The sequence below is a fragment of the Brachycentrus maculatus genome, unplaced genomic scaffold (assembly GCF_059751285.1).
Source record: "Brachycentrus maculatus isolate JH-2025_06_01 unplaced genomic scaffold, ASM5975128v1 h1tg000059l, whole genome shotgun sequence".
Classification (NCBI taxonomy): domain Eukaryota; kingdom Metazoa; phylum Arthropoda; class Insecta; order Trichoptera; family Brachycentridae; genus Brachycentrus; species Brachycentrus maculatus.
The window spans coordinates 1-128,939 of record NW_028280813.1 but is presented as its reverse complement, the minus strand read 5'-3'; the positions used below and the strand labels follow the sequence as shown (position 1 = coordinate 128,939).

Here is a 128,939-nt window from a genome sequence, read left to right as displayed (position 1 = left end):
GTCTATATATATATTGTATGTTCTTTAATGTCTCCGATTTGTTTTATTTTATGAATTAATAATAAATAAGGTAATGTTTTTATTACTTGTTTTTACTTCCCCCTCCTTTATGTATGTATGTATGTATGTATATATATATATATATATATATATATATATATATATATATATATATATATATATATATATATATATATATATATATATATATATATATATCGTAGTCATACAAGAGAAAGTGACCAAGTGCATTTTTTAAAGAAACGTGATCATTGACTATTTGATATTTTACTAGCTTAATATTGCCCTGCAAAAAATCCCAAAGGATTTGAAACTTGGAAGTTTAATATATAAACTTGTTAAAAATGACTAACTGAATTGATGTTTATTTTCTTGCAAAGCAAAAGTGACTCCTGAAAATTTTACATTTTGATAGTTGGTCACTTTCTCTTGTACGACTACGATATATATATAATACAACATAAACTTGCTGCAAATGTTTTTCCCTAGAATTTTCGCTCATGAATTACATGAAATTATAGTAACTTTAAACATAAAGAGTAAATCCACTCACGAGTAGGCATAGGCTATGAAACTTATCAAGTTGAAACCTGAGTAGGGACATGACAAGCGGTGTTGCATAAGCCGTAGCCAGATTTCGTAGTCACTTGGAAGTTATGTAATTCAAAAACATTCTCCTCTTCAAATTTTTTCAATGGCAACACTTTCGTCTCGAACGTCAATCGAGTTTGGCAGGCCGGTTTTTTTGAAATGCGTAATAGGTCGGTGTTAGGACATATTGTTTAAATTGTAGTTATGTAACATATGGCATTGCTTTCTGCACATGGGTCACGTAGCTCCATTTACTCGGCGCTAGAGACGAACTTTCGCGAAGGCTCAAAGTACGTCCGTCGGATCGTGAGCGAAGATTACTCGAGATTTGTTTTTATTAATTCTCTTTTAAAGCATTTATTGAGTTGAAACTAATCAGGGTTCTATTTGTTCATCGGGAAATTTCCACCAGTTTTTGCGGCACCGGTAGTAAGTATTTTCCATATCGCTAACTCCTTTCAACAACGTCATGTATCAAAAATCGACAATTTCCAGTTGTGCATGTTTGCGGATTGCCCAGAAAATGTACTATGTCCCAGCGAAAGCGGCATATTTTAACTTAATATTTACCCGCTACAGGGCAGAAAGTGATGTTTTTCCATTTTGAAGAAAGGGTATTGTTTAATTATTTTTTAAAAAATACTAAATATTTTACAAATGGAGAAAAAACATTCAGTGTTAACATAAAAATATCTGTTGAACAGTAAAAAGTTCAATAAGTGGCTTGATATTTGTTTTTAATACATTTTATAATATTTTTAAACTTTAAAAACGATCTTTTTTGATATATGACGTTGTTGAACGTAGTAAGCGATATATTTGTTATAATTTTAAGATTGAAGACAATTCTTACTGGGCGGAATCAAAAACAAAATTTAGATGCATATTTCACGCTCTGCGTTTGAGAATACTATGTGTCGTTGAGTGCGTTTCAACATGGTCGAGTAATACTGGGGCCATACTGCACTAATTATATCGTATTTGATTGCACCCTCCTCCTGGCTACATCCCAGCTTATTGTCCTTATAGACTGCTGGAGTCAGTTCTCCTCGTCCTCAGGCTGTAGGTCCTTCTGTCATATACAGCGTCACCTAGGCCATGCCTTGGGACCATGTTATCTCTCTGCAGCATCCATGAATTCTCTGGTCTTCCTCTAGATGCCTTTCTATGGCGATTGCCTGGTTCACAATATGATCAGGTTCTCTGCGCCCTATGTGCCCATACCACCTCCAATTACCTTTCCTCACCTTACTATTGATGCCTGTTACAGCCAGGCTCCCACGAATGGGTCAACTTTTTATTCTGTCTCTAAGGGACACTCCAGCTGAGCACCTGAGCATCCGCATTTCAGCAGTTTCTAGTTGCCTAGAGTAGGTGTTGTACATCATCCAGCATTCGGAGCCGTATAGGAGTGCGGGTCTGACAATTGATTGGTAGACTTTTCCCATTAATTTGGATGGAATTTCATCCACCCCACACTTATTCCGTGTGATACATAAAGTCGTATATGGTTGCATGTCATAAACAATTTTATTTTTACATAATTTTATAAATAATTATTGTGGAAGTCCTATGTCTTCCCAATCGCTCTCTATGGAATGGAGGGATGGACACTCACACAGGCACTAGAAAACCGAATAGAGGCGTTTTAAATGGGTCTCTATCGCAAGATCCTGCGAGTTTCATGGCGTGATGGGGTCACCAACTAGAGGTCCTCCGACGGATGAATACCAATAAGGAACTCCTACCAACCATCAGGCAGAGAAAGCTGATGTACTTCGAACCGTCGTGAGAAATGAAAAATATCCTCTTCTCCACCTAATCATACAAGGAAAGATTGAGGGGCGAAGTACTAAAGGACGCCGAAGGACATCATGGCTGAAAAACCTACCACAATGGTTTGGCAGAAGCACCAAATCTCTGTTCCGAGCTGCAGCATCTAAAGTGAAGATAGCCATGATGATCGCCCATCTTCGTTACAAGTGGCACAGAAAGAAGAAGAAGAAGAAGATTTTGGAATTTGCCCGAGGCACGTAAAATCCTTTTAAGAAACGTCTGAGACATTTTTCCAATGAGGAAATCCCAATGAGGACACATCATGTCGGGTTGTGGTCCCGTGGTTAGTGTCGCAGACTCTCAAGTCATAGTTTCTCGGTTGGAACCCACTCTACCACAATTTGATACCTATTTCTAATAATGAGCCGCTTAGGCTCACAGAAATAGTATGAAATTTAAGTATTTTCGCAATTAATAAAAAAAAAACACAAATATTTCTCTTTCATTCTACACTAGCTTTACTCACACTTACTTATTATAATCATAATATTCAAAAATGCACTAACAAAACTATTTTTGATTCTCCTTTCCTTCATGTGTTAATGATCGAGACAACACTGCGTTTATATGATGCAGTGCCCTATGCACCATTAGGGTGCGGATAAGGGTTTGAAGAAGTATGGATACATACCGTATGGTTTTAATTTATTTCCAGGTATTCCGTTGGCGTGATGCACAAGGTGTTCGTGTATGGCACGCTGAAAGCCGGTGAGCCAAACTATCACTGGCTCCAGGACCCCGGCAACGGGCATTCCAGCCTCATCGGGAAGGCCGTCACCACCGAGAAGTTTCCTCTGGTCATCGGGACCAAGTACAACATCCCCTTCCTGCTGTATGCTCCCGGAACGGGAACCATCGTCAATGGTGAGTGATATCGTAATACTTAACACACTAACTGATGAGGGGAGAGAACTAGCGAGTAATAGGTGTTATATTACAAGGCGGCGTGGAAGGTAAACGCAGCGTAGGAAGAAGGCGTATATCCTGGCTCCGCTGCAGCACTGGGGCGCTGCTCAGAGCGGCTGCAGACTGACACGATGATTGCCAACCTTCAGCGTGGAGTACTCGGGCCGTTGTATGAGGGGAGAGAAATAGCGAGTAATAGGTATTATATTACAAGGCGGCGTGGAAGGTAAACGCAGCGTAGGAAGAAGGCGTATATCCTGGCTCCGCTGCAGCACTGGGGCGCTGCTCAGAGCGGCTGCAGACTGACACGATGATTGACAACCTTCAGCGTGGAGTACTCGGGCCGTTGTATGAGGGGAGAGAAATAGCGAGTAATAGGTATTATATTACAAGGCGGCGTGGAAGGTAAACGCAGCGTAGGAAGAAGGCATATATCCTGGCTCCGCTGCAGCACTGGGGCGCTGCTCAGAGCGGCTGCAGACTGACACGATGATTGACAACCTTCAGCGTGGAGTACTCGGGCCGTTGTATGAGGGGAGAGAAATAGCGAGTAATAGGTATTATATTACAAGGCGGCGTGGAAGGTAAACGCAGCGTAGGAAGAAGGCGTATATCCTGGCTCCGCTGCAGCACTGGGGCGCTGCTCAGAGCGGCTGCAGACTGACACGATGATTGCCAACCTTCAGCGTGGAGTACTCGGGCCGTTGTATGAGGGGAGAGAAATAGAGAGTGTGTATTTATATAATTTTGTATGTTTTCATTCACATTGCAGGAGAAATATATGAGGTAGACCGGCCAATGCTAGACAGACTGGACGACCTGGAAGGACATCCCGATTACTACGTGAGGCAGCTGGATAAATTCATCCTGAAGAATAGGTATTTATTTCATACTAGCTGTACCCATCCAAGCGTTGCTATTCCTCAGTCTGGTCAAATAATGAAGGCAGAAAAAGAAAATACGGTGAAACCTTTATCTATCGTTTTTAAAGGGACCTATTAAAATAAACTATGAATGCGGGAAAACAATGAATGCGGGATTAAGAGGTCAATACGCAAGTACATACGACCGAGTAAAGATACAAACCAGAATAGAATTTGAAATACTTAAGTTTATTGATCAAAATTTGTTTTTTAACTGTTTTATTTTCGTAAGTCAATAGTATATTTTCGGCTTTGCAAATAGTATTTTTTTTCAGCATCGGTTATTGAATGTGCGTTGTAGAAAGTTTTCTTTCAAAGAGTGTGTACGTTTCTGGAAATGCAGGCACAGGCAGCGGCTCCTTTTCATTTGCCGTTGAATGTAAGAAAATTAAAAATAATGTAAAAAAACAGACAAAATGTATCAAATATGTAGCTTAATTCGAACGATGAATGCGGTAAATGGTGATAGAGAAACGATCGATGCGGTTTAGTTTAGTATGAAATGAATTCGGGATAGAAGAAATAAACGATACATCCGGGAAAACGATTATTCGAGGAACGATAGATAGAGGTTTTACTGTATAACAGCCGATATAAACTGAGTAACGTTAACTTGTATTTATTATACCTGTTTATTGTTTTTATATTTTGCCATGTATTAGTTTTGGTTATTTAAAAAAAATCTTTTTTGTAACTTTATTATTTGTGTTCCAGTCTTGTTTACCTTAATCCCATGTCCCAAAATGAGAAATAGAAATTACTCATCGGGAATATTATATATCGCTCATTCCTTTCAAGAACGTCATAAATAAAAAAACTTGATTTTTCAGAAGAATGTTTTTAAAGTTTAAAAATATAACACAATGTATTAAAAATAAATATCAAGCCACTTGTTGAACTTTTTACTGCGCATCAGAACTTTTTAGGTAAAACCTGAAGGTTTTTTCTCCATTTGAAAAATATTTAGTATTTTTTTTTTAAATAATTAAACAATACCTTTTCTTCAAAATGCAAAAACAACATTTTCTGCCCTGTAGCGGGTAAATATTAAGTTAAAATATGCCTCTTTTTTTGGGATATAGTATATTTTCTGGGCATTCCGAAAACATGCATAACTGAAAATTGACGATTTTTGATTTATGACGTTCTTGAAAGGAGTGAGCGATATATGACTTATGTATGTAATATGTTTTGAAAAAATAAATAAATAAAACTTGCAATCAAAACAGTCCAATATTTTTCTATAATTTGATTAATTGATTCAGCAGTAACTTTGTGGCAAAAACTATCCATTTAAAAAAATGAATTTAAATAAAACTTAAATTTAAAATCTACATTTTTCATAAATTTTCAGTTATGCATGTTTTCGTAATGCCCAGAAAATGTACTATATCCCGGCAAAAGCGGCATATTTTTAACTTAATATTTACCCGCTACAGGGCAGAAAGTGTTATTTTTGCATTTTGAAGAAAAGGTATCGTTTAATTATTTTTTTAAATATACTAAATATTTTTCAAATGGAAAAAAAACCTTCGGGTTTTACCTAAAAAGATCTGTTGCACAGTAAAAAGTTCAATAAGTGGCTTGATATGTATTTTTAATACATTGTGTTTTATTTTTAAACCTTAAAAACGTTCTCCTGAAAAATCAAGTTTTTTGATTTATGACGTTCTTGAAAGGAGTGAGCGATATATGAACCAGTTTAGAAACCTTGTTCTTGAATCACTAGAACTTCACTAGAGACATCTTTTTATCTATTCCAAGAATTTGAGTAGTGTGGTTGTCAATAATGGGTAGAATTGGTGAATGTTACACGTGTGTAAAGTGATCACTCACCAGCCTATGACGGTCGTCAGCCCCGTAAATGCCCAGACTTCCATATTCTTTTTCATCTTTGATGAGATCAAAAAATAATATGAAAATGTATAGAATTTTTTAAAACTATTTTTTCAAAACGTGTTCATTATAACATATTAAAACACCGTGGCGCGCCTTGGTTTTGTCCGCAGCGACGGCACGGAGACGCAGCTGGAGTGTTGGGTGTACTTCCTGAAGGACTTCCCGCCCGAGGTGCTCGGCAAGCGGCACTACTCGTCCTACAGCTCCGCCGGGGACCACGGCCTGCCCTACATAGAAAGGTCCGAGAGAGATGCTTCCTACTCTGTTGCGGATATGAAAAATAATATCTAGGGTAACCGGGGTGTGAAGACGAAGCAAGGAGTAGATAAAGAGGGATAAGAGTAGTCAGTACTAGCGAAGGATATTTTGTATATTAACCCTTCCCTTACGGTGCTATAAAACTTCCGCGTGCACCGGTAATATCGCTCAATCTTTTCAACAACGTCATATATCAAAAATTGTCAATTTTCAGTTGTGCACATTTTCGAAATGCCCAGAAAATGTACTATATCCCAGCAAAAGCGGCATATTTTTATCTTAATATTTACCCGCTACAGGGCAGAAAGTGTTGTTTTTGCATTTTGAAGAAGAGGTATTGTTTAATTATTTTTTTTAAATATACTAAATATTTTTATAAGGCGGGTTGGGATGGTTTGGGAAGGATGAGAGTAGACTGGATGCAGTCGGGATGCCATCTCTCAGTGCGGCAAGACCATGTATGGTAGATGTTCCAATGGTGATATAAGGAAAGGGTGCAAGGCTGAGATGAGCACTATCCAGCAAACTAAGGAAGGCGGCTTGGGATGGTTTGGGAAGGATGAGAGTAGACTGGATGCAGTCGGGATGCCATCTCTCAGTGCGGCAAGACCATGTATGGTAGATGTTCCAATGGTGATATAAGGAAAGGGTGCAAGGCTGAGATGAGCACTATCCAGCAAACTAAGGAAGGCGGCTTGGGATGGTTTGGGAAGGATGAGAGTAGACTGGATGCAGTCGGGATGCCATCTCTCAGTGCGGCAAGACCATGTATGGTAGATGTTCCAATGGTGATATAAGGAAAGGGTGCAAGGCTGAGATGAGCACTATCCAGCAAACTAAGGAAGGCGGCTTGGGATGGTTTGGGAAGGATGAGAGTAGACTGGATGCAGTCGGGATGCCATCTCTCAGTGCGGCAAGACCATGTATGGTAGATGTTCCAATGGTGATATAAGGAAAGGGTGCAAGGCTGAGATGAGCACTATCCAGCAAACTAAGGAAGGCGGCTTGGGATGGTTTGGGAAGGATGAGAGTAGACTGGATGCAGTCGGGATGCCATCTCTCAGTGCGGCAAGACCATGTATGGTAGATGTTCCAATGGTGATAAAAGGAAAGGGTGCAAGGCTGAGATGAGCACTATCCAGCAAACTAAGGAAGGCGGCTTGGGATGGTTTGGGAAGGATGAGAGTAGACTGGATGCAGTCGGGATGCCATCTCTCAGTGCGGCAAGACCATGTATGGTAGATGTTCCAATGGTGATAAAAGGAAAGGGTGCAAGGATGAGATGAGCATTATACGTTCCACATATCTAAACCATCCCAACCCGCCTTCCTTAGATTGCTGGATAGATTTCCAACACTTCCAGCTTTGGAAAAAGTTGGAAGAAAAAATTAATATATATTTTTTTTTCAGTTATAACGAGTCTACGCTGGAAGACTTGATGAATTTATGATGAAGAGGGGGATACATACATAAAAAGCTTCTTTTCATCTCACCAATTCTCTAGTGAAGTTCTAGTGATTCAAGAACAATGTTTCACTATTGGTTTATATACATAGAACTTCCAAGAATTTGAGTAGTGTGGTTGTCAATAATGGGTAGAATTGGTGAATGTCACTTAAACCAGCCTATGACGGTCGTCAGTCCCGTAAATGCCCAGACTTCCATATTCTTCATCATCTTTGATGAGATGTCAAAAAATTATATTCATATATCACTCACTCCTTTCAAAAACATCATATACAAATTTTCAGTTGTGCATGTTTTCGGAATGCCCAGAAAATGTACTATATCCCATCAAAAGCGGCATATTTTTAACATAATATTTACCCGCTGAAGGGCAGAAAATGTTGTTTTTTGCATTTTGAAGAAAAGGTATTGTTTAATTTTTTTTTTAAACATACTAAATATTTTTCAAATGGAGAAAAAACATTCAGGTTTTACCTAAAAAGATCTGTTGCACAGTGAAAACTTCAATAAGTGGCTTGATATTTATTGTTAATACATTCCATTATATTTTTAAACTTTAAAAACGATCTCCTGAAAAATCAAGTTTTTTGATATATGACGTTGTTGAAAGGAGTGAGCGATATATATGTCTGTCAACTTTACCATTCCCGTAGAACTTGCCCAATGTTTTAATTCATTCCGGAAAATTTAGATCATCGGGACGGTGAAGGTTGCCAGTCTTTTGGGTACCAGGGCTTTTGAGGTTACTATTCCGAAAATACCTCCATTTAAATATTAGTGCAGTGGAATCTCTTATAGCAAGCATACTTTGTTCCAGCATGCTAAAAGCTTCCAGTGCTCCGGTGATATGTATTTTGTACACCATATGAAAATGTGGTTTAAAAATGGGAAAAAATTAAATATGTTGCTTTTATTGACCAAAGTCGAAAGTGAAATGTATCAATTTTGTAATGTTAGCTCTGGTAAGTATCTGAAAACGAGAAAAAATACATCGCAAGTAGCCGCAATAGCTGGCGTAACGACACGACCGCCGCGTAAGACGATCCACGTACTACTGACGCGGTGAACATGCTATGACATGGGGGTATACGGAAAGTATGGCACGGATGCACACACTGAGAAACGTTTGTGTATTGGTGATTCTGTCCCCGGTTTTTTACAAATTATTTATTTCCGTCGCTGCAAATGAATAACTGTATATTATAATACTTTTATGTAATAATAATAATAATAATAAAACCCTTATCCGCACCCCAATGGTGCATAGGGCACTGCGTCATATAAACGCAGTGTCATCTTGATCGTTTACACATGAAGGAAAGGTGATCAGCCCTCCGCTTCAGGCACCAGTCCAGGGTAATATTGAATAAATATGACAGTGAAAAATCACTTTTATTTATTTTACCCCCCTTGGGAATCGAACCCGGGACCTCCAGAACGGTAGTCGAACGTACTGACCATTACACTACGGAGGCGGACAAAACGTTTACGTAATTATATTACAGAAGAATACAAAAATTGTGAACCCGTATCTATTATATTTTATATTGGTATTCTCATTTGAAAAATGGAGTTGTAGTAAATACATATCACCGGGAGGGGAAGTAGAACATTAACCTTCGTTACAAGGAACAACTTTTGGACGGCTTTGCCTTAATTAGACGTTATGCTAAGTATTTGGTTATAATATATACATATATCGCCCACTCCTTTCAAGAACGTCATAAATCAAAAAACTTGATTTTTCAGGAGAACGTTTTTAAAGTTTAAAAATATAATACAATGTATTGAAAATAAATATCAAGCCACTTATTGAACTTTTTACTGTGCAACAGAACTTTTTAGGTAAAACCTGAAGGTTTTTTCTCCATTCGTAAAATATCAAGTATATTTCAAAAAATAATTAAACAATACCTTTTCTTCAAAATACAAAAACAACAATTTCTGCCCTGTAGCGGGTAAATATTAAGTTAAAAATATGCCGCTTTTGCTGGGATATAGTACATTTTCTGGGCATTCCGAAAGTATGCACAACTTAAAATTGTCGATTTTTGATTTATGGCGTTCTTGAAAGGAGTGCGCGATATATTTTTGTTAAATTTCCATATTATTTTTTATACTATACTTGAATATTCCATTATATTTTAATAAAGGTCTTTTTATAATAATCTTTTGGTTTTCATCTCACAAACACAAAAAAAGCATACACACGCCCACACACACATACAGGGGCGTGCATTCCATATAGGTAGAAAATCAGTGCGGATCCTAACTTACCCGCGTGACATATAAAATGCAACCAGTACTGTAGAACAGGGCTACTTGAACTTTGATGTGTTACTTGAGCCCAGTACAAAAAAAATAGATCTGTATTTGGTCTACAATAATGAACGTATGGACATGATTCATTGTGCCCCTGACAGGTGACACTTATTGTCACCATACGTTCATTATTGTAGACCAAATACAGATTAAAATCTCTTTTTTGTACTGGGCTCAAGTAACACATCAAAGTTCAAGTAGCCGCGTTCTACGGTACCTACCGTACCTTAATATATATATATATATATATATATATATATATATATATATATATATATATATATATATATATATATATATATATATATATATATATATATATATATATATATATATATATATATATATATATATATATATATATATATATATATATATATATATATATATATATATATATATATATATATATATATATATATATATATATATATATATATATATATATATATATGTATATATATATATGTATATATATATATGTAATAAAATAACTAGGTACCTACCTATACATTTTATTAAGTACCTACAATTAGTACCTACATAAAACAGTTCTACCACCAGATGTCGCATGCGTCGCTCAGTAGAAAACAAAAGACTTCCGATAATATTATTAACTGTCAGAATCAGATAGATAGATAGATAGATAGATATAAAATTATTATTAAGATAAATTAAGAATAAACTTTAATTACAAAGCAACACATTGTTTATTTTATTATTATACACCCACTTTACATATTATTTACACTTAATTTTCAAAAGGAAAATATTACCACGTTATAAAACGACAATTTTGTTAATCAAAAATAAAGAAACAAAATAAAAAAAATGGATACTGCTCCTCAAACATTAGAAAACTTACTAGAAAAATTAATACAAAATGCTCAGGTAAGCAAACATCAAAATTTAAAAGATATTTCAGAGAAGTTCATCATTGAAAAATTTACAAGCAAAAATCCTAATGCAAACCAGTGGATGGATATTTTTGAAAAAGAATGTACACGTTTTGAGGTGACAACGGATGAGAAAAAAATTGAAATATTAAGATTGTTTATGGATAAAAGTTGTGAAGATTGGTACAGTTCGATGATGATAAAGTTTTCCATGAACTCAGAATGGATAGTATGGAAAAACAACTTTTGTAAAACATTTACAAACAAGGGATGGAACCATGTAATGTTTGCATTATCTTTTAAATATAATGACGGATCCTTGTTAGACTATGCCATAAGGAAGGAAAAACTTTTGTTGGAGATGAGAAGAACGATCGACATGGGTACCTTAGTAGATCTTATTGTGGCTGGTTTACCAGAATTTATAATTAATAAGATTGATAGAGAAAAATTAGAAGATTCAGTCGATTTATTCAATGAAGTAAAAAAACACGAAAACATTGTAAATAAAAAAAGGTTTTCGGATCAAAGAAGATATGGAAATCTAAGAACTAGTGGTAAAATTAAAGATAAAAGTCCATGTAAGATTTGTGAAAAATTAAATAAGGGAACTCGATATCACCCTGAAGTAACGTGCTGGTTTAGAACAAAGGAGGATGATAAGTTTAATAATAAAAATACTATCAGACATGTAAACAATTCAGTTATAGAAGCTAAGTTAAATGAAACCGATCAAAAAAACGAATAGTAACACCATTAATAAATGTCAAACTATTACTAAATGATCAAATTGAAATATTTGGAATTTACGATTCAGGTTCAAATGTTTCTCTAATAAATTCTAAGTTATTAAAACTAAAAGGAAAAGGAAACAATATGAATGAAGCAGATTTAGTAACAATTAATGGTGTTAAAAAGACAAACGGTTTGACGACTTTGAAAATAAAAATATTTGAATTGGAAAAAAACGTTGATGTATATATTATTGATGAAGAAAATTTCAAATATGATTTTTTGATAGGATTAGATATGATAAAAAAATTTAAACTAATCCAAAATGAAGACTTAAAAATAACACAAAGACAATGCTTGAAAAATGAAAATAAAAAGAAAGTAGAAAAAATTTCTACAAAATATAAAATTAAAAATAGTGAATTTAAAAATACAGAAAATAACAACGGCAAGGAATGCAAAATAAATTATAATGAACATGTAAAAGAAGAAGATTTTGAAATAAAAATAAATCATTTAAATCAATTTCAAAAATCTAAAATAAATGAACTGATTTGCAAATATAAATCCGTTTTTGCAAAAGACAAATATGATATCGGCACTGTTAGTGGATACGAAGCGAGGATAGACTTACTAGTAGACAGATATTGCAGTAAGAGGCCTTACAGATGTACTGTAGAAGATAAAAAGGAGATAGAAAAACAAATTGCAAAATTACTGGATAATAAGCTAATAGAAGAATCCTACAGTCCATTTGCTGCACCTGTTACATTGGCATTTAAAAAAGAGGAAAACAAAAAATCCAGACTGTGTATAGATTTCAGAGACTTGAATAAAATAGTAGTGCCTCAAGCTCAACCATTTCCTTTAATTGAAGACCTAATGATAAAGACCAGGAATTGCAAATTTTTTTCAACACTAGATATAAACTCAGCGTTTTGGTCTATTCCTTTACGAATCGAAGACAGAAAAAAGACGGGATTTGTTACACAAGAAGGACACTTCCAATGGACTTGCCTACCATTTGGATTGAAGACCTCACCAGCAATTTTTCAAAGGATACTAGGTAACATATTAAGAAAGTATAAACTTACAGATTTCACCGTTAATTACATAGATGATATTCTTATATTTTCTAAAACTTTTGCTGAGCACATTAAACATCTAACACAGTTGCTGGAAGCGATCGAAACGGAAGGTTTCAGGTTAAAATTTACAAAATGCGCATTTGCGTCAGACTTGGTAAAATATCTAGGTCATATAATTCAAAATAATTCAATAAAACCAGTAAAGGATAATTTGATTTCAATAAAGAATTTTCCTGTTCCAAAAACGATAAAAAATGTAAGACAATTTCTGGGGAAAATAAACTTTTACCATGAATACATACCAAAGAGTGCAATAATACTAGATCCATTGCATAACTTACTAAGGAAAAATCAAAAATTTATTTGGTGTGATAAATGCCAAAAAGCATTTGAAATAACAAAAAGCATGCTTTGCTCACAGCCCGTTCTAGAAATTTTTGATCAGGATTTACCAATCAACATTTATACCGATGCTTCTTTAGAAGGTGTTGGGGCCATTTTGAAACAAAAGCAGCCCGATGGTAGAGAAAAACCAGTGGCATACTTTTCAAAAAAACTAAATGAAGCCCAGAAGAAAAAGAAAGCAATATATTTAGAATGTTTAGCAATTAAGGAAGCAGTAAGATACTGGCAATACTGGTTAATAGGTAAATCATTTACGGTTTATTCAGATCACAAACCTTTGGAAAATATGAATCTGAAATCTAGGACCGATGAAGAGTTAGGTGATTTAACATATTATTTATCGCAATATGAATTTGAAATAAAATATAATCCAGGAAAGAAGAATTTAGAAGCAGATTGTCTAAGCAGGAATCCAGTATTAGAATCGAGTGAAATGCAGATGAACAATTAAAAGTTGTAAATTTGGTTAAATTAGAAGATATTTTAAGAGATCAGAATAAAAATGAAAGAATTCAACAGAAAAAAAAACAAATGGATTGAAAAAAACAATGTCTATTTTAAAAAGGTCAAGAAAAAAGAAAAAATAATTCTTTCAGAACCGTTTAGCATCGAAATCATAAAAGACATACATGAAAACCTATGCCATATTGGAATTGGACAAATGCAAAAGACTATTAGTCCACATTACACAGCCAAAAATTTGACGAAAAACATAAAAACAATTTGTAGAAATTGTGAAATTTGTATTAAAAATAAATCAAGAGGACAAAAGAAATTTGGATTTATGTCTCATCTAGGCCCGGCCACAAAGCCTTTTGAAATAATATCTTTAGACACAATTGGAGGTTTAGGAGGTTCAAGATCAACAAAAAAATATCTACATCTCTTAGTGGATCACTTTACAAGATACGCATTTATTTTAACCTCGAAAACTCAGAATGCAAATGATTTTATAAAACTAGTCATGAAAATAACAGAAACCGAGGATATTGGTATGCTTCTCACCGACCAATACCCAGGAATAAACTCGAAAGAATTCAAGGAATTCTTAAATGACAAGCAGATCCCAATAATCTTCACTGCAGTAAATGCACCATTCTCAAATGGCCTAAATGAAAGGCTGAATCAAACATTGGTGAACAAAATCAGATGCAAAATAAATGAAAAAGGGAAAAGAAGAGCATGGACCACAATAGCTCAAGAATGTGTTAATAAATATAATAATACTAATCACTCAGTCACTGACTTTTCCCCAAGTTATCTTTTATATGGTACAGATGTAAATATTTTACCCAACGAATTAAAACAAGGAAAATCTAATAATGACTGGATTAGAGACAGGAAAATAGCGCTTGAAAATACAATAAAATCACATAATTACAATAAAACATTATTTGACAAAAATAGAATAGGCTGCGAATTCAACGTAGGAGACATGGTGTATGTGGAAAATGGAAACAAGCTAAACAGAAAAAAATTGGATGAACTAAAAATTGGACCTTATAAAATTATTGAAAAAATTTCTAACTCAATATACAGAATTGATACAGGTCACAAAAAAATAAAATCAAACCTTTATCATATCACTAAACTTATACCAGTCCCTTCACTACAAGAAGATGATCCGGAGGACGAGTGAAAATTTTACTATGAATTTTCATCCCCAAGGGGGGAGATGTAATAAAATAACTAGGTACCTACCTATACATTTTATTAAGTACCTACAATTAGTACCTACATAAAACAGTTCTACCACCAGATGTCGCATGCGTCGCTCAGTAGAAAACAAAAGACTTCCGATAATATTATTAACTGTCAGAATCAGATAGATAGATAGATAGATAGATATAAAATTATTATAAAGATAAATTAAGAATAAACTTTAATTACAAAGCAACACATTGTTTATTTTATTATTATACACCCACTTTACATATTATTTACACTTAATTTTCAAAAGGAAAATATTACCACGTTATATATATATATATATATGTATATATATATATATATAAATATATATATATATATATATATATATATATATATATATATATATATATATATATATATATATGTATTGGGTTGATGCAAAAGTTTTGACCGTTTTTTAAATTTTATTTTTTTTATTTTTTTATGTAAATTATTTATTTAATAAATTATATAATTTCCATCAGTTCTTATAACCTTCTCCCATCTTTCTATCAACTAATTAATACCAGTAGTAAACAATTCCGTGGATTTTGATGCGAAAAATTAAGTAAGGGATGTTTTTACATGCTGTATTGTATAATTTTTTTCATCGTTTAAATTTTTTTGCAGTGATCGGAGTAAATGAAATTCAGAAAGAACAAGATCTGAAGAATACGGTGGATGCTTGATAACATCCCGATTTAACTCATTTAGCTTGTTTTGGGTCATCATAGCCACATATGGTCGCGCGTTGTCGTGATGAAACACTGCCCCTTTTCTGTTTACCAATTCTGGTCTATACTTTTTTTTTTTTTTTTTTTTTTTTTTTTTAACTCTTTATTCCAGCTTGACTAAGTGGTGGGTGCAATACTTAGTCAGCCATATATGTTTTACAACATTTTATTTAAACAATGAAATTAGAAATAAGAAGGAAATAAGAAATTGAAAGAAATAATAAAAAATAAAAATAAAAATAAAAATAATGATAAATTTGGAGAGATGTAGACGAAAATTAGCTCGCTGGCAAACGCAGCACTGCGCTCCAGTGCCGCCACATGTCCAGCCCCCATCTGTGCTCCACAAGCCGCTTTATGATGAGGTTGGAGCTCTTCATCAGCCTCTCCCGGAAGCCTGCCACTCGGTGCCTTAACAGGCCATCCCAATGTGGTAGGCGTGCTGTGGCAAACATACCACTCGCGCTGCAGTGTCGGGGTAACTTCATTAAAGCTCTGTAGCCGTTATTGTAGCATATTTTCATGCTCTTTAAAGGTCCATGTTCAATTTGGATAATTGCTGACAATATCGTTCTGTTGTACTTGTCTTATCATGTTCTAAGAGTTCAAAATACACAATACCGTTATTATTCCACCAAACACAAAGTATAACCTTTTTTTATGGATTTCGGCCTTCGAAGTTGTTAATGGGGCTTGTCCAGGAATAGCCCAATGTCTTTTTCTTGTCACGTTGTTGTACACGACCCATTTCTCATCTCCCGTCACCAAACGATGCAAAAAAGGTTCATGTTTTTGTCTCGCACTCAAAACAACGCACGTTGAAACACGATCCAATAAATTGGCAGCCGACAATTGATGAGGTATCCAAATGTCGTACCGCGAAACCATTTCCATACGCTTCAAATTTCTTAATACGGTTGTTTGGTTGACTCCCATCATTGACACAATCTCCCTGATGGTTAGACGTGGATTGGTGTCAATTATGACTTTTAACTTGTAGTCATCAGACTTCAATGGCCGCCCGGTATGTGGTTTATCAATAATTGAAAAATCTCCAGATCGGAATTTTCCAAACCATCTTCGTACCTGTCAAACTTTGATGACATCTGCTCCAAACACTTCACAAATGTTTTTGGTTGCCACACTCGCGGTATTGAAATTTGAAAAAATACAAGGGGTCATAACTGTACTTTGGCTAGGCCAAAACTGAATAGAAAGTAGAGGGAAAGCATCCTTTGTACAATGAAATCATAAAAAAGAAGATACTATTCATAATTTGTGAAAAAATTTTTTTTTACCTGGGATCATAAAAAACGGTCATTACTTTTGCATCAACCCAATATATATATATATATATATATATATATATATATATATATATATATATATATATATATATATATATATATATATATATATATATATATATATATATATATATATATATATATATATATATATATATATATATATATATATATATATATATGTATATATATATATATATATATGTATATATATATATATATATATAAATATATATATATATATATATATATATAATAAAACCCTTATCCGCACCCCAATGGTGCATAGGGCACTGCGTCATATAAACGCAGTGTTATCTTGATCGTTTACACATGAAGAAAAGGTGATCAGCCCTCCGCTTCAGGTACCAGTCCAGGGTAATATTGAATAAATATTACAATGAAAAAATCACTTTTTTTTATTTGACCCCCCTGGGAATCGAACCCGGGACCTCCAGAATGGTAGCTGAACGTGCTGACCATTACACTACGGAGGCGGACAATAATAATAACAATAATAAATTTGGATAACTTATATAGCGCCATTTTCGTAAAATAATACCTCGAGGGCGCAGCAGATACTAGGCAGTACTAGCTTTCCTTACACTAAGCATTATCTAGCTTTCCTTACTACCTACCTCTACTGCCTACCCTAGTGAGCAGTACAGGTAGGTGCTCGCTTCCTAGGCAGAGCATATGGCAGCCACCACAAGTCCCATCCAATCTGCCTTGCATACTGTCACAGTAACAAAAAACGAGCTAAGAGTGTCAGAAATGAAGAATCCAAGGAGCATATCTGGCAAGAGTCTACAGGATGGAATAAGGAACGCCAGGATAAGGGATATATGCGAGATGGAAGATGTCGTTAGGTGGGGAAGGCAACGAAGGAGACAATGGTATGCGCGTGTGAGGAGAATGGAACCATCCAGACTCCCCCACATTGCACTGCACATCCAACCTCAAGGCAGACCACCAAAGAGATGGGTCGATAGCTGGGAATCGACATCGCAGGAGGTTAATCCCTATTAAAAACAGGCCACAAGGCCTACACCATGCAGAAGAAGAAGAAAATTTTAATAAACACATTAAAAGTTATTTTTATTTATTAAAAGGAACAACAAAGGCTTCACATCTAAAAAATAATATAACAAACAATCCATTATAATAATCACGTTCACAGCAATAAGGACAATTTATTCAAATATTTAAGCTGTTAGTTATTTGAACATCAATTTGAGAACTAAGTCACTAATTTTTTTAACATAAATTTGAGATTCAAGTCATTAATTTGTCCTTTTTGTCCGCCTCCGTAGTGTAATGGTCAGCACGCTCGGCTACCGTTCTGGAGGTCCCGGGTTCGATTCCCAGGGGGGGGTCAAATGAATATAAGTGATTTTTTCACTGTAATATTTATTCAATATTACCCTGGACTGGTACCTGAAGCGGAGGGCTGATCACCTTTCCTTCATGTGTAAACGATCAAGATAACACTGCGTTTATATGAAGCAGTGCCCTATGCACCATTGGGGTGCGGATGAGGGTTTTATTTATTATTTATTATTAATTTGTCCTTAACACACTTAGGACAGGAAAGGTATTTGTCCCCTTTAGGTGGATTGATGCTTAACCCTTTCCGGTCCCCCAAAATTAAAAATAAATAATCTAGGTAGACAGTTACATTCTAATTTGAAAACAACATTGGTCCTCTGCCCCACATACTGTTGTAATAGATACGAGTGACAAAAATGTAAGCTTAGAATTTAAATAAACAATACTAATGATGAAAAAAATGTGGAATAACATCCGACATGGGATCTAAGAGGGAAAATCCATGTCGAATGAGATTCCACATTGGACCAGTAAGGCTTAAGGATGGGCAGGGTATTTTTACCTTCTGCGCCGGCCTCATTTCAAAGGCAGAAAAAAGGAATTATCCAATGTTTTTATATGAATATTATGTAAAAAACACTCATCCCAAATGTGCTATGTAAATTATGCTGAGATGTGGATTATTTCAACATTTATTTGTTAACTTTATACATACATATTAATATTTTATTTATTGTTTCGGCATTAACTTTGTGGTAAGACATGTTACAATGATTAAAGAAAACACTTCGTTTTTTACCACTTGAGTTTTATTATAGACTACATGTTACATGTTATTATACAGACCTGAATGATGGAAGTTTAACTTCTGAAACATGTAGTCTATAATAAAACTCAAGTGGTAAAAAATGAAGTACATATTAATACATATAGGTACCGTAGAACGGGGCGTAGAACCTCCAGGCGTTCTGGAGGTCCTGGGTTCGATTCCCAGGGGGGGTAAAATAAATATAAGTGATTTTTTCACTGTAATATTTATTTAATATTACCCTGGACTGGGTACCTGAAGCGGAGGGCTGATCACCTTTCCTTCATGTGTAAACGATCAAGATAACACTGCGTTTATATGAAGCAGTGCCCTATGCACCATTTGGGTGCGGATAATGGTTTTATTATCATTATTAAACTATTTTACAATTTTCATAGAACTCTTGATCGTTTGTCCATTCCTTTATTTTGACTTTGTTCCATATTTTATTTTGACGTCTAACCTCCGTCGGCAACAAAAATGCTTGCAACAATATATTGCAGTGTTGGACTCCCATACTTATTGTTAATTCTTGGGACTATCAACCCTTCGTTGTGGGTAAATCGTGTATCATGGCTGTGTACTAGAAGATTTCTATATTTCTGTCTAGTAGATATAAATGATATTATGAAACCTTGCCAAATATATACACCGTGTGGCGTTTGAGCTGCCGCTTACTCAGAAAACACACAGTTTAAATATTCAGGGCTGTCTTGGGACTATCAAACCTTCGTTGTGGGCAAATTGTGTACCCGTACTCACTGTAAAATGGTACATAAAGTGTGAGGCATCTATATTTAGTATGCTCCTCTGAGCATATCTAGTCTTAGATTAGAATTTAGACTTGATACATCGCGCTCTTTGTCCTTAAGTTCAGTACTGAGTATAATTGGATCAGTTTGTTGAAGTGTGTTCTTTGTGTTCAGATCTCAGAACTGAAAGAAGCCAGACAATGTGCTCCGGCTCGATCCGATAGTTCTACATGGAAGGGACAACCCCTTGCATGTAGAACTATGGATCGAGTCGTTGAATGTAGAGTTCCACATGCAAGGGTTGTATGGATCGAGTCGTAGAATGTGGAGTTCTAAATGCAAGGGTTTTATTTGCCGGCCATGTTGATGTGGAGTTCTACATGCAAGGGTTGTATTTGCCGGCCATGTTGATGTGGAGTTCTACATGCAAGGGTTGTATTTGCCGGCCATGTTGATGTGCGAGCAGCTGACCTTCCTGGCGTCCCCGCGGGGCACCTCCACCCGGAAGAGCTTGCCCTGCGGCATGCAGACGCAGAGCTTGTACTGCGGCGCGGCGGGGCCCTCGGGCGCCAGGGGCAGCGCCTTCACGTCCAGGAACACGCCCTCCTTGCCGCCCAGCACCACGGAGCCGTTGGCCGCGCGCAGCGTCACGTCCTGGTCGGCCGACCACAGCATGGCGGCGGCGTGCATGTGCGTGCCCTCCATGCCGGTCAGCTTGGTCGCCGAGTCGGAGCGGACGGAGAAGTCCGAGTCTAGCGGCGCCGCGATACGATTCGTGGAGACTATCTGAAAATATAATAAAAACAATATTTTTTTTGATATTTTAAAATGCATATTTTTTTCGCTTATAATTTGACCAGATAATTTATTAACAACATTTTGAGTGTGTCCAAATACTTGTTCACAAATCTGGATTATCTCCAATTACAGGAGAATTTTTCATATTATTATTTTTTTTTCCATCTTTTATTTTCTTTTTTCCATATTTCCATACACTTTCATATTCTTCTTCATCTTTGATTAGATGTCAAAAAAATATTTATAAATATATATTTGTATATATTTTTTTATAACATTTTGAGTGTGTCCAAATGCTTGTTCACAAAATCTGGATAATCTTCAATTACAGGAGTTATTTTCATATTATTTATTGACATCTCATCAAAGATGAAGAAGAATATGGAAGTCTGGGCATTTAAATTAGTGAATGTTACACATGCGTAAAGTGATCACTTAAACCAGCCTATGATGGTCGTCAGCCCTGTAAATGCCCAGACTTCCATATCCTTCTTCATCTTTGATGAGATGTCAAAAATAATATGAAAAATAACTCCTGTAATTGGAAATAATCCAGATTTCTGAACAAGTGTTTGGACACACTTAAAATAACTAACTAACCATCACGCCGCTTTACCGCAGGGGTAGGCAGAGAGAATAGAACGCCACACCACTCTGCCTTTGCCAACATTCTTCGCCTCTTCCACGTTCATGCATCTCCTCATACATACCGGCCGATTGTTACGACTCCTAACCTGACCACTTTCAAGTATCTAGCATACCTGATCGTGCCATGTTTTTCTCGGTCTTCCTCTGCTCAAAACGTTGTACGATAATACTCGTTGCCACTTCTCACCTTGGCATTCAGCTGCTTCATCGGCTCCTCTATGTTGACAGAAGGGCCCCAGGTGTTGAACACGACCTCCCCGGTGTAAGGGTCGATGACCTTGAAGCCGTTCCCTCGGAGGACTGTGTGCGTGGAATTCATCTTCAGCCGGGATTCGATGGTTTTAGGCCCCACGTTGTTGAAGTTGACCTCGTGGTCTGACGATACCGAAAGGGGAGAGCCGGCGAACCCCTGGATGAGCCCGTCACGCTTGAAGATGTGTCCCAAATCTGTCTCTCCGAAGAACTTGACTACGTTCTCTTCGCTGATCAGCTCCAGACTCTGCATGCCTGCCAAGAAGAAATGTTTATTTATTGTTTTTTTTTTTTACAATCCTGCATTGTTCCGCAAAGTGTGTTTCCATACTGTCGGTAGAGAGCGGGAGACGCTTGCGAGCGTTCTATTTGCTTACTTTAGGTAGAGCGCGAGAGACGCCTGCAAACATTGTACAGATGGGAATTGGGTGTTGCGGCTACTTGTGATTAGTATACTGAGGGTCGGGCGGCAGACTGCCAGAGTATAATTAGGGTCCTTTTCCATACTGTCGGTAGAGAGCGGGAGACGCTTGCGAGCGTTCTATTTGCTTACTTTAGGTAGAGCGCGAGAGACGCCTGCAAACATTGTACAGATGGGAATTGGGTGTTGCGGCTACTTGTGATTAGTATACTGAGGGTCGGGCGGCAGACTGCCAGAGTATAATTAGGGTCCTTTTCCATACTGTCGGTAGAGAGCGGGAGACGCTTGCGAGCGTTCTATTTGCTTACTTTAGGTAGAGCGCGAGAGACGCCTGCAAACATTGTACAGATGGGAATTGGGTGTTGCGGCTACTTGTGATTAGTATACAACTCTAATTAGTATACTAACACATGGTTTAAAAGTGTCTTTTTTATACTGTTGGTAGAGAGCTATTCTGCTCTTTGCTTTGCGTAATATAACAGAAAATTCTTTGAGCAAAAACCAAAAGCTTTTCTGCGCATCTCCCGCTATCCTCTATCATACATCGTTACACACATTCGTATTAAAAGATCACATTTCAACTGCATTCTGCCTACTTCATCCTTCTTTTGCCAACTCCGTGCTTTAATTCCATACGTAAGGGTCGACTCCATTGTGTACTGCCAGTTTAGCTTACTTTTTATTTGCTATAACTGTGGGGTCCTCACCAAGACGTTACATTTCCATTATAAATGATTTTAAGTAATCAGGTATTCTAGCTTGTAAAATTGTTACGTTTGTGTTTTTACATTGCTCCATGTTTCGAACCTCAGTTCGACTCAGAGGAATTTTTTCATGGTGTAGAACTTTCGATAAAATAATACGTCAATCCTTGGCCTTATGACATCTGTTGAAATATCTGACTAATAATTTGTAACATCACAAGGATAAATAAAACAACAGATCCCTGATTTTTCTTGCGGTCGGTAATTAGTCCGCGCCATAATCATGCCCTATATCTGTCTCACTCTCGACGCTACGCATCGCCAGTGGGTAAGAGTGACACACGATGCGTGCTTTGATTTATTTATGTTACGATCTTATTTGTTTATATTACGATATATTTCAAGAATAATGTGACACAAGTGTATTCTAGAGTACCAAGAAGGCACAATGAATCCCATTGAACGTTTTTGTTCAGGAAAATAAATCGTTTCTTAACTAAATACATGATAAAAGTAATCATTTAAAAAACGGCGAAATACCGCCGCGCACGGGCGGCTCTTAGGAACAAAGTTAACGCGGTTAAAAGGTTAAAGGATTTTTGTGCAATATTGGGAATGTAACTTTTCGGTGAGGACTTCCACGACTGATTTCAATGCACCTTTCCCTTCGTTCCCAGTATTCACACTCCATTCTATATCTTTATACCTTTTTTTAAATTATAAATTGTAATTATATGTATAGATAATGGAAGATAGTTGATACCTCTGCCTAAACGCAGCACGTACACAATCCCGACAGAGAGAAGTAGGTTGCCAACTGTGGTGAGGAGCAGCACGGCCAGCAGAACCCACTGCACAAAATACTTGGTCTCTCCCATCTCCTGGCTTTGTTTTTCTTTAGTGGCTGCTTTCCCTAGAACAGGAATGACAGCAAATTTAAATAACAAGTGAAAAGGATATTTTTAATTAATGTTCTACTTAGTATATACCACTATTTCTTAAAATCTACTGTGACACGTGTTTCGACGCATTCCGCATCATAAAAATGAAGCGGAATGCATGGAAACACGTGTCACAGTATAAATTAACCTGTCCGGGAGTATGGCCGTACATGTACGGCCATACCAAACTTTTCTCAAAGGAGTTTGGACGTACATGTACGGCCGATACGAAATATGATTTATGACACGATTTATATCAAAACATGTTAAAAACATGATTTATCGATATTTCGATAATTTTGATATAAATCATGTTTATTGGGGTAAATATCTTTGTTTATTCAAGAAAACATGTTGCTCATAGCATCGACTATAATATAAAAATTTAAAAGTAAAAAAAAAAAACAAAAACAAATTCACTCCTCAGATACAGTTTTGTCCGGAGAAACTCACACCCAGACAGGTTAAGTAATAGTGGTATTTACTAAGTAAAACATTAATTAAAAATGGATAGATTTTACTACAATGTGACTGCCGAATCAATTTTCCGAAGGATATTTTCTGACGTTTTTCGTGTATGTGATTATAATCCAGGATTCGGACCTCACATACTTAATATAAGAGTTTCTGCTTAATACAAAGGGTTTTTCATCTCACCAATATATGTCACTAGTGAAAATTCTAGTGATTCTTGTACAATGTTTCAAAATTGGATCATATATATAGAACTTCCAAGAATTTGTTTTTAGGTCAAACGGGTTTTACCTTGATCTCTGGGTTCATGTATTTGAACTTGACTTCTGAACGGAGACGTTTCAGACTTCATGTTCCCGGGTACCTTGTCCATACTTCAATCTAAAATAAAATTGATAATAATAATGAATAATGACACCATTCAAGCCACAGATAGAGAGAGAGAGAGATAGAGATAGAATCTTTTACACACATTTTGACAGTCATATATTGACCTTTCATGCCCGTTTTGATAGTCACATTTGAACTTTATAGACATTTTTTGAGAGCCACATTTTGACCTTTGACGCACGTTTTGGCCGCCACATTTTCACACACATTTTGACAGTCAAATATTGACCTTTCACGCCCGTTTTGACAGCCATGTTTTGACCTTTTACGCACGTTTTGACAGCCATATTTTGACCTTTCAATCACGTTTTAATAATTTTTACACGATAGCCCATTTTGATTTTACACACACTTTTTGACAGCCATATTTTGACCTTTCACGCGCGTTTTGACAGCCATATTTTGACCTTTCACACACGCTTTGACAGTCGGTTCACTTCAAAAAATAAATATATCACAAAATATTTTAACTTACAGCGCACCAGCATATCCCTAAATATTCTCATTTATATTATAATTACATTTTAATAAAAAGAGAAATATTTATGTTTTTGTATATATTATTTTAAAAAATACTTCAAGTTCATACTATTTCTGTGAGCCTAAGCGACTCATCATAAGAAATATGTATCAAATTGTGGTAGAGTGGGTTCGAACCGAGAAACTGTGACTCGAGAGTCCGCGACACTAACCACGGGACCACAGCCCGACAGTTTTATATTGTGCAATTCTATTTATCTGTATTTATTCCAATTTTAATAGAAAAATTCAATATTTTATTCCGTAAAAGGAATTTTCTACGTCTATATGAACATTTTGATGTGATTTATTTACTGTAATATGGAAAATCAGTGGTACTTTTATCAATTTTGATTTGAAATGATGTGAATTTAAATAAATATAGGAAATTTTAGCGGTTCAATGAATGATAATTACAGGAAAATGAATTTATTTACCACTTTGACAGTTGGGGTGAGAGGACGTCGGTTTCGGACGTCGATAGGGCGTCGCGACGGCGCCGTATCATTGGACAACCACGGAATAGTGATGTGCATAATAACCGATCATGATAATCGAAAGTTCCGGTTATTCAATGAAAGAAAAGACCGAATCAGTTATATTGAAATGTCGTTTTACTTCTAATGTAGCTAGCATACTCATGAATTACAAAAAAAGTATACTCAAACATAAAAATTAAATTATTTATTGTAATTGCAGACAGTTGGTAGAATTCCATTATGAATTGTTGGGTAATATATCCAAAATTAAACACGGTTATTGGATTGAATTCTATTTTATTTACATGTATGCTAACGCGTTTTGCATTTTATGTATATATATATATATATATATATATATATATATATATATATATATATATATATATATATATATATATATATATATATATATATATATATATATATATATAATTGAATTCTTCGGGAAAAGACAGTCTACAATCATTCCCTCCAAAATTCTTGTTATTATTTACAAATGCAGATGGCGCACATCATCAGTGTTGTCAGTTGGTGGTGTTGCCAGCCTATATAAAGCAAAATTGAAAAAGGTAGGTACTCGTAGGCAAAAATCCTTACATACTTACCTAGGTTTTTTCATTGGTATTATATATGTATATATTATATTTATATATACATATATATATATATATATATATATATATATATATATATATATATATACATATATATATATATATATATATATATATATATATATATATATATATATATATATATATATATATATATATATATATATATATATATATATATATATATATATATATATATATATATATATATATATATATATATATATATATATATATATATATATATATGATAAGGACATTTTCTAGCTTTTCTCAAGTATGTGAATATAATCCAGGATCGGACCTCACAAACAAATGAATAAATTTTTCTGCATAATAAAAGGCTTCCCTCATCCCACCATAGATGTCTCTAGTAAAGTCATACACTATGTTTCTAGTTTGATCAATATATCTAGAAGTTCAAAGAATTTGAGCAGTGTGGTTGTCAATCATTGGTAGAATCGATGAATGTAACATATCATGTGTGTAACTTCTTCTTCTTCAAACCCTCTTCTGTACCCCAATGGTGCATAGGGCACTGCATCATATAAACGCTGTGTTATCTTGATCGTTCACACACGAAGGAAAGGTGATCAGCCCTCCGCTTCAGGCGCCAGTCCAGGGTACTATTGAATAAATATTAGAGTGAAAAAATCACTTTTATTTATTTGACCCCCCTGGGAATCAAACACGGGACCTCCGGGACTGTAGCCGAGCGTGCTGACCATTACACTACGGAGGCGGACAATTTTAAAACAGGAGATAGAATGAGTAAAAAAAGACAGGATTCATATTTCAGTTTATTTTTATTCACATATTATGCGAAGATTTCGTAAAATATAAAAAAAAACTTTTAATATATCGCTCACTCCTTTCAAGAACGTCATAAATCAAAATTCGTCAATTTTCAGTTGTGCATATTTTCGGAATGCCCAGAAAATGTACTATATCCCAGCAAAAGCAGCATATTTTTAACTTAATATTTACCCGCTACAGGGCAGAAAGTGTTGTTTTTGCATTTTGAAGAAAATGTATTGTTTAATTTTTTTTAAAAATATTATAAATATTTTTCAAATGGAGAAAAAACCTTCAGGTTTAACCTAAAAAGATCTGTTGCACAGTAAAGAGTTCAATAAGTGGCTTGATATTTATTTTTAATACATTGTATTATATTTTTTATCTGTAAAAACGTTCTCCTGAAAAATCAAGTATTTTGATTTATGACGTTCTTGAAAGGAGTGAGCGATATAATTTAAAAAATAAATAACTAAAATTAAACAACACTTTGAGTAAAGGTTTATGCTGGGAAAGGAAACTAGGATAACAAAATAAATATATAAGGCTAAAATACATGAAATGTGTCCGGCAAAACCATGTATGATAGATGTTCCAATGGTGATATAAGGAAAGGGTGCAAGGCTGAGATGAGCACTATCCAGCAAACTAAGGAAGGCGGCTTGGGATGGTTTGGGAAGGATGAGAGTAGACTGGATGCAGTCGGGATGCCATCTCTCAGTGCGGCAAGACCATGTATGGTAGATGTTCCAATGGTGATATAAGGAAAGGGTGCAAGGCTGAGATGAGCACTATCCAGCAAACTAAGGAAGGCGGCTTGGGATGGTTTGGGAAGGATGAGAGTAGACTGGATGCAGTCGGGATGCCATCTCTCAGTGCGGCAAGACCATGTATGGTAGATGTTCCAATGGTGATATAAGGAAAGGGTGCAAGGCTGAGATGAGCACTATCCAGCAAACTAAGGAAGGCGGCTTGGGATGGTTTGGGAAGGATGAGAGTAGACTGGATGCAGTCGGGATGCCATCTCTCAGTGCGGCAAGACCATGTATGGTAGATGTTCCAATGGTGATATAAGGAAAGGGTGCAAGGCTGAGATGAGCACTATCCAGCAAACTAAGGAAGGCGGCTTGGGATGGTTTGGGAAGGATGAGAGTAGACTGGATGCAGTCGGGATGCCATCTCTCAGTGCGGCAAGACCATGTATGGTAGATGTTCCAATGGTGATATAAGGAAAGGGTGCAAGGCTGAGATGAGCACTATCCAGCAAACTAAGGAAGGCGGCTTGGGATGGTTTGGGAAGGATGAGAGTAGACTGGATGCAGTCGGGATGCCATCTCTCAGTGCGGCAAGACCATGTATGTTAGATGTTCCAATGGTGATATAAGGAAAGGGTGCAAGGCTGAGATGAGCACTATCCAGCAAACTAAGGAAGGCGGCTTGGGATGGTTTGGGAAGGATGAGAGTAGACTGGATGCAGTCGGGATGCCATCTCTCAGTGCGGCAAAACCATGTATGATAGATGTTCCAATGGTGATATAAGGAAAGAGTGCAAGGCTGAGTACTCGGGCCGTTGTATGAGGGGAGAGAACTAGCGAGTAATAGGTGTTATATTACAAGGCGGCGTGGAAGGTAAACGCAGCGTAGGAAGAAGGCGTATATCCTGGCTCCGCTGCAGCACTGGGGCGCTGCTCAGAGCGGCTGCAGACTGACACGATGATTGCCAACCTTCAGCGTGGAGTACTCGGGCCGTTGTATGAGGGGAGAGAAATAGCGAGTAATAGGTATTATATTACAAGGCGGCGTGGAAGGTGATCAATGCCGCCCGGATAGAATGAAGTAAGTAACATATTACTTCTATATACTAAATAGATAATATCCGTGGAATGTTCAAGTATTGACTTACATACAGTAGACATTTTGTTACGTCACCAAATAAACAAAAACTCGTAACTTATTTTTGCGGTTACGATAGCCACTATTTTTACAATGTCTTTTTTGTCATTTTTTACGAACACAAATATAAATTTTCCTGCTTCTTGCCGATAGTAAAGACCTAAAGGTACTGGTGACTAAGGTATATAATGTTTCAAGAAAAAGTGAATAATTTACATTTCTAAAGGCGTTAAACAGGGATGTGTAATGTCATCGTGGCTGTATAATGCATGGATGGATGGTTGCATGTGTATTACCTATTGTATGCTGATGATGCTGTTCAGCACACATTGTGTTTTCTTAAGGTTTTTTAATTTTAACTTAAAAATTAAATAATTATTTAAAAATGTCATAGTAGTTGCCACTAGAATATGGTTTCAAAAATAAATATATGTATTTTAAAAATAATAAAATTAAGTCTTTTAAGAAATACGTGGAATTCAAATCCATACAAAACTGATGACTGCAGGAATATCAAACAAAATATAAATATATACATACACATTGCACTGGGCACTGCATCATATAAACACAGTGTTATCTTGATCGTTTACACATGAAGGAAAGGTGATCAGCCCTCCGCTTCAGGTACCAGTCCAGGGTAATATTGAATAAATATTAGAAAAAAGTGAAAAATCACTATATATATACATATATATATATATATAATCATATATATATATATATATATATATATATATATATATATATATATATATATATATATATATATATATATGTGTGTGTGTGTGTGTGTATCTTCTTCTTAAAACCCTCACCCGCACCCGGTGGTGCATAGGGCACTGCACCACATGAACCCAGCGTTATCTTGATTGCTCCTGCATATCGTTCTAAAATGGCATCAATCATCCGTGCAGGTCATTGTCCACATTCTCCCAGTCGGAGCTGTCCTTGGACGCGTCCGTGTTGGCCCCCGAGCCGAGCTCGGAGCGCAGCGCCGCCGCCATCTGGCCGAGGAAGGCCTCCCCATTGGCGGGCGGGCAGTCGGCCCTCCGGGGGCCGCCGGCGGGGGGCGGCAGCACCGCCTCCCAGGCGGAGAGGGACTTCTCGTGGAAGTCCATGTGCCGCCGGGCCATCTCCAGCAGGAGCAGTTTCAAGTCGGTCTTCTTCTGACGCTGCCAGCCCTGGATGTCGCTGCGGAGGGCTTCCGAAGCGCACTGCAGCCTGAGAAGAAGAAGATGTACACATTTCGGACGGGGGTTTTTTAAGCTTGCGGACCGCTGGGGACGGAAATTGATAATTGTATACACATATTTTTTTTTTCTTTTAACCTTTATCTGCACCCCATGATGCATAGGCACTGTATCGTAGCAACTCAGTGTTATCTTGATCGTTAACTGCAAGACGACAAGGTGATCTTGCTTTTTGTACCATTCCAGGGTGACACTACGGAGGTACACATACAGTTTAGACTTATTCTAACACATGAAGGAAAGATGATCAGCCCTCTGCTTCAAGTACCAGTCCGGGGTAATAAAAAATAAATATTACACAGCAATTTTAAAAAAAATTTACAATTCAAATTGTAAAAGAAAACCACTTTGTTTTTTACCACTTGTGTTTATTTTAGTACGCCTCCGTGGTGTAATGGTCAGCGTGTTTAGCTACCGTGCTGGAGGTCCCGGGTTCGATTCCCAGGGGGGGTGAAAATAAACATTAGTGATTTTACACTGTAATATTTATTTAATATTACCCTGGACTGGTTTCTGAAGCGCAAGAGTGATCACCTTCCCTTCATATAAGTATTGATCACAAGATAACACTGCGTCAATTCGATGCAGTTCCCTATGCACCATTGGGTGCGGATAAGGGTTATAAGTAAGTAAGAGTTTATTTTATTATAACGACTAGTTTCGGAAGCTAAGCTTACATCGAAACTGGTCATTTTAATCAAATAAACTGAAATGGTAAAAAACAAGTGTTTTTCTTTTAAAAGATTTATATTATCCACTGACACTTGGTGATGGAATTGCATTTTTAATTTATTATTAGATTAAAACCAATATTTTTAGCTTTTCCACTTTATTATTTGACCAGCGACCAGTCTGATGATGTCGGTAACGACGAAACCCGGTCGCTGGTCAAATAAAAAAGTGGAAAAGCTAAAAATATTGGTTTTAATCTAATAATAAAAAAATAATAAAAAAAAGTTTTTCTTTTAATTTTGCATTATGTCGTACCACAAAGTGAATGTAATAAATAATAAATAATAAAACCCTTATCCGCACCCCAATGGTGCATAGGGTACTGTGTCATATTAACGCAGTATTATCTTGATCGTTTACACATGAAGGAAAGGTGATCAGCCCTCCGCTTCAGGTACCAGTCCAGGGTAATATTGAATAAATATGACAATGAAAAAATCACTTATATTTATTTTACCCCCCTTGGGAATCGAACCCGGGACCTCCAGAACGGTAGCCGAGCGTGCTGACCATTACACTACGGAGGCGGAAATAAAATAAATAAATAAAATAAATAAAGTAAATAAAATAAAAATAATGAAATTTATAATTCGGTTATCAATTACCTATCGTGGCACTCTTCCACATCCCTCCCGGTCTTCTTGGCGACCTTGTTCTGAGCGGCCTCCAGGTTGGCCTGCATGGCCTCGCGCTCCCTCAGCTTGGCCCGGACGGCGTCCGCGTACAGCAGGTACTCCTGTATCGGGTTCCCGAGTGCATACGGGAACTCGGCGACCATCTTGCCGTGTTCGTTGGCGCAGCAATAGTACGGGCGGGCCATGCGCTTTATCACCTCACCCAGGCTCGGGGCCAGTTCGCACTTCGAGTCGCCTTTGGATTGCCTCTTGAGCGTGTCGCGGTTGAACCGTTCGACCTGCGACCAGCTCTCCAGGATCGGGCGGAGGTTGTGCATCTCTGTCGCGATGTCGGCTTGTTCCTTGGCAATACGCGACGATATGGTCGCGAAGGTGTCCAGCTTGGAGCGGAGACCCGTCATGTAGTCGCCGATGGCCGTGAACTCCGCGTCGCGCGCCCGGGAGGCCCCCGACGGAGGCAGGGAGCTCCCGTTGGCCGAGGTGAGGCTGTACAGGGAGTCGGAGAGGCTGGAGAGGTAGCTGGTCTTCGACTTGAAGTGGGTGGCCATCTCGGGGCTGGAGGCGGTGAGGAAGAGACGCAGATCTTCGCTGTGTGACAGGATGGAATGTGAAGTCAGCCGTTCTGAAAACAAAATACATAGTATAAAATAAGTACCTTATAATTAAAATGCGACTTTGTTAAAATCAATGTAAATATTTTACAATGATTAAAGAAAACACTTCGTTTTTTACCACTTGAGTTTTATTATAGACTACATGTTTCAGAAGTTAAACTTCCATCATTCAGGTCTGTATAATAACTAAAATATAAAATATAAAATTGTTCTATAAATAAGGAAAGGGGAAAGTAAGGGGAAGGGGTTAGTCAAGGGGCGGAGTTTGAAAACAAAGGAAAAATGGAAAGCAATGGCGAAGAATTTTGAAACAATATATTATTTAATAAATTATTATTGGAATTCAGGTTTTTTTGTATTTCTAAATTTTCAAGATAATTCATAATTTGGCCTTTATAAGGAACAAGGTGTAATAATTTTAATTTATGAGAGTGAAATGAGTGATTAGTATCTATTATATGATTTGCAAATTCCGAAAAATAATTACTAACAAGACCGCTATGATGTTTTTTAATTCTAATCTTTAAATTTCTCGCAGTTTGCAGTTTTCCTTACTTATAGAACTATTTTATATTTTATATTTTAGTTATTATACAGACCTGAATGATGGAAGTTTAACTTCTGAAACATGTAGTCTATAATAAAACTCAAGTGGTAAAAAACGAAGTGTTTTCTTTAATCATTGTAACATGTCTTACCACAAAGTTAATGCCGAAACAATAAATAAAATATAAATATTTTATTATAACTCAATTATATAATGTCTACCAGTTTCCAAGCTTCTTTATCAAGACTGATTAATCGATTTTAATTATAAAAGGGAAAATAACAAAGTTAGTGGTTCAAATATAAGTGATAAGTACCTTCTTCTTTAAAACGTATGGGTCATATAGTTCATTTTTAATTAATGTTTTACTCAGTAAATACATACCACTATTTCTTAAAATCTAATGTGACACGTGTTTCGACGCATTCCGCATTATTTTCAAACACCGTATACGCATGAAAACACGTGTCACAGTATATATTAACACATTGTGTACGGTGTGCACATATTTGTGCGTTTCAGAAACCTTGTGTGGTGGCGGGGTGCACATTTTTGTGCATTTTGGCTACCTTCAATTCAGTATACAAAAAACACGCCATAGACTTCTAATCTCTCGGCCTTTTTGCTTTTGTTGTGTAGTGGATAGATGTCGCTGTAATATAAAAAATAATACTAATATTTACTGGTTCGAAACATAGCTAATGGTCGTAATCTGTTTTGAAGGAAATGTTACAAACTAACTTTAAACAATGGATACAGACAAATAAAATACAAAGATCATTGTCCTTTACTTAAGTCGGCAGTTGGTACTTACAAAGCAATAAACGCGTGTGGGGAAAGCCCATAAATCATTTTTTATTCGCAGATTTTGAGTTTTTGGCGGTTGTTAAACTGTGTTTTTATTTTCTAATATTTTATTAGTGTTTTTAACATGTTTTTTACTTTTGTGATTTGTGGACTAACATGATTTTATTTTGAGACGTTAGAGACCATTTAACCGTTTTTGTATTGTTTTCGAGTTCAACCTCAAGTTCAAAATATGAAGTTCACTGACATATTTTATATTTCCGGACAGCTGTCTAATGTCGCCCGCCTCAAGATACAGTTTTATCAAAACATTGCCGTAACTAATGTGTTAAGAAATAGTAGTATTTACAAGTAAAACATTAATTAAAAATGGATAGATTTTACGACAAAGTGACTGCCAAATCAATTAAGGAGATTACATAGTTCATATTTGCTAAATTTTTTTCATTTTCATCTTTTTAATTGTTTTGTTTCTATTAGAATCAAATATTTGTAGTATATATTAGCACTTTTAATCTAATTTTATTTCTGATACATATGTTGCTCACTCCTTTCAACAACGTCACTTATCAAAAAACTTTATTTTTCAGCAGATCGTTTTTAAGGTTTAAAAATACAATAAAATGTATTAAAAATAAATATCAAGCCACTTATTGAACTTTTTACTGTGCAACAGATCTTTTTAGGTAAAACCTGAATGTTTTTTCTGCATTTGAAAAATAGTTAGTATATTTAAAAAAATAATTAAACGATACATTTTCTTAAAAATGCAAAAACAACACTTTCTGCCCTGTAGCGGGTAAATATTAAGTTAAAAATATGCCGCTTTTGCTGGGATATAGTACATTTTCTGGGCAATCTGAAAACATGTACAACTGAAAATTGACGATTTTTGATATACGACGTTGTTGAAAGGAGTGAGCGATGTATTGTATTCTTGCCGGTGAAACCATACTTGAATGTTATAAAGTCAGGAGTGGAAATAATCGTTGGGTACGTATGAGGACATGCTCGAATGTGAAAGAGGCAAAGATTGTTTGCACAGGCAGATTGGTGTGGCATCCTGTCATCTCTGCCTGCCCCTGCGGGAAGTGACGTGGCGGTTAGTTGGCTTTGATTGAGTGCGGGAGGTTCTTACTTATAAATATGTTGAGTAGGGCCATCCTCTGGAGCACAAAGTCTTTGGAGAATCGGTCCAGTTGCGCGAGCAGGGAGTGACGTCCGGGCAATGGCGGCACCACCTGTAGATTCCTGCCGACTAGCCTTTCGTGGAGTGCCTTGAATAATAATAAAAATACCCAAATATTTACACCTCTTTAGCATTTATTCATTTAACTTTGCTGTGTCGGGTTGTGGTCCCGTGGTTAGTGTCGCGGACTCTTGAGTCAGTTTCTCGGTTCGAACCCCTCCACCACAATTTGGTACCTATTTCTAATAATGAGCCGCCTAGGCTCACAGAACTAGTATGCATCCCGGTGTTGGGTAGTCACTGCACATAAAAAAAATTGCGATTTTAAATTGGAAAAATACGGACATTCATAGCTTATTCGCTAAGTTAATTATAAATGCAGTAAAAAATTACACTAATTTAGATTTGTTTGCTGAAAACATTAAAAAACCATCTGGCAACAAGCATAGGTCCACTCTAGTTGCAAGCCCAAGAGCTGCTGCCGACTGACGCTAGCCAGAGAACATTGAGCTTTGAGTTCCTCACGCTTGCACAGTGCAAAGAGATGCAAGAGTGAGATGCGAATATAGTGTAGGGGTTCCCGCACACTCTTCACGCGCTGTTTATATATATAATACCTCTGATGTACCCGATAAATTGTGATTATTATTAATATTATTTGTTTAAATGAATGCGTAAATATGTTATGGAGGAATACCTGAAATCTCAGCCTTGTATTTAGTATATTTATAGGGATATTATGGTTATTAGAAGCATTGTGTACAAGGTACACAACAGCGGGAAGGCAGGGTTAAACATAATATGTTAACCTTTTAACTGCGTCAACTTTGTTCCTGAGAGACGCCCGTACGCGGCGGTATTTAGCTGTTTTTAAAATGATTACTCTTATCATGTATTTAGTTAAGAAACGATTTATTTTCCTAAACAAAAACGTTCAATGGGATTCATTGTGCCTTTTTGGTACTCTATAATACACTTGTGTCACATTATTCTTGAAATATATTGTAATATAAACAAATAAGATCGTAACATAAATAAATCAAAGCACGCATCGTGTGTCACTCTTACCCACTGGCGATGCGTAGCGTCGAGAGTGAGACAGATATGGGGCATGATTATGGCGCGGACTAATTACCGACCGCAAGAAAAATCAGGGATCTGTTATTTTATTTATCCTTGCGATGTTACAAATTATTAGTCAGATATTTCAACAGATGTCATAAGGCCAAGGATTGACGTATTATTTTATCCAAAGTTCCACACCATGAAAAAATCCCTCCAAGTTGAACTGAGGTTCGAAACTTGGACCTAAGTGAAAACACAAACGGTTATGTCAGCCGCGTGTGGGGAATGTTTTGTAAAAACACAAACGGTTATGCGAGCCGCGTGGATAGAGTTAAATATGTTACCATAATATGGTAAATATGCACCTCTGAAATTTCTTAATTTGGTAAGTGTACCTTGAATAGAAAAAGTTTGCGGAACACTGGTCTAGACTTCCTGACAAACCTTCTCTTGCAAAGCAATTTTTCGTTTGTTCTATGGACTTCTTCATCTTTACCATACGCGCTCCCTAGGTGGAACATATAGAGTCCACCTACTGTCTCCATGCTTTCCTATTAGCTGCCAGTTCTCATGCATATAACTTTATAACTCCTTGGTGCAAAGTAGACTCGAGAGTGGCTCCATGATTTGGGGGCCAAGTACATTTTAACCGGATCCACGCGGCTCACATAACCGTATGTGTTTTCACAAAACATGCCCCATACGTGGCTGACATAAGCGTATGTGTTTTTACTTTGCTCCAAGTTTCCAACCTCAGTTCAACTTGGAGGGATTTTTTCATTGTGTAGAACTTTGGATAAAATAATACGTCAATCTTTGGCCTTATGACATCTGTTGAAATATCTGAATAATAATTTGTAACATCACAAGGATAAATAAAAGAACAGATCCCTGATTTTTCTTGCAGTCGGTAATTAGTCCGCGCCATAATCATGCCCTATATCTGTCTCACTCTCGACGCTACGCATCGCCAGTGGGTAAGAGGGACACGCGATGCGTGCTTTGATTTATTTATGTTACGTTCTTATTTGTTTATATTACAGTATATTTCAAGAATAATGTGACACACGTGTATTATAGAGTACCAAAAGGGCACAATGAATCAATTTGAACGTTTTTGTTTAGGAAAATAAATCGTTTCTTAACTAAATACATGATAAAAGTAATCATTTAAAAAACGGCGAAATACCGCCGCGCACGGGCGTCTCTCAGGAACAAAGTTAACGCGGTTAAAAGGTTAAGTACATTACTAGCTTAAATACATTTTAATTAAAAAAAAAATTGTGTTTTTTATGATAATTTTATGGTACTTACCTTAAAATCATTGTATCTTCGCCTCACGACATATTCTTTTTCTTCATCGTCCCATCTTTTGCAACGAGTCCTTATTCTGAAGGAAACATAGGTCCCCCAGGGTTCAACCACTTTCTGCGGATTATCCACCCTCGATATGATGTCCTGCGAAGGGTCTAGAACCAGTTCCAAGGTCCTGTCCATAAACGAGGAGATACTCTCCCCAGACGGCGACTGGAGCAGGCCATTCGTCTCCGTAATAGAGCTGTCCGACTCTTCGCCTGAATCCAACTTGTTGCTAATCAATTTAGCTTCTGAAGTCACCTCCAAAATGGCGCTCTGCTCCTCCACGTCGCTGGACGCCATCTTTGACATTCGAATTCAAAAAAAGAATGGAACAAATTTCGAATTTCCGAAAGGGGGCGTAATTTTCTTCACGACTTCGTGACCTAAAAAATTAAAATGCACAGTTAAAACGGCGTTTTAGGCAGAAATTTAAATATACACAGCCGGGCACAGTGTTGTTTTGATTTTTTATGTATATTTTCTTCGGTTTAAACTATGTGACAATTTGTATGCTTTAATAATTTAATTATCCTACCCTCGCTCACGACATGTTTGACAGATTCAGATTATTGCACAAACACCAACACTTACAAATACACCTCAAACGTCAGGTAATCAGGTATTGATGGTTCGAAAACTCACAAACGTAGTACTATTTTTTTTTTATAAACTTTTAAATGGGGCAGGTTGATAAACACAATAATTATATAAAATAAGCATTTATTTGGAGGGATCTCTCGGGCGAGCGTTTTTGCCTATAATTTTCACTCATGAATTACATGAAATTATAGTAACTTTAAACATAAAGAGTAAATCCACTCACGAGTAGGCATAGGCTATGAAACTTAAAAAATTGAAGCCTGAGTAGGGTCATGATAAGTGGTGTTGCATAAGCCGTAGCTAGATTTCAGAGTCACTTGGATGTTAGGTAAAAAAAACACAACTAATTATACCAAATGAGCATTTTTTGCAGGGATCTCTCATACTTTTTCTAATAATCCGCTAAGCTTTTATTTTAGAGGCTCATCTGTAAAAGGGAAGGTAGATGAACAAATAAATTATCAATGCCCAGACCAATTGAAAACACCAGCCGACGACAAAGTCGCTGTAGGAACTGGCCGCAAACAGCAACCAACCGACGGAAATGGAAGGATACGGAAAAACTCTGTATCCAGCAGTTGTGAATAGAAGGCTACACAAAAAGAAGAAGTCGAATAGAAAAAAATTCATACTCAAATTATTTCGCCATTGGTAGGAATCAAACCTGTTACCCGACTACGGTCTATACTTTGGATGAAAATTTAAAATCCACAGGCGTATTTATTTTTAGTTCGGTAGGTACTATTTTTTAAGTTTTGGAACAATATTTACACAATCACATACACATTGAAACAAACGTCAAATACGTATTCCAACCACACAAAACAAATACAAGTGCAGTTATAGAAAAAATCACTTTGGAAAATGGCCGCCTGCTGACTGCGACATCGTCCGTGTTGCAAGAAAAGTTGAATTTCGCTACAAGTAATCCGTTGTACGGTTGGTAAATGTTGTATTGTGTTTATTTTAAATGTGTTATGAGTGTAAGCGGAGCCGATGATGCGATATTCGCGCCGGTTCGGCCGCGTTATGCGCGTACACCGATCCAAAACGCCTATCGATCGGGAATGGCTATACGCGCTCGCAAGAATGGAGTCGGTTAGTCGCGATACGCACGCCCGGTCGTCGAAACTCGCGAAGGAACACACTGCCGATCGTCGAAATAACGACGAGATCCATCCCCGATCGAAAAAGTCGCGAAAAACCGCAAACCTTATCGGCGAGTCGCGGGAATGTATGCCCATGTCAACCGGCGAGCGCGAGCGATATACCGTCGAAATGTCGCCGAGATACCGTCGAAATACCGTCGAAATATCGTCTAAATACCGTCGAAATGTCGTCGAAATATCGTCTAATTGATCGAAACCTCTCGAAACGGTTGTATTTCTTCATTTTTATGATCGAATCTGCGCCGTTAGTGATTGACAATTGACAGACAAAAGTTTTCTACTCGCAGTTTGTGACCCAATTAAAAACAAAATGCCGGTGTTTGGAGTAACGCATTGTAAGTTTTGTTTTTTGGAACGTATTCTTCAGTTTCTTCCGCATCTTTAGCAGGAATACATCGTCAACCTCAAGTGGAAAATCGAGTCAAAAATAGAGGAAGAAAAAACAGTGTAGCCGTTTTGGAGACGGTAATTTTTTCACCCGCATTTATGCTACCCTGGACTGCCGCCAGAAGCGCAGGAGTGATTACCATGGCTTTTGTATGATTAACGATCAAGTTAACACTGCTTCAATCTGCTCATGTGTACCAAATCAAGAGACGAGGAGTCATATCTTTCAACGAACGAAATTTGCTACGATAAATTTGCTACTATAATTTTTACGGCAGCTCGTACATATAATCGAACGAGTTTTGCCTTAAGTGCTACAACTAGTTTCGTGAGCTACAATAATGGAAAATAAAATTGCACATCTAAGAGTCTTTTTATATGCCTAATTTTTTAAAAGATTTTTTCGATTGTATTTAGAAACAAAAGAATACCTATCGAGACCTTTATATGAAGAAAAAAAAAAGTAACATTTTTCATATGATTTTGTTATATTTTCGCTTGATTAGTCCTATGTTACTTCAGACTGGCGTCCGAAGCGTACGGCTGATCTTGCCTTCGTGTTATTAGCAGTCAAGATAGCACTGGAACTACTCTTATCAGTGACCCCACAAGATGGACACATTAAATCACACGATGGAGACCTCGGGAGAGTAAAAGAGCCGTTTGAAGTCCTCGAAAAAGATGGTCCGACGACGTAGACGCTGTGGGGGGTAGAAACTGGCTGCAAACACCGACAGCCTATATCCAGCAGTGGAAGACAGAAGGCTAGAGAAGAAGAAAAAGAAGATTCATAAGACTGGGTAGCAATCAACACTATTTTTTTATTATCTCACCAATAGATGTCTCTAGTGAAGTTCTAGTGATTCAAGAACAATGTTTCGAAATTGGTTGATATATATATATAGAACTTCCAAGAATTTGAGCAGTGTGGTTGTCAATAATGGGTAGAATTGGTGAATGTCACACGTGCGTAAAGTGATCGCTTAAACCAGCCTATGACGGTCGTCAGCCCCGCAAATGCCCAGACTTCCATATTCTTCTTCATCTTTGATGAGATGTCAAAAAATAATATGAAAAATAACTCCTGTGATTGGAGATAATCCAGATTTGTGAACAAGTATTTGGACACACTCAAAATGTTGAAAATAAAAAAAATTAAAAATTACAATCGATATTCTGAAAAGATTATTTGTGTGGACAACACGTCTGGCTTCTCTTTAAAAAAAAAAAAATTGTGACTACCGGTTTCGGAATAGTCATTACATCATCGGATCATCAAAATGAAATCGTCAAGGTTGGACATTTATACAAAAATGAAATTTTGAAAGAGAGAAAGAAGACTAATGAATCACGATGGGAATATTTCTAATGGATAGACCTTACGTTTGTATCTACCCCGCGATCTAGAACGCTCGGGTCTCTCCGCAGCCGCTCGTGTCTTCGCGCTCTTGGCAATCTCGCAACGTTTTCACTCCGCTGTCGGTTCCTGTTTGCCTCGTCCCCGCCGCCTGCTGGCTCCCGAAGCCCTGCCCGCTGGCCGTCAGAGCTGTCGCGGCTCTTGACCCACGTCGTTGGCCTTCTGAACCGTCGCAATTATTGACCAATGTCGTTGGATTCTTGAACCGTCGAAACTCTCGATCCACGTCGTTGGCGCTCTGGACCGTCGCAACTCTTGACCAATATCGTTGGCTTCTTGAAACGCCGCAAATTTTGGCCAATGTTGTTGACTTTCTGAACCGTCACAACTCTTGACCAATGTCGTTGGCCTTTTGAACCGCCGTAGCCTTCGACCCACATCGTTGGCGTTCTGAACCGTCGCAGCTCTTGACCAATGTCGTTGGATTCTCGAACCGTCGCAACTCTCGACCTTTTTCGTTGGGTTCTCGAACCGTCGCAACTCTTGACCAATGTCGTTGGGTTCTCGAACCGTCGCAACTCTTGACCAATGTCGTTGGCTTCTCGAACCGTCGCAACTCTTGACCAATGTCGTTGGCTTCTCGAACCGTCGCAACTCTTGACCAATGTCGTTGGCTTCTCGAACCGTCGCAGCTCTTGACCAACGTTATTGGTCTTCTAAACCGCCGCAGCTATTGACCCATGTCGTTGGCTTTCTGAACCGTCGCTGGCCTTCCGGTTCGTCGCGTCGCGGGCCGACTCGCCTATCATTCGGCAAGTCAAATTCGGGCTAACGGTCATTGTAGAAAAATGTTTAGAATCATTTTGAAGATGGACCCCATAGGTAAGATGAAAATTTGGAAAATTGATATTGTGTGGTGTTGAACCTTGATCTCTTGCCTTCCCCGCAAACTGTGCTCCAATATCACGCGTCCATCTCATCTCCATCACATGGTGTCAGCGTTGTCGTGCTGGTGGCAGGCCATTGTATGTTACTGCTTGACTCTTACACATGTCACACGGTATTTTGAATGTGAATTTTTTGTTAAGCTTTCCCTTGAGGTGCTAAAAACCTCCGCGTGCACCGGTGATATGTCGCTCACTCCTTTCAACAACGTCATAAATCAAAAAACTTGAATTTTCAGGAGACCGTTTCTTAAGTTTAAGAATATAATGAAATGTATTAAAAATAAATATCAAGCCACTTATTGAACTTTTTACTGTGCAACAGATCTTTTTAGGTAAAACCTGAAGGTTTTTTCTCCATCTGAAAAATATATGATATATTAAAAAAAATAATTAAACAATACCTTTTCTTCAAAATGCTAAAACAACACTTTCTGCCCTGTAGCGGGTAAATATTGAGTTAAAAATATGCCGCTTTTGCTGGGATATAGTACATTTTCTGGGCATTCCGAAAACATGCACAACTGAAAAGTGACGATTTTTTATTTATGACGTTCTTGAAAGGAGTGAGCGATGTATTTAGTACACCATATGAAAATGTAATTTAAAAACGGGAAAAATGTGAATATTCCCTAAGTGTTGCTTTTATTGACCGTAGTCGAAGGTGAAATGTATGAATTTTGTAATGTTAGCTCTGGTAAGTATCTGAAAACGAGAAAAAAATACATCGCAAGTAGCCGCGATAGCTGGCGTAGCGGCACAACCGCCGCGTAAGACGATCCGCGCACTACTGGCGGCTGGCGGAGTAAACACTTATAATAATAATAATAATAATAATAAAACCCTTATCCGCACCCCAATGGTGCATAGGGCACTGCGTCATATAAACGCAGTGTTATCTTGATGGTTTACACATGAAGGAAAGGTGATCGGCCCTCCGCTTCAGGTTAGCTCTGGTAAGTATCTGAAAACGAGAAAAAAAATACATTGCATCTGCGATAGCTAGCGTAGCGGCACGACCGCCGCGTAAGACGATCTGCGCGCTATTGGCGCAGTAAACAAGCTAAAACACAATGGAAGGCACGCATGCACATATTAAAAAACGTTTGTGTATTAGTGATTCTATCCCTAAATTTTTCAGAAATTATTTATTTCCGTCGCTGCCAATGAATATATAAAACTTTAATGTAGTACGCAATTATTTTATTTATTTATTTAACCTTTTAAACGCGTTAACTTTGTTCCTAAGAGACGCTCGTGCGCGGCTGTATTTCGCCGTTTTTTAAATTATTACTTTTATCATGTACTTAGTTATGAAACGATTTATTTTCCTAAACAAAAACGTTCAATGGGATTCATTGTGCCTTTTAGTACTCTATAATACACGTGTGTCACATTATTCTTGAAATATATCGTAATATAAACAAATTAGATCATAACATAAATAAATCAAAGCGCGCATCGTGTGTCACTCTTACCCACTGGCGATGCGTAGCGTCGAGAGTGAGACAGATATAGGGCATGATTATGGCGCGGACTAATTACCGACCGCAAGAAAAATCAGGGATCCGTTGTTTTATTTATCCTTGTGATGTTACAAATTATTAGTCAGATATTTCAACAGATGTCATAAGGCCGAGGATTGACGTATTATTTTATCCAAAGTTCCACACCATGAAAAAATCTCTCCAAGTTGAACTGAGGTTCGAAACTTGGAGCAAAGTGAAAACACAAACGCTTATGTCAGCCGCGTATGAGGCATGTCTTGTAAAAACACATACGGTTATGCGAGCCGCGTGGATCCGGTTAAACATCATGTACAGAAAAGAAATGAGTACATTGGCGGGCTTGTTGCTAAAAAGCAATATCTTCCGACCAACCAAAAACAGACTAGTGATATTGGTCAAAACGTTTGATACCATATATAGCTGTTTGCAATCAGAGGGTAGATGGTACTTGAACATTTAAAAAAACATAAATTACAAATTGATGATAATAAGGAAGGCAAAGGAAGAAGGGAGTTTAGGGAAGGAGGTAGAGGGAGGAGGTTTGATGGGCAGTTAGGGTACTAATGACAGATAGTAATGTCTCGGATGTTCCTTGAAAGTTATTAGAGAAGGTGCATTTGTTTACGCGGAGAGGTAATTCACTCTCACATATATTTGGGTAGTATGTTTTCTAGGGATGGATAGATTGATAAAGACATAGAAAGGAGAGTGAATGCTGGGAACAGAGTGAATGGTGCACTAAAATCAGTTTTAGCAAATAAAAATCTATCAGCGGAAGCTAAACTGGCAGTACACAATGGAGTTCTGGTTCCAACCCTTATGTATGGAAGTGAAGCATGGAGTTGGCAAAAGAAGGATGAAAGCAGACTGAATGCAGTCGAAATGCGATCCCTCAGACGAATGTGTGGCAAAACGATGTTTGATAGATGTTCGAATGATGAAATAAGGAAAGAATGTAAGGCTGAGATAAGCATTATCGATAAAATTAAGAAAGGTGTGTTGAGATGGTTTGGACATGTGGAGCGTATGAGTGAAGAAAGAACGGTTAAACAAATTTATGGGGCGAATGTAGTTGGAAAAAGAAGCAGAGGACGACCGAGGAAAACTTGGCACAAGCAGGTATGTCAAATACTTTAAGGTAGTAATAATCGGCGGGTATGTATGAGGAGATGCATGAATGTAGAAGAGGCAAAGAATGTTTGCAAAGACAAGAGTGGTGTGGCGTTCAATTCTCTCTGCCTACCCCTGCGGAGAAGCGGCGTGATGGTTAGTTAGTTAGTTAGTTAGTAATTCATTCCATAGTCTGGCCGCTTGGACAGAGAAGGAATTACTGAAGAATGATGTGTTACCTTATATATTATTTAAGCTTATAATTTGACCAGATAATTCATTTACAACATTTTGAGTGTGTCCAAATACTTGTTCACAAAATTTGGATTATCTCCAATTACAGGAGCCATTTTCATATTATTTTTTGACATCTCATCAAAGATGAAGAAGAATACGGAAGTCTGGGCATTTACGGGGCTTACGACCGTCAGAGGCTGGTTTAAGTGATCACTTTACACACGTGTAACATTCACCAATTCTACCCATTATTGACAACCACACTACTCAAATTCTTGGAAGTTCTACAGTATCTACTCAATGAATTAGGGCCACGCAGAATTTCGCGCAATTTCTCAATTCAAACAGGAATAACTCAGAGAAAACCTTGAATAAAACAACATTGAATTTTATTTACACAAGAACACTTTATTACGCTTAAATTATGCATATATTTTCATATAAATATAGTTAGTATTTATTATTTCCACCTTTGGCAGAAATAACTGCCTCAATTCTTTTTGGCATACTTAAAATGCACTGTTTTATCGTGTTTTTTATTTCTTCGTCTTCTGACCTAATTTTTTGAATTTTTTTTTTAGACAGTCTACTGTCGGATTTGGGAATGAGTATACCTTATTTTTTAACATGCTCCATACGTTTTCTATAGGATTAAGGTCCGGAGAATTTCCAGGCCAGGGGAGCAAAGGCAGATTTTTGTTAGACAAAATTTTTATTATTGATTTAGCCCGGTGGCAAGGTGCCCCATCCTGCATGAAGGTGTATGGACCTTCTGTTGGGTCGAGTGTATGGTAGAAGGGCAATAAAATTCGTTCGAGGACCTGCTTATAGGAATTTTGGTTCATTGTTCCTTCCACGAAAAACAACGGCCCAGGTAAATTGTTAATAATACATGACCATATCATTGTTGCAGGGGGGTGTTTGATAACTTTAACCACACAGGCCTCATTGTAACGTTCCATTGGTGTTCTCCTGACGAATCGACGGCTCTCTGTCACGGCTTCTAACCGGCACTCATCACTAAAGATGACCTGAAAAATAATGAAAATTTAAGTTTAATTCAAATATATAAGTTTATTGACTAAAATGATATGTTGAAAATTCAATTTAAATAAATACCTTTTTCCAATCATCTACCGAGTAATTTCGATGTAGCCTGGCCCATTTTAATCGATCCGCTTTCATTCGTGGTGTCAATTTTGGTACTTTTACAGGGCGCCTGCATTTCAGATTTACTTCGTAAAGACGTCGCCTCAGTGTTGATACCGATATATTTATACCCTCTTCTTCCAATTTTATTTTTAATGTTTTTGCTGATGCACTTCGGTTTTCTAAGGCACTTTGAACGATTTTTTGATCAGTCCTCGGTGTTGTTTTTCTAATCTTACGACAGTTCTTTCGCTGATTGCTGGTGGCGGGTGACTGATTTTTTATTGATTTTGAAATTTTGTCCACTGTTTGACGAGAAACGTTTTCTTTTTTTGAAATTTCTCTATTAGATAGTATTCCTAATTTCAGTAGCACTATAACACTAGACTTTTTTTCCTCAGAAATGTCTTTACTTTTTCCCATTTTGTCCTTTTCAAAAAAAACACTTGTGTTTACAAAAAAAAATTATACTTTATGAACTAAAATTAAAAATTAAGTTTTTTTCACAAGACACGATAACTATATAACCTCTCTGAACAAAACAACAATCAGAACTCAAGAAACTTCACTAATAAATGAGATAGGGCTTTTTTTTGAACTTTCAACTATCTGTCTACCTGTGCTAATTAGGGACCTTTCTCAGAAAAAGGGTTTAAAATTTTGTAAACGCTTAAATAATCCAGGTATATTTTACATATTATTGAAGGTAATATACATGATATTAGATGTCAATAAAAAACTTAAAGTATTTATGTAAAATAAATGTAATAATCCAAAAGATTTCAGAGTATTCAAAAAAATAATGGGTGGCCCTAATTCATTGAGTAGATACTGTATATACATGAACCAATTTAGAAACCTTGTTCTTGAATCACTAGAACTTCGCTAGAGACATCTATCGGTGAGATGTAAAGAAGCTTTTTACTGAGCAGAAACTCTTATATTAGTATGTGAGGTCCGAATCCTGGATTATAATCACACACATGAAAAACGCCAGAAAATACCATTTTCATTTTTATTATTTAGGCTTATAATTTGACCAGATAACGGGAGATAAATGGCTCCTGTAATTGGAGATAATCCAGATTTTGTGAACAAGTATTTGGACACACTCAAAATGTTACCTTAAATATATATTATGAACTATACACATCCGCTATAATTTTTAAGACTTTAAAAATGAGAATATCAATATAGTAATAATAATAATAATAAAACCCTTATCCGCACCCCAATGGTGCATAGGGCACTGCGTCATATAAACGCAGTGTTATCTTGATGGTTTACACATGAAGGAAAGGTGGTCAGCCCTCCGCTTCAGGTACCAGTCCGTGGTAATATTGAATAAATATTACAGTGAAAAAATCACTTGTATTTATTTGACCCCCCCTGGGAATCGAACCCGAGACCTCCAGAACGGTAGCCGAGCGTGCTGACCATTACACTACGGAGGCGGACTATCAATATAAAATATAATAGATACGGGCTCACAATCTTCGTATTCTTCTGTAATAAAATTACGGATTACATGAAAGTATTATAATATTATTTTTTGACATCTCATCAAAGATGAAGAAGAATATGGAAGTCTGGGCATTTACGGGGCTTACGACCGTCATAGGCTGGTTTAAGTGATCAATTTACACACGCGTAACATTCACCAATTCTACCCGTTATTGACAACCACACTACTCAAATTCTTGGAAGTTCTATATATATATGAACCAATTTAGAAACCTTGTTCTTGAATCACTAGAACTTCGCTAGAGACATCTATCGGTGAGATGTAAAGAAGCTTTTTACTAAGCACAAACTCTTATATGTGTGTAAAGTGATCACTTAAACCAGCCTATGACGGTCGTCAGCCCCGTAAATGCCCAGACTTCCATATTCTTCTTCATCTTTGATGAGATGTCAAAAAATAATATGAAAATAACTCCTGTAATTGGAGATAATCCAGATTTTGTGAACAAGTATTTGGACACACTCAAAATGTTGTAAAAGTATTATAATATACAGTTAGTCATTTGCAGCGACGGAAATATACAATTTCTGAAATAATCAGGCATAAAATCACCAATACACAAACGTTTTTCAATGCGTGCGTGCGTGGACGTGCTTGGCGTATAGGCGCATGTCGTAGCGCGTTACCGCGCCAGTAGTGCGAAGATCGTCTCAAATAAAATAAATAATCTGAAAAAATCGGGAATAAAATCACCGAAACACGAATGTTTCTGTGTGTGGCGTGCTTTGTAAGTATACTTGCGTGTAGTGTTTTCGTCCGCCTCCGCAGTGTAATGGTCAGCACGCTCGGCTACCGTTCTGGAGGTCCCGGGTTCGATTCCCAAGGGGGGTGAAATAAATAAAAATGATTTTTTCACTGTCATATTTTTTAATAGATTTATATTATCCACTGACACTTGGTGATGGAATTGCATTCTTAATTTATTATTAGATTAAAACCAATATTTTTAGCTTTTCCACTTTTTTTATTTGACCAGCGACCGGGTTTCGTCGTTACCAGTCTGATGATGTCGGTAACGACGAAACCCGGTCGCTGGTCAAATAAAAAAAGTGGAAAAGCTAAAAATATTGGTTTTAATCTAATAATAAAAAAATATTAAAAAAACTGTCATATTTATTCAATATTACCCTGGACTGGTGCCTGAAGCGGAGGGCCGATCACCTTTCCTTCATGTGTAAACCATCAAGATAACACTGCGTTTATATGACGCAGTGCCCTATGCACCATTGGGGTGCGGATAAGGGTTTTATTATTATTATTATTATTAGTGTTTACTCCGCCAGCCGCCAGTAGTGCGCGGATCGTCTTGCGCGGCGGTCGTGCCGCTACGCCGGCTGTTGCGGCTACTTGCGATGTATTTTTTCTCTCGTTTTTAGATACTTACCAGAGCTGACATTATAAAATTGTTACATTTCACCTTCAACTATGGTCAGTAAAAGCGATATTAAGGAATATATATATATTTTTCCCGTTTTTAGACCACATTTTCATATGGTGTATAAAATACATATCACCGTGGAAGTCTTTAGAACCGTAGAGGAAGGAGTTGATTGTGCCAAGATTTTTTTTATAAATCCCATCCAAATTAGACTTTAAATATTAATATAAAGCACTTGTGTTAGACCGATTTTGAGTATGTTGATGTAAACACGACCAGTTTTGAGAACAAACAGCTTGTAGTTTCACCCGTCGATGAGAACACCCGCAGTTCTCAAAACTGGCCGTGTTTGCATCACCGCATTGGTTACGGTGAAGTTTGTTAAAGAAACTATGTAGTTTTTTCCACTTTTATTTGATTTTGTTACCGGCATCGTCAGACCGGCGAAATCGATGAAACGATGTCGGTGACGGCTGTTGTGGACGATGAACAGTTAAAAATTGCCAGTTCTATGACTTTAGTTTATTCTATATATAAGTCCGCCTCCATAGTGTAATGGTCAGCACGCTCGGCTACCGCACTGGAGGTCCCGGGTTCGACTCCCAGGTGCGGGGGACGAAAATAAATATCAGTGATTTTACACTCTTATATTCATTTAATGTTACCCTGGACTGGTCACGCAGGAGTGATCACCTTGCCTTCATGTAAATAACGATCAAGATGACACTGCGTTTATATGATGCAGTGCCCTATGCACCATTGGGGTGCGGATAAGGGTTAGAAGAAGAATACATAACTCACTAGGGAGCTCCAAGTGAGTGAATGCTCTTAAGGAGAGACTTATCTAGAATGCTGCTTGCCAGACTGTGCGGGTATGCACACGGTTGTGGGATGTTGTCGTCACCAATGTGTAGCCAACATACCCACATTCCTTACATTAGATTCATTAGGGCAATATACACAATGCGGGATGTTGTAGTCGCCGCTGTGTCACCAACATACCCACATTCCTTACATTAGATTCATTAGGGCAATATACACAATGCGGGATGTTGTAGTCGCCGCTGTGTCACCAACATACCCACATTCCTTACATTAGATTCATTAGGGCAATATACACAATGCGGGATGTTGTAGTCGCCGCTGTGTCACCAACATACCCACATTCCTTACATTAGATTCATTAGGGCAATATACACAATGCGGGATGTTGTAGTCGCCGCTGTGTCACCAACATACTTACATTCCTTACATTAGATTCATTAGGGCAATATACACAATGCGGGATGTTGTAGTCGCCGCTGTGTCACCAACATACTTACATTCCTTACATTAGATTCATTAGGGCAATATACACAATGCGGGATGTTGTAGTCGCCGCTGTGTCACCAACATACCCACATTCCTTACATTAGATTCATTAGGGCAATATACACAATGCATGTAGGGATGTTGTAGTCGCCGCTGTGTCACCAACATACCCATATACAACAGCGAAACTCGGTCACTGGTCAAATGAAATAAAAGTGAAAAAAGCTTTATAGTTTTAATTTATCAATTTTTGTCTCTTTTTTTAGTCCTTTTTTGGTATGTATTTGTAGCTTGTGTGAGTGAAATAGCATGTATTTTATTAAAATCATTGTTATCCGCCTCCGTAGTGTAATGGTCAGCACACTCGGCTACCGTAATGGACATCCCGGGTTCGATTCCCAGGGGGGGTCAAATAAATATAAGTGATTTTTTTCACTTTAATATTTATTCAATATTACCCTGGACTGGTACCTGAAGCAGAGGGCTGATCACCTTGCCTTTGTGTGTTAACGATCGAGATAACACTGCGTATATGTGATGCAGTGCCCTATGCACCATTGGGGTGCGGATAAGGGTTTTAATAGTAAAAAATAAATATATTCAATATTACCCTGGACTGGTACCTGAAGCGGAGGGCTGATCACCTTTCCTTCATGTGTTAACGATCGAGATGACACTGCGTATATATGATGCAGTGCCCTATGCACCATCAGGGTTGCGGATGAGGGTTTGAAGAAGATTATTATCAAAGTTTAAAGGAATATGGTTTTAACACACTTTTTTCTACTTTTCTTCTGTGCGTGTCATGTCAGTCACTTGAGAGTAATTGCCCTTGTCTCGGGCAGCTCTAGACGTGAACGTTGCACGTGTACACAGTGATCACTCGAACCACCCTATGGTAGGTCACAAGCCCCGCGAATACCCGGTCTTGCGCGTATTTCTTCGTCTTTGTTGATATTTGTTTCCGACGGTGTTTTCAAGTATTGTCTCCTTTGGTTCCAGGCCGTGCGGGATGTCCTCTCGAAGAGCCAACGGGGGAACGTCCTCTTCGTCGCTGTCCAGGGCCGAGCAGATCGCCTCCGGGCGGCTCCGGATGGACAGGAATCCGACCCACGCCAGGATCAATGGTGAGTATGCTCTCCGGACCATTTTGACCTTTGGCTACAGAAATTCGATGAGTCGGCATTCGGTTGAGGTTACTACTTATGGCTTTTGAATTTTTACGTGTTTAATAAAATATATATATAATAATAATAATAATAAAACACGCACCCCAATGGTGCATAGGGCACTGTGTCTTATAAACGCGGTGTTATCATGATCGTTTTACACATGAAGGAAAGGTGATCAGCCTTCCGCTTCAGGTACCAGTCCATGGTGATATTGAATAAATATTATAGTGAAAAAATTACTTATATTTATTTTTACCCCCCGTGGGAATCGAACCCGGGACCTCCAGAACAGTAGCAGAGCGTGCTGACCATTACACTACGGAGGCGGACAAAAAAAAAAATATATATCCATATATATATATATATATATATATATATATATATATATATATATATATATATATATATATATATATATATATATATATATATATATATATATATATATATATATATATTTATTACAAACTTATGTTGTTTCCTTAATCTTACCCTCCCGGCGATATCGCTCACTCCTTTCAACAACGTCAAATATCGAAAATTGTCAATTTTCAGTTGTGCATGTTTTCGGAATGCCCGGAAAATGTACTATATCCCAGCAAAAGCGGCATACGTTTAACTTAATATTTACCCGCTACAGGGCAGAAAGTGTTGTTTTTGCATTTTGAAGTAAAGGTATTGTTTAATTATTGTTTTTAACCCTTTGAACTCGTAAAAAATATGTATATGGGTCTCACGCAACTCGAGATTTTTTTGAGCAAAAATATGAGAGAAAACTTGGGTATTTGTAGGAAATTTAAAAAATGTATGTTTTGAAATATCGTCAGTACTGTCACTATCGCAATCAAAACTAAAATCATCTTCACTATGTTCTTCTTGATGCATATTTATGACGCATAAAAAATCCTCAAATAAAATAATGCGTATTTTTTAGAGTAAAACGTAAAACCTGCAAAATATACAAACACTCAGTAGCAGGTACCGTACACAACTGGATGTTGACCGGATCCACGCGGCTCGCATAACCGTATGTGTTTTTACAAAACATTCCCCGTACGCGGCTGACATAACCGTATGTGTTTTTACTTTGCTCCAAGTTTCCAACCTCGGTTCGACTCGGAGGGATTTTTTCATGGTGTGGAACTTTGGATAAAATAATACGTCAATCCTTGGCCTTATGACATCTGTTGAAATATCTGACTAATAATTTGTAACATCACAAGGATAAATAAAAGAACAGATCCCTGATTTTTATTGTGGTCCGTAATTAGTCCGCGCCATAATCATGCCCTATATCTGTCTCACTCTCGACGCTACGCATTGCCAGTGGGTAAGAGTGACACACGATGCGTGCTTTGATTTATTTATGTTACGATCTAATTTGTTTATATTACGACATATTTCAAGAATAATGTGACACGAGTGTATTATAGAGTACCAAAAAGGAACAATGAATCCCATTGAACGTTTTTGTTTAGGAAAATAAACCGTTTCTTAACTAAATACATGATAAAAGTAATCATTTAAAAAACGGCAAAATACCGCTGCGCGCGCCTGGGCGTCTCAGGAACAAAGTGAACGCGGTTAAAAAGTTAACAATAAAGTACCTGTTAGTGTCCTCCAGGGTGTTGTAAATAATAAAATAGGTACCTATTGTTTACGGAGCCGCTGCGGCGCCTAACGGGTGCGATTAATATTTATTGTGTCGCCGTGCACAGACTATAGGACTGGTCGGACTATAGGACTGCACGGAATATAGGACTGGTCGGACTATAGGACTGCACGGACTATAGGACTGCACGGACTATAGGACTGGTCAGACTAAAGGACTGCATGGATTATAGGACTGGTCGGACTATAGGACTGCACGGACTATAGGACTGGTCGGACTATAGGACTGCACGGACTATAGGACTGGTCGGACTATAGGACTGCACGGACTATAGGACTAGTCGGACTATAGGACTGCACGGACTATAGGACTGGTCGGACTATAGGACTGCACGGACTATAGGACTGGTCGGACTATAGGACTGCACGGACTATAGGACTGCACGGACTATAGGACTGGTCGGACTATAGGACTGCACGGACTATAGGATTGGTCGGACTATAGGACTGCACGAACTATAGGACAGCACGGACTATAAGACTGGTCGGACTATAGGACTGCGTGGACTATAGGACGCTACAAACTGATTTTTCATTCCCGACCCTTGCATACAGTCCTAGCTTCTAGCCATACATGCTATGTAGACTCTCGGGCCTACTCTCCCATATATACTGCTCTAACCACTATCTTCACATTGCCAAATCATCTTAGAGACCTTTCCTTTATGCAGCACCTCGATGGGTCCGCTGGCCTACATGCCGGAGGGACCTTTGCAGTGCCTGCTAGAGCATACAGCGCCGGGCCAGCGAGTCTCTGAACCAATATTTCAGACACTTTTATGAACCTAGCGGACATTTTTAATTGTACAATCGCCTTTATAATATTGAGGGCATTTAAAAATGTTAAGTGTGTCCAAATACTTGTTCACAAATCTAGATTATTTTTGTCATCAACATAGATGAAGAAGATCAATATATCTAGATGTTTCAAGAATTTGAGTAGTGTGGTTGTCAATCATGGGTAGAATCGGTGAATGTTACACGTGTATAAAGTGATCACTTAGACCAGCCTATGGCGGTTTTACGCCCTGTGAATGCCGACCCTCAGTATACTATTAGCCGCAACACCCAATTCCCATCTGTACAATGTTTGTAGGCGTCTCTCGCGCTCTACCTAAAGTAAGCAAATAGAACGCTCGCAAGCGTCTCCCGCTCTCTACCGACAGTATGGAAAAGGACCCTAATTATACTCTGGCAGTCTGCCGCCCGACCCTCAGTATACTAATCACAAGTAGCCGCAACACCCAATTCCCATCTGTACAATGTTTGCAGGCGTCTCTCGCGCTCTACCTAAAGTAAGCAAATAGAACGCTCGCAAGCGTCTCCCGCTCTCTACCGACAGTATGGAAAAGGACCCTAATTATACTCTGGCAGTCTGCCGCCCGACCCTCAGTATACTAATCACAAGTAGCCGCAACACCCAATTCCCATCTGTACAATGTTTGCAGGCGTCTCTTGCGCTCTACCTAAAGTAAGCAAATAGAACGCTCGCAAGCGTCTCCCGCTCTCTACCGACAGTATGGAAAAGGCGCTTTTAAGCGTTTCCCGCAAACAATGTGTTGATATTCATTTATATGACAACTGCTGCTGCCATCACGCTGTTTCACCCGTACACCTCGTCATACTATTACGTATTAACCGGATCCACGGCCTTGGCCTTATGACATATGTTGAAATATCTGACTAATAATTTGTAACATCACAAGGATAAATAAAAGAACAGATCCCTGCATTTTTCTTGCGGTCGGTAATTAGTCCGCGCCATAATCATGCCCTATATCTGTCTCACTCTCGACGCTACGCATCGCCAGTGGGTAAGAGTGACACACGATGCGTGCTTGATTTATTTATGTTACGATCTAATTTGTTTATATTACGATATATTTCAAGAATAATGTGACAGGAGTGTATTATAGAGTACCAAAAAGGCACAATGAATCCCATTGAACGTTTTTGTTTAGGAAAATAAATCGTTTCTTAACTAAATACATGATAAATGTAATCATTTAAAAAATGGCGAAATACCGCCGCGCACGGGCGTCTCTCAGGGACAAAGTTAACGCGGTTAAAAGGTTAAATATTAAATCAAACACAGATTTTTTTTGAGTCTACTAAGTTGTATTTTCTTATTCTTCTTCTTCCTTTTCTAGATCCTAGGGATCTGTTTGTGCCTCCGCTTGTAGCTCTTGGGATGTCGACTCCCAGCTGTCTTTCCACCTTTTCGGAGGTCTGCCTGGGGGTCTGCGTCCTTCAGGGATACGTGGAAGTCTGTCTTCTGACATTCTGTTTACATGAGCATTCCAGTATCGCCTTCTTTCTCGTCCCCACCTCACAATATCCTCCGTCTTACACATGCTTGTTGTATTTTATTATTGTTTCGCCTAGTTATGGCATTTTCAAACTAAACTACGACATTCGTTGACCATAGTCGAATGACATATCGCTCACTCCTTTCAACAACGTCATATATCAAAGAACTTGGTTTTTCAGGAGATCGTTTTTACAATTAAAAAATATAATGAAATGTATTAAAAATATATATCTAGCCACTTATTGAACTTTTTACTGTGCAAAAGATTTTTTTTAGGTAAAACCTGAATGTTTTTTCTCCATTTGAAAAATATTTATTATATTTAAAAAATCCGCCTCCGTAGTGTAATGGTCAGCACGCTCGGCTACCGTTCTGGAGGTCCCGGGTTCAATTCCCAAGGGAGGTTAAATAAATATGTAAGTGATTTTTTCACTGTAATATTTATTCAATATTACCCTGGACTGGTGCCTGAAGCGGAGGGCTGATCACCTTTCATTCATGTGTTGACGATCAAGATAACACTGCGTTTATATGATGCAGTGCCCTATGCACCATTGGGTTGCGGATGAGGTTTTTTTTTAATAATTAAAAAAAATAATTAAACAATACCCTTTCTTCGAAATGCAAAAACAACACTTTCTGCCCTGTAGCGGGTAAATATTAAGTTAAAAATATGCCGCTTTTGCTGGGATATAGTACATTTTCTGGGCATTCCAAAAACATGGACAACTGAAATGTCGATTTTTGATATATGACGCTGTTGAAAGGAGTGAGCGATTTGTGAGTATTTGGACACACTTAAAATGTTGCAAAATAAATAGCTCGGGTAAGTATCTGATGACTAGAAAGCGTGTAAAGTGGTCACTCGACCAGCCTAAGACAGGTCGTAACCCCTGTAAATCCCCAGACTTGTTCTTATTCTACTACGTCGAGATGTCAAAAGTGCTCACCAAGATGAATGTGTGTCCCGCAGATCCGTCACTGCCCGCGGGACGCCGCAAGGAGATCGACAACGTCATGAAGAGGGCCCGGGCGGGCTCCCCGGGCAGCTGGGACCGGAAGCTCCTGGAGGTGGAGGAGAAGGATCCCAACAGGTGTGGGCTCTTTGCATTGTAGACCATGATAGTTAGTTACTATGAAAAATGCCATATATTTGTTCACCAGAAATTCCGGAATCAAGATGGTTTGAGGAATGCCGGAAAACATGGTTTGAGTTATGCCGGATTCAACATGGTTTGAGTTATGCCGGACTTAAGATGACCAAACGTGATTTGAGTAATGTCAGATTCAACGAGCTCAAACGTGCCTTGAGTTATGCCGGAATCAACACGCTTAAACATGGTTTAAGGTATGCCGGATTCGACTTGCCCAAACATGGTTTGAGGAATGGCGGATTCCACTTACCCGAACATGTTTTGAGTAATGCCGTTAATAAATTCAAGGTCCAAACATTTTATAATTATTTATCATGGTCAATGCTATAAGCTACATATTTTCTTTAACAAAAAATTTTTACACCAGTAAAAAGAAAAAGCGCAGGGCTGATCACCTTGCCTTTATGCAATTAACGATCAAGATAACACTGCGTTGCTACGATGCAGTGCCCTATGCACCATTGGGTGCGGATAAGGGTTAGAAAGAAAGAAAGAAAGAAATACGTTATATATCAAAATTATCCATGTTTTATTTTACACGTTTTCTTTGACAGCGTCATTACGGTGACGTTACACAGACCTTGTTTTAAGTAAAATGTTGCGGGTGAAACAGGAAAATGATCCTCAGTATGGTATTTTGTGTTTGAATACAAACACAGATGGCAGTGCGAGTGCCATTGTAGAGACAAATGTCACCGGGCTTTAGTTATAAGCTCGGGCGTTCACGTACGCCCATACTCCTTTTAGGAATGCTTTGTTGGGTCATCCGTGTACCCCCACACTCCCGGACAAGTAAAATCAATTTTATTTCAATTTATTTTACTGAGGCGGCCCTGCTTTTTGTGAGTGAATGGAGCGCGTTGCAGGTGGCGGCACACGGGCTACAAGCAGCTGTACCTGGAGTCGGATCGCTCCCCGTCGCGCTCGCCGCGCCCCGCGCGCCGCTCCCCGCCGCAGGTGTCCACCACCACGCCGCACCACCCACGCGCCCAGCGTGACAACGGTGAGTAGCCCGGCGCTACACGGGAACTTTTACTTGACTATACTACCTCCTCTCTTAGTTTTTCCCTCTATCTCTCCGCGTAAACAAATGCACCTCCTCTAATAACTTTCAAGAAACGTCTGAGACATTACTGTCTATCATTAGTACCCTAACTGTCCATCAAACCTCCTCCCTCTACCTCCTTCCCTAAACTCCCTTCTTCCTTTGCCTTCCTTACTATCATCAATTTGTAATTTATGTTTTTTTAAATGTTCAAGTACCATCTACCCTCTGATTGCAAACAGCTATATATGGTATCAAACGTTTTGACCAATATCACTAGTCTGTTTTTGGTTGGTCGGAAGATATTGCTTTTTAGCAATAAGCCCGCCAATGTACATATGTATTTTCTGTACATGAAGTTTAAAAAATATGTTCAGACTATTGTCTGAACATCCCTGGGACAGAGCATGTGCCATCAAATCATTAAGTTACTTTCGCTGAACGCGTTATCTAGGTTAAATGATAGGTTTCCTATAACGGGTGACCACTGTTATAGGAAAAAACTGCCGCAAACGTTATAGGGGAAAAACCTTACACGAGTTTATGTTATAATAAATAATAAACCCTTATCCGCACCCCAATGGTGCATAGGGCACTGCGTCATATAAACGCAGTGTTATCTTGATCGTTCACACATGAAGGAAAGGTGATCAGCCCTCCGATTCAGGTACCAGTCCAGGGTAATATTGAATAAATATTAGAGTGAAAAAATCACTTATATTTATTTTACCCCCCTTGGGAATCGAACCCGGAACCTCCAGAACGGTAGCCGAGCGTGCTGACCATTACACTACGGAGGCGGACAAAATGTGTTATATGTTATAGAGTTGTTTACTATACAAAAATTCGTAACAGTGTGTTTTTTAAACTATGTGTTTTTCTTCTCAGGTGCGGTGGTATCTTCATCGCACCGGCGCCCCGAGCCGGCCTCCAGCTCCTCGCAGGGCGTGGTGTCCTCCTCCCGGGACCGGGAGCGAGAGAGGGAGCGAGAGCGGGAGCAGCGCGACCGGGAGCTGCGCGACCGGGACAGGGAGCGCGCGCGCCCGCCCGCGAGGGGGCGCCCGCCCTCCCCGCCGCCAAGGGTAACCGAGAGTCTTCTGACCGATGATTAAATGCTGAGATTTTTATCCTCATTTGTGTGCTGAAATTGCTGAAGCCTTTTTTTTTTGTTGTTGCAAAAATGGTCCCTTTTTTTTCGGCGCGTACGAAATCAGCAATATTTTTCTTAAATATTGACTGATTTTAGTACAAAATCATCAATATTTCTCTCAAATATTGATCGATTTTAGGACGTAAAAATCAACAATACTTCTCTCAAATATTCACTGATTTTAGTGCAAAATCTAAGATGTTTCTCTTAAATATAGACCGATTTTAGTACAATATCAAAAATATTTCTCTCAAAAATTGACTGATTTTAGTACAACAAAATCATCAATATTTCCCTCAAATATTGACCTATTTTAGTACAAAATCTATGATATTTCTCTAAAATATTGACCGATATAAGAATTTTCAATATTTCTCTTAAATACTGATCAATTATACTACAAAATCATCAATATTTCTCTCAATTATAGACGGATTTTAGTATTTATTTCTGTTACTGGTAGAGAACACATCAGAGACTTCCTTCAGCTTGGGGTCTCGTGGATGAAGGTTAATATGTTCCCTGTTCTTGTAGGGTAACCGGTCTCCGATGGCATCTTCCCTCAGCAGCTGCTCGGACGACTCCTGCTCCGTATGCTCCATGAATAAGCACACCAACAAACACCGCCGTTCCAGGTACGGATATTCAGAGTGTGACCAAATATTTCTTCACAAATTACAAGAAACGTTTGAGACATTACTATCTATCATTAGTACCCTAACTGTCCATCAAACCTCCTCCCTCTACCTCCTTCCCTAAACTCCCTTCTTCCTTTGCCCTCCTTATTATCATCAATTTGTAATTTATGTCTTTTTTATGTTCAAGTACTATCTACCCTCTGATTGCAAACAGCAATATATGGTATCAAACGTTTTGACCAATATCACTAGTCTGTTTTTGGTTGGTCGGAAGATATTGCCTTTTAGCAATAAGCCCGCCAATGTACTTATTTATTTTCTGTACATGAAGTTTCAATAAATAAATAAAACTAATAAATATTTTAGGTGTTACCAAATATTATTAGATCACGGATATGTCTCTACATTCCAGGTCTCGATCGTTCTCGGTGCCGCGCTCGTCCTCGCGCGCGGCGCCGCCCCCGCGAGCCCCCGCGCCCGCGCCGCCGCCCCCCGCGCAGCAGCGCGCGCGTCTCACGAAGCCGCTCAACTCGGGCAACGCCAACGCGGGCCCCTCCACGCTCAGCCTTCGCCGGAACGCGCGTTAGTAGAGTTGCGATAACCCACGAAGTATCAGCCCCATGTTGCAATTAGTCCCATCTTGTGATTAGCCTCATGTTGTGATTGGTCACGTGTTTCAAATAGGCCCATTTTCCAATTAGTCACATGTTGCAAATAGTCCCAAATTATAATTAGACCCTTGTTGCAATTAGCCCCATGTTGCAAATAGACCCATGGTGCAAACAGCCACATGTGTCCCATAGACCCATGGAGCAATTAGCCCCCATGTTTTAATTACCGTCATGTTGCAAAAGTTTAACTTGCATGCCCATGAAGTTACACCACATGTTGCCCTGTATTACAGTTAGCCACATGTTGTAAATAAATAAAAATAATTAATACTAATGTGTTTTCTGGTTTAATTAGCAGTCCCTCAGCAGCGGATCAATGTCTCCTCCACCAAGAAGCCCAAGCCACTCCCCCCGCCGACCAATCCGCCCCTGACTTCTCGCGAGCTGGAAGCCGCGGCGGCCAAAAAGCGCACCAGAGACGAAAAGGTCAGTGCCGAATCGGAAATTAAATAGGTCTAAATGTTGAAACTTTTCAAACAGTCCCTGATCTCAATTATTTTTCGTTTCAAAGTCTTTTAAACTCTCATTTTCTTAAGAAGTATTTATTATTTACTGACTTGGCGTTTAATTTGTAGAACTCCATTTTAATTTATGTATTAATTTTAAATCAAACACAGATTTTTTGAGTCTACTAAGTTGTATTTTATTAACAAAAAACACATAAAAAATTATACTGTGACAATTGTTTCGCCTTGTTAGGGCATTATCAAACGAATGTGAAGATCAAATGGACTACGGTCCTTATGTAGCTATACAATTCTAAGTGACAGTTTTAACATGTGCAGCAATAAATTATGGGAGACAACAGTAGCTAATGGGGGATGTAGGTATGTACCCTTATATTTGTTTTTACATATAAAAATTCTTAAAAATAATATTACCAACAATTGTATTAAAATCCCTAAAATATGGCCAAGTCAATAAATTCTTCCTTTCCCAGAATTAGCCCATTAGCTACTGTTGTCTCCCATAAATTATTGCTGCACGTGTTAAAACTGTCACTTAGAATTGTATAGCTACATAAGGACCGTAGTCCGTTTGATCTTCACATTCGTTTGATAATGCCCTAACAAGGCGAAACAATTGTCACAATATAATTTTTTATGTGTTTTTTGTCAATGAAATACAACTTAGTAGACTCAAAAAATCTGTGTTTGATTTAAAATTAATACATAAAGTATTTATTAATTTATTGTAACTGCAGACAGTTGGTAGGAGTATTTACTATCCGGCCGGCACAGGCTGTGTGCCGAGCGCGGCTGAACGGGTCTTTGACTTAACGGCTGTGAATGGAGTATGAAGCGTATTTCTGAGAGCTTTTGCTGACGCTCGCAACATTTTGAGTGTGTCCAAACACTTTGGTACATGTGTTTACAGTGCTTGGCTGGTTGAAAGTGATCACTTTCCGACATTAATTCTTCTACCCTTGGTTGGCATCCACACAACCGACTAACTAATTAACCATCACGCCGCTTCGCCGCAGGGGTAGGCGGAGAGAATAGAGCGCCACACCACTCTGTCTTTGCAAACATTCTTCGCCTCTTCCACGTTCATGCATCTCCTCATACATGCTTACTTACTTACTTATAACCCTTATCCGCACCCAATGGTGCATAGGGCACTGCATCGAATTGACGCAGTGTTATCTTGATCATTACTTACATGAAGGCAAGGTGATCACTCTTGCGCTTCAGGGACCAGTCCGGGGTAATATTAAATAAATATTACAGTGTAAAATCACTAATATTTATTTTCACCCCCCTGGGAATCGAACCCGGGACCTCCAGCACGGTAGCTAAACACGCTGACCATTACACCATGGAGGCGGACATACATACTCATACATACCTGCCGATTATTACCGTCTCCGACTCCTAACCTGACCACTTTCAAGTATTTGACATACCTGATCGTGCCATGTTTTACTCGGTCTTCCTCTGCCCCTCTTTCCAATTACATTCGCCTCATAAATTTGTTATACCGTTCTTTCCTCACTCATTCGTTCCACATGTCCAAATCATCCCAACACACCTTTCTTAACTGAAATGTAAAAATAATTCAAATAACAAAAAAAAGGCAATGTTATGCGCATGAACCGATCAGACTCCCACACATTGAACTGCACGGCCAACCCCAAGGTAGATGACTCCCGATGGGCAGACCACCAAAGAGACGGATGGACAGCTGGGAATCGACGTCGCAGGAGGCTAATGCATTTTAAAAACAGGCCGCAAGGCAAAATTTGTATTTGTATTTGGTCATATTGAAAGCTGTCCCACCGCATGCCCAGACCTGATACAGAAGCATCTAGGCTTCCTGACAGATCTGCTCTTGCTAAGCAATTTTTAGTTTTTGAACTAAGTTGCGAAATTTATTGAAAATGTGAAACAATATAAAATTGTATCCCGATTTTACCGTGAATTTACATTTAAAAGCTTTCAAAATACCTGTCACTGCCAATCTAAGTAAATACAAGATTGTAAGTCCATCGCCAAATTTTCTAGAAGTACCCCGGTGTAGGCAGTGAAAGGGATCAGTGTTTAGTTCAATTAGTCAGCTAGATCCGATTTCGACTCGACGTTGGCCGGTACACAGGCGCCCACAACCCCGACCAGCACAGCAGACAGACACGGAACAGTGCAAAGACATTTGGTCATATTCGAAATATTGATTTGCGTTTTCTCTGCTGTTTCGGCAGGTGTTGGAGTGGCAGCGGACGCAGCTGGCGCCCAACCACAAGCGGCCCCGCTCGGACAAGCCCCCGCCCCCCGGGGCGCCCTCGTCCCCGCCGCCGCAGGCAGACAGGCCCCCGCACAAGGTAACGGCACATCAAGACGTCCCGAGGCTTGGCCCCCATTTCGGCTTTATCGGTGTGACTGTACCGTGATCCGGATATATATCTAGTCTGAGATCAGCAAAAACCCTCACTCAGTGGTGCATAGGGCACTGCATCATATGAACGCAGAGTTATCTAGATGGTTAACACATGAAGGAAAGGTGATCAGCCCTCCGCTTCAGGTACCAGTCCAGGGTAATATTGGATAAATATAAGAATGATTATTATATTTATTACTTTATTAGGTACTTTTCAAACTTATTTGCATGTTTAGCCTCGCATATCGGGCATGTTGGCTTTGTTTTAAATTCCACGAAAAAATACTTTATAGTCCATCTGTCTTAAAAACTTGTCAGTTCTTCTGTTACTCTTCTCTTCTTCAGGCCAACGTCTTTACTACTTGACGCCATTATGGGTCTTGAAATTGTCAGGATAGTGAGATACTCTCACATATGGGATATGATACAAACTACGCACGTGGAATGTTTATTTTGGTGGTTTTGTGTACCTTTTAAAACCTTATCCGCACCCCAATGGTGCATAGGGCACTGCATCATATAAACGCAGTGTTATCTCGATCGTTTACACATGAAGGAAAGGTGATCAGCCCTCCGCTTCAGGTACCAGTCCAGTGTAATATTGAATAAATATTATAGTGAAAAAATCACTTATATTTATTAGACCCCCCTCTGGGAATCGAACCCGGGACCTCCAGAACGGTAGCCGAGCGTGCTGACCATTACACTACAGTGATTTGCTCCGCGGGCCGCATGTAGACACCCGGCCGCGGGTTGGCCACGCTTGCCTCACACGCTTGCGTAAACAAATTTAATTTCGGCTAATTGTAACTTCTCTCCGCTTTGTCTAGCTGAAGATGCGGATCAAGAAGGAGGGCGAGCGGCCCAAGAAGAAGGAGAAGGAGCGCGAGAGGGAGCGCGGGGAGAGGGGGGAGGGCGCGGTGAGCCCGGGGGCCATCGCAGCCGCGCTGGCGCAGGACTCGAGCGGCGAGGATGACTCCAGCAGCGGCGAGGACAGCGCGCAGCACCCGCCCGATTCCAGGTGGGCCCCTACTAGCGAGTAGCGTATACGAGTCACGAGCCTTGAGTTATACGCGAGTCACAAGCAACTTGCCTTGAGTTATACGCGATTCACAAGTAATTAGCCTTGAGTTATACGCGATTCACAAGCAATTAGCCTTGAGTTATACGCGATTCACAAGCAATTAGCCTTGAGTTATACGGGATTCACAAGCAATTAGCCTTGAGTTATACGCGATTCACAAGCAATTAGCCTTGAGTTATACGCGATTCACAAGCAATTAGCCTTGAGTTATACGCGATTCACAAGCAATTAGCCTTGAGTTATACGCGATTCACAAGCAATTAGCCTTGAGTTATACGCGATTCACAAGCAATTAGCCTTGAGTTATACGCGATTCACAAGCAATTAGCCTTGAGTTATACGCGATTCACAAGCAATTAGCCTTGAGTTATACGGGATTCGCAAGTACCTCACCTTAGCACACTCGCCACAAACATACAGCCTTGACACAAGAATCACAAGCACGTAGCCTCGTTGCACACAAGCCACAAGTAGTGACCATTGACATACCCAATCTTGAATTACACATAAGTCACAAGCACCTAAACTTGACGTACATATGCCACAAGCATCTAGCCTTGGTACACACACGCCACAAGCACTTAAAGTGGAGACTGACCGGAGCATTTTGTCGTAACATTGCTCTGCGGCGACCATCAGCGAGCATCCGAAACTATGTATGGATCGCTCGGCTCGGTGTACTGACTGCCTGAATGATTGCATTATGACCAAATGCTCCGGTCAGTCTCCACCTTTGGATTTGGTAAACACATGCCACTACTAGTACCTAGTATTGACATTCACATGCCACAAGAGTCTAGCCTTGGCATACACTCGCCAAGTACCTAGCCTAGACAGACACACATCCCAAAAGCATCTAGCTTTGACTAGCGTGTACAAGTCACAAGCATCTAGCCTCGATGCACACCACTACAAACACCTAGCCTTGACTTATATACAATTTATAAGCGTTTAGCCTTGACACACACCTTCTACAAGTATCTAGCTTTGACACACACACTACAAGCACCTAGCCTTGACTTATATACAATTTATAAGCGTTTAGCCTTGACACACACCTTCTACAAGTATCTAGCTTTGACACACACACTACAAGCACCTAACCTTGACTTATATACAATTTATAAGCGTTTAGCCTTGACACACACCTTCTACAAGTATCTAGCTTTGACACACACTACAAGCACCTAGCCTTGACTTATATACAATTTATAAGCGTTTAGCCTTGACACACACCTTCTACAAGTATCTAGCTTTGACACACACACTACAAGCACCTAGCCTTGACTTATATACAATTTATAAGCGTTTAGCCTTGACACACACCTTCTACAAGTATCTAGCTTTGACACACACACTACAAGCACCTAACCTTGACTTATATACAATTTATAAGCGTTTAGCCTTGACACACACCTTCTACAAGTATCTAGCTTTGACACACACTACAAGCACCTAGCCTTGACTTATATACAATTTATAAGCGTTTAGCCTTGACACACACCTTCTACAAGTATCTAGCTTTGACACACACACTACAAGCACCTAGCCTTGACTTATATACAATTTATAAGCGTTTAGCCTTGACACACACCTTCTACAAGTATCTAGCTTTGACACACACACTACAAGCACCTAGCCTTGACTTATATACAATTTATAAGCGTTTAGCCTTGACACACACCTTCTACAAGTATCTAGCTTTGACACACACACTACAAGCACCTAGCCTTGACTTATATACAATTTATAAGCGTTTAGCCTTGACACACACCTTCTACAAGTATCTAGCCTTGACACACGCTACAAGCACCTAGCTTTGACTTATATGCGAGTCATAAACATTTAGCCTTGACGCATACCTTCCACAAGCATTTAGCCTTGACGCACTCATGCCACAGGCATTTAGCCTCGCCACACACTTGTCACAAGCACCAGTCTCGACTTATATTTGCAAGTCACAACCATCTAACCTTGACACTAACCTCATCCGCACCCAATGGCGCATAGGGCACTGCATCGCATTGACACAGTTTTATCTCGATCTCTACTTACATGAAGGCAAGGTGATCACTCCTGCGCCTCAGGGTCCAGTCCAGGGTAATATTAAATATATATATAACAGTGTAAAATCACTAATATTTATTATGTTCTGCACTGCAGGTCCCGGGTTTGATTTCCAGGGAAGGATGAAAATAAAAATAAAAATATATAAAAAAAACCTTGACAAATACATGCCAAAATCATCTAGCCTTGACTTGTATACAAATCACGTGCCTAACGGTGTCGGGTTGTGGTCCCGTGGTTAGTGTCGCGGACTCTAAAGTCAGAGTTTCTCGGTTCGAACCCACTCTACCACAATTTGATACCTATTTCTAATAATGAGCCGCTCAGGCTCACAGAAATAGTATGAAATTGAAATATTTGTGCAAATAATAAAAATGCAAATATATCTCTTTTAAAAAAATATTATTCTCTATTCTCTCTATTCTCTATTCTCTCTATTCTCTATTCTCTCTGCCTACCCCTGCGGAGAAGCGGCGTGATGGTTAGTTAGTTAGTTAGTTAATAATAGTAAAAACAAAATATCCCCTCATGTATGCAGGTTGACCCTCTCGGAGCGGTTTGGCAAGATGGCCCAGTGGTCGGCCGACCGCAGCAGCCTCATGGAGAACATGCACATCACGCGGCGCGCGGCCGGCGAGGGCGGCGCGCTCAGCGTGCGCATCGAGCAGCGCACCGTCGCGGCGGGGGAAGAGCCGCCTCTCAGATTCGCGTAAGTATACGACCCAAACGTCCGTCTCTCTCTCCGGGCCACTGTCCCGAGATGCAGTATGTCTGGTCTGAGATCGGCGTAATCCAACTAGGTCATGCAACTGCAGGAAAGGGTGCTGATAGTATGGAGAATGAGTATGAGGGTGTGGTGACTCTGGTAGGTCCCTAAATGGTCAAGTTGACAACAGTGACATATCAGAGGCTGTAAGAGCAAGGTGATCACTCCTGCGCTTCAGACACCGGTCCAGGGTATTATCAAATAAACATTATAGTGTTAAATCGCTAATATTTATTTCGCCCCCCTCCCCCGGGAATCGAACCCGGATTCTTCAGCACGATAGCTAAACACGCTAACCATTACACCACGGAGGCTGACGGTACCCACTTAGTACCTACTTAGATTGGTAATATGAATACGCTTTGTTGAGTGAAAATTTCATCTTTTCTATAGCAAAAAAGGTAAAATCTTCAAATGATAATAAAGTCATACCAAAAAAATAAAAAATAGAGCCTAGTGATCTTTTAATTAATTTTTTGTTACGGTAACCTCTCTTCTTAGAATAAGCTCGTATAGTTATATTCTAATTTAAATTCATAAACAATGTTCTTTGAGTAGTTGGCAGTACACAACGGAGTCCTGGTTCCAACCCTAATGTATGGAAGTGAAGCATGGAGTTGGCAAAAGAAGGATGAAAGTAGACCTGAGTGCAGTCGAAATGCGATCTCTCAGAACAATGTGCGTATGATAGATGTTAGAATGGTGGAATAAGAACGGTAGAACAAATTAGAGGCGAATGTAGTCGGAAAAAAGAACAGAGAAAGACAGAGAAAAACTTGGCACTACCAGTCGTGCCAAGTTATCATAAAATTACCTGGGTATGCCAAATACTTGAAAGCGGTCAGGTTAGGAGTCTAAATAATCGGCGGGTATGTATGAGGAGAAGAATGTTTGCAAAGACAGAGTGGTGTGGCGTTCTATTCTCTCTGTCTACCTCTGCGGGTTCGTTAGTTAGTGTTCTTCGAGCGAGTGAACACCGCTCTCACTGCTGAGGAGTCTCCTGCTGTGAGCGGTCTTCTGATGAGCGAGCTATTCGAGCACGTCATCATACAATACCCTGACTGATGTGGTCTTCCTTGGTCCCCAGGCACTCCCCGGCCCCGGAGGGCCACTACCCGGAGGAGCTGCTGGCCTCGGCGCCTGTAGGTATGCCCTGCTGGGACGACGTGCGGGTCCGCTACGACTACTACAAGAAGATGGGCTACCTGCGAGGTAATATGCTAACAACACCTTCTTTGTTACTTTTTATTAACTTGTCCCTTACGGTGCGAAAATGTAAATATTCCTATATGTTGCTTTCATTGATCATATTATTTTTTGACATCTCATCAAAGATGAAGAAGAATATGGAAGTCTGGGCATTTACGGGGCTTACGACCGTCATAGGCTGGTTTAAGTGATCACTTTACACACGTGTAACATTCACCAATTCTACCCATTATTGACAACCACACTACTCAAATTCTTGGATGTTCTATATATATGAACCAATTTAGAAACCTTGTTCATGAATCACTAGAACTTCACTAGAGACATCTATTGGTGAGATGTAATGAATTTGAGTAGTGTGGTTGTCAATAATGGGTAGAATTGGCGAATGTTACACGTGTGTAAAGTGATCACTTAAACCAGCCTATGACGGTCGTAAGCCCCGTAAATGCCCAGACTTCCATATTCTTCTTCATCTTTGATGAGATGTCAAAAAAATAATATGAAAATAACTCCTGTAATTGGAGATAATCCAGATTTTGTGAACAAGTGTTTGGACACACTCAAAATGTTGTTCATTGATCATAGTTGAAGTTAAAATCAATTTTGTAATGTTAGCTCTGGTGAGTGCATATCTAAAAAAGAGAAGAAAAAAATACATCGCAAGTAGCTGCCGCAGCTGGCGTAGCGACACGACCACCCCGAATGACGACTTGAGATTGTCGGAAACAGTATCGTAAAGTGCGGCACGCACTCATACTCTGACAAATTTTTGTGTATTAGTGATTCTATCCCCGTTTTTTTTCTTACAAATAATCCTTACTCTCTCTCCCGGATATTCCAGGGCTGTCCCTGTCTGACTACGTGAAGTGGGAGGAGTGGTGGTACCGCTACCAGCAGTGGCTCAAGCAGGAGCGCAACTACGAGCGCTGGCTGCAGGGCGGGCGCAGCGGCGGCCACCGGCGCCGGCGCCAGCAGCACTAGTCCGCCCCCGCACCCCTACGCGCAACCAGGGCGCACTTCTAGAGAACCCAGCTCTACATCCACTGGACCGCCCCTGGAGTAGCTCCGCGGAGGTCTCGGCAGCGGCACTAGTCCGCCCCTGCACCCAACCAGCAGACATCCATCCGCTACTTGCTTCACTCTTCCCAGATAACCCAGACTCTCCATCCACTGGACCGCCCCTGGAGTAGCTCTGCTGAGGTCTTGGCAGCAGCACTAGTCCGCCCCTGCACCTTGTGCCCCCGCACCCCTACACACAACCAGGACACACCCATCCGCTACTTACTTACCCAGACTCTACATCCACTGGACCGCCCCTGGAGTAGCTCTGCGGAGGTCTTATAGGGTGTGCCGGACAGATACTGTAGGAAAGGATTCTTTTCTTTAATGTGTGGTGACTCAGGTAGGTCCCCGAACGGACGGCGGACCCCCCCAAGCCGTCAAATTGACAACAGTGACGTAGCGGAGACTTTAAAAGCCCTTGCACACTTGCAATCACTCTCTCTTCACCTGCCCGCTCTACCAAATGCATCAAAAGCAGACCTATAGCATTTAAAAATGGTCAAAATGGTATTTAGTCTAAAAAATATAGTGCCATTTACAGCGCACATTCTCCAATCGGAAAGATGGACTCTTTACACCGTCCGTGGACGCCATGCTCATCTCTACGAGTGTCCACTATCTGATTAACTAATCGACCCACTTCCCTCCAGGGTAGGCAGAGAATAGAACGCCACGCCCTCTGTCCCTGCAGACAATCTTCGCCTCTTCCATATTCGTGCGTCTCATACTTACCCGCAGATTATTCCCACTCCTGAGTATTTGAAATACTTGACCAAGCTTGACCTTCTTCTGCTTCTATTTTCGACTACATTCGCCTCGTAAATTTGTTTTAATAATCTTTCTTCACTTCCACACGCCCAAACCATCAGTATAACCAAACCATAGTGCTCATCTCAGCCTTGCACTCTTTCCTTATATCACCATTGGAACATCTACCATACATGGTCTTGCCGCACTGAGAGATGCATCCAGTCTACTCTCATCCTTCCCAAACCATCCCAAGCCGCCTTCCTTAGTTTGCTGGATAGTGCTCATCTCAGCCTTGCACCCTTTCCTTATATCACCATTGGAACATCTACCATACATGGTCTTGCCGCACTGAGAGATGGCATCCCGACTGCATCCAGTCTACTCTCATCCTTCCCAAACCATCCCAAGCCGCCTTCCTTAGTTTGCTGGATAGTGCTCATCTCAGCCTTGCACCCTTTCCTTATATCACCATTGGAACATCTACCATACATGGTCTTGCCGCACTGAGAGATGGCATCCCGACTGCATCCAGTCTACTCTCATCCTTCCCAAACCATCCCAAGCCGCCTTCCTTAGTTTGCTGGATAGTGCTCATCTCAGCCTTGCACCCTTTCCTTATATCACCATTGGAACATCTACCATACATGGTCTTGCCGCACCGAGAGATGGCATCCCGACTGCATCCAGTCTACTCTCATCCTTCCCAAACCATCCCAAGCCGCCTTCCTTAGTTTGCTGGATAGTGCTCATCTCAGCCTTGCACCCTTTCCTTATATCACCATTGGAACATCTACCATACATGGTCTTGCCGCACTTAGAGATGGCATCCCGACTGCATCCAGTCTACTCTCATCCTTCCCAAACCATCCCAAGCCGCCTTCCTTAGTTTGCTGGATAGTGCTCATCTCAGCCTTGCACCCTTTCCTTATATCACCATTGGAACATCTACCATACATGGTCTTGCCGCACTGAGAGATGGCATCCCGACTGCATCCAGTCTACTCTCATCCTTCCCAAACCATCCCAAGCCGCCTTCCTTAGTTTGCTGGATAGTGCTCATCTCAGCCTTGCACCCTTTCCTTATTGCAGCCTCACTAATACCTTCTTCCACATAAAGGGTTCAATTACCTCAGACGAAGAAGACCGCTTGACGTGACTTTAAGGGGCACGCGAACCGCTGATTGGGAACACCGCGGAAGGAGCGCAATATGTACATATATATCATACAATGTAAAAAAAAACTATTATTTTGCTTGATTTTTAGACTGTTGTATTTTTTATATGAATTTGTTTATATACGGCCGTACTGTGGGGACGCTGACTGCGCTTTTTTTCTTCAAACCCTTATCTGCACCCAAATGGTGCATAAGGCACTGCATCATATAAACGCTGTGTGATTTTGATCGTTAACACATGAAGGAAAGGTGATCAGCACTCCGCTTCAGGCACCAGTCCAGGGTAATATTGAATAAATATTACAGTGAAAAAAAAAATTTTAAAATTATATGCCCCCCCCCCTGGGAATCGAACCCAGGACCTCCAGAACGGTAGCCGAGTGCTGAATTTCTAGTGTCGGATTGTGAAAATTTTTCTTTCTCTCTCTCTAACCCTTATCCACATCCAATGGTGCATAGGGCACTAAATCGTATTGGCGCAGTGTTATCTCGATTGTTGCTTACATGAAGGCAAGGTAATCACTCCTGCGCTTCAGAGACCAGTCCACGGTTATAATAAATATATATTAGCGTTTAAAATCACTAATATTTATTTTCACCTTCCCCACTGGGAATCGAACCCGGGACCTCCAGCACGGTAGCGAAACACGCTAACCATATTACACCACGGAAGTGGACAGTTTTGTGAAAATTTACTTATGAATTATTTAAACTAATCAGTGTCGAATCGGGAATGTCAGTTACCCCCCTTGCGCCTAGTACGGCAGCTCCATTTCAAAATTAGCCTACAAAGAGTAAAATTATATTTCCCTAGTGTGTATATGATAAATGTTAGTTAAATATATATGTATGTCATTTCTATATTTTGACTCGGCCACGCAAAGGCAAGGTGGACAGATCTGCGCTTCAGGTACCAGTCCAGGGTAACGTTGAACAAATATCAAAGTTATAAATTACTAGTATTTTTTTTAACCTTCGGCTCGGTAGCTAGACGCGCTAACCACTGCGCTACGGAGGCGGTCTAATACAGGAATGACATTTGTTTTAAATGTTATACAGTATTGTCGTTATAGCGAGTGCAACTCTTAGTTATTAAGTTTATATGAGATTAGTATGAGATATACTTATGTATCTAGTAACAGTTCAATTGAATTATCTAGGCAATGAAGGCTTCGTTGCCGACCTTGTTAGACCATCAGTCTGATGAAGTCGGCAAATGAGGCTTTGTTGCCGGTCTCATTAGACCACTAGTCTGATGAAGTCGGCAAATGAGGCTTTGTTGCCGACCGTATCAGACCTGATGAACTCGGCAAATGATGCTTTGTTGCCGACCGTATCAGACCTGATGAACTCGGCAAATGAGGCTTTGTTGCCGACCTCATCAGACCAATTGTACAATGATGTCGGCAACGACTAAACTGGTAGAATAAAATATGAAATAAAACCTATGTTGATGTTTATAAATTAAAACTGTTCTCATTAAAATTTCATCGTTTTTAAATTGATAGCTATCAACTATGTAAACATAATTGATAACTATCAACTATGAAAATATAATTGATATTCGTCAACTATGTAAATATAATTGATAACTATCAACTGTGTCAATATGATTGATAACCATCATCTATGTTAATATAATCGATAACTATCAACTATATTAATATAATGGATAACTTTCAACCATGTTAATATTATTGATAACTTTCAACCATGTTAATATTATTGAGAACTTTCAACCATGTTCATATAATTGATAACTTTCAACTATGTTACAACTATCAACTAGAACTCTCATATGTTCTCATTACATCGGTATGCTTCCGCACTGATGATATGAAGGTCTTTTTTTATTATTTATTTTAATAAATATTATTTTAGGTGTATTTAAGCTGTACATACGAATGAACTCTGTTGTATTTTTAAGGAATCTCATACAAAATAAATACTTTAAAAAAATTACATCTTTTATTTTTTTAAATATAACATGCACTGCGAGTGTGTCCGAACTTTTGTTGAATAATGCCAGATTCACAAATGTGGAAGTTTTTCATATCAAGGTTTTTATTGTACTCTCAATATAGATGAAGACGTTTATTGGGATGGGAACACGGAAAATCTGGGCATTGCATTGGCTGGTTTGAGTGATCACTCAACACACTGTGTAGCGTTCACCTTTGGTAAAAATATGCCTTTTTGAAAACAGTTTTTTTTTTACCATAATGGCAGCGCCATCTGTTGAATATAACAAAAATAATAAATATTACTCGTTTTAGGTAGAAACCTATGATTGACAATTTAGCTATGGAAATTTTGTGAAAAACGAGCAATATTTATTATTGCTGTTATATTCAACAGATGGCGCTGCCATTATGGTAAAAAAACTTCAAAAAGGCATGTTTTTACCAAAGGTGTAGATAATTGTTACATATTGATGCATATTCGAAAGTAATGCTGTGTCAAAATTTCAGAGCAATCTGTGGATAACTTAAGGAGATTTAAGATTTAGAACAAAGGAACACTTACATTTTTATTTATATGGATGGAATATTCAAACTGAATTTGTGTCAAAATTTCAAAGCAATTTGTGAATAAGAGAGATCATAATTTATTTATTTATATCTTCGAAACCTCATCCGCACCCCAATGGTGCATAGGGCACTTCAGCATATAAACGCAGTGTCATCTTGATCATTAACATATGAAGGAAAGGTTATCAGCCCTCCGCTTCAGGTACCAGTCCAGGGTAATATTGAATAAATATTAGAGTGAAAAAATCACTTGTATTTATTTGACCCCCCCTGGGAATCGAATCCGGGACCTCCAGAACGGTAGCTGAGCGTGCTGACCACCACGAAAGTGGACAAAATTTATTTATCCATTTTTAATTAATGTAGTTAATACCACTATTTCTTAAAATCTACTGTGACACGTGTTTCCATGCATTCCGCATCATTTTCATGAAAATGATGCGGAATGCATGGAAACACGTGTCACAGTAGATTTTAAGAAATAGTGGTATTTACTAAGTAAAATTTATTTAAATAAATTATTTCAAAATACATTTGGTTTAGTACGATAATGTATTTATTTATATTATTTTCTATATGTGGAGGTCCTCACCAAAACGTTACATTTCCATTATAAATGATTTTAAGTAATCAGGAATTCCAGCTTGTAAAATTGTTACGTTTTGGTGCGATTTAATGACTTCATATTGGTTTAACACAGGATTGGTCACGTTTTGTCCATACTTTAATTAAGTTTTCCATAGAATACAGTCAACAGAACAGATTTGCATTTAACCTTTTCACCGCGTCAACTTTGTTCCTGAGAGACGCCCGTACGCGGCGGTATTTCGCCGTTTTTAAAATGATTACTTTTATCATGTATTTAGTTAAGAAACGATTTATTTTCCTAAAAAAAAACGTTCAATGGGATTCATTGTGCCTTTTTGGTACTCTATAATACACTTGTGTCACATTATTCTTGAAATATATCGTAATATAAACAAATAAGATCGTAACATAAATAAATCAAAGCACGCATCGTGCGTCACTCTTACCCACTGGCGATGCGTAGCGTAGAGAGTGAGACAGATATAGGGCATGATTATGGCGCGGACTAATTACCGACCGCGAGAAAAATCAGGGATCTGTTCTTTTATTTATCCTTGTGATGTTACAAATTATTAGTCAGATATTTCAACAGATGTCATAAGGCCAAGGATTGACGTATTATTTTATTCAAAGTTCCACACCATGAAAAAATCCCTCCAAGTTTAACTGAGGTTGGAAACTTGGAGCAAAGTAAAAACACATACGGTTATGTCAGCCGCGTATGGGGCATGTTTTATTAAAACACATACGGTTATGCGAGCCGCGTGGATCCGGTTAAAGGATGTTTTTGTGCAATATTGGAAATGTAACATTTTGGTGAGGAACTCCACATATAAAGGAATGACAAGGGTGTATAAAAATATTCATCAGGATTTGTTTAAGATCAAAAAATTGCTAATTATTTTCCGCACCCGCCTCCCGGGCACTTCTTTTTCGGGGCTTTATAGCCGCCAGAGCTGCCCGCCCCGCAAAGAGGAAGATATTCTGAAAAAATAACATACATTACATACCTATCACATGACTAAAGAGTCCACGCATTTGTGGGAGCCTGGCTGTGACAGGGGTATGGGATTTCCCATGCCTCGGGCAAATTTCACAATAATTATTTATTAAAAATATGTAAAAATAAAGTTGTTTATTACACGCAATCAAATACGACATTATGTTTCACACAGAACAGATATGGGGTGGATGAAATTCCCATCCGTGACAGCAGTACTTTGCGATCCAAAAATGCCATCCAAATTAAAGGGAAAAGTCTATCAATCAATTGTCAGACCCGCACTCCTATACGGCTCCGATTGCTGGACGATGTACAGCACCTACTCTAGGCAACTAGAAGCTGCTGAAATGCGAATGCTTAGGTGCTCAGCTGGAGTGTCCCTTGGAGACAAAATGAAGAGTTGACGCATTCGTGGGAGCCTGGCTGTAACAGCCATCAATAGTAAGGTAGGGGAAAGGCAATTGGAGGTGGTATGGGCACATAGGGCGCAGAGACCCTGATCATATTGTGAACCAGGCAATCGCCATAGAAAGGCATCTGGAGGAAGACCAGAGAATCCATGGATGCTGCAGAGAGATAACACGATCCCAAGGCATGGCCTAGGTGACGTTGTATATGACAGAAGGACCTACAGCCTGAGGACGAGGAGAGCTGACTCCAATGTCTGCTAAGACGATAAGTTGGGATGGAGCCAGGAAGAAGACTTGTAGTATTGCATTGTAGATCTAGGTTTGGGAAGAGGCGTGCCAACTTTATTGCCTCTAACTTATAAAACTCTGACTTGAGTGAATTCTTGCTAAATTAGGGGTCATCTATGTAGAGAATATATGGATACACATTTCTTGAATGTTTTTCGCAGATATTTTGTGGCACATTTTATAAACTTTATAATGTTACGGCGCAATAATTCTAGCAACATGAACTATGACCCTGTGCGCCCGCTAGGGGCAGGGCGGGGTGTACGCGGGAAATGTTCACGTTATCCCTTATGAGATTGAGGTAGGGTGGACTGCACACACTTGTCATTGTACTGTCATGGCGACCTGTTGAATAAACCGATTGCATCCTAATTACGAGTTATTATTACCTATACCCGAGCCCCGTAATAATAAAATAAAACGACTTTGTTTTAACCACTTTTTATTGGTACACTTTATCCAACCGGTTTCGACAAGAACCTTGGCATCATCAGGGTTTATGTACTAATTCTAAAACATTGAAATACTCATAGTTAGGTTATAGTTAATTACCCTTCCCTTACGATACCAAAAACGTCCACGCACTCCGTACACCATATGAAAATATAATAAAAACAACAATTAGTAGTTTTTAAATTATATTTTTTTAATCATATTTTCATATGTTGTACGGAGTGCGTGTAAGTTTTTGGTATCGTAAGGGAAGGGTAATTAACTATAACCTAACTATGGGTATTTCAATGTTTTCGAATTAGTACATAAACCCTGATGATGCCAAGGTTCTCGTCGAAACCGGTTGGATAAAGTGTACCAATAAAAAGTGGTTAAAACTAAGTTGCTTTAGTTTATAAAGGATACATATTTCTTACCCGATCTTGCTCCTAGCCTGTTGCCTGCTCCGGATCCGGAATTTCTTTCTATATATTCCTGTCTTTTCTTCGCTTGCCGCTGTAACACACAAACACAATGCAGTTATTCATTTACTTAACCATTAGTGTGCTGAGAATCGATATATATATATATATATATATATATATATATATATATATATATATATATATATACTCTGGTATACTTGTAAAACCATTATAAAGTTCAAGTGTTCCCGATTCAGACCTGGTTAGCCGTTAGAGTGCTGAAAATTGACGATTCGACTCTGGTATACTTTGACAAAAGCGCGGCCGGGAGCTTGTGTGGCAGTGTGTACAAATAAACAAATTAAACTTATTTTCGGTAAAAAATACGAAAACATTTTTTGTAATGACCTATTTTTTTCGCCCTAACAATGTCGGATTTTTCCAATAGTGATGTCAGAATAATAATGGCCAATACCTCTTCTTCTACGACCTTGTACTTCTTGGCCGCCTCCTCCATTTCCTTTTGCTGCCTCAGGCGGGCGGCTTCCATGGCCTCCATCTTCTTCAGCTGGATATCGGGGTCTGGAAACACAACGCAGCATCAGCCAATCAGTGCTCAACAGTCCCATCGCTATTCACAGATGGCGTCGGGCCTAGCCGACTAACCATCATACCACTTCTCCGCGCGCAGAGAGGATGGAACGCCACAACTCACATCACACAGTCATAGATTTTGGCAATTTTCCAGCGAGTGTTTTGGCCAAGAATTTTCACTCATGAATTACATGAAATTATAGTAACTTTAAACATAAAGAGTAAATCCACTCACGAGTAGGCATAGTCTATGAAACTTAAAAAGTTGAAGCCTGAGTAGGGTCATGATAAGCGGTGTTGCATAAGCCGTAGCCAGATTTCAAAGTCACTTGGACGTTGAAATCCCATGAATTCCGTGGTCTTTCCTCTAGATAACATTCGAGGAAGATCCATTTCTATTGCCTGGTAATTTTGGATATATCGCTCGCTCCTTTCAAGAACGTCATAAATAAAAAATTGACAATTTTCAGTTGTGAATGTTTTCGGTATGCCCAGAAAATGTACTATATCCCAGCAAAAGCGGCATATTTTTAACTTAATATTTACCCGCTACAGGGCAGAAAGTGTTGTTTTTGCATTTTTAAGAAAAGGTATTGTTTAATTATTTTTTTAAATATCCTAAATATTTTTTAAATGGAGAAAAAACCTTCAGGTTTCACGTAAAAAGATCTGTTGCACAGTAAAAATTTCAATAAGTGGCTTGATATTTATTTTTAATACATTGTAACATATTTTTAAACATTAAAAACGTTCTCCTGAAAAATCAAGTTTTTTTTATTTATGACGTTCTTGAAAGGAGTGAGCGATATGTGATTTTTTCACTCTAATATTTATTCAATATTACCCTGGACTGGTACCTGAAGCGGTGTGCTGATCACCTTTCCTTCATGTGTTAATGATGAAGCAATCACTGCGTTTATATGAATGCAGTGACCTATGCACCATTGGGTGCGGATAAGGGGGTTATATATTAAAAAAAATCTAAAAAGGTGGGAGTTAGGGAAGTTCTTGAAAGGAGTGAGCGATATTACCCAAATAAATAAAAATAATACTTTAAAATACTTACTCTTGTGGTGGAGGGCCTCTTCCCTTTTATCCTGCCATTGGTCCACCTTTGGGCGCAGTTGGCTGTACAGCCACAGCGCCAGGAATGCCACCCCGAGCGCCCACCAGCCGTAGGCCGCCAACAGCTGCAACCCTGAGCACAAAAATATACAAGCTTCAATCAATTGTATTACAAATTCTCATGTGTGTGTATATAGCGGGTTGGCATGTGGCTGCATCATAGAATGCTACGCATTCCATGGACTGATATATGGTCAGTAACGTAAATGTAGTAATCCGCCTCCGTAGTGTAATGGTCAGCACGCTCGGCTACCGTTCTGGAGGTCCCGGGTTCGATTCCCAGGGGAAGGGTCAAATAAATATAAGTGATTTTTTTTCACTGTAATATTTATTCAATATAACTGTAACCGGCGTGGGTTACGTGCGATGACTCTCAAAAATGTACACGCCTGGCCTTCTTCGGAATCTCCCAACTATGCCACCGTTGTAAGGGGTGACGTTCCAGACGGCCCTGCCGTACCGAGTTACCGAGTAAGCTGGATACGGATGGAGGTGAATGGATGTATGAGCCGGGAAGAGCGGCACTGGACCGACAAGTCAACCTCAATAGCCCTGATAAGGGCTTTCCGAAACTGGTCCGTGAATCGGTATAATGAGGCGAAGCGGTCCAGGCTGGCGGCGCGGCGAGTCGTCCAAGGAGCGGGAGCGGAGAAATGAAACACAGGTTTCAACAGTCACACCAGAACTAGTTTATTCTCTCAAAATGCGCCCTCTATATACCCGGCCGTGATCGCGTACCGCCCGACAGTGGGAAAGTACAGCCAATCAGCGGCCGGGGGAGAGAGACAGCCATATCTCTGTCTCTCTCTAATGGGCACCGGACGGGCTACACTTTTATACCGTACCGGTGCCGTTCCAACAGTTCAACAATTACAAGTCATATTTATGCTATATAATATCCGTAATATCTATTTATTCTACATATTTATTTACTCATCCTTACTTATATCTAATACATTCCTAAAATACATGTAAAATCGGTACAATTCCTAGAGGCCCTTCTTCGGGCCGCGTTCCGACGGGCGACCGTCTCGCCCGCCGCCAGGCGGCTGGAATTCCTTTTCAGGGCCGCCGCACGGGGTGTGCGATCTGTCCGTAACACTCCCCCCGTGCAGCTGGCCTGCACCAAAATTCCCTGGGACTGATTGCACGTTCTTCTCCCTTATCACGCCGATGGTGATGATTGTGGCCCGTTCAGCGTGGTCTCTCGGCAGCATCCTCGCGTCACCAGAGACACCAGGCCGCGACTCGCCCTGATGGAGTCGCCTTCCGGGTCACAACGCCAGACTGGAGAAGTCTGGGCTTGAGGTGATGCTTCACGTCACGTCCAGTGATCAGCATCCTTGTCATCCTTCCAGAGTCATCCGGCCGCATCCATACTCGGGCGGAGACATCTGGCTGCGACTTGTCATCTAAGTCGCCTTGGTTTTCATATTACATTTGCCAGGCTGGCATCGCCTGGGCTTGAGTTGATGCTCCGCGTCACATCATGTGATCACCCGGCAGCATCCTTGTACGGCCAAAGTCATCCGGCCACATCCATAATCGGGCGGAGACGTTTGGCTGCGACTCGTCCTTCGTGAAGTCGCCTTGATTCCCCAGCATCCTTACCAGAGTCATCCGGCCGCAACCTTGTTCGGGCGGAGACGTCCGGCTACGACTTGTCCTAAGTCGCCTAAGTTCCGGAATTCTCACCGGAACCGCATGTGCCAGGCTGGCGTCGCCTGGGCTTCAATTGATGCTCCGCGTCACATCCTTGTGATCACCCGGCAGCATCTTCGTACGACCAGAGTCGTCCAGCCGCAATCGTTCGGGTGGAGACGTCTGGCTGCGACTTATCCTGAGTTTCCTAAGTCGCCTACTCCGGTATTCCCACCGGAACCGCAGGGGCCAGGCTGGCGTCGCCTGGACTTTGAAGTGATGCTCCGCGTCACGTACATATAGTGATCACCCGGCAGCATCCATGCCAGAGTCATCCGGCCGCAACCTCGTTTGGGCGGAGACGTCTGGCTGCGACTTATCTTAGTTTCCTAAGTCGCCTAAGTTCCAGAATCCTCACCGGAACCGCGAGTGCCAGGCAAGCGTCACCTGGGCTTGAATTGATGCTCCGCGTCACATCTTTGTGATCACCCGGCAGCATCCTTGCCAGAGTCGTCCGGCCGCAACCATTCGGGCGGAGACATCTGGCTGCGACTTGTCTTAAGTTTCCTAAGTCGCCTAAGCTCCGAACTTCCCGTCGGAACCGCATTACATATGCCAGGCTAGAATCGCCTGGGCTTGAAGTGATGCTCCGCGTCACGTGCATAGTGATCACCAGCATCCTTGTTCGGCCAGAGTTGCCAGCCGCAATCGTTCGGGTGGAGACGTCTGGCTGCGACTTATCTTAGTTTCCTAAGTCGCCTAAGTTCCGGAATCCTCACCGGAACCGCAAGTGCCAGGCAAGCGTCGCCTGGGCTTGAATTGATGCTCCGCGTCACATCCTGTGATCACCCGGCAGCATCCATGTACGACCAGAGTCGTCCAGCCGCAATCGTTCGGATGGAGACGTCTGGCTGCGACTTATCTTAGTTTCCTAAGTCGCCTAAGTTCCGGAACTCTCATCGGAACCGCAGGTGCCAGGCAAGCGTCGCCTGGGCTTGAAGTGATGCTCCGCGTCACGTGCTTGTGATCACCCGGCAGCATCCATGTGTGGCCATGAGTCATCCAGCCGCAATCATTCAGGTGGAGACATCTGGCCGCGACTTTTCCTTAATGTCGCCTTGGTTCCGAACTACCCGTCGGAACCGCATAAGTTTCCTGGCCGTCAGGCCACGACCCCTCTGCGAGTCGCATTGGTTCCGAACTACCCGTCGGAACTGCATAAGTTTCCTGGCCATCAGGCCACGACCCTTCTGTGAGTCGCCTTGGTTCCGAACTTCCCGTCGGAACCGTATGAAGTGTGCTACCGGGCCGCGACTTGTCCGAGAGTCGTTCCGGATTTCCCATCGGAACCGCATCAGGCGGCAAATCGTCTCGGGCCCGCAGCGACCCCGCCTTCCCATGATTAGGCGGTTGCTGCGTGGTAGCCTTCGCCGTTCTTGCACGCGTATTCGCCGCGCGGCTTCTTTCCTTTGATACTCCCAAGGAGTCGATTGCGCACATTTGCGCCTGTAGTACTCCGCTCGCGGAGTCATTCCCCTTCACTTTGGGGCGTCCGTACGTGACCGGTCCCAGTGCGGTCACTATAGTCAGCTGACCGTCCCTTTGAAGCACTGGGGTGTCGATCGGGAACATTAGAGACGCGTTGTCGAGGCCGATAAGCAACTGCGGCTTGATAACGCCTCCGGTCTGCGCGAGCGCGCCACCTTCACGAACAAGATCCAAGTCCTTAATGGTCCTCGCCCTGATCTCGAATTCCCCGTTTTGTTCATTTTCCAAAGTCACCGTTACACGCTGTGACCTGTATGTGTTGCCTCGTCCACACGCGCCTTTGATCGTCAGATTCCTTGCTATCCCCGTAGCACCTATCGCGCGGGCGACACCCTCCTCGAGGAGGGTCACAGACGCAGCCTCGTCCAACAAGGCGAACACTTTTGCGGTCCCCCGCGGTCCCTTCAAAGTAACCGGCAGCACTTTGAATGTGACCGGGACCTCACAGTCATTTGTCCACAGCACCTGCGCACTGTCCACAGCGTCCTCACTTTCATCTTCCACAACACTGTCCGTGCGGAAGGAGTGCAGGATCCTATTGTGGTGTTTTCCGCATACATCACAACTTCTCGCTTCACAATTTGGCACCTTGTGCCCTGATTCCAAACACTGGTAACACAGTTTGGACGACCGCACAAAGTCCCAGCGGTCATCCACGGTTTTCTTCTCGAACCGTTTGCATCGGCGTATGTTATGCCCGTTGGCCTTACAAAATACGCATTCCTTATCACTTGTTGTGTCGCGCGTCGCAAACACGTGATACCTCGGCTCGACGCGTCGAGCGTTCTCGCGGCGGGCGGGCTCGGCGCACTTGTCGCGCTGACCCGCGCGCTCCTTGTCTCTGTTCCTCGCCACCATTCTGAACAGACCTCCGTGGCGCGTGATGCCGGCGGTGATCTCGTCAAGCCAAGCGGCGAGATCGTAGATACTGCTCCTCGTTTCGCGGCGGCGATCGCGGAACCAATCCCACCGGAGTTGCGTCGGCATCTTGGCAACCATCTCCGCTAGCAGCTGCGGGTTGTCGAGATAGCAAGCGTCCATCCCGTCCACGGTGGTGATGACGTTGCGTATCGAAACCGCAAAATCCACGACTGCTTCATCCGCGGGGTGGTCGGCGAGACTCGGCATCCTCCGGGCGTCTTCCAGTATCTGCGCGATGATGAGTGTCGGGCTGCCGAAGGCGTCCTCCAGCGTCCGCAATATTTCCGACACGTTGCGCGGATACAGTAGCAGGCCTGCTACCATGTGACGCGCACGCCCTTCCAGTGCGCGCGCCAATCTTCCGATGTTGTCAGCGTCCCCTATCCCCCATCTCTCAGTAGATTGGAGATATGCCGCGTTGAAGCGGCGCCATTCCCTCGGGTCTCCGCTGAACTTAGGCAACTCCGGCGGCTGCCCCGACCATCGAAAGTAGTCCCCGCCTCGGGGTGAGGGCTCCGCGTAGATTCCTCTTCCGTCATCTCTGCGGTGCCGTTCGTCCGGTCGAGCTCTGTCGACCCATTCGCGTACCGGGTAGCGATCGCGTTCGTCCGGTGCGCGCCAACGCAAGCCAGAGGTTTCCATACGCCTCGGCTCCGCGTTGCCAGTAGGCGCCGGGCCATATCCCCCGGGCGCTTCTCCTCTGTGGCCGGTCAGTTCGTCCCGCGATTCCCCAGCGAATCGCGTAGGTTCCGGATCCAACACCGGAACCGGTAGAGCTGCGGCCGATGTCCTGAATTCCCTTCTGGGCTGATTGGCGGCGTCGTCTTGCCGCGTTCGTAGGTGGGTGGATTGTTCGACACCCGGTCGTGACTCCTCCATGAGTCTTTCCGTGCGGGGCGCCGAAACTGTGACGCCACCCGCGATAACCTCCCCCCCTGGGGAGCTTACGTTAGCTGCTGTCCACTGTGACAGGAGCTCACGGAGTTGCTGGAACTGCCTCTCGTTGCTGGCGGCTAGCTCCGCCATCTGGCGGCGCAAGTCGCTACTCGCATCAGTTCGGACTGAACTGACCGAGTCCCGATCCTCCTCACGGCGCTGCTCTTCGGGCTCCATGGCGATGTTGCGTCCCGACCTCAGGGATGCAGGCATCGTAGCTGGAGACTGCGTTGAAGGATCCGGCTCGAAGGACCAAAATGTAACCGGCGTGGGTTACGTGCGATGACTCTCAAAAATGTACACGCCTGGCCTTCTTCGGAATCTCCCAACTATGCCACCGTTGTAAGGGGTGACGTTCCAGACGGCCCTGCCGTACCGAGTTACCGAGTAAGCTGGATACGGATGGAGGTGAATGGATGTATGAGCCGGGAAGAGCGGCACTGGACCGACAAGTCAACCTCAATAGCCCTGATAAGGGCTTTCCGAAACTGGTCCGTGAATCGGTATAATGAGGCGAAGCGGTCCAGGCTGGCGGCGCGGCGAGTCGTCCAAGGAGCGGGAGCGGAGAAATGAAACACAGGTTTCAACAGTCACACCAGAACTAGTTTATTCTCTCAAAATGCGCCCTCTATATACCCGGCCGTGATCGCGTACCGCCCGACAGTGGGAAAGTACAGCCAATCAGCGGCCGGGGGAGAGAGACAGCCATATCTCTGTCTCTCTCTAATGGGCACCGGACGGGCTACACTTTTATACCGTACCGGTGCCGTTCCAACAGTTCAACAATTACAAGTCATATTTATGCTATATAATATCCGTAATATCTATTTATTCTACATATTTATTTACTCATCCTTACTTATATCTAATACATTCCTAAAATACATGTAAAATCGGTACAATTCCTAGAGGCCCTTCTTCGGGCCGCGTTCCGACGGGCGACCGTCTCGCCCGCCGCCAGGCGGCTGGAATTCCTTTTCAGGGCCGCCGCACGGGGTGTGCGATCTGTCCGTAACAATAACCCTGGACTGGTACCTGAAGCGGAGGGCTGATCACCTTTCCTTCATGTGTAAACCATCAAGATAACACTGCGTTTATATGAAGCAGTGCCCTATGCACCATTGGGGTGCGGATAAGGGTTTTATTTTTATTATTATTAACGTAAATGTGCTCCAAAGAGCAAGAGTAGGGAGACAGTTGCTGGCTGATATCAAGGTCCGGAAGGTGTCCTATCCGGGGCATGTGCTGAGAGGAGACAAGTACGAGCTATTGCACCTAGTGGAGGGTCCACGAGGTGTGAGCAGGAGGCAGATCTCCTGGCTCCGGAATAGACCGGATTGGGCGGGGAGCAGGACTGTCTAGAGCTTTTTTTTTTTTTTTTAAGATGGGAATTGCATTTATTATTTACCTTGCTTATTATGTACAAGGTTTATAGATCATGTAGTGGATTGTTTCTTCTAGCTAATTAAATATGTTTTTATTTGAATCTGTGTTGGGAACAGGAGGGATAATCTAGTGTGTTTTAATTTTTAATTATGTATTCCGTATTTCACAATTTTAGAAGCATTGTAAACTCTAAAAAATAGTCTTCCCCTCCGAGGTATCATTCCCTATACAATGCTAATATATTCAAATAATAAAATACCAAACAGTAAACAAAACGGTGCGAGCGGTATGAAAAATATTCCAATACGTGAAATGACTCAAACTAAACTGGAGATTGAGATCGCATAAAAACTCTAGATTTCTGGCGACGCCTTTACAAGCGGCACACTAGCCAATCCGGACAAGGCATCTCAAATAACGTCAACAGACTGTCGCCTAGCACCCAGGTAGCAGATTACCCTGCAACGCGTTTTATTTCACGCTGATAACAAACCCGTATATTGCCGTTTCCCGCCGATAACCGACAGTGGACAAAAACGGCATTTGCCGTGTCCCGCAGTTGACCGACAGTCCGCGAAAAACGGCAAATGCCGTGTCCCGCCGACAACGTGTTAACACACTAAATAAGAAGGGAAAGATATTTCCACCCGTTGGATGGATTTATGCGTCCTTAATGACGGGAAGGGTATTTCTACCTTCTGCGCCGGCCTCGTTTCAAAGGCAGAAAAGATGGAATCATTCAATGTTTTTATATGAATATTATGTACCAATCTCTTTGTTAAAGTCTTAACTATATATACGTAACTATAAAATCCCGTTGCCAGCGCTCCGAGAGCGTAAAAACACCCGTCTGAAGTGTGTTAATACTATGCATGCTTAAATTGTGTATTTGATGTGTATTTGATGAGGCATTTTTATCGATTGTTGCGCGGTATGATCGATAATCCTGAAATTATCCGGAGCATCGGTCTGTATGTTCCCGATAGTTACCTAAAACAGCGTCGGCATAGATTGTTTCACATTCCTATACACAGAACCAACCTGCCGATGGTTATGCCTGTAGGAAGAGCTACCGCTATGTTGAACAATATCACATTGGATATTGATCTGTTCCATGTGTCCGAAGGAGTTTTCCGAAGCGGGATTCTTCCACACCTTTAAGTCTTCTTGCTTACTTTTAATATATACGCCTTGAATATTGTTTGTTATGTATATATTATTTTTTTTTTGAATAAATTGAATTGAATTGAATTGAATTGAATTTAAATTCAAGTGTCGCCGCATGTAAGCAATTATTAGCGGCCATGATAATCACGTCATACGTCTAGCACTAGAATTTGGGACATGGTGCCGTCCTGCTTGTAGACTGCAACACTCGTTAAAGGAGATAAATTACTCATTATAAGAGCTTCCACTGTACATTCAAGTTTCTAGAATAAAATTATATCAAATTAAACTTTTGAGTTTAAGTTTTATGTTTTATGGTTTACCATTTACCATAACTGTTTTTATTTAGCATTTTTGGTAAAATTAGAATTTTTCTTAATAATAATCGTCTATAATTATAATATCTATATATATAATATCGTTAATTCTTAGTAATAATCGTCGGGTATGTATGAGGAGATGCATGAATGTAGAAGAGGTAAAGAATGTTTGCAAGGACAGAGTGGTGTGGCGCTCTATTCTCTCTGCCTACCCCTGCAGTGAAGCGGCGCGATGGTTAGTTAGTTAGTTAGTTTTTAGAATTTTTCTTACCGTTGTACATTTTACGATAGATTAAGGTAAAGTTTAAACAAATCCCGTAATCTAGGGTTAACACGTTGTTGTCGGGACACGGCATTTGCCGTTTTTCGCGGACTGTCGGTCAACTGCGGGACACGGCAAATGCCGTTTTTGTCCACTGTCGGTTATCGGCAGGAAACGGCAATATACGGGTTTGTTATCAGCGTGAAATAAAACGCGTTGAAGGGTAATCTGCTCCCTGGGTGCTGGGTGACAGTCTGCTGACGTTATTTGAGATGCCTTGTCCGGATTGGCTAGTGTGTCGCTTGTAAAGGCTTCGCCAGAAATCTAGAGTTTTTATGCGATCTCAATCTCCAGTTTAATTTGAGTTATTTCACATATTGGACTATTTTTCATACCGCTCGCACTGTTTTGTTTACTGTTTGGTATTTTATTATTTGAATATATTAGCATTGTATAGGGAATGATACCTCGGAGGGGAAGACTATTTTTTAGAGTTTACTATGCTTCTAAAATTGTAAATACGGAATACTTAATTAAAAATTATGATTATAATTTATTTTTGATGATCAAATGTCATATATGATTTCTTTGAAAATTTCAATCGAAAATATTATTTGCTTTAGAAATTGTGTCAATTTTAAGCGATATATTTTTGCGCTAATCGCGAAAAACATACGCCAAAGGCTAGAGTCTATTGTTTGAAGCGCCCGACTACAATGTGTTAAGTTAATTTACATATTTTTATGCAAATGAATAATTAATAACCAATTCTCACCTATTTCAAAAGGATTGAAGAACGGCAAGACTTTTCCCGGATCTTCGTTCACATGGTTTATCTGTTCCTCGTCGACTTTCTGCATTTTTTTAAATATTTAAAACGCGCAAGGCTATAAAATAAAAATGCCACAATACTCAAATGACGCAACGGAACGAGCCCACACAATAATGGGATTCATACCACGACTTCCCGAGCGTAAAATGAAGAACATCTGTCAAAACAAATGTCAAAAAATGAACGTCATTCGTTCATAGAAAAGGAAAGTGAAATTCCATAGATAAATAGAAATTCCTATTATTCATGCGTCATTTTTTAGCGTTGGAACATGGCTGCATATACATTGATAAACTATACGTTTTAAAGAAAATATTTCGATTTTATACATTTAGTCAGCTAGATCAGGTTCCAACCAGACGTGAGAAAATTGTGTGCAAAGATGGATTCGTGTGGCGTTCTATTCTCGTGATGGTTAGTTAGTTAATTAGTCTAAACGCGAAATATTTAAAATATTTATAGCATTTACTTTGTGGTTAGTCATTTTTACTTTTAAATAAAAAAATACATAAATGTTATTAATTTTAGTATATAACCAGTCACCGAGATTTTTATGTCTACCGGTTTCTAAATGGACCCGTCTCTTCGTCAGGACAATCACTACCACAATGTATGCAAACAATACTACCCTCATTTTATATGTGATAAAGTTCATGTTTTAAGTTATTTAGCGAATGTTTTTGCCTAGAATTTTCACTCATGAATTGCATGAAATTAAAGTAACTTTAAACAAAAAGAGTAAATCCACTCACGAGTAGGCAAAGGCTATGAAACTTAAAAAGCCTGAGTAGAGTCATGATAAGTGGTGTTGCATAAGCCGTAGCTAGATTTCAGAGTCATTTGGAGGTTAGGTTATTAAAAATATTAAAAACGAATTTATTTTTATTTGGATTTACTCTCGAGTGAAATTCTAAATAAAAACATTATCTAAAATGCAAATATTTCAGATCATTTTTGTTATAAATGGAAAGGTAGATACTATGACTTTTTTCAAGGTACGTACCTACCTAGAAAATAATATTTCAAAAGTTATATTTGTTGCTAGCAACATCGTGCGCGCTGTCAAGATCTATGGTTATAACCTGTCAAACGCGCATTGACGTTTCCTACGAATGCCGACTGCCCTTTTTAAAGTTATAAACTCGTAAACTCTTCATAATGGACGACTCGGAGAAGAGTTTGCAGTATTTAATATCCGTCGAGAAGCTAGCGGAAGAGATCCTGGCCGACAGAAGGTCGATAGTTCAACTGGACAAGAGGAGAAACGAGAATCGCGAAGCCCTTCGCGCCATAAAAAATACCACTGGCGGGAAAAATAAGTGCTGGATTACCATTGGTTCGAATCTCTTCAAGTGTCCTACCGATAGAGCGATGGAGATGATCGACAAGGACCAGAAAGAGATAGATGCGGAGATTAACAAAATCAGGAGCGAATTGAAAGTCAAACTCAACAATTTTAGAGATTTGGAACATCAGCCGCCTGTTCCGGGCCTGATGTTAGCGCCGCTATCGAAACAAGACACCGACGCATTGAGCAAAAGTCTGAATGCATTATAACCTGAAAAATATCGCACTAATTAACACGTTGTTTGCGGGAAACGCTTAAAAGCGTATTTTCCATACTGTTGGTAGAGAGCGGGAAAGTGTTCTATCTGCTTACTTTAGGTAGAGCGCGAGAGACGCCTGCAAACATTGCACAGATAGGAATTAGGTGCTAAAATTATTATATTATATTTGCATACAATACAGGACCTTACAAGATCCCTTACAGGACCCCAAAAGTTTGAGATGGACACTTTGGGAGAATAAAAGAGGCGTCAGAAGACCCTAAAAACATGGTCTGATGACATAGTCGCTGTGGGGGGTAGAAACTGGCTGCAAGCGGCAACTGACCAAAGGAAATGAAGGATACAGAAGAGTGTTTTGAATATTGAAACCGTCAACTTTGTGGATCACATTGATATATTATTTTGAGAAATAAAATTGATATTTTATTGATACATTATTTTAATATTTTTCCCATAAAATCAAACCCAACCTAAACACAGTTATCCCCTTCCTTGCTCGTACCCCCCCTCCTAAAACACCATTACCCCCACCCCTATCCTTATCATAATAACTTGTACACTGTTTCTTCTTTTTATATCGCTCACTCCTTTCAAGAACGTCATAAATCAAAAATCGTCAATTTTCAGTTGTGCATGTTTTCGGAATGCCCAGAAAATGTACTATATCCCAGCAAAAGCGGCATATTTTTAACTTAATATTTGTCCGCTACAGGACAGAAAGTGTTGTTTTTGCACTTTAAAGAAAATGTATTTTTAAATTATTTTTTGAAATATAAAAAATATTTTTCAAATGGAGAAAAAACCTTCAGGTTTTACCTAAAAAGATCTGTTGCACAGTAAAAAGTTCAATAAGTAGCTTGATATTTATTTTTAATACATTGCATTATAATTTAAAACTTTAGAAACGTTCTCCTGAAAATACATGTTTTTTGATTTATGACATTCTTGAAAGGAGTGAGCGATATATGTTAAGTCATAAATTAAACCCTGAAGAGGGCAACAGGTTGTTGCCGAAACTAGTTGGTTGTTAATAAAAATGTGAGTGGATCAAAAAACAAAGTCTTTTTATTTCTCAAAATAAGATACAGAAGAGGCCTATATTCAGCAGCGGAGAAGAAGATGAAAATTACTGGCAGAATTATTCCTACTGTTAAAAATAAAACAATTTACTTATTAAAACAGTTTTTTATTTATTAATTTTAAGTAAATCAGTCCCCGTCTCTTATGAACTACGAGATCAATACATTTAATTATAATATCCATCAACTAACACCTTCATACGTCTCACATATTACAGCTTACACCAAGGGTGGCCAACCCGCGGCCCGCGGCGCCCTCACGTGCGGCCCGCGGAGCAAATCACACATTTTTTTCCTTTAGTGCACACAAAACCACCAAAAGAACATTCCATCGCGCGTAGTTCGTATCATATCCCATATATGGGAGTATTTCACTATCCTGGCAATTTCAGGACCATAATGGCGTCAAGTAGTAAAGACGTTGGCCTGAAGAAGAGAAGAGTAACAGAAGAACTGACAAGTTTTTAAGACAGATGGACTATAAACAATTTTTTCGTGGAATTTAAAACAAAGCCAACCACACAAAACCACCAAAAGAACATTCCATCACGCGTAGTTCGTATCATATCCCATATATGGGAGTATTTCACTATCCTGGCAATTTCAGGACCATAATGGCGTCAAGTAGTAAAGACGTTGGCCTGAAGAAGAGAAGAGTAACAGAAGAACTGACAAGTTTTTAAGACAGATGGACTATAAACAATTTTTTCGTGGAATTTAAAACAAAGCCAACCACACAAAACCACCAAAAGAACATTCCATCACGCGTAGTTCGTATCATATCCCATATATGGGAGTATTTCACTATCCTGACAATTTCAAGACCCATAATGGCGTCAAGTAGTAAAGACGTTGGACTGAAGAAGAGAAGAGTAACAGAAGAACTGACAAGTTTTTAAGACAGATGGACTATAAACAATTTTTTCGTGGAATTTAAAACAAAGCCAACATGCCTGATATGCAATGATTCTGTTTCTATCTTGAAAAAGTATAACATTAACCCTTTCCGGTCCCCCAAAATTAAAATCTAGGTAGATAATACATTCCAATTGGAAAACAATATTTTGTCCTCTGCTCCACATACTGTTGTAATAGATACGAGTGACAAAAATGTAAGCTTGGAATTTAAATAAATAATACTAATGATGAAAAAAATGTGGAATGACATCCGACATGGGACCTAAAAGGAAAAAATCCATGTCGAATGAGATTCCACTTTGGACCAGTAAGGGTTAAACGGCATTCGAGGCTAAATATGCAAATGTAATAACATATATAATAAACATATATAAATATATATATATATATATATATATATATATATATATATATATATATATATATATATATATATATATATAAATATATATATATATATATAAATATATATATAAATAATGATTAAATAAAACACTTTTTTTATACCACTTGAGTTTTATTAAAGACTACTAGTTTCAGAAGCTAAACTTCCATCATTCAGGTCTGAATAAAAACTGTTCAGTTTTTATTCAGACCTGAATGATGGAAGTTTAGCTTCTGAAACTAGTAGTCTATAATAAAACTCAAGTGGTAAAAAAACAAGTGTTTTATTTAATCATTGTAACATGATAAAATAAATTTTGTACTACGGGCCGGTAGGAAATTATTTTTCTAAAATCTGGCCCGGCTACTGAAAACGTTGGCCACCCGTGCCTTACACAAGTTTCAATATGCGTACAGTTAAACATGGACATAAAGGTGGCGACTGACTGGACCATTTCGTCGCAACACTGTTACAGCAACGTTGTAACATCGCTCGCGGCAAGCATCCGAAACTATGGATGGCATTCGTATAGTCAGTAGCGCTCGGCTCGCTGTAATGACTATACGAATGCTTGCATCAAATGCTCCGGTCAGTCTCCGCCTTAAAAGACACCTTCAACATTACCCTTACGGTGTTAAAAACCTCCATGTGCAACAGTTATATGTATTTTGATCAGCCCTCCGCTTCAGGTACCAGTCCAGGGTAATATTGAATAAATATCAGAGTGAAAAATCACTTGTATTTATTAGACCACCCCCTGGGAATCGAACCCGGGACCTCCAGAACGGTAGCCGAGCATGCTGACCATAACACTACGGAGGCGGTAACTTTACACACATGCAACATTCGCCAATTCCACCCATGATTGACAACCACACTATGGTTCATGGGGAAATGGTGAATTTTGCATTTCGTTCACTTTTCATATATCACAACGTCATATATCAAAAATCGACAATTTTCAGTTGTGCATGTTTTCGGAATGCCTAGAAAATGTACTATATCCCAGCAAAAGCGGCATATTTTTAACTTAATATTTACCCGCTACAGGGCAGAAAGTGTTGTTTTCGCATTTTGAAGAAAAGGTATTGTTTCATTATTTTTTTAAATATACTAAATATTTTTCAAATGGAGAAAAAACCTTCAGGTTTTACCTAAAAAGATCTGTTGCACAGTAAAAAGTTCAATAAGTGGCTTGATATTGTTTTAATACATTTTATTATATTTTAAACTTTGAAAACGAGCTCCTGAAAAATCAAGTTTTTTGATTTATGACGCTGTTGAAAGGACGGCTGTCCAAATTTAAAACACAGTAAGGAACATTTTTTTGTAGTACGTTTTTTTTGCATTTTCGGACTAAGTAGAGTCTACTTAGTCCATAAATGCAAAAAAAACCTACTACAAAAAAATGTCCCTTACTGTGTTTTAAATTTGGACAGCCGAGGAGTGAGCGACGTGTAAAGTGATCACTTAAACAGCCCTGGGTATACCCAGACTTCCATATTCTTCTTCATCTATGTTGAGATGTCAAATGTAAAAAAAAAAATTAAAATAAAACGACAAACAGACAAATTTTCATCACACATCAATAATATTAAAATAACATTAAAATTGATAAAATATTTGCCTCATATAAAAAAAAGGGTTACGGCCTTACGAATCATATCACGTTCGTAACGGGAGATTCGTCATCAACTTACGACATTTTGTCATCTAATAATGATCGTAATTTACGATGAAACTTGATACAATGCATACAAATATATAAAATCAAACAATTCGTAAATTTGGTTTTACCATTTTCGATATACGAGCGTTTCAAAAAATCAACAATTATAAAAATCAGACACACAAATATTTGCAGTTGCAACGCAACATAGTTTTCTAACTAACTAACCATCACGCCTTTTCTCTGCAGGGGTAGGCAGAGAGAATGGGACGCCACGCCGCTCTGTCCTTGCAAACAATCTTCGATTCGTGCATCTGTCCATATATAGCCCCCGATTATACCCAATTTTCAATAGACAACATTCAACTTGACATCAATCATGTGTGTATATAAAATACTTTGACTCACTTCAAACCCCTTATACGCACCCCGATGGTGCATAGGGCACTGCATCATATATATATATATATATATATATATATATATATATATATATATATATATATATATATATATATATATATATATATATATATGTATATATATATATTTATATATTTATATATATAAATATATATATATATATATATATTTATATATATACATATATACGCAGTGTTATCTTGATGGTTAACACATGAAGGAAAGGTGATCAGCCCTCCGCTTCAGGTACCAGTCCAGGGTAATATTGAATAACTATTGGGAGTGAAAAAATCACACATATGTATTGGAGTCTAATGCCAGGTCGTAAGCCCTGGAATGCTCAGATTCCATGTTCTTTTGTATAGAAACTTCGTCTCAGTTTAGACAATCCGGTATTCCTCCGGAGCGGGAATGGCTTAAAAGTAATGTTAGGTTAGGTTCCCTTTTGAACACATTTTTGCAATGGAATACACAAATTCCAGTATTTTATCTAGGCATATCTTATATTAAATTTAAAATTACGGCTTTTTTATTTAAAAAAACACAGGAATTCATAGCACTATCTGTTCTTAGGTTAGGTTGGGTTTCACCAGTTTTAAAATTACACAATTTTCCATTGAAAAACACACATTATCATACCCATATGTGTCAAACACCGCTTTTAGGTTAGGTTATGTTAAAAATTACACACTTTTCATTGTTAAACATGTGTCTTTGTGTCAAACACTGCTTTTAGGTTAGGTTATGTTAAAATTTACACAATTTTCTTTGTTAAACATGTGTCTTTGTGTTGAGCACTGCTTTTAGGTTAGGTTATGTTAAAATTTACACAATTTTCTTTGTTAAACATGTGTCTTTGTGTTGAACACTGCTTTTAGGTTAGGTTATGTTAAAATTTACACAAATTTCTTTGTTAAACATGTGTATAATGTGTCAAGCTTTTAGGTTAGGTTATGTTAATATTTACACACTTTTCATTGTTAAACATGTGTATAATGTGTCAAACACTGCTTTTAGGTTAGGTTATGTTAAAATTTACACAATATTCATTGTCAAACCCATTTTAGTTAGTTTTTCTTTAAAATACATCAATAAATAACATTAGGTGAGTGTTAAACACTGTTTTTAGGTTATATATGGCCTCATTTTAATTTAAAAACACACGTTGACGCCATTTTTACGTAAGATTAGGTTAGTTCATATAAATATTAAATAAAAGATTATATGTTTGTCTTATTTAATTACTGAAACACGTAAATTTCTTGGTCTTTGACGTGCCAAACACTATTTTTGTCCGATTAGGTTTAAATTTACATAGTTTCCGTTGGAAAACACACATTCGACAAAATGTAGGCAGTGGTTTTGGGGTTTTTGAAGTGCCAAACACTCTTTATGTCCGATCAGGTTTGAAACTGCACAGTTTTGGTTGAAAAACACATATTTGACGGAATTTTGGCACGGTTTTTGGGGTCTTTGAACTGCCGAACACTACTTTTGTCGGATCAGGTTTAAATTTACATAGTTTCCGTTGGAAAACACACATTTGACAGAATTTTGGCAGTGTTTTTGGGGTCTTTGAAGTGACAAACACAACTTTTGTCGGATCAGGTTTAAATTTACATAGTTTCCGTTGGAAAATACACATTTGACGGAATTTTGGCAGTGTTTTTGGGGTCTTTGAAGCGCCAAACACTATTTTTGACCGATCAGGTTTGAAACTGCACAGTTTTGGTTGGACAACGCACACTGGTCGGTGTGTTGGCGGCGTTTTCAGTGCAAGCTAGGTGAGGTCAGGTCCCTGGAAGGTTAGATCACGTATCCACGTGGGCGGGGAGGAAGTAGGAGGAGTGGGGGGACCCACCGGCGCAGCGCTAGGAGCCCCGGAGCTCCTTCAGCGGCAGCGCCCCGCTGCCGTAGGTCAGCTCCTGCACAAATACAAGCAATGTGTACGAGTCATCACATCACTGGGAAGGAAGAATTTAAAAAAATATATATATTAACCCTTTCCGGTCCCCCAAAATTAAAAAAAATCTAGGTAGACAGTTACATTCCAATTGGAAAACAATATTTTGTCCTCTGCTCCACATACTGTTGTAATAGATACGAGTGACAAAAATGTAAGCTTGGAATTTAAATAAATAATACTAATGATGAAAAAATGTGGAATAACATCCGACACGGGACCTAAGAGGAAAAAATCGATGTCCAATGAGATTCCACATTGGACCAGTAAGGGTTACGCCCCGTAAATGCCCAGACTCCCATATTCTTCTTCATCTTTGTTGAGATGTCAACAAATAATATGAAAAATAACTCCCGTAATCGGAGATTATACAGATTTTTATTTATTTACAGTTCACAAACAATGAAAAACATATTACAATAAATGAAATACAGTGCGATACAAATTGTTTGAATGTTTCTCATCAATTAGATGATAACACTACAAGCTTACAGAAACAGTAAAGGTGCAGGTTAAACACACATCGCTCACTCCTTTCAAGAACGTCATAAATCAAAAATCGTCAATTTTCAGTTGTGCGTGTTTTCGGAATGCCCAGAAAATGTACTATATCCCAGCAAAAGCGGCATATTTTTAACTTAATATTTACCCGCTACAGGACAGAAAGTGTTGTTTTTGCATTTTGAAGAAAGTGTATTGTTTATTTATTTTTTTAAATAAACTAAATGTTTTTCAAATGGAGAAAAAACCATCAGGTTTTACTTAAAAACATCTGTTGCGCAATAAAAAGTTCAATACGAGGCTTGATATTTATTTTGAATGCATTGTATTATATTTTAAAACTTTAAAAACGTTCTCCTGAAAAATACAGTTTTTTGATATATGACGTTCTTGAAAGGAGTGAGCGATATATCGTAGTCGTACAGGAGAAAGTGACCAACTAACAAAACGTAAAATGTTCAGGAGGGCCATTTAAGTCACTTTTGCTTGGCAAGAGAATAAACATCAATGCAGTTAGTCATTTTTACCAAGTCACTATATTATACTTCCAAGTTTAAAATCCTTTGGGATGTTTTTCAGGGCAATATTAAGCTAGTAAGATATCAAATAGTCAATGATCACGTTTTGGTAAAAAATGCAATTGGTCACTTTCTCCTGTATGACTACAATATACAGAATCGAAATTATTTTGTAAAAAAAGGGTGATAACAATCAAAAGTAATGAAATAAGAAAGTAAAAATTTGTGAAGTATTTGGAGACGTTCAAAATGAGTGGTATCTATGTCTCTGTTGGCTCACCCCATTGTACTGCGAGGCGGGCACGTAGGTGGCGGGCACGGAGCACCGGGCGCAGTGCCTCCGGAGCGCGGGGCGCTGCCTCGCCCCTCCTCCGCAGCGCACCGCGAACCTCAACTCCTGGACACAGATTCGCGTCTTGTATTTATGTATTTAGATTGGATAAACAGGGGACATTAAAAGCTTTTAAATGTAAATTAACTCTATCCACGTGGCTCGCATAACCGTTTGTGTTTTTACAAAACATTCCCCACACGCGGCTGACATAACCGTTTGTGTTTTCACTTAGGTCCAAGTTTCGAACCTCAGTTCAACTTGGAGGGATTTTTTCATGGTGTGGAACTTTGGATAAAATAATACGTCAATCCTTGGCCTTATGACATCTGTTGAAATATCTGACTAATAATTTGTAACATCACAAGGATAAATAAAAGAACAGATCCCTGATTTTTCTTGCGGTCGGTAATTAGTCCGCGCCATAATCATGCCCTATATCTGTCAATTCAATTCAATTCAATTCAATTCAATTCAATTTATTCAATAATTAATATATACATTACAAACAAACATTTAAGGCGTATATATTAAAAAAACAAATTAAAAATTACACAAGAAGACTCTTGTTAAATGTGTAGAAGAATCTCGCTTCGGAAAACTCCTTCGGACACATGGAACAGATCAATATCCAATGTGATATTGTTCAACATAGCGGTAGCTCTTCCTACAGGCATAACCATCGGCAGGTTGGTCCTGTGTATAGGAATCTGAAACAATCTATGCCGACGCTGTCTTAGGTAACTATCGGGAACATACAGACCAATGCTCTGGATAATTTCAGGATTATCGATCATACCGCGCAACAATCGATAAAAATGCGTAATCAAATACGCATTCCTTCTAGTCTCTAAACTATTGTAGCCAAGCATACCCTGGAGAAACTGGGTCGGGTAGAGCCAAGGATAATAGCCGTACTCTCTCATGTAGAGATACCTCAAAAACTTCTTTTGGACTTTCTCTACCATAAGAGAGTACTTAAGCTCGTGTGGCCCCCAGATCATCGAGCCACTCTCGAGTCTACTTCGCACCAAGGAGTTATAAAGAGTTCTCAGCACGCGGGTATTTTCGAAAACCCTGGCAGTACGCAGAACAAATCCTAGCATTTTCAATGCATTACTACTGACTGCCTCTATATGATCGTGAAATGTCAGGGTGCTCACAAATCTAACGCCCAGATCCCTAACATTCGATGCTCGCATCAGATTTTGGTCGTTCATTTTGTAGCGATAAAATAATGTTTTTTGGGCCCTAGTGAAAGACGTGATCGAACACTTGGAAACATTAAACATTAATTTGTTTCGTCTTCCCCATTCACATATATTTGATATATCTGCTTGGAGAAGACGAAAATCGTCAAAAGTTGTCACCTTTAAGAAAAGCTTTAGGTCATCCGCAAATAACAAAAACCGTGAGTTTAAAATTACATTCTTGATATTATTAATGAAAATAGAAAACAATAATGGACCCAGGTTAGAACCTTGCGGGACACCCGAGAAAGTATTGAAGGACTCTGACGCAAATAGACCGTAGGAGACGTATTGGTTTCTGTTTTGAAGGTAGCTCGCCATTAATTTTAGCATACCATCCGAGAAACCGATCTCATACAGCCTCTTCAATAAGACATCATGGTTGACTGTATCAAAGGCCTTGGCGAAGTCATTATATGAACAGTCGACCTGATGTCCCGCGTCTAGAGCTTCTGTGACGTAATTCGTAAAAACCATCAGATTTGTTTCAACCGATCGGCCTTTCCTGAATCCATGTTGTTCATCAATTATAAACGGCTCTACTCGGGAAGCGACGATTTTACTTATTATGATTTCAAATACCTTAGCTGGTGCAGAAAGAACAGCTACAGGTCTATAATTTTCTACGGATGACTTAGAGCCACTCTTATGTATAGGAGTAACCTTTGACATCTTCCATGTTTCCGGGAAGACCCCTGTATTCACTGAAAGATTATACAAAAAACAAAGTGGTCTTTTAATCAAATCCACGCAGCCTTTTAGGAAGAAAGTTGGAATGAAATCTGGACCAAGAGAATTAGTGTTACTTAATTTTTTTATAGTGTCGGCCACATCTTTCTCATTGATATTACAAACATCAATAAACTGCGCACCGGTCGGCGAACATTTCTTGGCAATGCTAATATCAAGAAGCGGAGGTTCATTACTATATACAGTCTTAAAATGACCTGCAAACGCCTCGGCAATGTCTGCACCCCGTACTATTTTTTCACCCCACGTCATGGAGTTAATATTCCCACCATCCGCCTTTTGAGACTTTATGTAGTCCCAAAAAGTATTTGGATCCTGAAGAATACCATTTTCCATGCTGGTAATGAACTCCCGGTATGCTAATCGAATGCTACGTCTCACGACAGATCTGTAACGTCCAAACATCTCATAATCACTGTGGCAGCCAGAAGCTTTCCATTTCTTATGATAGAAATGCTTAGTCTGTATGTCTCTAATAATATCCCTAGAAAACCACTTCGGATATCGCCTTCCACCAGCAGCCTGAGATCTTCTAGGGAAGCAGGAATCAAATACACATTCAACAGTATAATAAAAATATTGTACCGCCTCGTTTACATCCGATTTGTTATACAGATCTCCCCAATCGATACCGTCCATGAGGTAATATAGTCTCACTCTCGACGCTACGCATCGCCAGTGGGTAAGAGTGACACACGATGCGTGCTTTGATTTATATATGTTACGATCTTATTTGTTTATATTACGATATATTTCAAGAATAATGTGACACAGGTGTATTATTGAGTACCAAAAAGGCACAATGAATCCCATTGAACGTTTTTGTTTAGGAAAATAAATCGTTTCTTAACTAAATACATGATAAAAGTAATCATTTTAAAAACGGCTAAATACCGCCGCGTACGAGCATCTCTCAGGAACAAAGTTGACGCAGTTAAAAGGTTAAATTAACAGTAAAATTGGGATACAATTTTGTTTCACATTTTCAATGAATTTCGCAAATTAGTTTGAGAAAAATTGCTTTGCAAGAGAAGGTCTGTCAGGAAGGCTAGATGCTTCTGTATCAGGTCTGGAATTTAGCAACTAGAAACTGCCGAAATGCGAATGCTTAGGTGGTCAGCTGGAGTGTCCCTTAGACCACAGAATAAACAGTTCAGTCGCATTCGTGGGAGCCTGGCTGTAACAGGCATCAATAGTAAGGTAGGGGAAAGGCGATTGGAGGTGGTATGGGCACATAGGGCGCAGAGAACCTGATCATATTGTGAACCAGGCAATCGCCATAGAAAGGCATCTAGAGGAAGACCAGAGAATTCATGGATGCTGCAGAGAGATAACATGGTCCCAAGGCATGGCCTAGGTGACGTTGTCCATGACAGAAGGACCTACAGCCTGAGGATGAGGAGAACTGACCCTAATATTCTATAAAGACGATAAGTTGGGATGAAGCCAGGAAGAAGAATCAAAAAATTATTAATAGGGATGGAGCTAGGAGGGATATCAAAGAATTGAATTGTTATAGACCTGTCCCATCTCGCTGCAGAGCGACTGGCGGCCCTGCGCGGCGTTCTTCTTGGAGTTCCAGCAGAACTCGAGGATGGCCACGAGGATGGCCAGCGCCAGGCCGCACAGCAGCACCACGAACACGCCGCCGATGTTCTGCACGCCCAGAGCGTTGGCCTTGCTGTCCTTGGCCTTGTCCTCGCGGTTGCACACGTCGCCCGTGTTCTTCCACCACTTGTCGTACAGGATCTGCACCGCGCCCTTCTCCTGCAGCTGCAGGATGGCCAGCGAGATCTTGTCCCGCCACGGCGAGCCCTTGGCCGTGGCGATGCCGTACCCCTGCAAGCATTCTCCGTTAGTTCTTCTGGCTGCCCGCGCCCCGCAACCATTCCCTCGTTAGTTCCTCTAGCTGCCCGCACCCCGCAACCATTCTCTCGTTAGTTCCTCTAGCTGCCCGCACCCCGCAAGCTTTCATTCGTCACTCCGACAGTCTCAGAGAGCCTTCGATTCCCCGCACCCCCGCAAGGTTTCACTCGATAGTTGGACACAGTCTAGAAAAGACCTCTATTTCCCCTGGACTTTCATTTATAAGTTCAACATAGTTACAATAGGTCTTGAGAAATAGTAACATTCACCAAATAAAACATAAATTTAAAAAAAGATATATATGCTGTCTAGATTGATAAGTAATGCAGCGGAATTTGCCAATGATACTCATTAACTTACGCTGGATAGGCCCGCCATGAGATGTGTTCTACACAGTGTCAGAGTGGGGGGGAATATGTATGAATAGTTAAGGTAGAGAAAGTCCAAAAGAAGTTTCTAAGGTATCTCTACATGAGAGAGTGCGGGTATTATCCTCGGCTCTACCCGACCCAGTTCCTCCAGGGTATGCTCGGCTACAACAGTCTAGGGACTAGAAGGAATGTGTATTTGATGAGGCATTTCTATCCATTATTGCGCGGTATGATGGATAATCCTGAAACTATCCGGAGCATCGGTCTGTATGTTCCCGATAGTTAGCTAAGGACAGCGTGGGCATAGATAGTTTCCCATTCCTATATACAGGAGCAACCTGCCGATGGTTATGCCTGTAGGAAGATATGCTGAACAATACCTGTTCCATGTGCCTGAGGGGGTATTCCCGCATCTTTCACAAGAGTATTCATGGGGAATGGACACTTGTGGGACTCACCTTGGAGTCCAGCAGGCCCCCGACCTGCGTGAGGTTGCAGTCCCGCTGCACGCGGTGGTCCAGCATGGTGGACTCCATGAGGAAGGCGTAGTCCCCGCGGAGCACCCTCCCGACGCCCTCCTCGTAGCTGGAGACGAACACCGACGGCCGCCGCGACTCCATGTACCGCCACATCTGCTTGTAGATGTCTATCTTGGAGTCCTGCAATGAAAATACCAGTTTTATGAATCGGACTTTCTTCAAAAATTATCAAATGTCGTGTCTGTTCAGTTCTTCCATACAGAGATGAATAGTGGACCCTCAAGATCAGCACTATGTACCTTTTTTTACAAACTAACTAACTAACTAACCATCACGCTGCTTCCCCGCAGTGCAGAGAGAATAGAACGCCGCACCACTCTGTCTTTGCAAACACTCTTCGCCTTTTCCACGTTCGTGCATCTCCTCGTACATACCCGCCGATTGTTTCGACTCCTAACCTGACCGCTTTCAAGTATTTGGCATATCTGATCGTGCCAAGTTTTTCTCGGTCTTCCTCTGCTATTTTTACCAATTACATTTGCCTCATAATTTCCTCACTCATTCGTTCTACATGTCCAAACCATCTCAACACACCTTTCTTAATTTTATCGATAATGCTTGTCTCAGCCTTGCATTCCTTCCTTATTTCACTATTCAAACATCTATCATACATAGTTTTGTCGCACATTCTTCTGAGAGATTGCGTTTCGACTGCATTCAGTCTACTTTCATCTTTTGCCAACTCCATGTTTCACTTCCATACATTAGGGTCGGAACTAGGACTCTTATCTTTTTTTATAATTTTTTATTTGTAAAATATATGTGGAGGTCCTAACCAAAAAGTTACATTTCCAGTATTGCACAAAAACATCCTTTAAATGCAAATCTGTTCTGTTGACTGTATTCTATGGAAATCTTTTTTAAGGTTGCGACAAAACGTGTTGGGAATTTCATCCACCCCATATCTGTTCTGTGTGATACATAATATCGTATTTGATTGCGTGTAATAAACAACTTTATTTTTACATATTTTTAATAAATAATTATTGTGAAATTTGCCCGAGGCATGGGAAATCCCATACCCCTGTTACAGCCAGGCTCCCACAAATGCGTGGACTCTTTAGTCATGTGATAAGTATGTAATGTATGTTATTTTTTCAGAATATCTTCCTCTTTGCGGGGCGGGCAGTTCTGGCGGCTATAAAGCCCCGAAAAAGAAGTGCCCGGGAGGCGGTTGCGGAAAATAATCAGCAATTTTTTGATCTTTAACAAATCCTGATATATGAATATTTTTATACACCCTTGTCATTCCTTTATATGTGGAGGTCCTCATCAAAATGTTACATTTCCAATATTGCCCAAAAAGTCCTTTAAATGCAAATCTGTTCTGTTGACTGTATTCTATGGAAAACTTAATTAAAGTATGGACAAAACGTGACCAATCCTGTGTTAAACCAATATGAAGTCATTAAATCGCACCAAAACGTAACAATTTTACAAGCTAGAATAAAGACATAGAAAGGAGAGTGAATGCTGGGAACGGAGTGAATGGTGCACTAAAATCAGTTTTAGCAAATAAAAATCTATCAGCGGAAGCTGAACTGGCAGTACGCAATGGAGTTCTGGTTCCGACCCTTATGTATGGAAGCGAAGCATGGAGTTGGCAAAAGAAGGATGAAAGCAGACTGAATGCAGTTGAAATGCGATCGCTCAGACGAATGTGTTGCAAAACGATGTTTGATAGATGTTCGAATGATGAAATAAGGAAAGAATGTAAGGCTGAGATGAGCATTATCGATAAAATTAAGAAAGGTGTGTTGAGATGGTTTGGACATGTGGAGCGTATGAGTGAAGAAAGAACGATTAAACAAATTTATGAGGCGAATGTAGTTGGAAAAAGAAGAAGAGGACGACCGAGGAAAACTTGGCACAATCGGGTATGTCAAATACTTGAAAGCGGCCCGGTCAGGAGTCGTAATAATCGTCAGGTATGTATGAGGAGATGCATGAACGTGGAAGAGGCGAAGAATGTTTGCAAGGACAGAGTGGTGTGGCGCTCTATTCTCTCTGCCTACCCCTGCGGGGAAGCGGCGTGATGGTTAGTTAGTTAGTTAGTTAGTTAGAATGTAACGTTTCGGTGAGGACCTCCACAACTATTAGAAAATTCTTCTTAAAAAAATGTATAAAGATTTACAGCATATTTAGTTTATTTTCATTCATTCAAACCCTTATCCACACCCCTATGGTGCATAGGGCACTGCATCATATAAACACAGTGTTATCTTGATCGTTAACCCATGAAGGAAAGGTGATCAGCCCTCCGCTTCCAGTACCAGTCCAAGGTTATATTGAATGAATATAAGACTGAAAAAATCACTTAAATTTATTTGACCCCCCCCTAGGAATCGAACCCGGGACCTCCAGTACGGTAGCCGAGCGTGCTGACCATTACACTACGGAGGCGGACAAAAAAAGCATATTTAGTTTATATGTCTTAAAAATGATAGTGGAACTGTATAGTTCATAATGAAATTCAAAGAAAAATAAAAAATAAAGCAAAAAACTATCCAGCTGGCACAGACTGTGTGCCAATCGACAAGGAGTTCATGAATGATAGTTTTTCAAGAAATTCTCTAAAAAAATAACATTCTACATACCCGGAAAAAACTCATGGTGGATCCCCCATGCAAAGTTCCGTACTGTATGGCGGATTGCCCCGCCAGATCTGCTACGGTCTCTATGGGGGCCACGGTACGCTCCACGGTCAGAAACGCCGCCAAGTTGGCCGTGTACGAGGAAATGATGATCAGCGTGAAGAACCACCAGATGCCGCCTACGATTCGAGTGGACGTTGCCTGGAAACGAGAAATAATCAGTCGATCCAAAGTCGTTATTATCAAAAACAAGTATGAACATATTGTTTGCGAGAATTACTTAAAAGTGTCTTTTCCATACTGTTGGTAGAGAGCGGGAGACGCTTGTAAGCATTCTATTTGCTTACTTTTGGTAGAGCGCGAGAGACTTGCACCCTTTCCTTATATCACCATTGGAACATCTACCATACATGGTCTTGCCGCACTGAGAGATGGCATCCCGACTGCATCCAGTCTACTCTCATCCTTCCCAAACCATCCCAAGCCGCCTTCCTTAGTTTGCTGGATAGTGCTCATCTCAGCCTTGCACCCTTTCCTTATATCACCATTGGAACATCTACCATACATGGTCTTGCCGCACTGAGAGATGGCATCCCGACTGCATCCAGTCTACTCTCATCCTTCCCAAACCATCCCAAGCCGCCTTCCTTAGTTTGCTGGATAGTGCTCATCTCAGCCTTGCACCCTTTCCTTATATCACCATTGGAACATCTACCATACATGGTCTTGCCGCACTGAGAGATGGCATCCCGACTGCATCCAGTCTACTCTCATCCTTCCCAAACCATCCCAAGCCGCCTTCCTTAGTTTGCTGGATAGTGCTCATCTCAGCCTTGCACCCTTTCCTTATATCACCATTGGAACATCTACCATACATGGTCTTGCCGCACTGAGAGATGGCATCCCGACTGCATCCAGTCTACTCTCATCCTTCCCAAACCATCCCAAGCCGCCTTCCTTAGTTTGCTGGATAGTGCTCATCTCAGCCTTGCACCCTTTCCTTATATCACCATTGGAACATCTACCATACATGGTCTTGCCGCACTGAGAGATGGCATCCCGACTGCATCCAGTCTACTCTCATCCTTCCCAAACCATCCCAAGCCGCCTTCCTTAGTTTGCTGGATAGTGCTCATCTCAGCCTTGCACCCTTTCCTTATATCACCATTGGAACATCTACCATACATGGTCTTGCCGCACTGAGAGATGGCATCCCGACTGCATCCAGTCTACTCTCATCCTTCCCAAACCATCCCAAGCCGCCTTCCTTAGTTTGCTGGATAGTGCTCATCTCAGCCTTGCACCCTTTCCTTATATCACCATTGGAACATCTACCATACATGGTCTTGCCGCACTGAGAGATGGCGTCCCGACTGCATCCAGTCTACTTTCATCCTTTTCTTGCCAACTCCATGCTTCACCTGGATTTGATGATACCTTACCTTGGGATTGAGGCCGGATCCCTGACGCAGGAATGTCCCGGTTATGAACCAGAAGGAATTGGAGACGGAGAATTGATTTGTGACCAGTCTTGATTCTCTTGCACAGGGATGCGGATTGGACCTACAATGATACAACTTTAATAATGTTCCTACATACACATACACAAAATATCATCACATGCTTTTTTAGTCTATGATCAAAGGGATGATACAAAATTCGTATATGACCATATCAAGTCACTTCCAGTATATTCATTCAAACTGTTATCCGCTCCCCATGACAAATTATTTTTCATATTATTGTCTGTTTTTCAAAATGTAGGACATAATAATTCTCTCTCTCTCAACCCTTATCTGCACCCCAATGGTGCATAGGGCACTGCATAATACAAACGCCGTGTTGTCTTGATTGTTAACACATGAAGGAAAGGTGATCAGCCCTCCGCTTCAAGTACCAGTCCAGGGTAATATGGAATAAATATTAGAGTGAAAAAATCACTTTTATATTTATTTGACCCCCCTGGGAATCGAACCTGGGACCTCCAGAACGGTAGCCGAGCGTGCTGACCATTACACTACGAAGGCGGACAAGATCCAGTATATTGCGGATGGATTATCATACTTGAGCAACTGTTTTCTGACTGTTTTTTTTTATCTCAACATAGATGAAGAAGAATATGGAAGTCTGGCTATTTACAGAGCTTATGACATGTCATCGGTTGGTTTAAGTAATCTCTTTTTGTAACAACCTGTATAACATTGACTATTCTACCCATGCCTCCGTAGGTCAGCACGCTCGGCTACCGTTCTGGAGGTCCCGGGTTCGATTCCCAGGGGGGTCAAATATTTTTTCCATATTACCCTAGACAGGTACCTGAAGCGGAGGTCTGATCACCTTTCCTTCTTGTGTTAACGATCAAGATAATACTGCGTTTGTATGATGCAGTGCCCTATGCACCATTGGGGTGCGGATTAGGGTTTGAATGAAAAAAATGAATTCTACCCATGATTGACAACACACCACTCAATTTTTTATTTAATGAAGAGATAAGGCGTAGGACGCGGCAAATGTTGGTCACAACTGTCGTCAAGAAAAGGCGATTCAGCTGGCTTGGCCATGTACTCCGCATGCCTCCCGAGAGCCGCCATCAAGCTCGCCTCCTTTACAAGGCATCAGGTTCCCGACCACTGCTGACAATCTGTGGACAGTTCTCGTCAGAACTTCGGGACGCGGAACTGACTTGGGAGGATGCACTTCAATTTTCAATTTTAATTTATTTATTTTCAATTAACGTATACATTAAAATACATACAAAATTCGAAAATATGCAAGAACTATTGCTAAAGGTGTAGAAGAATCCCGCTTCGGAAAACTCCTTCTGACATATGGAACAGATCAATATCCAATGAGATATTGTTCAACATAGTGGTAGCTCTTCCTACAGGCATAACCATCGGCAGGTTGGTCCTGTATATAGGAATGGGAAACTATCTATGCCCACGCTGTCCTTAGCTAACTATCGGGAACATACAGACCGATGCTCCGGATAGTTTCAGGATTATCCATCATACCGCGCAACAATGGATAGAAATGCCTCATCAAATACACATTCTTTCTAGTCTCTAGGCTGTTGTAGCCGAGCATACCCTGGAGGAACTGGGTCGGGTAGAGCCGAGGATAATAGCCATACTCTCTCATGTAGAGATACCTCAGGAACTTCTTTTGGGCTTTCTCTACCATAAGAGAGTACTTAAGCTCGTGTGGCCCCCAGATCATGGAGCCACTCTCGAGTCTACTTCGCACCAAGGAGTTATAAAGTTATATGCATGAGAACTGGCAGCCGATAGGAAAGCATGGAGACAGTATGTGGACTCCATATGTTCCACATAGGGAGCCGGTATGGTAAAGTAAAGATGAAGAAGTTCATAGAACAAACCAAAAATTGCTTTGCAAGAGATGGTCTGTCAGGAAGTCTCGATATATTTATTTATTTATTTAAACTTCATGTACAGAAAAGAAATAAGTACATTGGCGGGCTTATTGCTAAAAAGCAATATCTTCCGACCAACCAAAAACAGACTAGTGATATTGGTCAAAACGTTTGATACCATATATAGCTGTTTGCAATCAGAGGGTAGATAGTACTTGAACATTTAAAAAAACATAAATTACAAATTGATGATAATAAGGAGGGCAAAGGAAGAAGGGAGTTTAGGGAAGGAGGTAGAGGGAGGAGGTTTGATGGACAGTTAGGGTACTAATGATAGATAGTAATGTCTCGGACGTTTCTTGTAAGTGATTAGAGAAGGTGCATTTGTTTACGCGGAGAGGTAATTCATTCCATAGTCTGGCCGCTTGGACAGAGAAGGAATTACTGAAGAATGATGTGTTATGGCGAGGAATGGAAAGTGTCCTTTCTTGGGAAGAACCAGTGATAGACCATGATCTGAGAGGTGTATACATTTTTCAGCCAGGTATACAAATAGATGCTTCGGTCTCAGATCTGGGAATGCGGTGGGACAGCTTTCAAGAAGGCATATTGCTGACTCCTTTCAATAACGGCATACATAAAAAAAACTAGATTTTTCAGGAGAACGTTTTTAAAGTTTAAAATGTAATACAATGTATTAAAAATAAATATCAAGCCACTTATTGAACTTTTTACAGTGCAACAGATCTTTTTAGGTAAAACCTGAAGGTTTGTTTCTCAATTTGAAAAATATTTAGTATGTTTAAAAAAATAATTAAACAATACCTTTTCTTTAAAATGCAAAAACAACACTTTCTGCCCTGTAGCGGGTAAATATTATGTTAAAAATATGCCGCTTTTGCTGGGATATAGTACATTTTCTGGGCATTCAGAAAACATGCACAACTGAAAATTGACGATTTTTGATAAATGACATTGTTGAAAGGAGTGTTATAGCTTACCACTCGTACGGGGAGAATCTCGCCATTACGAAGAGCGTGAAGGACACGAGGATGTACGCCGCCAGAACGTAGAACCAAATTTCTATGGCTAGCGGGTTCAGGAAGCTGAACAACCGAGTCGGCTGAGAGGTCGGGACCTGGAAAGTGATGATGAAGTCTTTAGTTACGACGATACCGCAACCAAGATATTTATTAATAAATTTTCTCCCTTTTTTTGGGGTAATATCAGTGGCGGTACTTCCCTAGAAGCCCAAAAGCCCGGCTTGCCTAACAACTCCAAATAAAAATGACTAAATCTAGACCAAATGATTTAACATACATAATTAATGTATGACTATTTTTAAATTATCGCGCGCTTACATGATTATTAAACACTATGCACGCCATTATATGGTGATGGTACTTATTGGTTATGGTTAATATCTGAGGAAGATATTTTATTTCAGTGACCATTTTCTTTATTTCAAGGTGATGGCTATACCTTACAAAAGTTACATGTTAGCATATTTTTACAATGATTACAATACATTGTTTATATTTATAATACTTTCTGGGTGCTTACTATACTGGGAATGATATGAGGTGAAGAAATTATAGGTACATCTTGTATTCACGAATGTGAAAAATAATGGGCTTGCCTTACTGGTAAACCCTAGGCACGCCACTGGGTAATATATACAAAATTAAACAAGGTTATTGGATTGAATTCTAATTTTATTTACATATATATGATAATACGTGAGGCGTTTCGTCTAATTAACCTTTTCACCGCGTCAACTTTGTTCCTGAGAGACGCCCGTGCGCGGCGGTATTTCGCCGTTTTTTAAATGATTACTTTTATCATGTATTTAGTTAAGAAACGATTTATTTTCCTAAACAAAAACGTTCAATGGGATTCATTGTGCCTTTTTGGTACTCTATAATACACTCGTGTCACATTATTCTTGAAATATATCGTAATATAAACAAATAAGATCGTAACATAAATAAATCAAAGCACCCATCGTGTGTCACTCTTACTCACTGGCGATGCGTAGCGTCGAGAGTGAGACAGATATAGGGCATGATTATGGCGCGGACTAATTACCGACATCGAGAAAAATCAGGGATCTGTTCTTTTATTTATCCCTGTGATGTTACAAATTATTAGTCAGATATTTCAACAGATGTCATAAGGCCAAGGATTGACGTATTATTTTATCTAAAATTCCACACCATGAAAAAATCCCTCCAAGTTGAACTGAGGTTCGAAACTTGGAGCAAAGTAAAAACACATACGGTTATGTCAGCCGCGTATGGGGCATGTTTTGTGAAAACACATACGGCTATGCGAGCCGCGTGGATCCGGTTAAACAAGGTTATTGGATTGAATTCTACTTTTATTTGCATATATATGATCATATCTAAAGTTTAAACCTTCATATCTCCCTTAGTTCCGTTGGAGACCGTTGAAGCCATTGTAGGATGGATATGTATGTCTGCGTGCATGTTGTCACTAGGGTCGGCACCAGGACTCCGTTATACACCATTAATAAGTTGTTTATAAATACCTTGAAGAGTATTCCTATGCCCAAGTTCATGAAGGGCTTGGTGAAGTCGATGACCGTCTCCCGGGCGTAGTTTATGGTCATCGAAGCCACTGCGAGATCTGCTTTCTGTAAAATTCATCGCGAGATTTTATCACCGTCTCAACAGAGACGATCCAAAAGACCTGATTTGAAACCGCTGAGGATGATACCGCCTCCATGGTGTAGTGGTTAGCGCATCTTGCTACTGTGCTGGAAATCCCGGGTTCGATTCCCAGGGGGGTCAAAATGAATATGGGTGATTTTTTCACTCTAATATTTACTCAATATTACCCTGGACTGGTACCTGAAGCGGAGGGCTGATCACCTTTCGTTCATGTGTTGACGATCAAGATAACACTGTGTTCATAAGATGCAGTGCCCTATGCACCATTGGGGTGGGGATGAGGGTTCGAAGATATAAATAAATAAATTATATGATTGTTTGTTCAAAATCTTAAATCTCTCAAAAGGTTATTCACAAATTGCTTTGAAATTTTGACACAAATTCAGTTTGAATATTCCATAAGGGCTAATCACATCTCCTTCGTGTGTTAACAATCAAGATAACACTGCGATCATGTGATGCAGTGCCCTATGCACCATTGATGTGCGGATAAGAGTTTGAAATTCATTCAACGCTAGATTTTTATGAAAAATTATAAAATGATTAAAACGATAGATGGAGGTTTCGCTGGATAAATATTCACACCTGGTCCATGAGCTCCCTGACTATCCCGTTCCACTGGTTGGTCTCCGGGTCGAACACCCCGTACATGTTGTCCGGCACCAGCCGGAGCGTGTAGGAGAAGCCCACCTTGGAGGCGATCCGCTGCAGCAGGTCTATGCAGAACCCCTCGTACCGGTCGTTGCCCTGGAGGTTCCAGCCCTCCTTCACCATCACGTAGGGCTTCTCCTGAAAATATTCAAACCAATTCAATTCTATTTATGAAATAATTAACATATACATGACAAACTTACATTAACACAATGGTGCTTAGGGCACTGCATCATATAGAAGCATATAGATATCTAGATTGTTAAATACACGAAGGAAAGGTGATCGGCCTTCCGCTTCAGTCCAGGGTAATATTAAATAATAATAATAATAGTGGTAAAATCACAAATATTTATTATCACCCCCCTGGGAATCGTACCTGGGACCTCCAGCACGGTAGCTAAACACGCTTACCATTACACCACGGAGGCGGACATAACTAGGTGTATTTTATACACCATATGAAAATGTGGTAAAAAAATGGGAAAAATGTGAATAAGGGGGCGACAATCCTCGCGAACCTCCACCCTCGCCGCGCCCTCGCGGGCACAAGTAGACTTCCGCAGCCCGGTGACACAGGCGAGGCGGCGTGGTGCTGTAGCGTAGGTGTGGCTAGATCGGTCGGTGATAGGCAGTTCTAGAGACGCCTGTCACTGTAGTGCCCAAGTTGAACGAAGCGAGGAGATACCTCACAGACCGGCAACCCGGCCAAGTGTATTCATATCAGAGATCTGCTGGGTGCATATGCCACTGCGAGAGGCGGGAGTTTTTAGCCAGTTAAAATCTAGCACTACTCCGCAGTACGAGCTGCTAAGTGTCTATGAAGATTTTCACCCCTTCGCAAAACAAAAAAAAAAGAAAAAAAGAGTAGGCTAGGTTAGGTTAGGTTGGATTGCTAGGACCGTTTTAGAAAGGAGAACACCTGGTTATATCGCTAGTCTAATGGCAAAGAGGTATGTCTGTCGAATTTTTAATTTTCTATGTTTGTTTTCCACAAAATGTCTAAAATAGTGTATTCCATAATTTGGCAAAAAGATATAGCTGTAGTTTCAATACTTATTTAGTTTAATTAAGTATGTGTTTTCACAAAACATGCCCCATACGCGGCTGACATAAGCGTATGTGTTTTTACTTTGCTCCAAGTTTCCAACCTCAGTTCAACTTGGAGCGATTTTTTCATGGTGTGGAACTTTGGATAAAATAATACGTCGATCCTTGGCCTTATGACATCTGTTGAAATATCTGACTAATAATTTGTAACATCACAAGGATAAATAAAAGAACAGATCCCTGATTTTTCTTGCGGTCGGTAATTAGTCCGCGCCATAATCATGCCCTATATCTGTCTCACTCTTGGCGCTTTGCATCGCCAGTGGGTAAGAGTGACACACGATGCGTGCTTTGATTTATTTATGTTACGATCTTATTTGTTTATATTATGATATATTTCAAGAATAATGTGACACAAGTGTATTATAGAGTACCAAAAAGGCACAATGGATCCCATTGAACGTTTTTGTTTAGGAAAATAAATCGTTTCTTAACTAAATACATGATAAAAGTAATCATTTAAAAAACGGCAAAATACAAACGCGCACGGGCGTCTCTTAGGAACAAAGTTAACGTGGTTAAAAGGTTAAGATATGTACATATAAAAATACATAAAACAAATGAGTTAAATTTGGTCTGAGACAGATATACCCCTTTGCTTTTACACTACTGATATATTGCTTAACATTTTCGAACAGCCAAACTAAGGATATCTCACTTTGGAAATAATTGACTGATTTAAAAGCAGAAATTTAAAATTTAGTCCCACCTCCCTGGTGACGACCACCAGCGTGAAGTTGGGCCCGGGCTGGTGCGTGAAGGCGCCCGGGTGGGACATCTGCAGGCCGGAGCCGGGGGCCCAGGAGCCCACGGGCTCCAGCGCGGGGCCGCGCAGCCGCAGCAGGCGCAGCCGCAGCCCCGTACGGCGCCCCTCCGTGAACTCCAGGGGGCCCGTAAGGCCGTGCGCGCTCACCTGAGGAGTTCAAGGACATTTTGTAACTATTTGTCTAGTTTTAATATGCAAGTTTTGGTTTGCTAATTTCAGTATCCAAATTTCAATGTGCTAGTTTTAATACTATATGCTTGTGTTTGATATGTACAGTGAGAGAAATGCCATATTTTCATCTAAAATCAGTCAAATTAGAAATAAAAGCAGAACAAAAGTCAAACGGAAATGACATGCTCGAGTACTTGAAATACTTGCCATCTCTCAGTGCGGTAAGACCATGTATGGTAGATATTCCAATGGTGATATAAGGAAAGGGTGCAAGGCTGAGATGAGCACTATCCAGCAAACTGAGGAAGGCGGCTTGGGATGGTTTGGGAAGGATGAGAGTAGACTGGATGCAGTCGGGATGCCATCTCTCAGTGCGGCAAGACCATGTATGGTAGATGTTCCAATGGTGATATAAGGAAAGGGTGCAAGGCTGAGATGAGCACTATCCAGCAAACTAAGGAAGGCGGCTTGGGATGGTTTGGGAAGGATGAGAGTAGACTGGATGCAGTCGGGATGCCATCTCTCAGTGCGGCAAGACCATGTATGGTAGATGTTCCAATGGTGATATAAGGAAAGGGTGCAAGGCTGAGATGAGCACTATCCAGCAAACTAAGGAAGGCGGCTTGGGATGGTTTGGGCATGTGGATCCAATGAGTGAGGAAAAAATGGTAAAACAAAAGTATGATGCGAATGTAGTTTGAAAAGGGAGCAGAGTAACACTGAGGGAGACTTGCCATGATGTACTTGAAATAGTTGGACAAAGACAGGTCAGGAGTGGGAATAATTGGCAGGTTTGTATGAGGCGGTTGTTGATTAGGGCTAAGTAAGGCAAGGAGTATAGATAGGCCGGCACTTACGGAGCTGATGTAGTTGTACAGCGTGAGGCCATCGTCCCAAGGGTTGGCGGCTTCGCAGGACAGGTTGGCCGGGCGGAGGGGGGTCTGCAGCGCGGCCAGGCCCAGCGCCAGCACATGCACTGCGTCGTATATCAAGGCGGGGGCGGTCTGGAACACAGGGGAACTGTGATACACCTGATCTTTCAACAGTGCAAACAGGATATATATCAATTGATACATATTAGAGTATATAACTCTGGTCCCGTTTTTATCAAACACATTGTTGTCGGGCGGTTTTGTCCATCGACCCCACCCCTGATTATACTCTGGCAGTCTGCCGCCCGACCCTCAGTATACTAATCACAAGTAGCCGCAACACCCAATTCCCATCTGTACAATGTTTGCAGGCGTCTCTCGCGCTCTACCTAAAGTAAGCAAATAGAACGCTCGCAAGCGTCTCCCGCTCTCTACCGACAGTATGGAAAAGGACCCGTATTATACTCTGGCAGTCTGCCGCCCGACCCTCAGTATACTAATCACAAGTAGCCGCAACACGACCAGTCTGATGATGTCGGCAACGACGAAACCCGGTCGCTGTTCAAATCAAAATAAAGTGGAAAAGCTAAAAATATTGGTTTTAATCTAATAATATATTAAAATGCAATTCCATCACCAAGTGTCAGTGGATAATATAAATCTAGTAAAAAGCGGTAAATAGTAATAGAGAAACGATCGATGCGGTTTAGTTTAGTATGAAATTAATTCGGGATAGAAGAAAAAAACGACACATCCGGGAAAACGATTATTCGAGGAACGATAGATAGAGGTTTCACTGTAAATGAATTAGTATCACAGTTTTTCTCAGTACGTGTTCCACAGACTGAGCAGGGGTGCCATTACAACCATCAATGGGCTAGGAGACATTCTTACCTCGATGGTGCCTTTCTCCGAGAGGATGTTGGTCCCGATGGGGTGGAACCTCTCCATCTGCTGCAGGGTGTCCCGGACCTTGTCGCTGTCTAGATCCACCAGTCTCCAGCCGCTCATGTTCACCCGATTGAAGTAGAAGTCCTCCAAATCGAACAGCTCCATATCCTGCGTAAACGACAATCTTTAATTAATTGAAGGGTTGATGGTCCCAAGAGAGATGGCATCCCGACTGCATCCAGTCTACTCTTATCCTTCCCAAACCATCCCAAGCCGCCTTCCTTAGTTTGCTGGATAGTGCTCATCTCAGCCTTGCACCCTTTCCTTATATCACCATTGGAACGTCTACCATACATGGTCTTGCCGCACTGAGAGATGGCATCCCGACTGCATCCAGTCTACTCTCATCCTTCCCAAACCATCCCAAGCCGCCTTCCTTAGTTTGCTGGATAGTGCTCATCTCAGCCTTGCACCCTTTCCTTATATCACCATTGGAACATCTACCGTACATGGTCTTGCCGCACTGAGAGATGGCATCCCGACTGCATCCAATCTACTCTCATCCTTCCCAAACCATCCCAAGCCGCCTTCCTTAGTTTGCTGGATAGGGCTCATCTCAGCCTTGCACCCTTTCCTTATGTCACCATTGGAACATCTACCATACATGGTCTTGCCGCACTGAGAGATGGCATCCCGACTGCATCCAGTCTACTCTCATCCTTCCCAAACCATCCCAAGCCGCCTTCCTTAGTTTGCTGGATAGTGCTCATCTCAGCCTTGCACCCTTTCCTTATATCACCATTGGAACATCTACCATACATGGTCTTGCCGCACTGAGAGATGGCATCCCGACTGCATCCAGTCTACTCTCATCCTTCCCAAACCATCCCAAGCCGCCTTCCTTAGTTTGCTGGATAGTGCTCATCTCAGCCTTGCACCCTTTCCTTATATCACCATTGGAACATCTACCATACATGGTCTTGCCGCACTGAGAGATGGCATCCCGACTGCATCCAGTCTACTCTCATCCTTCCCAAACCATCCCAAGCCGCCTTCCTTAGTTTGCTAGATAGTACTCATCTCAGCCTTGCACCCTTAGAGTTAGAAATAGGAGCAGAGTAAGACCGAGGGAAACTTGCCGTGATCAAGTATTTCAAACACTTGTTCAGGTCAATAATGGGAGTAATCGGTGGGTACGTATGAGGAGATGCATGAATGTGTGGCTTTTTATTCTCTCTGACTACCTCTTCGGTATGCTGGCTTTATTCACGGTGCAATATGAGATTTTAAAATATGTTATACTTACAAAAGACGCAAACAAGTAGTGATACCGATGGTTGTTCATTTGTAGCTGTAGAATCTAGAATTGAAAGAAAACGAAACATTTTAATGGTACAAGTATATGAAAATCAGTGGAAAATTAGGAAGGAAAGCCCTTATTTTTCACATTCGTGAATACATGACGTACCTATAATTTCTTTACTTCTTACCATTCCCAGTACAGTAAGCCTCCAAAAAAATATTATAAAGATAAACAGTGTATTGTAATCTCCGCTATTCTCGGCTAGATTATTCGAATACAACGAAAAAGCGAGCGAAAATTTAAAAACAACCATTAACTAATTATGTATTTTTGATAATTTGATGCAGATCTGGTAATTTTTATTCGGAGTTGTTAGGCAAGCCAGGCTTATGGGCTTCTATGGAAGTACCGCCACTGATGAAAATATATTTAAATTTAAAGAAATTTCATAGCTAAGCTTTTGTGAGGGATCCTTATTTCGGCATTGAACTGGTAGCACATTTCTCAGTTGTTTCAATATGTCTTATGCGCCGGACACGGCTCCTGTGTCCATATAAACATGTTGCCACGCCTGAGACACGGCTTGCGGGTCCATACAAACATTGTTGCCACATATTATGTTTTTTTTACATCTAACATAGATGAAGAAGAATATGGAAGTCTGTGCATTTACGGGACTTAAGACCGTCATAGGCTGGTTTAAGTGATTCACCAATTCCACCCATGATTGACAACCACACTACTCAAATTTTTTTTTTTTACCTGACGTTGAAGTGACTCTGAAATCTAGCTACGGCTTATGCAACACTGTTTATCAGTGTGAGTGTATTTACTTTTTATGTTTAACTGGATCCACGCGGCTCGCATAACCGTATGTGTTTTAACAAAACATGCCCCATACGCGGCTGACATAACCGTATGTGTTTTTACTTTGCCCCAAGTTTCGAACCTCAGTTCAACCTCAGTTCAACAAGAACAGATCCCTGATTTTTCTTGCGGTCGGTAATTAGTCCGCGCCATAATCATGCCCTATATCTGTCTCACTCTCGACGCTACGCATCGCCAGTGGGTAAGAGTGACACACGATGCGTGCTTTGATTTATTTATGTTACGATTTTATTTGTTTATATTACGATATATTTCAAGAATAATGTGACACACGTGTATTATAGAGTACCAAAAAGGCACAATGAATCCCATTGAACGTTTTTGTTTAGGAAAATAAATCGTTTCTTAACTAAATACATGATAAAAGTAATCATTTAAAAAACTGCAAAATACCGCCGCGCACGGGCGTCTCTCAGGAACAAAGTGAACGCGGTTAAAAGGTTAAAAACTTGTCAGTTCTTCTGTTACTCTTCTCTTCTTCAGTCCAACGTCTTTACTACTTGACGCCATTATGGGTCTTGAAATTGCCAGGATAGTGAAATACTCCTATATATGGGATATGATACAAACTACGCGCGATGGAATGTTCTTTTGAATGTGTGATTTGCTCCGCGGGCCACAAGTAGACACCCGGCGGGCCGCGGGTTGGCCACCCTTGTACTACAGCAATGCTTCTATAGCCAACATGAATCGGATAGGCCCTCACCGCCCGGAACAGCTTCTGTATGTGCGCCGTGTCTGTATCCACGATGATGTTGGTGATGTGCTTGGCGCGCAGCTCCGAGAGTATGGCCCGGTAGGAGGCGGGCCCCTCGCAGCGCCGGATGTACAGCTCCGCCGACGTGTTGATCCCCTGGAACCGGAACACGTCTGCGACAGAGATATTACGTTATATTAACTGTTACATGTATCACGTTATAATTAACTGTTTTGTGTATCACGTTATAACTAACTGTTATAACTAATTGTCCGCCTCAGTGGTGTAATGGGTAGCGTGTTTAGCTACCATGCTGGAGGTCTCGGGTTTGATTCCCAAGGGGAGTTCAAATAAATAAAAGTGATTTTTTCACTATAATATTAAATAAATATTACCCTGGACTGGTACCTGAAGCGGAGGGCTGATCACCTTCCCTTCGTGTGTTAGCAATCAAAATAACACTGCGTTTATATGCAGTACCTTATGCACCATTGGGTGCGAATAAGGGTAAGAAAAAGTATTGTTACTACGATATTTATTAGGTTATTAGTCATATATTATTTTTTGACATCTCAACACGGATGAAGAAGAATATGGAAGTCTGGGCATTTACAGGGCTTACGACCATCATAGGATGATTTAAGTGATCACTTTACACACGTGTAACATTCACCAATTCAACCCATTATTGACAACCACACAACTCAAATTCTTGGAACTTCTATATATATATATATATATACATATATATTGTTCAATTTCGAAACATAGTGCTTGAATCAGTAGAGACATCTCAATAGATGTGAGATGAAGAAGCTTTTGAGCTGAAACTGAGCAGAAACTCTTTCATTTGTATGTGAGGTCCGATTCCTGGATCATATTCACACACGTCAATGCACTCTATTTCTCCAAATATATAACAAAGTATAAATTTTTTTTACTGTCATATTTATTCAATATTACCCTGGACTGGTACCTGAAGCGGAGGGCTGATCGCCTTATCTTCATGTGTAAACGTTCAAGATAACACTGCGTTTATATGACGCAGTGCCCTATGCACCATTGGGGTGCGGATAAGGGTTTTATCATTATTATAATAATAATAAAACCCTTATCCGCACCCCAATGGTGCATAGGGCACTGCGTCATATAAACGCAGTGTTATCTTGATCGTTTGCACATGAAGGAAAGGTGAACAGCCATCCGCTTCAGGTACCAGTCCAGGGTAATATTGAATAAATATAACAGTGCAAAAATCACTAATATTTATTTGACCCCCCTGGGAATGGAACCCGGGACCTCCAGAACGGTAGCCGAGCGTGCTGACCATTACACTACGGAGGCAGACCATTATTATTAAAAATAAAATATACGAGAGATTATAAAATTGACTTTTATTATTGCCTTTTCTCTAAAAGAGAAGAGTAAGTTGGTTGCGTGTGTGATGAAGATATTAAAAGGTGGTGACTCACTGCTGCCGGTGTCTTCGAGCAGCACGGCCGCGCGCGTCCAGTTGAGGTGCGCCACGAGGTCGGCGAAGGCGCGCGCCATGAGCGCGCGCGCCGGGTGCACGTTCACGGAGAACTCGCGCGGCTGCAGGTGCTCGGGCGCCGCCTCCAGGTGCGGCAGGTCCAGCGCCTCGCACAGCGCCTGCACGGCCGAGCCCAGCGCGGGCGGCGCCGGCCCGAACAGCGCCAGCGCGCCCGCCTCCACCTGCGCGCACGCTGCAAGCATAGACATGCACACGGTGAGGCGAGAGAGATGGCGTGCAATGTGGAAGTCTGCAAGCACACACCGTGAGGCGCTGTGCCTCAGGCGAGGTAGGTGGAGTGCCTCGCTGGCAAACATGAAGGAGAAGTCTAGACGGGCTCGCTGCTACCATACAGGGACACACTATGAGGGACTCTACCTCAGGCGATAGAGGTAAAATGCCTCGATAACAAACATAAAGGATAGTATGAATGTCTGGGAGCGCACGCTGCAAGCATTTCGTAGTCGTACAGGAGAAAGTGACCAACTACCAAAACGTGAAACGTTTAGGAAGGCCATTTAACCGGATCCACGCGGCTCGCATAACCGTATGTGTTTTCACAAAACATTCCCCGTACGCGGCTGACATAAGCGTATGTGTTTTTACTTTGCTCCAAGTTTCCAACCTCAGTTCAACTTGGAGGGATTTTTTCATGGTGTGGAACTTTGGATAAAATAATACGTCAATCCTTGGCCATATGACATCTGTTGAAATATCTGACTAATAATATGTCACATCACAAGGATAAATAAAAGAACAGATCCCTAATTTTTCTTGCGGTCGGTAATTAGTCCGCGCCATAATCATGCCCTATATCTGTCTCACTCTCGACGCTACGCATCGCCAGTGGGTAAGAGTGACACACGATGTGTGCTTTTATTTATTTATGTTACGATCTTATTTGTTTATATTACGATATATTTTAAGAATAATGTGACACGAGTGTATTATAGAGTACCAAAAAGGCGCAATGAATCCCATTGAACGTTTTTGTTTAGGAAAATAAATCGTTTCTTAACTAAATACATGATAAAAGTAATCATTTAAAAAACAGCGAAATACCGCCGCGCACGGGCGTCTCTCAGGAACAAAGTGAATGCGGTTAAAAGGTTAAGTCACTTTTGCTTGCCAAGAAAATAAACATCAATGCAGTTAGTCATTTTTAACAAGTCCATATATTATACTTCAAAGTTCAAAATCCTTTGGGATGTTTTTCAGGGCAATATTAAGCTAGTAAGATATCAAATAGTCAATGGTCACGTTTTGGTAAAAAATACACTTGGTCACATTCTCCTGTATGACTACGATATAGCCATTGTGGAATGAGCTAAACAGTTTTGAAGCGCTCTACCTAAGGCACCTTGATGTTAGTTAGTTAGTTATTTAGTTAGCAAAAGGGAGGGGTTTGTTCAATACACAAGACCCAGAAGAAGGCGGGAGTAGGAGAAGTTTGAGTCACCTTTCTTCGTGGTCCTGAAGGAGTCCCCCTTCGGCACGTACTGGATGTCGTAGACTAGCGTCGTGTGCGGCAGAAGTGTCCGGTCTTTGTTGATGCGGTACACCGCGTACTTGAACGCCAGCTCCGCGCTGCATCCCTTCATGTCCTCTGAGAATATGGCTCCTGCAAAAACAAGCCGTGAACATATTAAAAAAATCAAACTGTCCATTGGTATCACGCCAACCACGGAGGTATAGAATGCCAAGTCATAGAGCGTGTGGCCATCTATGGGGCCATAGAATGTCAGGTCAGATAGGCATATATGGGGCCATAGAATACCCCAGCTAGCTAGATAGCTTGTGGCTATAGAATGCTAGGTCAGATAGCGTGTGGTCATATATGGGGACACAGAATGCCAGGATTATTTTACATACTAGAATTCCACTAGAAGAGAGTTGGGCATTTTATGTCCTAGCCTAGCTTTAACCATGATAAAACCAGTGAAGGACATTGGTTTATGGTACCAACGTCCCTCACTAGTTTTATCATCAAATTAGGTCGCCCATGTATACCGCTGACAGCTTTCTGAACGATTTGGGTAGAAACAATGAAACTGGCAGCTGTCGGGAGACCCTGGAATCTGTTGATGATCCCGACGGAGAAACAAAGCAAGTTGCAAGGGCAGGTCGAGCGGTTCAGTTACCGATTTTGATTATAGGAGGCAGTGCAGTTATGGCGATGGTGTGCGCCAGTAGCAACCAGTAGGCCAGTCCCGCGGGCCGCATCTTCCTTCCACGTCCCCCCGGCTGCTCCTCACTCCTCCGCCTCTCCCCTTGTCATTCCTGCAACACACGTAACGGCACTATAGACTCTTGGCCTCTCCCTTTGTTATTCCTGCAACACACGTAACGGCACTATAGAGTCTTGGCCTCTCCCTTTGTTATTCCTACAATACACAAAACAGCCCTATAGACTCTTGGCCTCTCCCTTTGTTATTCCTACAATACACGAAACAGCCCTATAGACTCTTGGTCTCTCCCTTTGTTATTCCTACAATACACAAAACAGCACTATAGACTCTTGGCCTCTCCCTTTGTTATTCCTACAATACACAAAACAGCCCTATGGACTCTTGGCCTCTCCCTTTGTTATTCCTACAATACACAAAACAGCACTATAGACTCTTGGCCTCTCGCCTTGTCATTCCTACAAACACCCAAAAGAGCACAGCCTCTCCCCTTGTCATTCCAACAACGCACAATACAGCTAGATAGACTCTTGGTCTCTCTTTTTGTTATTCCTACAACACACAATACAGCACGGCCTCTCCCCTTGTCATTCCTACAACACACCAAACGGCACTATAGACTCTAAGCCTCTCCCCTTGTTATTCCTGCAATAGCTCTATAGACTCTTGGCCTCTCCCCTTGTCATTCCTACAATACACAAAACGACACATTAAACTCTTATCTCTCACCTTGTCATTCCTATAACACACAAAACAGCACTAGATTCTATATAATAAATTATATTTCTACTACTCTATAGACACAATTACGCGTGTTACTGTTACGTTCAACAGTTGGCGCTGCCATTGTGATAAAAAGCTATTACCCGTCTAAGGGTGTATAAAACATGCGCGTATTCGATGTGTTATTTTAATTATATATAAACATACGTACAACATTTTGAGTGTGTCCAAATACTTGTTCACAAAATCTGGATTATCTCCAATTACAGGAGTTATTTTCATATTATTTTTTGACATCTCATCAAAGATGAAGAAGAATATGGAAGTCTGGGCATTTACGGGACTGACGACCGTCATAGGCTGGTTTAAGTTACTTAAAACATACGTATCTAATAAACGCTAATTATAGAATTCTATTTGTACCCAATGGTCCATAGGGCACTGCATCGTATTGACGCAGTGCTATATTGATCATTAATTACACAAAGACAAGGTGATTGCTTCTGCGGTTCAAGTTAATACTAAATAAATATTAAGAGTAAAAAAAAAAAAAAAATTATTTAAACCCCCCCGGGAATCGAAACCGGGTCCTCCGGCACCGTGGCTAAGCGCGCCGTTTTCAATTCAGTCATACGTCGATTTTTTTTCTCTCCACACATTCGTCTAAGGGATCGCACTTTGACAGAGCGATCTCATCAAAGCGCTTTCATCCTTCTTTTGCTTATTTCATACATCTGTCGTTAATAGGTTAAACATTTTATTTTATTATTAGTTTTACTGAAGTTTTACTTAGTAAATACCACTACTTATTTACCAAGTGAAATTTCAAGTGGATAGATTTTACTACAAAGTCACTGCCGAATCCATTGATTAATTTTAATTTTTATTGTTCGCCTACCGTTCTGGAGGTCCCGGGTTCGATTCCCAGGGGGTTTAATAAATACAAGTGATTTTTTCACTCTAATATTTATTCAATATTACCATGGACTGGTGCCTGAAGCGGAGGGCTGATCACCTTTCCTTCATGTGTAATCGATCGAGATAACACTGCGTTTATATGAAGCAGTGCCCTATGCACCATTGGGGTGCGGATAAGGGTTTGAATGAATATACTGGAAGTGACTTGATACGGTTATATACCAATAAATATATTCGGACAGACGAAAAAAGCATGTGATGATTGCACCATTGGGGTGCGGTAAGGGATTTATTAATTATTATTATTTATTTATTATTATTTGATTATAATTTGTGGCAGCCCTGCGTCAATTGTTTCCAGTTGGAATCCGACCAGCCCTGGAACGCACTTATAATGCTTCAAAGCAAAATGATTCAACTAAAACAGTAGTCTGGTATAATCTGATTTACATAGAAACGATGGCCTTATTCAGAAATATGCGTCAAAATTCAAACGAATAACGATTATAAAAAATGTCAGAAAAACTATACGCGGAAAATCGGCGATATTTCGCTCACTCCTTTCAAGAACGTCATGAATAAAAAAACTTGATTTTTCAGGAGAACGTTTTTAAAGCTTAAAAATATAATACAATGTATTAAAAATAAGTTCCAAGCCACTTATTGAACTTTTTACTGTGCAACAGATCTTTTTAGGTAAAACCTGAAGGTTTTTTCTGCATTTGAAAAATATATAGTATATTTAAAAAAATAATTAAACAGTACCTCTTATTCAAAATGCAAAAACAACACTTTCTGCCCTGTAGCGGGTAAATATTAAGTTAAAAATATGCCGCTTTTGCTGGGATATAGTACATTTTCTGGGTTACCGAAAACATGCGTAACTAAAAATTGACGATTTTTGATTTATGACGTTCTTGAAAGGAGTGAGCGATTTGTATTAAAACTCGATTTTTTATTGAAGATATTTATGAAAATTACCGAATTTTGTTGATATAAGGTTGCTAAATAAAACACGCCATATTATTATGAAAAATGCGTGAAAATCAAACGAATAACGATTATAAAAAATGACAGAAAAACTATACACGGAAAATCGGCGATATTTGTCTTAAAAGTCGAGTTTTTTAATGAAAATGTTTATGAAAATTACCGAATTTTGTTGAAATAACGTTGCTAAATAAATCACGCCATTTTAAAACACATTTTGGTACAATTTTCAGTCAAAATGTGAGTAAATTTACTGGAAATACTGCGATTACTATTGACGTGTTGACGATAAAGAAAGAACGCGGGGTATTTTAAAGGAAAATATATTTTTTTTAAATGAAAAACTAATCGAATTTCGTTGATATATTATTTTTTAATAAAAAACGTCAATTTAAAACACATTTCGGTACAAATGTGAGTAAATACACTGGAAATATTGCAATTTGTATTGAAATTAAACTGGTTGGATTTTCAAAAAACGCGGGTTTTTTAATGAAAATATATTTTTTTAAATAACCAAATTTCGCTGATATATTATTTTTTAATAAAACACGTCAATTTAAAACACATTTTGGTAGAATTTTCAGTAAAAATGTGAGTAAATATACTGAAAATATTGCAACGGGGGTTTTTGTAATGAAAACACATAAACAATTCACCAAATTTCGTTAAAATATTAATTTTCGTTGAAATATGTTGATTAAAATAAGGCATTTTAAAATATATTTTGGTAGATTTTTCAGTCAAAATGTGGGTAAATACACTGGATATTTTGCAATTAGTATTGACACCTGACTGCTAGAATTTTCAAAGAAAATTGGATTTTTTTACAATGAAAAAACATTAAAAATTCATCAAATTTCGTTTAAATATTATTTTTGATTAAAAGAAGGCATTTTAAAGTACATTTTGATAGATTTTTCAGTCAAAACGTGAATAAATACACAGAAAATATTGCAATTATTATTGACACCTAAACTGCTAGAATTATCAAAGAAAACGGTGGTTATTATAATGAAAACACATCAAAAATTCATCAAATTTCGTTTAAATATTATGGTTATTTAAAAGAAGGCATTTCAAAGTACATTTTGATAGATTTTTCAGTCAAAACGTGAATAAATACACAGAAAATATTGCAATTATTATCGACACCTAACTGCTAGAATTTTTTTAAAAAAAACGAGGATTTTTATAATGAAAACACATAAAAAATTCATCGAATTTCGTTTAAATATTATTGTTGATTAAAAGAAGGGATTTTAAAGTACATTTTGGTAGAATTTTTAGTAAAAAAGTGAGTAAATACAGTGAAAATATTGGAATTATTATCGACACCTAACTGCTAGAATTATCAAAGAAAACGGGGTTTTCATAATGAAAACACATAAAAAATTCACCAAATTTCGTTTAAATATTATTGTTGATTAAAAGAAGGCATTTTCAAGTACATTTTCGTAAAATTTTCAGTTAAAATGCGAGTAAATATACTGAAAATATTGCAATTATTATTGACACCTAACAGATAGAATTTTCAAAGAAAACGGTGGTTATTATAATGAAAACACATCAAAAACTCACCAAATTTAACTGTCATATCGTTGCTAGATAAAACTTGTCAATTTAAAACACATTCTGGTCGTATTTTCAGCCGAAACACACTGAAAATGCCGCGATTTTAACAGACATCACACAGCGTTTTCGCTCGTTTTTTCACTTGTTATAGGTTTCACTACTTGATTGGGATCGGATCTTGTGGATTTTTTGTTGTGTTTGTGGCTCTTATGTCGTATTTATGTTGTAAATTATACATAGCTCGATGTGGCGAGGGAAATGGGATGTTTGTGACGGAAGGGAGCGAGGAAATGTCGGCTGTCAGGCGAAGGGTGTATTCTCCCGTTTCTAGTACGTTGTGCGCAGGGAGCTAATAACAGTGGGGACGTGAATGCTCCTCGCCGGTTATGATAACCGTATAACTGGTGACCAATCGAATGACGAATGAAGAAATGACGACTTGAGATTTTTACTAGTATATTTACAGTATATTTAAAAGATTTCACATTATATACCGGAGTAAGCAAGTGTTTTTGCCAAGAATTTTCACTCATGAATTACATGCAATTATAGTAACATTAAACATAAAGAGTAAATCCACTCTTTATGTTTAAAGTTACCAAAGAAACTTTAAAAGTTGAAGCCTGTGTGGGGTCATGATAAGCGGTGTTGCATAAGCCGTAGCTAGATTTCAGAGCCACATGGACGTTAGATAATTCAAGTATATATATAAATATATGTATATATGTATATAAATATATATATATATATATATATATATATATATATATATATATATATATATATATATATATATATATATATATATATATGTATATATATAAATATATATATATATATATATATATATATATATATATATATATATATATATATATATATATATATATATATATATATATATATATATATATATATATGATTATATATATATATATATATATATATATATATATATATATATATATATATATATATATATATATATATATATATATATATATATATATATATATATATATATATATACATATATATTTATATATATATATATATATATATATATATATATATATATATATATATATATATATATATATATATACATATATATATATATATATATATATATATATATATATATATATATATATATATATATATATATATATATATATACATATATATATATATATATATATATATATATATAAATATATATATATATATATATATATATATATATATATATATATATATATATATATATATATATAAATATATATATATATATATGTATATATATATGTATATATATATATATAAATATATATATATATATATATATATATATATATATATATATATATATACATACATATATATATATACCGGGAGTGGTAAGAGAGAAGAAGAATGTCAGCGGGTGTTTTACCTAGAATTTTCACTCTTGAATTATATAAAATTCTTCTTCATCAAGGCATTATCTGCACCCCAATGGTGCATAGGGCACTGCATCACATAAACGCAGTGTTATCTCGATCGTTAACATATGAAGGAAAGGTGATCAGCTCTTCGCTTTAGGTACCACGCTCCAGGGTGATATTGAATAATATTAGAGTGAAAAAATCACTTATATTTATTTGATATGAAATTACAGTAGCTTTACTTGAAATTTGGCTTGAAATTTGTCCAACGCTCAGTACGGAAATGGTTAGTACGCTCAGCTACCGCTCTGTAGGTCCCGGGTTCCATTCCCAGGGAGGGAGTCAAATAAATATAAGTGTTTTTTTCACTCTAATATTTATTCAATATCACCCTGGACTGGTACCTGAAGCGGAGGGCTGATTACCGCTTTTGCAATGATATTCATAAGTCGATTATTCCATATGTATAAGAAAAGCCTAAGCCACATCCAAAGTAGGGATGTGAGTAACCGGTCAAAAATTAATTTAATCGGTTATTTTGTAATATCTTTTTTCCTGAAGTAAACAAAGTAAATGTTACAGGAAATCTTACGTTATTTTACCTCAAGTTGTTATGTTGGCTATGTTAATATAAATCAGAGGTAAAATAAATATGAAAATGTATTAAAAATAAATATCAAGTCACTTATTGAACTTTTTACTGTGCAACAGATCTTTTTAGGTAAAATCTAAAGGTTTTTTTCTCCATTTGAAAAATATTTAGTAAATTTAAAAAAAAGAATTAAACAGTACCTTTCCTTCTAAATGCAAAAACAACACTTTCTGCCCTGTAGCGGGTAAATATTAAGTTAAAAATATGCCGCTTCTGCTGGGGTATAGTACATTTTCTGGGCATTCCAAAAACACCTGAACATTGACGATTTTTGATATATGATTTTGTTGAAAGGAGAAAACACATTCTTTGTATTTTTTTTTAAAAGAGAGTAATTCAGTAAATGAAAAAATAAATTACTGAACCAAGTATAAACAAAACTAAATCATCCTTGACAGTTTATTGGATATTTTACATTTCTTACAATAAACATATATTTTAATATAATAATCATTCCTCGTTCTTGATACAGTTTTTTATTATACATATATTCTTGACATTTTATAGTTTATATTATATATATGTATAAAAGATATTATGTAAAATTAATCCCAGCCAAAATTAATTTTACTGATGTCTTTTTGATTGTTATTCAGACTTCTTGCAATTAAAAATATATATATATATAGATGTATGTATTATAAAAAAAAAAATTATATATAGTCCCCCATATTCACCCATATACATGTCGGCTGTCCAAACTTAAAACACAGTAAGGGAAATTTTTTTGTAGTAGGTTTTTTTTGCATTTTTGGACTAAGCAGAATCTACGTAGTCCAAAAATGCAAAAAAAACGTACCACAAAAAAATGTCCCTTACTGTGTTTTGAGTTTGGACAGCCGGTGTATGAATATGTGTGTGTGTGTGTTTGTGTATATATATATATATACATATATACATTTTTATACATACATATATATATATATATATATATATATATATATATATATATATATATATATATATATATATATATATATATATATACATTTTTATACATACATATATATATATATATATATATATATATATATATATATATATATATGTATATTTATGAAGAAAATATAGTTGGAAATAGGAGCAGAGGAAGACCAAGGAAAAGTCGTCATAATCAAGAAGTATATAAGTAGATACGTGAGTTTGGAAGGGGCGAAGATTGTTTGGGGGCATATTGACATATTGGTGTGGAGTTCTATTCTCTCTGCCTACCCCTACGGGGAGCTGCGTGACAGTAAGTCAGTTGAAATTATATAAATAAAAAAAAAACAAAAAATCGTCCTTAAAGTAGTCCTTAGTTTTTACTATACAATTAATCTTCTTTGAATACAAGGTGAGGTAAGGTTAGTCGATTTCCGGTGTGGCCAGTCGATCTACGCGTCGTACACGAGCTGCAGCCTGCCCATATCCGGTTCCTGCGGCTGGGCGGACCTCCTTCCGGCCTGCGGGGGCTGGTACGGAAACTGCAGGGCGGCGTACGGCACGTAGGCGGGCAACACCTGGTGGCCCTGCGAGTTCGCGACGGACACCTCGAGCTGCAAGGCACATGTGGATGAGAGGGAGCATCTTTTGGAAGGAGAAGATGTGCTGATATAGACTTGACATTGGCTGGATAGGGTAATATCACTCGGGAGGAATATGTGATTTAACATACTCAACCTATAAAGGACTGTATTAGACTCGTGAAGTGTTTATAACACCCGATATAACCAATATTTTCATTCATCATTTTCTTTTGCAAAATTCGGTACCTGAAGTGGAGGGCTGATCACCTTTCCTTCATGTGTTATAGAACCCTTATCCGCACGCCAAT

General features: G+C 39.6%; 7 protein-coding genes across 14 annotated transcripts; 3 read left to right on the top strand and 4 right to left on the bottom strand.

Annotated features, from left to right (window-relative positions):
* The first annotated feature begins 751 nt into the window (after positions 1-751).
* LOC148311663 (putative gamma-glutamylcyclotransferase CG2811) lies at positions 752-10,066 on the top strand. Its single transcript, XM_088256173.1, has 5 exons — positions 752-1,041; positions 3,104-3,312; positions 4,127-4,232; positions 6,287-6,415; positions 7,845-10,066. Exons 2-5 carry the CDS (start codon positions 3,120-3,122, stop codon positions 7,882-7,884), a joined length of 468 nt encoding a protein of 155 aa, XP_088112299.1. The 5' UTR covers positions 752-1,041; positions 3,104-3,119; the 3' UTR covers positions 7,885-10,066.
* Positions 10,067-18,159: 8,093 nt separating this feature from the next.
* Scgbeta (sarcoglycan beta) lies at positions 18,160-25,611 on the bottom strand. Of its 3 annotated transcripts, XR_015837208.1 has the most exons (6): positions 25,551-25,611; positions 24,496-24,585; positions 23,553-23,702; positions 21,600-21,919; positions 19,470-20,752; positions 18,160-18,514 (listed from the first exon to the last, which is right to left on the bottom strand). XR_015837208.1 is itself a non-coding variant. In XM_088256199.1 (5 exons), exons 2-5 carry the CDS (start codon positions 24,575-24,577, stop codon positions 20,387-20,389), a joined length of 918 nt encoding a protein of 305 aa, XP_088112325.1. In that variant the 5' UTR covers positions 24,578-24,585; positions 25,551-25,611; the 3' UTR covers positions 18,160-20,386. The 3 variants fall into 3 exon arrangements, 2 of the variants coding, with proteins under 2 accessions (XP_088112325.1, XP_088112326.1); XM_088256199.1 differs by having other exon boundaries at positions 18,160-20,752; XM_088256200.1 differs by lacking the exon at positions 25,551-25,611 and adding an exon at positions 25,070-25,173 and having other exon boundaries at positions 18,160-20,752.
* A 4,083-nt stretch (positions 25,612-29,694) lies between these two features.
* On the bottom strand, positions 29,695-37,669 carry LOC148311661 (sorting nexin-30-like). Its single transcript, XM_088256252.1, has 5 exons — positions 37,634-37,669; positions 37,054-37,481; positions 34,624-34,762; positions 31,488-32,139; positions 29,695-30,121 (listed from the first exon to the last, which is right to left on the bottom strand). The coding sequence occupies exons 2-5, from the start codon at positions 37,405-37,407 to the stop codon at positions 29,803-29,805; spliced, it is 1,464 nt and encodes a 487-aa protein (XP_088112378.1). The 5' UTR covers positions 37,408-37,481; positions 37,634-37,669; the 3' UTR covers positions 29,695-29,802.
* An 865-nt stretch (positions 37,670-38,534) lies between these two features.
* LOC148311660 (uncharacterized) lies at positions 38,535-68,660 on the top strand. 5 transcript variants are annotated; one of them, XM_088256197.1, is made up of 13 exons: positions 38,535-38,637; positions 50,776-50,900; positions 55,901-56,021; positions 56,948-57,084; positions 58,015-58,208; positions 58,811-58,911; positions 59,327-59,496; positions 59,884-60,011; positions 62,284-62,403; positions 63,290-63,480; positions 66,149-66,319; positions 67,464-67,588; positions 68,430-68,660. In XM_088256197.1, exons 2-13 carry the CDS (start codon positions 50,786-50,788, stop codon positions 68,567-68,569), a joined length of 1,713 nt encoding a protein of 570 aa, XP_088112323.1. In that variant the 5' UTR covers positions 38,535-38,637; positions 50,776-50,785; the 3' UTR covers positions 68,570-68,660. The 5 variants fall into 5 exon arrangements, with proteins under 5 accessions (XP_088112323.1, XP_088112317.1, XP_088112319.1 ...); XM_088256191.1 differs by having other exon boundaries at positions 59,881-60,011; XM_088256193.1 differs by having other exon boundaries at positions 38,568-38,641; positions 59,881-60,011.
* A 4,992-nt stretch (positions 68,661-73,652) lies between these two features.
* LOC148311659 (uncharacterized) lies at positions 73,653-87,146 on the bottom strand. Of its 2 annotated transcripts, none has more exons than XR_015837207.1 (5): positions 86,928-87,146; positions 77,913-78,044; positions 76,728-76,834; positions 75,990-76,343; positions 73,653-75,833 (listed from the first exon to the last, which is right to left on the bottom strand). XR_015837207.1 is itself a non-coding variant. In XM_088256198.1 (5 exons), the coding sequence occupies exons 1-5, from the start codon at positions 87,010-87,012 to the stop codon at positions 74,593-74,595; spliced, it is 489 nt and encodes a 162-aa protein (XP_088112324.1). In that variant the 5' UTR covers positions 87,013-87,146; the 3' UTR covers positions 73,653-74,592. The 2 variants fall into 2 exon arrangements, 1 of the variants encoding a protein (XP_088112324.1); XM_088256198.1 differs by having other exon boundaries at positions 73,653-74,678; positions 76,265-76,343.
* A 905-nt stretch (positions 87,147-88,051) lies between these two features.
* Pdrg1 (Pdrg1 prefoldin-like subunit) lies at positions 88,052-89,659 on the top strand. Its single transcript, XM_088256250.1, has one exon. It carries the CDS (start codon positions 88,143-88,145, stop codon positions 88,539-88,541), a length of 399 nt encoding a protein of 132 aa, XP_088112376.1. The 5' UTR covers positions 88,052-88,142; the 3' UTR covers positions 88,542-89,659.
* A 4,587-nt stretch (positions 89,660-94,246) lies between these two features.
* Positions 94,247-125,345, bottom strand: LOC148311657 (glutamate receptor ionotropic, kainate 2). Its single transcript, XM_088256170.1, has 18 exons — positions 125,054-125,345; positions 120,797-120,935; positions 120,115-120,276; positions 118,597-118,848; positions 117,134-117,297; positions 115,543-115,596; positions 114,240-114,404; positions 113,331-113,477; positions 112,246-112,449; positions 110,361-110,564; positions 109,634-109,738; positions 108,084-108,220; positions 105,152-105,272; positions 103,713-103,910; positions 101,035-101,235; positions 99,861-100,178; positions 96,289-96,405; positions 94,247-94,951 (listed from the first exon to the last, which is right to left on the bottom strand). Exons 2-18 carry the CDS (start codon positions 120,876-120,878, stop codon positions 94,898-94,900), a joined length of 2,685 nt encoding a protein of 894 aa, XP_088112296.1. The 5' UTR covers positions 120,879-120,935; positions 125,054-125,345; the 3' UTR covers positions 94,247-94,897.
* Positions 125,346-128,939: the final 3,594 nt, after the last annotated feature.

Excerpts from the sequence above, each read along its gene's own strand:
- LOC148311659 (XM_088256198.1), bottom strand. The coding sequence starts at position 87,012 with ATGCAGAAAGTCGACGAGGAACAGATAAACCATGTGAACGAAGATCCG. Across the intron at positions 76,835-77,912 it reads AGAGGCCCTCCACCACAAGA|ACCCCGATATCCAGCTGAAG; the intron begins GTAAGTATTTTA and ends TTGTGTTTCCAG. Across the intron at positions 76,344-76,727 it reads ACAAGGTCGTAGAAGAAGAG|CGGCAAGCGAAGAAAAGACA; the intron begins GTATTGGCCATT and ends TGTGTGTTACAG.
- LOC148311661 (XM_088256252.1), bottom strand. The coding sequence starts at position 37,407 with ATGTCAAAGATGGCGTCCAGCGACGTGGAGGAGCAGAGCGCCATTTTG. Across the intron at positions 32,140-34,623 it reads CCTACTCAACATATTTATAA|AACGGCTGACTTCACATTCC; the intron begins GTAAGAACCTCC and ends TTTTGTTTTCAG. Across the intron at positions 30,122-31,487 it reads GTGGAAGAGTGCCACGATAG|GCTGCAGTGCGCTTCGGAAG; the intron begins GTAATTGATAAC and ends TCTTCTTCTCAG.
- LOC148311660 (XM_088256191.1), top strand. The coding sequence starts at position 50,786 with ATGTCCTCTCGAAGAGCCAACGGGGGAACGTCCTCTTCGTCGCTGTCC. Across the intron at positions 59,497-59,880 it reads CAGCCTTCGCCGGAACGCGC|CAGTCCCTCAGCAGCGGATC; the intron begins GTTAGTAGAGTT and ends TGGTTTAATTAG. Across the intron at positions 66,320-67,463 it reads GAGCCGCCTCTCAGATTCGC|GCACTCCCCGGCCCCGGAGG; the intron begins GTAAGTATACGA and ends CTTGGTCCCCAG.
- LOC148311663 (XM_088256173.1), top strand. The coding sequence starts at position 3,120 with ATGCACAAGGTGTTCGTGTATGGCACGCTGAAAGCCGGTGAGCCAAAC. Across the intron at positions 3,313-4,126 it reads AACGGGAACCATCGTCAATG|GAGAAATATATGAGGTAGAC; the intron begins GTGAGTGATATC and ends TTCACATTGCAG. Across the intron at positions 6,416-7,844 it reads GGCCTGCCCTACATAGAAAG|TTATAACGAGTCTACGCTGG; the intron begins GTCCGAGAGAGA and ends TTTTTTTTTCAG.
- Pdrg1 (XM_088256250.1), top strand. The coding sequence starts at position 88,143 with ATGGACGACTCGGAGAAGAGTTTGCAGTATTTAATATCCGTCGAGAAG.
- LOC148311657 (XM_088256170.1), bottom strand. The coding sequence starts at position 120,878 with ATGCGGCCCGCGGGACTGGCCTACTGGTTGCTACTGGCGCACACCATC. Across the intron at positions 115,597-117,133 it reads TACAGAAGCTGTTCCGGGCG|ATTCTACAGCTACAAATGAA; the intron begins GTGAGGGCCTAT and ends TTTCAATTCTAG. Across the intron at positions 96,406-99,860 it reads TCTGCAGCGAGATGGGACAG|GAGTTGAGGTTCGCGGTGCG; the intron begins GTCTATAACAAT and ends ATCTGTGTCCAG.
- Scgbeta (XM_088256199.1), bottom strand. The coding sequence starts at position 24,577 with ATGGACAAGGTACCCGGGAACATGAAGTCTGAAACGTCTCCGTTCAGA. Across the intron at positions 23,703-24,495 it reads ACATGAACCCAGAGATCAAG|GGAAAGCAGCCACTAAAGAA; the intron begins GTAAAACCCGTT and ends TTCCTGTTCTAG. Across the intron at positions 21,920-23,552 it reads CGTGCTGCGTTTAGGCAGAG|GCATGCAGAGTCTGGAGCTG; the intron begins GTATCAACTATC and ends TCTTCTTGGCAG.